Source organism: Poeciliopsis prolifica, unplaced genomic scaffold, assembly GCF_027474105.1.
Source record: "Poeciliopsis prolifica strain line A6 unplaced genomic scaffold, Auburn_PproV2 SCAFFOLD098, whole genome shotgun sequence".
NCBI classification, from domain to species: Eukaryota; Metazoa; Chordata; class Actinopteri; order Cyprinodontiformes; family Poeciliidae; genus Poeciliopsis; species Poeciliopsis prolifica.
The window spans coordinates 714,854-856,326 of NW_026562473.1; the positions used below are offsets into that span (position 1 = coordinate 714,854).

Genomic DNA, 141,473 nt, shown 5'->3' on the forward strand with positions numbered 1-141,473 from the left:
ACTGTATGGTAAATGGACTTTACACAGTCAGAGATAAGACTGAACAATAACACAAGCAACGTTTTTATTTTGTTGAGTATTTTACACATTTCTAAACTGGTGTTATTCGGTATCTATTAAAATCCAAATCACTTTAAACCTCTTTTGCTAAATAAAATATTCAGTCTTCATAAATGTGTTTTATTAGTGAAGAATAGTTGATGTGTCCTCATTGAAACCTGAGACCTCGACTATAAATTAATAAATGTAAACATTTTTGATACCACTGCTGGGAAAGTAGTTGATTTTCTTTACCTCTACTACAGTGAAAAAGAAAAAACTGTTCTGAATGAAAGAAACAAAAACAAAGTGAGCAACGCAAATCACAAAAGCATTCATTACACTTTACACTTTTTACCACAAAGATTATTTATACTTCATGTAAGGGACCAACTAAGAGTGGGTTTTTTTCACCTGACAGTCTAATCTCGGTTCGATTGCAGACCAAAATGGCAACATTTGTTCTATTGTCATTGTTCCATTGTTTCCCTGTTTCACACTCTGCAGTGTTAAATGACCCAAACCCTTTGAAAATCACGTTTACCTCCTAGCCTGTAGGGGCGCTGCACCAAGAACCACTGAGGAAATGACACAAAAGGTGAAGACACTGAAGGCTTCCTCACAAAATATAAACAAAGCTAAACCAGTGTCAGATGTTAGCAGCTGTAGGATTTATCTCACATTCTCCTACAAGCAAAAATATGTTTGTTTTTGTTGTATTTACCCAGAATGCCCTGTGCAGTAGTCCGCTTTCTGTTTTTGAAATGGCGTCCAGTCTGCTTGCTGTTCACATATGCATTCGAGCTGCACCAGAGTTCACTTCAACCGAACCCAGATGGAAGTTTGTAGGCAGACCAGAGTTCACTTTCTTGGTCCACCTGTGGTCAGGTGGGAGCAGCTGGTGAATGGACAAATGTTAGTCATGTGACTCATCAAAGATGGCTTTTTTGGAAGAGTATAAGAAAACCACAGAAATATGGAGTCGCAGTAATGTGAACTAGTTGAGATGAGATAAAAGCATTCTGTTGTGTCTCTTGTAAAAACATGAAACTATCAGTCATGTACATTTCCACAGAGCTGAATCTAATCCATTACCCACCCAGACCTTTGTAAAGAATACCTGGTAATACTTTGAAACTCCTTCACCAGACTGGACTGTGATCAAAAGAAAGAAATATACCTTTAATAATGTCTGAATCAGTAGTAACATAGAACCAGCCCAAATGACTAAATGGCTCTTTAAGAAATTTGATACTACTTCTGCATTCATTTTAGTTGTACAAAGCCGCCTCTTTACTGAATGTGCCTAGTTTGGTAAAGCTATTACTAAAGGGAACAGCCTGTTTCTGTGCTGTGAACTCTGGGAAGGACAGGCTGGAAAATACATTTCAGTGATATTTATTCTGCCTCTGACTGTAGGTGTGTGTGAGGGTAACAGAGTGAAAGCTAAGTGAAGCAGACATCCTTCTGTGCAGACTCAGTTGTTGTAAAGCCACACCCTCCTCTCAATCAAGTCCCCGACTGAATGAAATCCTGCTTTAAATTGGCTCTCATATTCAGTAACATGTCACATTCCATAAGGTGAGATGCTGCGGCTGCTAATTGACTGTCTTTTAGTATGTAAATTTCTAACAGCAGGAAAGTTTTCACTTTGAAATTTTCCTTTAAACTGGAAGACGTAATTACAAAATATAGGGCAGAGACGGATGGAGAGCGTGCCGGGCCGGGCCTCAGAACATGCAGACCCTGTCATCACAGAGCCAGCTGTTAGGCTGCAGTCAGATGACTCAAGTTGATCTGAAAGTCTTTAAAGAGTTGTCGCAGCCGCGCTCCGACTTGTGTGTATCTGAGCGGAATGAGGATTGAAAAGTGATGGAGAGTGACAGCAGACAGATTGCCGGCGCTCACAGCTCACCCTCAGGTGAGACTGGAGAAGACAGATCACCCCCACTGATGTTTAGGCGAAGGAGGCGGAGAGCACAGCTGTGTGTGTGTAGGTGTGTGTGTGTGTGCGTGTGTGTGTGTGAATATGTGTGCAGTGGAAGGAGAGACACTCACACACACACACGCACATTCATATATCCTTGTACTTCTACTAAATGAGGACTTTGTATTGACTTCCGTTCATTTTAGTAACTGCTTTTATACCTAGTAAAGATATTTTCTCCAACACTAACCATTACTCACATATTCCTAACCCTGACTTAACTTAAAAGGGAATTCACACTTTCCCTCTAAATCTAAGTAGAAGACTGCAGTAGAACTGAGAAAAAAGTGAGAACCAGGAAAATATACTGACTTTCCACAAATAACCTGAGTTTATGTGTGAAAGTCGTCCCCTGCATGAAGCATGTACAAGTACATACACACATATCTAGTAATCATGATGTAGTATATGTCAGATAAATTAAAAATTACAAAAACAAGGCCACACACTCACACACAACTCATGTCTTTCTATCTTCACAAGGACTTTGCATTGATTTCCATTCATGTTTTGGGATTTAAGAGTGAGGTCCAAGTTTTAGAAAAATTAGCCTTACAAGGTGAGAAATGCTAAAACATACACACACGTGCAAACACATCGGCCAGAACTGTTAGCAACACACTCCATGTAACATCTGCACAAAAAAGGTGTATAAGTTTGCATGAGTGTACGTGTGTGTTGAGCGCGCGTGTGTGTGCGTGTGTGAGCGCGTGTGCGTGTGTGTGTGTGTGCGTGTGTGTGAAGGGGTGTACATGTGTGTGAGTGTGTGTACGAGTGTGTGAGTGTGTGTGCGTGTGTGTGAGTGTGCACGCGCTTGTGCGTGAGTGTGTGTGTGTGTGTCAGGCGAAGCCCTGCAGCTCAGGATCTGCTGTCACTAAGCAGCTGACAGTTCTTAGTGACAGACTGACAGATTTTCACAAACTAATTCGACTCTGAGGAAGATGACACAAGATGCTCATGAAACTTTTCACATCCTGCCAGAGAAAATGTATCTATACATTACGTGCTGAAGAGTGTCATGATGACGATGAAGGCGTTGATAAGAAGCTAACATGCAGGTTTTGACACACACTAAGGCACAGGTGTCAAGGGCCAGTGTCCTGCAGTTTTTAGATGTGACAGATACAAAATACTGGAATGAAATGGCTTAATTACCTCTTCCTTGTGTAGATCAGTTCTCCAGAGCCTTAATGGCCTAATTAATCTATTCAGGCGGTGCAGCAGAGGCACATCTAAAAGTTGCAGGACACCGGCCCTCCAGGACTGGAGTTTGACACCCAGGAGTTTGTGAGATCAGGGCAGATCCTCGAACAGCCAGCGAACATGAGATCATCTGCATACATTTAAACTTTTTTTACTAATGTGGTCCAAGAAGCAAGGAAGAAGTTGTGTTTCTCATGTTATCTAACTTGTTTATCTTAAACATCAGTCAACCTGAAGAAATATGTAGCAATCTTGTTACTGTCACGGTGAAGCCATATTTTTTGTAGATAAATTTAAGCAGTCGTTATAGTTATGCAAGATATTTCGGTTGTGCAGAGAAACACCATACGTGTGACCGCAGCTGGTCCTGATGCATCAGGAAGTGAGAAGAGCTCACTTTATTTTCAGTTGCTTCAATTAAAAAAATACCTAGAAGGAAATGACAGAGTACCTCTTCCGCACCACTAACTTCATTCTTATCTTCTTCCACAAAGTTGCTTTGATTTAGAGCAAGTCAGTTCAATCTAACAGTGACTGTAAGCTAAAAGGAGAAACCAAAAAACCCCAGAAGACGCAATGTTTCCTTTAAAAGCATCAACATGAACATGCTCACAGAAACTGGTTTAATTGGAAGTCGCACTTGAGAGATTTTTAATATTAATAAAGTTCATGTGTAAACTCGACTTCCATGCCTCAACCACCCTTCTAATCACCCGGCACGCTCAGTTATTGTTGCTTCACCATGCGGGACGTTTACAGGTGAAATTACAAAGCTGCTATATGAGCAAAAATCCAGGCCAAAACAGGATCAGCATTTATGAATCTGACTTTGTAATGAATGTTGTAAACTAAAATGCCAGTAAAATCCGTGCTTGTACATCCTTTGAAACAAACTTTAATCTTTGACTGAGGTTGGCTCCAGCTGGTTAAGATACAAAGCAGAAATATCAATAAAGTTATCCAAAAAAGCCAAGTTTACATTTTAATATGGTGACCTTGCTTGGCTTGGATGCTGTGAGTCTTCTAATGTGTTGACTTGAACGTTGTTTGTTTTTGCCTCCTGTGCTGTTATATTATGGGGACATTTTTCTGCCATATTCCAAGAACACACATTTTCAGGTGTAGAATGTGTTTTGATCTCAAAACCTTTAATACTTGTGCTTACATTTTCAGTTTGAAAGCAGGACTTCATGTCTTTCTTCTCAAAAATTGTAATGCAAATCTCTGCCTACAAATCATTTTCTCCTTACGTTTGGAACATGAACCATCGTTGTACAAATGTACCCAGTAAAACACCTTCATTCTATTGGGTGAGAGGTTGCCAGGTGACATTATGTTTTTGTTTTGTTCCAAGCACGAGCAGAAAATGATTCGCAGCAGAGCAGAGAGGTTTGCAGACATTGGATCCAAGTAGAGACAATTTTTGAGCGTGAGGAGGAAGGTTTGAGAAAGCACAGTAAATATTTGAAAGGAGTTTGGAGTTTAAATTAGAAACTCCTTTTTGATTAGGACAGCTACAGAAAAACTTTCTGCCACACTTCCTATGCTCCTCTTCCCAATCAGATTACTTCTCATTAGTTGACAAAAGGCCTCAGGTGAAAAGGAAAAGTCGGAAAAGAGGCTGTGGAGCTGGAATGTAGGTTCAGATGAGACAGACTGGCAGATCAGGAGATCAATGATTCCTCCTGGGATCTTTTTGTCTGATTGGAGCTGAATCTCTGCACTCTCACCATTTACATACTTTGCACCCCTGTCCCTCCCACTGGCCCCAAATGTAGAGCTGCTGTCAGTCTGGTCTCACACTGACCAGCTATTGAAAAGCTGCAGCTGTTATCATCCAGTCTGGTTGTCCATCTGAAATCTCATTATGTTTCAAGCAAACATTTTCAATAAGCTTTTCTCACAGAAACATGTCAGAAGTGTATTCACATGAATGAACTGTGGGCTGCTGGCTTCTCCACAACCACTGTCCCCCATTCAGGAGTCATGAAGGTCTTGCTGCGTTGTGTGAGGACACACACAGAGGAATGCAAACAGAAACCTATTCATCTTTTCAAATTTTTAAGGTTGAATGTTTAACCAAAGTTTCTATTAATTTTTCATCCTTCTGGCATTGTGGCTGTCTTTTTGAAAGATTTCACTTTTTAGTTTCTCTAATTTAACGGGAGAACATTTTAATTCTTGGGGGATTTTAATATTTATATTGAAGATCTCCCAACAAAATCACCTGCTGTTCACTGAATTCTAAAGATATCAGCCAGGGACGAAAAGTTTCAATATAAATGTGTCTTCCAAACAGATAATAACCCTGAGGATAAAACAAAGAGGTTACAAAGTGGCTGAAGGACAACAGGGTCAATGCTTTGGTGTGGCCATCATCTCAGTCTGAGAGAATTTGTGGGCAGATCTGAAAGATGTGTGTGAGAAAATTGTTGTACAAACCTGAGTCAGACCAGTTCTGTCAGGAGGAATGGGCCGAAACTCCAGCAAACTGTTGTGAGAAGCTTGTGTTTGGATAGTGAAAACATTTGCATAGTTTAAATGCAGCTCTACCAACTACTGGGGATACGTTTGTGGATCTCTGGTAAAAACCAGCCACTTGTTTGAGAAATGATGGCTTGCTGGAGGACTGGACTCTGTTGAAGTTTTAATGATTGGATCTGATTTTACCCAATCACTAACTGTTGGCCCTGATGTATGCAATGCACAATCTCGACTGTGAAGGAAGCTAGGCTATGAAGCGCAAAGAGAGAAGTGCCAACCAAACAGGAAGACAGTTAATGAGAGCTGCAGGTTACAGCAATCTGTCTGTTACGTTCCTTTTGATCCAACTTAAATACCTAAATATCTGGAAGAGTGACCAACACGGACTGAATGCCACTGCTAAAACTACATACGGAGTACAATTCTGAAAATCAAAAACATTGTTCACAACTCCTCCTTGTTTTGACCACGATGAAATGCATCCTGAGAAATCAAACTCCATGGGTGAAATCCCAGACAGAAAACTGAAGGAAAATGAGAATTGAGGAGAATTTCATCGGAAGGCAAGTAAACCTCTTCATTTGAAGAAAAACTAGAAAACTTCCCTCACTTCTTATCCTGACATTTCCAGCCTCTGAAGGCAGATTATTCTGCACATTATGTTGATGCTCTCCTCTTATGATCAGACCCCAGAAGCATGTGAGTAGAAGCTGTTTTAATCCTTCTTGTGTACTTTCCTTGAAAGCATATTGGATTGTGAGCACTGTGCAAATGCAGGTGGCCAGTAGCTCACTGAACACAGCCGGACAGAAAGAGCTGTTGCTTGCTGCTTGCTGCTGCTGCTGCTGCTGCTTGCTGCTTGCTGCTTGCTGCTGCTGCTGCTGCTGCTTGCTGCTTGCTGCTTGCTGCTGCTGCTTGCTGCTGCTGCTGCTGCTTGCTGCTTGCTGCTGCTGCTGCTGCTGCTGCTTGTTGCTGCTGCTGCTGCTGCTACTGCTGCTGCTTGTTGCTGCTGCTGCTGCTGCTACTGCTGCTGCTACTGCTGCTGCTCACATGTTACTTATCTGGTGATGCTTTATGCTGCTTAGTGAAGGTTTAATCAAGAAGCATCTCCTGGTTACTGTAGTTTTATATTCTCTCTGTCCTTTCTCTGATTAATTCACATCACAGTTCATCATCAATAGTTAATTAGTCTCTAGTTCACATCAAATTTCTCCTGATTTTAAGCATTGCTCTTCTTTCCAACTCATCTACCAGGGGAGGCAATCATCAGTGACCCTCCACTTACTCTTTTGATTGTGCAACTGAAGGCAAATAAAGAATTTCATTTCCTGCTTTAGTTTCTCCTGATAAAACTGTGTCAACATGGGGGGTAGAGGGTTGTAGGAGATTTGATAGAAGACAAACCGTTTTCACAATACATGTCCATTGAAAGGCAAATTAACTTCTGCCTATGATCCCATTCCGTCCATGTGGAATCACATGGCACATTTTCCACAGTAGCAGTCCCACAGACTCATACTTAATATGGTAGCTGTCGATTGGATGAGGGGTTCCTTTAAACCCCCCTGTAACCTGCCTATGCAGAGCAATGTGTTGAACAGATGGATTGAATATTGGCGCATCTCTGCAAAATTAGGAACTTTGCCAGTTTTGTGATCGGGAGCAGGCAGGTGTGTGTTAGCGCCATGCCAAGGCAGGAAGACAGCAAGAAACACCAGAGAGAAGCAACCGTCCCACTCCATCAATTTGGGAGGCGTGAAAGAGTGATGCCTGTATTTGATGCATGTCATTCCACAGTGAGAAAAAATATTCACAAGTGAAAAGAAAAATACAATATAACAGCTGCTAATCTTCCAAGTGCAGAACAGCTGGACAAATGGTCCCAAAGTCCACAGATACTACAAACAAAACAAACAAACAAAAAGAACAGAAAAATCACAAGACTCCATCTTCCACTCTGAAAGACTTTAAAAAAACAATAGAACAAGACTGGACAGGCTGGGGATAACTATATGAGCTTTCAGGAGATAATTTCCAATCTTTTACGCAACATGGCCGCCCAACAGGTTTACAAAGCTGCATCTGAACAAAACATAAAATAACGTCATTCACAAAAACTGAACCAGAGAACTGTTATAAGAGACTATGACATGTCTGCTGAACATCAAACTCAGCAAATGAAAGCGCATCATCTCAACTGTACAACATAGTGGTGAGGAAGGGACTATTTGGCCTCCATTGGTCATTCTACAGTCACTGGCTGCATTCAACTTAGTTTTTATTATTGCTTTGAAAGTAGTCATTACTCTTACAAAGTTAGAGCATATTTAGAAAGTCCAGAGAATATTTATTTAGACTTAATAGGGATTAGAACAAACTTAGAATCCAGAAAAAACTACCTTAGCAATTACCTTTTGGACTCCTATTCTTCCAACAGAAAAGGAATCAGACCAGAGGATACTTATACTTATCTAGCAACCCTGAACTGGAACATCTAGTTTATATACTTTGGATCAACATTTTAGATTTTATGTTTTCTTTTGCTCTTTCATTGTTATTTTGTTTGTATTTATTTCAATACATGTAAAGCACTTTGAATTGCCTTGTTGCTGTATAAAAAAATGACCTCACATCACAGCATTCTGTTGATTCTGATTGGTTAACAGGGCTGTCACCCATACCTTGGTGTTTACAGTGTCATTTTGTTGACTCTAATAAGTCCCGGGAGGTTTCACTTACTGAGTTTGAATCCTGTGCAGTACAGCTGTATTTGTTAACGTACAATGAGTAAATAAGGGCTCAGTTTTTAAAGTGAAGATACATTGTAAGACAAAAAAAGTGTCTCTAATTTACAGTAAAATACCAGCAGCTATAGAAGCAGGTCAAAGTTAGTCTGCAGTGCTGCAAGAGACTGAGAAGGAATGTTGTTCCTACAGAAGTTGATTCTGCTAGCTATTGAATCATAAAAGTTTTTCTAATTAATGTTTTTCTTCTTTGGGCTCATCTTTGTTTAAGGGATAACAGTGCAGCATAGTTTTCTACACTTGAGGTTAGGTTTTATTCATGGTAGTGGCTGGTAAAGACTAGATCAGTTTTAAATTATTCTGATACATGAAAACCATCAAATTAGGAGTTGGGAGAAGGGTGTACCTTCTCTTCCCATGACTGGATGTTGTTACCACGGCGTCTCTGTGCATCAAACTGTTAGAAATATCCTCTAAAGCGAGGAAAGAACAGGTTCGGAAAAAAAAGTATTTCAGAAGTTAAAAGTCAAAACTGTCAAATCCATTTAAAAGGCCTGTAGAGCAAATGTAGGTGCTGCTTTGTGAGCAACCAAGGCCATGAGAAAGAGCCCAATCAAAACACCAAACACACATTCACAAACATGTCACATTCACTCATCAACTAACCAGCACTCACTCACCTCTTAAGGGAAATTACAGGGCCAGCACACAATGGGCCCGTATGTTTGTGCTCAGTCACAGCAATAAAAAAGTGTTGATGTGAACCTGTGGCAGAGTAACTTAGCAACGACCTGGAAAAAGCAGGAATTAAAAGCTGCACACACAGAGAGACACGTAAATTTAAGCCCTGTATTAACTCCACTGGGATCCTGGGGTGGTCAATAAAATGCCCTGAGACCTTGATGCAGATCTGATTGTCCTGAGAGTGGCCTGGTTACTTATCCGCTGCATGGAGATAGGATACAGTAATTCAGTTAGATCCCAGATAGTTCAGATAAAAATCCTCTGCTGGGAACAAAACAAGCAGCCAGCTGTGTCAAGAGGAAACACCCAGTTCTCAGCTCAATGTTTCCCTCCTGCTTCCTCCTTCACTTCTTCTTCTCGTCTATCTTTACATCTAAGTCATCGCTGTCCACTGAAAGACTGTCTTATATTTTATAGATGAACTCTGACTTATTGTCACTGGAATCTCTTCCCTAGTCTTACAACAGAAAGCATCTCACTGTGAAGACATCATCTACATAAATCTAGAATAGTCAGGCATTCAGTTGTTCTCTCATTTCTGTGACTGCTGCCAAAGAGAGCTCTACAAACCTATATTCTCCACTGCCTTTGACATCTTGGGGTTTGATGTATATTTTTGACGTAAGATTATATTTTTGATACGAGACTGTATTTTTTACCACAAAAATAATTTTGTTTTTAATCTATTTTTATAGTATTTATATATAGATAGATAGATAGATATTTTTGTATTTTCACATGAAGCTCCATACTTTATCTTCCGTGGTTTCTCTCTGGGTGCTCCAGCTTCACCCCACAGTTAAAAAGTCTCTCAGCCGGACACAATAATTCATTTTCCAGCCATAAAATCCAAGAATTTCTAGTGAAATTGACCGTGGTCCAAAAATAGACCCATGCTAAGTTTCCATTGCATTTTACACCAGGAGGCAGTGTTGTTGGTCATTCATGTGATTCGCTTTATTGTTGCCCAAGCCTTAAAAGATTGGCAGTTTAAAACATTGCTGGATGGAGTTGGAAATAACTACCACGGTCTGCTTTTGCACAGAATGTCGGTTGGTTGTCAAGAAGGAAGGTGCTCAGCCATTTTGCGGCTTTCTTGAACAAAATCTGGACTTTCCTTGAAATGAAAGGTATTGAGCATCTTGAGCAAGCCGAAATTGAGTGGCTTCTCAAGTTTAACTGTCTTGTGGGTATGACTGAACATCTGAACCAGCTCAACATAAAAATGCAAGGCAATGGAAATGCAGGGTAACTCTTGAAAACAAGCTTGAACTTTTTATCCTGGATCTTGAAACAGGCCAGAGCTGGAGCAGTTCTAGTATGCTGGCTTCCAAACCACCAGCACACTTGCAGGCCCCGTTTCAATTTCTTCAGGAATTTTCTAGTTCCAGGATTATGGTTGACCTCCAGGTAAACACCTGATCAAAATGATCATACTGGAAATATTCATATTTCTTCCCAGTTAGATCTTAAATCTTATCATACATATTGTAAAACTTTTTACTTTTTTTCTGGAAGAAAAAATAACAACTGCAAGTGCTAATGAAAAGAAAACATAAGTGTGAAAACTGCCAAATTGAGTAATCATGCATTTATAAATGTGTGAAAGCTTTTGTGTCTGCATTAACTCCACTTAACATGCACGTAACAGCTAAAAATAGATTTAAAAAAATCAAGCTTAGTCAAATGTTTTCACAAAAGATTAAGAATTTCCTGAGTCCCCTCGATCCATACACTGAAGGAACAGAAGTTGTCATCCATTTTCTTCATAAAAGCAGATTTGAAATAAATAGCAAGACCTTCACCAACTTTTTTATATTTAAAGTTCATTTGTAGAAGTTGTATTTGTTGCAGGTCATTCAATATGTTCAGAAATATCCTTAAAACTCTGCTAAATAAATCTGGCATGAGTCATTCTCAAATTTATGTTGCACTAAAATTAACTAAAAAGAGGTCATGACCTCCTTTCCCTCTTTTCTTTTTAAATGCTGCTGTATTTTTTTATTCATTTATTCTCTCCTTGGCCTGACTCTGTCTGTCTCGAGGTTTCTTTCTGTTTCTAGGAGTTGATATTCTCCACTGTCACCCCATGCTTGCTTAGTTATTAGTTTAATGGGGCCCTCAAGTTTTCACACTGGATCATTAGGATGTAGATTTTTTTTCTCCTATGTTCGTAAACATGGGAGAAAGTTGCATATTGTGTTTACCCTGAAACACTGAAGTGTGACGAACATGTAAAGAAAAAAAGGACTCAGGAAGGGGCAGACGCTTTTTCACACGGCTGTAGGGTCCAGAGTGAATGTGTCTTTTTGATGACCAAATCAATGACGAAAAAGTAGGACATTAGGGCTGTACAGTGGGATGGTTTTTAGCAGCGTTGCCCTGCAGAAAGAAAATCTTGCGTTTCAGTGAGATGACTGCTGGAGGCAGGGAAAAGTGTTGCTGTCCTAACCTGAAGGCGGAGTGTGATTTTGTGGTTTTGTGTTTTGAGTTTGTTACTTTTTGGCAACCCAGAAGAAGTTTGTTCAAGTTCTATATTTCAACACTTTCACAACCATTCAAATACATGACATAATTTCATGTTGTCATATAATATGCTTCTTGTTTTGCGTGACCCACACAATAAAAAGCTGTGAATTAGGTCCTCGGTTGTTAACGACAACATAAGGCCTACAACACACAGCCGCTGCAGCAGCATTCAGGTAAGCTGAGCTGGGTGGAGAGGCTCCAGCCATCAGACCACACATCACACTCTGATGAGACTGAGCATCTTCACCTTTTCAGGGAGGATCTTTGAAAATAATGAGCTACTACTCCTGCTCATTATCATCAAAGGATCTAGAGATCCAGTTTGTGTTTCACTAAATGAATGCACCAGCAGGGAGTTCTTCAGATGAACTTGGCAATGCAAGAAGAAACCTGATGCTGTTATTCTTCCTGTCGATACAAATTGCGATTCAATTGCTTAAGAATAACATTAAAAAGATTTAATAAGTTAAGTCCAGGTTCTTTTGGAAGACAACATGATTCAATGCAGTTTGGTGAATATGATAAACTTCTTTTATGTTGACTGGGAAAATAAAAATGAAATATTTTCTATTTTAATGATTTTATCAGGGAAAACAAAGTAATTCACACATTAGCAGCAGTCTCAGATCTCTGCCAGATTTCTCTTGGAGTAAATCACCTCACTGAGACTAATCCTGCGCTGTAGTACAAGCCCCAGGTTATGAAACATTTTTATTAGATGCTTCATTAGAACACATGTCATAAGGAGAATAGCCACATTAAACCAAAAATAACAGCACTTTCTGAACTATTCCATCAAAAAATGCAATAAAGCTGTGTGAAATTTAATAGAAAAAAATTAGGCATAGCCAAACAAAACAACTAAAAGTGGGGTTAAAAGAGAATTATACAAACAGATATTATTTAAAGGGGCAGTATTCTGTTTTTCAGGTACATAATGCCATTTTATAGTACAATCGATTAACTTTGTTAACTTCAGTTGTTGAAAAAATGCTACACTGCAAAAAATTTCTAAATTACAGTAAAATACCAGCACTTGTGGTTGCCAGAATTTTACCATATGAGTAATGGAACATCAGTGTTCATTAGATTTTACTACATAAATACGGTAAAATCCATATTGATACGTAGCTAGGTATTTTGCACAGCTGAATGGTTGCCATGGTGATTAAAGGATGTCTCAAACATACATGAAAGAATTAAAGCAACACTCCAGCTATGTTTTTGATGAGGGTATAATGTTATGATATGAAACATAAAAATCTTATAGAAGTCCATTTTAAATAATACTGTCCATTTAAAAACATATAGTATTTAGCAGTATTGGAGTGTGGCCCTCTGTGCCGGTCAGGGCTCCATCCTTCCTGATCAGTTCTGCTGCTGATGCTCCAGCTCCACATCAACAGGAATCTATATGCTGTCCACTGACATTGTACACATTCCCCCAGAAGCATCTTCTGTTTCAGAATCAATTGGTTACGACAGCTGTATCAGAAACACGTCCGTCTTCCTTTAGCCTTTTTTTGAAGAGCATTCCTTAATTGCTTTCATGCTCCTTTATCTGGTGCTGTATGAACTGGAATGCTTTAGAGCAGAGGTTGCTGAAGGAAAGAACTCACTCTTATTGTTCTCATCAAATCGGCTTCTTTGTTTAACCAAGTCTCTAATTGGACCTACGGGGCATTCTGAGCTGTTTTTCAACTTCTCTCATATAGTAAAAATGGCAAATCAGCTATTCACACATCAGAATCTATCAGTTTGGTTCAACTGCAGACCAAAATTGCCACATTTGTTCCATTTTCAGCTGCTGCAGGTCTCTTTCACTCTGCACTGAGTCCAACAAACCAAACCCTTTGAGCAACCTGTTCTCCTCACCTGTGATGGCATTGCACCAGGAACCACTGAAGGAAGCAACACAAAAACCTCTGAAGAAGACACAACATCCATCTTCATGAAATGTTACAAAAATGGAGTGGTGTCAGTCTTTAGCAGTTGCAGGATTTCTCTGTTTGGCACAAATGTCTGTTTTGTCTGCATTTACCCAGAATGCCCTGTATTGTAGGGACCAGAGGGGGCTGGAAGGAATATTTGAAATTTGAAGGGTGGGCTATTATGTGTATTTTTTTTTCTTTTTTCTAATTCCAATGAGAGATCATCCAATTTGAAAAATAAGGAGAAAACCTGCTTAAAATAACAACCATGGAAACATACCACAGACCAATTGCATAGAGCGCCTGCAGTTGTCCAAATTAATTCCCCTGCATTAATTTCCCAGAACTGGACACAATCACACTGAAAAAATCTAACAAGATACAATATGTTTTTAAATGAGGCTTACTTTATGTAATGAGAAATTTACTCCAACAATAAGGTCAAATAATCCACCTCACTTATGCTAATATTGCTCACCATCGCTCCTTCTCAGGAGACCAGGAAACCAACTGGAGTTTGATTAAAGTGGGCTAAACACAGCTGGGGTGAGTGCATGACTGCATCATTAGACATCTAGATGTGCTAGCAACTACCAGGAAAAAAGTTTTGTAATGGCAGGAATCTGACCTCAGCTGTTCATTCAGCACACCTCACAGCCACATCGGGCACTGACTGATTTAAAAAGTGTGTTTGCTCCTTCATTACTAGTGTAAATCTGCCATTTACCGTAGCTCCTCCTCTCATAAGTTTATGCAAGACCTTAATGCCCTCACACATCTGTATGTTTTGAGGCTGCATGCTAACTATGTAATCACACAAAGTATCTCACGAGAGTTAGCTAAAGCTAAATCAGGGCATGTTTTCACGCAACATCAATAATACTAAGAATGAAAGTTTGTAAAGAGGATTCAGGCTCTGTAATGGCCTCAGCATTGATGCTAGAAGTAAAAACTGACACTGTTTGGGAAACAAACGTTACAGAAACCCAAAGAAACTTCATGACAACAGTGACGACCATTAAGACTGTCATTAATGTTCATGATACACGTCACGTTCGTGTTGCCCTTCAAATAAAGTGTTACCATCGTTTTGGTCATTTTTGTCACTGATCAATGGAAAGCACATTTCTTCTGGCAATTTTACAGCTTCAGTAACTTTTATTGTGAACACAGTAAGAGCAATAGGCAAGCAGTGAATTGACTTGTTATTCAGAAGGACGGATTACTGAGCAAGCCTACCAGGTTCAGGGGCCGAAGAGCTCCAGGGGCTCTGAAGCCTGGGGCTCTGCCCAAAGAATTTGTATCCACAAAGTTCACCAGAATCCATCAGTTAAGGTTTGTTTTCCCAAAACGTTCTCCCAGAGAAAACTCGTAGATCTCCCCCTTGACAATAATGTCTGGATGACGAAGGTTATACACAAAAATTGTTTTATATATCTGTACCCAGAAGCCACAAGACCATAAATTGCCCATGGGTTAAAAGGATTATTTTTGTATAATAAAATATGTGTTGAAAGTGTATCTCATATAGCATCCCCTGTCTGCCTACAGGGCAGAGAAAAAAGTTGAGGCTTAGGATATTTCTCCACCATCAGCCCTGTTTTCATGCTTCAGGCATTCATCCGGGTTGTATAATTTTCTGGGGCCTGTTCTGAGAGCAGCTCATTACTTATTTCAAAAAATGTATCCTTAAACTATCCATTGTGTCTCCTTTTCAGAAGATTGAACAATGAGAGAATGTTTTTCACACCTGGTCACCTAAACAACTTGGGCGATGAGAGTAAATCTGACTATGAGCAACAGGATCTTGTCTGATCAGCCTTTGTTTTGTTTTTCCCCATATGATGATTTGTTTTCTCTGAAAATATTCTGTGCTTCTTTAACCCCCTAATAGCTGGACTCCATGTTTTACCAAAGTACCCCTCCTGTTGACCGTCCTGCTTCATGGTGTTCGGCTTTGGCATTCTCTGTTCATTGACCTTTGATAACAGATGCAGAGGAGATCTTTAGACCCCACATCCCATATCATGGAGATTGGGAAGATGGCATCTCCAGTGTTCATGGGGCAAGAAGCATGGTCCATCCTGGACAAGTCAACAGTCCAACACAGGACAACACAGAGATGCACAGCACCAAACCACACACACACACACACACACCCCACACACACACCCCCACGCACACACACACACACACACACACACACAGGCATATGTTAACACAAGCACACAAGTACCCGAGGCCAATATAGAGGGAGAATAATGAAAACAACAACAACAAAGAACTGAATTACTAGCAACTTTGAAGAGCATGGTTATGTCATTCCTCCATGTTCCTTCACTTCATTCTTGAATGATCAAATCCCTCTTTTTGACTTGTTCAGAATGTCATGAGTCCAATCACCTTTCCACAGTCTTTGAACCATGTTTCTGATTTGGGATTCTCTTGTTCCATCCTCTCTGTTTCATTCCCCAAGACTAGAGGGAGAATCCATGCTGGTATCCATCACTGGCGTTGCTGCACAGCTGAATGCTTCACAGGCAGAGAAGTGTAAGAGGCCAGCACCTATCTCCTTCAGCTTTCCTGCTTTACAGAGAAGAATGGCTTTGCAGGGAATGGTCATCATTCCTCCAACACTGTGGAGATCATGCAAACAGAGGCCAGAGGCTGGCAGCCTGGTGTTGTCCTGCAGCGCTGCAGCCAAGCCTGCAAATTATGACAAACAGCTCAGTTTCATGTCTCCTTCTCTCTGCAGATGTCACAGAAGTAACACTCCTTCATCCCTTAGTGCTGCCATAACTGTTTGTTTGACAGTTCAGAGGGTTGGTATAAAGGATTATTGAAAACACAAGCTTCTGCTTGAGAAGCAACCAGTTCAACTTTTAATATAGAGCCAGATTACAATGACTGAATTCCCAGACACTTGACAATTCATATCCATTTAGATAGAATCCAAATTTGTTTCAAATCTTTTTATACCATCCTAATATTCAGACACAAGTGACTGTAATGATGTGTGGTACTATTAAGGTCAAGGGGTCGGGTAATATGTTCTGAGGAGAACCCGGTCATAGCATTCAGTTTTTGATTCTGCAGCAACCCATCATTCTGATCAAGTATGTGGCAACAGTAGACAGAAACAACAGAAAACCTCCAGCAGTACCTGCTGATTTCCCTCATTTTGTGGGAAATGAGCAGTTTTTCCTTCAGGTTAGCTTGAGAATTAAGTGTGTTTTAACTTAAATAACTTACATTACATTTAATAAACATACTGTTTTTATTCTGAGAGCAGAAAATATTAATATTTACACACACAGATGGCCCAGCCCTGAGTGAGAGCTGATCTGATCTGAATGATCACTACTCCCACAACATGGGGGCGTGTAGAATGAAGTAAAAGCAGTGATTTCTGCATGGCCTTCTTCACTTTAGGGTAAGAATCTTGATTTGAAGAGAAAATCCTCTTTGGTGGTGCAGCAGCAAAACACAGTCCTCAAGTTAATGGTCACGGGTTTGAGTCCCGGCCTGGTGAACTGTGCATCATGTCTTTCCCCACTTTCCTGTCTGACTTCTCTCAAATGAAGACCGCTAGAGCCAATAAAACCTTAACAAAACAGGGAAAATAAAGAGTGTTATGTAATAATCAAGCTTTACATCATGCTATAAAGTTATTCCCACATTAAAAACATACCTGGGGTGTTGCTTTGTTTTGCTCATGAATATTTGAGAAATTCTTGAATCTCCCATGGCAACCACCAGGGGATGCCTAAATGCTGGCTCTCACAAAGCTCAACACACCATAGCTCCTCCTCAGAGCTGCAGCCTCCAGCTAACACTCCTAAGAACGGTTGGAGACAGCATCATGGAGAAGCACTTCCTGAAGCTGGAGTGTTGAAAAGAGCAGGAGCTTCTTAAAGAGACAGAAGTCAAATTTCTTTAAGTCATTTTTGATATATACGTTTTTATAACAACTAATAGTAACAGTTTGTTGATTGTGCTAGAAAATTACATTTTGTGTCGGTAAATACATAATACTCCCACTTTAAATACTGTTCATGTCTAAATGTATTTTAAGACAGATTTTGTATTTTCTATACTGGTTTAATTCTTCATATCCATATGTGTATTTGTTTTTCCTGGGGAAATCTTGCTATTAGGAAGATGAAGAAAAAGTAAAGTATAAATTGTGGAAGTTGATGGTAATGCTCTGAGTCTGTTATGAATGTCATCAGATATATCAGTGATATCTTTATGTTTTACCAACAGTACAGTTGTATAACAACTTTACTGGGATTAGCAAAGGACTGAAGTCCCTTTACAGACTGACAGCTTGATATTTGTGATACTGATCTGACTAGCGCTGCTCATTTCCTCTCCACATCGACATCTGTTTGTAAAACCCTGGAATTTCCCTGAACTTCCCATGTTAACTGCTCTGAGGAGGCGGCAGGTGATGTTTGTCTGCCCATGTGTTCGGCCATCACTGCTGCCGTGTCAGCTGTGTATTCCTGCAGCTCCTCCTGCGTCCATTCAGCAGAGATGCAGCTCCTAATGAAATCTGAAAGAGAGGAAACAGCAAGCTGGGAGCTCTTTGAAATCTTTTTATAGTTGCCGCTGCTTTGTAGACTTCAGTTAGCTTTAGTTCAGATCCGCAGACAGTTGCTTAAAGGAGTTTGTGTTTTCAAGTCTTATCAAATGCTGACGAACTCTCGGAGTCTGGAATAATCATGAGCTCCCGTTTCCTAATGAATATTCTCAACCTGCTCTCGAGATGATGATGAGCTGAAAGTACATTTATAGAGCTGCCAAACTTTTTCATGTGCCACTGATTAGTTTTTATTTGTTTCCTTGTTTATCACTGCTTAGCGGTGTAATACGTCTTCAGATCTTTGACTCTCATTAATATGCAGCCATGTCAGCCTCCATTAATAATATTATGATACCAACTCAGTCTTTCCAAAAGGTTTTTGCTACTTTACAAAAATTTTTCACAGTTTAACAGCAGCAAAACTAGTTTTAGGATTGAAAATGTCTTTTATTATATTGATGTATAGTTTGATTAAGACACACTTAATTGCTATTAATTAATTCCAGGCCCTGTAATTAACTCAATTAAACATTTTAATTTGAATTGAGTCCCACTACTAAAAATTAGAGATGTAAACATTAAAAAACTGCATTAGTCTCTTTTATTTTAATCAAATAAAGGAGACAAATTTCTTCCTCTGGGTCTTCCTCTGGGTCTTCTCCCAGTAGGACGTGTCCAGAACATGTCACCAGGGAGGTGTCCAGCAGGCATCCTAACTAGATGCCAGAGCCACCCCGCTGGCTCCTCTTTACATGGAGAAGCAGCAGCTGTACTCTGAGCCCCTCCTGGATGACCGGGCTTTTCTCCTGTCTCTAAGAAAGAACCCGACACCCTGCAGAGGAAACTCATTAGTATCCATGATCTTGTTCTTCAGGTCACAACCCGGAGTTGTGGTGCCGGTCATACAGGGACTCAGTAGCCCATAGGACCCTCCAGCACCTATGGGAAGGTGTAGAGCTGGTCCACTTTCCTACAACCAGAACCAGAACCACATTGCTCTTCCTGAATCTGAAGTTCATTTCACAGATGAACCATATAAATTTAATTTAATTTAATTTAATTTAGCTTAATTTAATTTAATTTAATTTAATTATTTAATTTAATTATTTTATATAATGTTTGGGTAGTGACACAAAACTTATGTTCCACAGAGTTTGCAGTTTCTGTGCAGACATGTAGTTTTTGTGCAGTGATTGGATGCAGATTTATTCATAATAATAAAAACTGTCTCACCTAAAGAAGTATTTTCATATCAAACCACATTCCTACTCTTATTTTTTCCTGCCACAAAACAATCAGCTAACTTTATTACAGTCCAGTTGCATCATCAGAACCAGTGAAGCTGTGAAAGAGTCAGTCTGAAATGACTGTCAGTCTAATCAACAGACTGATTTCTCCAAATGAGGGACAGACATGCATTAATTTCTTGGCTTGTTGTGTTGTCAGAAAAGCACACAGCCATCATCAGTTTGCATCAAAATGGCCTCACTTGTGAGGAACCTGCTGCTGAACAGTTTTCCTATCAAACAGGACCATCTCTTTCTGTGGAGTTTGTTATGCTGTTGTTTTTGCACCAAAGCTCAGCCTGGCAGCTGGAAGGTGTAACTGCATCTACACACACTGGGAAAAACTGTTTTTGACAAAGTAAGGAGCATTGAAGTTACTTTTGCCCAGTGAAAACATGATGGACACAGACGGAGTTTCTGCTGGACGTAGGAGCAGGCAGTGGATGGCTAAAGCAAAGTTACTTCCCGATCCCACTGAAAACCTGAGCATGACTTAACTCTGTAAATATTTACTTTTCACAAGATTGTGGTGTATTTGCCCATAAAAGCCTTTGGAACTTATTAAATAATTGTGTTTGTTCTTCTGTATGTCTAACAAACATGTCTCCTTCTTTTTCCTCTACTTGCTTCTTCCTTGTAGACTTGTCAGGATCACAGCACCAACAGAACTTTTCAGTAAGATTCGTGTCACACAGACTGATGTTTGAAAGTGTTTTTTTTCTGTTTAACTATGATTTTATGCTTACAATTAATGAAAACATAAAAAACAGAAATATGAGCTGAATAAAAAGTATGTTTAATACTTGCTTAAATGTTATTTTCAAAGCCTGCCTTTAATCTGACAGTGGAGGCTCTTTGGCACATGGACTCTAATTTATTGAATATGACTGTGTATCAGTTAACGCAAGGTCAGAGGTCAGACAGGTCGTTGGTCCATCACAGGAGGAAACAGGAGAACCCACAGAGAACTAAGACAAGGAGAACAAAGACCCGTTTCAAAACCACAAGACTCGTTTCAATTCTTACTATTATTTTATAAATGTGGGTCTTGGATACAATTGAACGTTTATTGCTTATACTTGTAAACATAATAAATGCTGTAAAGTTCTCAAGTGAAAGCACCCAGTACAGTAAATAGTTGCAGCAGAATCATCAGAGTGACCCTGAGTTTCTCTGACCCAGAGGCCATCATGTTACTGTCAGTACTGAGGCTTCACCATGTAACTGAAGGACTCCAGGTCTGCCTCTTACCCAGCGAAAGAACGTTGATCACATGACTCACCAAAGAGAAAAAAAATCACTAACCGTCACACCTTACCCTGTTTTGTTGCTTTTATGTTTGAGAGACGTGAGAGATTTAGAAAACTGCAAACTGCTGCAGCAGAAATATAAGGTCAGACACTGGACCTTGGATTGTGACTCCATCACATTCCGCAGGGTAAAGAGGAAACAGCTACTTTAATCCACATTATGTTATTTGTGGAATTGTTGTGGTAAAAAACATCAGATCATTAGTCAGAGAGGACACTGAGTCAGCTGTTGTTCTTCATAGCAAAAGAATAAATAAACAATTTACACATATGATACAAACATCTGTCTTTGTCAAATATGCCTTAAACATTGCTGTAATTTATGGCTCATGTTTTATCAGAGCAAATAGAGGACAAAATCTGGAATGAGCCTGGAATCTAAAACAAAGATCTGCACATTTATGCAAATGAATGTTCAGTAATGAGCTGTTACCCGACTGAGTGACGGGAAGCTGGCAGCACAAACACGACAAAGGACTTTGTTTTTTCCAAGAAACTAAATAAACACTGTGTATAAATGTTTCCTGTATTTGACCTGAAAAGATGACAAATCATAATGTCACTAGATTTTTTTTTTTACAAACAAAAGCAGCAAATGTTAAAAATGATTTGTTGACTGAACATCTTCCAAGAACATTGATTCTACTTATTTTTTATACCATTATGCTTCATGTCATCAGGTAACTTTTTAATACCAAGTCTGTTGCATTTGATGTATCTGTGTCAGAATTTTTCAAATTCAGCAGAGAAGAGAGATTTATTATTTAACCACCATTCTCTGCAGCAATGACAGTGTGAGAAATTCCTGGATGACAAAGAGCAAATTGTGCGTCAGGTTTTAATTTGGAAAATTAGACGTTTTTCTTATATGGCTCAACACCGACATCTTGTGGTCTTGGTTAGCCATTACACGAGGACGTCAAATTTAGTTTTAAGAAGTCCACTGGATACATGCGTGACGTCAGCAAACGACTTCTGGAGGTGAGTTTGTGGTGCAAACTGTGAACAGGAGTTTCACCATAAACTCATCATGACAGAATCAGAACCTCACTGCTTCAGGTATGGTTCAATCCCACATTCATATAATTTGATGTAATCTGTATTTGCTGCCTGCACATGTAAACTCAACCCCCATCCAGTATGAACAGTTGAACTCCTGATGAAAATCTTTTCTCTTTTCAGCATGAGAAGAACAGCAATTAAAAGTCTTGACTCCTGATTGAAATGCACCATGAATTGTTCGGAGGAGCAGTCAATCTGTGATAATCTGTCAGATTACCACAAACTATCAGACTGAGAGACTTCAAGGAGAAACATCCAAATCTGTTTGTCTGTGATTGTTTGCTTGCAGCAGCACCTGAATGAACATGGAAATGTTTTCCTGTCCATTCTAAAGCCTTTAACGCATAGAAAGATCTAGTGTACTACATTTTATTATTATTATTATTATTATTATTATTATTATTATTATTATTATTATTATTATTATTATTATTATTATTATTATTATTATTATTATTATTATTATTATTATTATTATTATTATTATTATTATGGGAGTTACAAGGTTCTGTTCACTGTTCTGGGTCAGCCTCCTTCACTACTGTCCCGTTGTTTGCTATGTCCACCAACACAAGACGAGCTGATTCAGACGTGATTCAGGCATGTTGAACAAGGGACATGAGACGTTGTGCAGCAGCGGCCCTGGAGTTGTGGATCTGAAGACAGCAGTTCCTGTACTCTGCTTTTCCACAGACTGTTATAGCTTCACTCACTGAGCAGAAACATACTGTGTTCTATTTTGTTTATTTTGAATAAATATTAGGTTTACTTAATACAGATTATTCTTTTTTGTGAATATCACTCAAAAACAGGTTCCTCTAAATTAATGCGAAGCTGTAAAATGACTGTTTGTAGAAAAATGTCAATTTTCAAAACTCGATCATTTTATTGGCTCTTCAAATTGAACGGACCCTAAAGATTCGGTTCTTTTCAATGATAATAGTTCATGGCCCTCAGTGCAAATACATTAATTGTAGAAAATATAACATTCAAACAGATAGTGGGCCCTGCTTGGTGCATGTATAATGTATACATTAACTCTATATGTTTACTGGGTTTACTGGAAGCTGCCACGGAGCCCGAGCGCCGTGTTGGCAGTGAAGGCCCCGCCAATCAGCAGAGGGTCTGCAGGTGAGCAACGGGAAGACACGTGGTGTGGTTCTCCACTGGAGGAGCAACACAAACACGGTGCGAAAGATGGAAAACAAATGCAGCCCGGTGAGTTTTGCGCTCTGCAGGCCGCAAGTCTGCGGCTCCTGGGAATGTCCGCAAGAATGTAACTGGGAACTTTAAAGGTTCGGCCTGTCAGGGTTGTTACATTGTTTAGAGCTGGGACATTCCCAGTTCACTTTGTTCACTCGCGCTGATGCAGCGGACATGTCTGTCACGTTGTTAAAATGTTTGCTTGTTTTGCTGCTCCTCTAATCTAAACACGCCGCGGGCCTCTGGGGCCCTCAGGCCCTCAGGGACTCTGGGCCCCGTGCCGCTCACTGACAACATGTCTGATGATTTATTAAATATATAGATCTGCTGCTGATTGCAGCAGATCTTTACAGAACTTTTATTACGCCAGAACCAGCCATGATCTTCTTCAGAAGGTTCTGTATTTTCAGCCTATCAAGTTGTTTCTAGCGCAGTAAAATGTATCATCTGTGTCTTTTAAATTGATGAAACTGTAGATAATTTCTATCCATATAAAATAAAAATAATTTCCATAGGATGTTTGATTAAATAAACCTGATTTTAATTACTACCAGCTGCTGCTCTGTGGCGCCACCTCATGATCATTTTCAGTACTGCCAGATGTTTACGGTGTTGTGTGCAGATTTATCGGATAAAATAAATGGATTTAGTTCAGTAGCTCAAATCTAAACAGGAAACTGTTTAATATAGATTTATTCCACTCAGTGCGACGTGTTTCTGTCCATGTTGATGTTGATGATGATGATGATGATGATGATGATGATGATGATATGAAATGTTAACCTCAGCCCAGTTAGACCACCGACATGTTTTGGGTCTGTTGGATGAAGCTGCAGAACCCAGGGAGAACCTGTGCTTATATGGGAGAACAAGAGACTTCAGGCTGAGATTCAAACCCTTCTTGCTGCTGGTTGATAGTGTTGACAGCTATGTTTTTGAGCAGCTGCTTAGCTAATGAAAACAAACAAAAGAATCCAATTCAGAATATTAAATTGGAGTCATTTTTAATATTGATCGGTATGCATGCTGAAAGCATGTCCAGGTTCTGTGCAAGACATAAACTAAATACTGGTTCAGGGCTCACTTTGCATGACTTCCTCCATCAGTGTGCCATGACATGAAGGAGTTCGTATGTGGTTCCTCTGAGGAGCAGTGAAGACCCTGGTTATGTAATCGACCTTCAGCCCACAAGTTCTCCGTGGGTTTAATGTCAGACTGAGTGGCTGTGGACCTGAGAAAACCCACTGGACTAGAACCAGCCGGTTGACATGGTTCTCCACTGACTGGAAACATGAATTCTCTTCTTCTCCCAGCCAGCAAACTTTACTTTCATCTGAAAACAGGAGTTCAGACTATTAAATAACATCCCATGTCTGATGTTTCTGATGTCGCGTCTGGTCCAGGAATGGCCAATCGAAAGGAATGTGACAGCAGTAGAACATGCCGTGTGTGAGGCGGATCCTGAAGTCCTGACTCCAGTCTGTACTCTGCAAGCTGTAAACTCTTGGTCAGGGTTTACTCCACAATCCTCTCTAGACTGCTGTTATTAATGTTTCATTTGCACATTTGTATTCCATCTTTTTTCCTTCCACTGAAGGGGAATTTTCCAGTAACATTAGGGCTGCATGATATCTGGAATGATCTAATTGCGATATTGTTGAAAATATTGATCATAATTGAATGGTTCTTTGATAACTTCTTTCTTTATTGTAACACAATTTCCTCACCACTCTGAGTTTTGTCGTCTCAACCTCTAAAAATATACATCAAGTGTAGAGATGAGCAGCAGTCCGAATGCATGTGACTGGATGTCTCTAGTTTTAGACGGCTTGTCGCAGACGTGTCTCATTTACTCAGAGTGGTTACTGTTTCCTGTTGGTTGGTGAGGTGTTGTGAACAACGCGGTCCTGCTGTGTTTTGACTGTCAGGTGCAGAACATTAAGCGAGAGCAGGCTCTGAAAGCCTGGCTGGAAACGACCAACACCAAGCTGACCCAGGTCAACGGCCAGAGGAAGTACGGAGGACCACCTGAGGGTGAGACGCACAGCCACACTGGGACACATCATATCAACGCGTTAGGCAGACAGCTGTAAAAAGAAAACAATTTGCCCCTTTGCAGATCTCTTCTGCTGTTTTTATCTCTTCTGAAAAATTTACATAATCAAATTTGAATCGGAGATGGGGTGATTGAACCAAAACATCAATTTTCAAATAAGAATTTTATTCATATTATTTTATTCGGAAAAAGTTATGCAAGCCAACCTGATCATACGTGAAGAAGCTAACAACCTAAACCGTCTAACTAATTGTGCCACCAACAGCTGACATCATAATGAGTCTTTAACATCACTGAGAAATGTCGACTCTCTCCTTTATAGAAATGTTCACATTCAGCTATAATGGAGGGTTTGGAAGTATTAACAGTGTGTTTTCGGTCAACCTACAATACCTGAATTGGATTTTAAGTCCAGACTTTCGCTAGACCCCCTTCAAAGCTTAATTTTGTTTGTTTTTTTTTTCCTTTTTGAGTCATTCAGAGTTGACCTTGCTGCTATACTTTGGATCAATTCTCCTGCTGCGTAACCACCGTGTTTGATTCTCAGTATGAGATTCACTTTTGTCTTTTCACTCCTCTGATTATTTCCCAGAGGTCTTTGGAATCATCAAGATGTTTTTGGTGAAATGTCTGTGATGTGTTTTGGTCAGCTGTGGTTTTGACCAGTCTCTTTTTCTCATTGTTAAGTCATGAACTCTGACCTTGCCTGAGGAAAGTGAGGCCTGCAGAGTATTAGATGTTGTTTTTGTGACCTCCAGGTTGAAACATTGATGTGCTCTTGGAGCCATTTTGGTTTACTGACCTCTGCTGGCTCTGTTTTCTGAGGGAATGTTGCATCATTCAGGTTTTCTGGAGGGCAGAAAGTGTTAACATCATTACAGTAAACACATACTGGACATTTTCCTGACTGATACAGCAGAAAGAAGTTATTCAAACATATCTAATGGTGGAAAGGAAAGCTATTTTGATGGAGCGGGTCAGACATGAGTCTTTCTCCACAGGAAGCTGAAATACTGAATGTCTTTGTTTGAATAAAACTAAGACATTAGCTGATGAAACGACTAACATGTTTCTGCTAAAATGGAGGAAACTATTGAAGGGTTCAGGGCTGAACTTGGATCATAGGATTCTTGATTGAGCAGTTGGATGGATTTATGTGGGAAGGAACTTTTTTATTTAGTGTCTTGTTGTTTTATGCTCTGTGTGGTCTTGTGTATTGAGTTTGTAATATAAACATGTTGGAAATTAAAAAAAAAAAAAAAAAGCCTTCATAGCCCTTTCCAGTCTGGTGTCAGTGACTTTGTTCTTCTGTTTTTGATTTATTTTTTTCAGATGTTGCTTTTTGTGATCCTCACAGAGGCTTATTTAAATAATTACATCTGCTAATGAGGTAGTAATCAGGCCTCGGTTTGGGTTGTGAGAGGGAGCTCACTATTCACAGGTTGGCTTTGATTGTTTTGTCCTTTATGACAGACATCCTCTTTTTAAACCTACTTATATTTACTCCAGTTTTAAAGCTTTATCTTGACTATCTCAAACATTTAGGTGCGACAAAGTGAAAGCTTTTTTCACACTGCTGAGGGTCCGTTCCAGTGTTCAGGCCTGCCAAGGTTTTACCTTTGTTTCCAAGATGTTGACATTTTTCTCATTCTCCTTCAGCTGCTGTGGTCTAACACTGTAGCAGAGCGATGTGGGCCTCATGCATGGTCAGACTTATAGAATGTTAAAGCCGGCTTTTCTCGTTATTTTCATTTTCTGTTCCTCAATAAATTATTTTTGTTTATTGCTCAATGGTTATGGAGGGTCATCTTGATGAAATGAATGGACCTGACTGGCCAGAGTTGATCTGGCTGTGGAGAACAGTCTTAACTGTACTTAACTGTCCCTCTGCTGCTTCTGCACAAAGACATGTACTTTTCATCTGCCCACAAGGAAGATAAATTTGTCTGTCTGGAAGTATATGCAGTTATAATGCTGTATAAACATAATGTCATCTTACTATACTTGTTGCTGTATGAAAGAATAAGAAGGTCTGATATTCTGCATTGATAAAATTTGGTTTCATTTTAGATTTAGCAGATTTAGAAATACTATATTTGGTCAGTCTATATTTTATAGTTGTGGTATATATATATATATATATATATATATATATATATATATATATATATATATATATATATATATATATATATATATGGATTTACATATTTTATGGGTATAATTTAATATCAGGATAAATAATTGTTTTTGTTTTTATATTGAACTAATTAGACCATGTTATATATTGTTTTATATTGTGCAAATAGCATAACACTGTGGTATTCAATATAATTTTACCATGTCTAACACATAAACATGAGTAATGTAGGAGATAATAGGATTATCTATTAATTTTTTTTCCATTGGGGAGGCAAAGGTGATGTATTTAGTACAATAACTCAGCAGCAAAAGAACATATATTTTGTTTGGCAGTAAACATCACAAATACTGATAAATGTTTTACAATGAAAATTTTAAAAAGATCTTGTGCTGAGAACTTGTGATGTTGTAGATAGTTCCTATGATTGGTGGTGATTGTCTGCTGTGTTGTGGTGACCTCACAGAATTCATATAAAGAGTAGCAGAATAACCTGCAGAAAACACAGAACAACCACACTATGTGTCTCTGACTGCTATTCATTTAGCCTCTAGAGAGGTAAATAGAGCTGGATACCCCAGAAGAGGTGCTGCACAATATATTGCTACTATAATGTCACCAGGAATCTATATTGTCACAGAGAACTGTTTGGCGTGCAAACATTTTGTCTAAAATGTTTCTACAAATAGGAATTTTCTGAGTTGGTAACAGCACAGACTTTTAACTGCAATCAGCAGACGTGACCTTATGGACGGGTCAGTCAGTCAAACCTCTAAGATTGGAGGAAAACGAGACAGTGGCTGACTGTTCAACCCTTGAATAAATAAATATACTTTTTTAGTCCCAGAGGGAACAGTAGATATGATCGGCTTCACATGCATGTATGGAAAATCACACAGCAGGTCTTGATGCTCAATTAAAATTAAAATTTTCTACAAAAATAACTTTTTATTCATTTTATTTTTGCGTGATTGTGACTAATTAAGCACAACTGCAATCAGATTTTGATCTGAGCGGTTTGCGAGCCCAAAGACTGATTGTGTGGGAGAACAAGGCAGACGTCAGCGCTCGTCTATAGAGATAACAATGCTCTGGATGGATTTTAAAGTTTTTCAGTCATTGAGCTGACACAAATTGAATTTTTGGGGGGATCAAAAGATCAAAATTGGTCTGTTTATTCTCCCGTAAAAAAGTCTGATATGCGTTGCATTTGCCTGGTGTGTGAACGTAGCCCCAGTTGTTGAACTGGGATCACAAGCTGAATATAACCTCATCCCGTTAACACAACTTTAGCTGTTTCTTTCTGTGTGTGCACTTCCCCCTGGAATGTAGCTAAATGTTTCTAATCTTTATATTTTTCCGGGTGGCAGTGCATCTGCCACTGAGCCTCAAAGCCTTGTCTTCTTGGTTTAGGGTGGGACGGTCCAATCCCAGGCGAATACTGTGAGGTCTTCATCAGCCACATCCCTCGGGACGCCTACGAGGACCTGCTCATCCCCTTGTTCAGCTCTGTGGGTCCTCTCTGGGAGTTCCGTCTCATGATGAACTTTAGTGGCCAGAACCGGGGCTTTGCCTATGCTAAATACGGCACACCAGCCCTTGCCACCGAGGCCGTCCTCAAGCTGAACGGCTACATGCTGGAGCCCAAGTGCTACCTGTGTGTCCGCCGCAGCACGGAGAAGAGACACCTCTGTATTGGAAATCTGCCGGCTGCCACTAAACAAGAAGACCTGAAGCAGGTCCGGTCGGTCAGCCTGTTGGGAGTGACATGTTGAATTTACTACACAACTTATTAAAACTAAAGAACAAGAATGCACTGATCAGAAATGAATTTATTCAGATTATGTACCAATATACAAGGTTTTCTGGAAGGTAGGTGGGACTGATAAGTGTGTGTGTGTGTGTTTTCAAGGTGCTGCGGCGGCTGGTGGAGGGGGTGGAGAGGGTTTCTCTGAAGACCGGTCCCGGCATAGACGGGGTCTCTGCTATCATTGCCTTCTCCTCCCACCACACCGCGTCGATGGCCAAGAAGGATCTAGTGGCAGGTAATCTAGAGTCCAGTCCAACTTTTGGTCTCTTAATGATTTAACACATTTTGTCATTCTACAGAAATCCATACCACTTCCAACATATTCAGTTATTATTTGTGTTTTGCTACAACTGTATTTGATTTGTTTAAGTTTGTTTCAGATGGATCAGATATTTATTAAAGCTCCAGGGTACAACTTTTATAAAGAACTTGTTAAAACTGTCTGCACATCCTGGCTATTTGTGATAAGATGAAAAATCTGATCTTCTCCCTGAGCTATTATTCTTGTCTGAAGAAATGCAGTGATAGCAACCAATCTGAGCCAGGAGGAGGGACTGGGTGCTGTCCATCAACACCACGTACTTGCTGCTAAACGTGCAAAAGGTTGAAAAATAAGTTTTGACAAATGTAAATCTGAAAAGTTTTTTGTCCATTTCTATTCATGCACCCCAGTAAAAACCAGACCCTGGTTCTGACTAGGCTTCATACAGTCTGAACCCTCAGCTTTTGAGAAACCATCACATCCTAGATGTGTGGCTTCTGCTGAAGTTTAAACGATTGTCTGATTTTACCCAATCACTAATGTTTGGTCATGTGAGGTGCTGTAAACTTTCTGCATACAGCACAGGAAAGGATGTGATGTAAACAACAATCCCTCACTGTGAAGAGAGAAGTATCATCTTTGCCAGCAATAAATTGTTTCAAACATTCCTCTTGTTCCAAATTTAATAGCAAGCATGTCCAACACAAACTGAATGGCTTCCTTCACTTCATCAGCTGCCTTTGCTAAAACTGCAGATGGAGCCCAATTTGAAACCAGGGCAGAAAATTAAACTCATCGTTCACAATTTCTCCTTCTGTTTGCTGATTGGCCAGGATGAAATTCGACCAGAGAAATCAAGCTCAATGGGAGAAATCCAAGACAGAGCACTGAGAGAAATTGAGCAAAATAGTGCAAAAAGGCTAATATTCAGTCCCACTTGAGTCAATACTTTGCAAGATCACTTTTGACTTTTCTAGCTAATTCATTGTTTCAGTTCTCCCCTGAAACAATGAATCATTTTCCTTCCATGTCAGTCTTATTTTCCTTTGTGTCATAAAAATCCCAATAAAACACAATAAGTTGTGGTTTTATTGTTTGTATATATACTTTTGGAAGGAGCTGTTTGTGGTTTTTCTATGTGTGACGGAGAAGATCTGTAGATTAACATGTCTACTCTGTGTCTAGAATTCAAGAAGCGATTTTCATTGGAGATTTCCATCAAGTGGGAACCAGGAGAGAACCTGAGCTCCAGCCAGACATGTTCTCTTCCAGCCCCAAAGATTCTGCTGCAGCCATGCTTCGTGCCCTGCAGCCAGGCTGTCTCTCACCCTTCAGCCCCGCCCGTCTCTCCAGGATTCTGCAGGGCGGTGGGGGAACCAGTCTCCCCCCTGCACTCTCATGTGTGTTACCCCCTCCCGACCTCGCACCACCCCCAGCGACACATGGTCTGTGCGTCGTCCCCAGTGATGCTCCTCCGTGAGGTTTGTGAGGCCAACGGATTTGGCCAGCCATTCTATGAGCTACACTACAGTTTGGCCAGAGCAGATGGCTTCGTCAAATTTACCTACAAGGTTCTGATCCCAGGCATCAGCAGCGCCTTCAGGGGGAAGGTCATGGTGCTGCCCGGACCCAATGTCAGAGTCATGCTGGAGGAGGCTCAGCGGGCCGCCGCTCAGCAGCTGCTGCAGAAGATGTTCAAAAACCAGCAGGTGGCCTGAACACTCCACCGGCTTCCAGTTGTAACGTTCCTGTTTCACATCTATGGTTTACTGAAAAAATAGATTTCATTCTGTATCATTTCTTCTTTTCTGCATGTTTTTAATAGTGTTGGTTAACTTGTGTGTCCAGTTTGAGTTTAAGAAGTTTGTTTGCATGTTTTTTTTTTTATATAATTCTTGTTTTATTCTTGCTGTGTTCTGAGTTGCTCATTTTAATAAAAATGAGATTTGCTAAAAATAAAAAAAGGTGGTATTTTAAAATGTACAATGAAGCTTTAGGTCCTAAGTTGTGTTTTTTACCTTAGAGCAGGGTTTCAAATTCATTTTCATTTCATGTCACATCAAGATCATGACGGTCTTCAAATGGTCAGTTGTGGCAGAATGTATTGATAAAACTTCAAATATTAAAGCTGTCTCTTAATTCAATGAGGTCTAAAAATTAACATTCTTTCACATTTAAGTAGTTAGGTACTGTACACACAACTCATTTGATTTGACTGATAAAATGTTCAAAGACACAACTGTTATCTTGAAGGTTAAAGCTTGACTAGAGGGCCACAGGAACATTTGAACTGAAAGGCCAGGTCTGGCCTGCAGGCTTTGGAGTTTGACATTTTCCAGAAAACTTCATGATGAAAGTTTCTTCCATTACATCCAGTATAATGGCTTCTCCACATCTGGAAGTGCTGTAGAGCTTATTATATCCTGCAGCTTTAAGATGTATCACCTGAACCACCGTATCAACATTCGTCCAGCTCTGAGAGGCCTGGTGAGGAGGCATTCATTAGATCCAGGTGTGTTGTATGGGGGACGTACTGAAAAGCTGCAGGACTGGGCACTCCTGTTTCAGATGAAATGTAAAGCTGGGGTCAGGAACCAAAAGCTGCTTGACTCCATGCAGTTTTCAGAAACAGTCTTTACATAAGAAATATAAACTTCTGGAAAATTACACCTTTTGGGGTTTTTTCAGATTTTTGGCACAAGTGGCCTCTAATGAACATTAATTAGACAGGAGAGAGAGAGGACTGTGCTCTCTGCACTGTACCAGCTCAGATAGGCATGTTTTACTTTCTGCTGTAAATGTGTATTTTTTCTTAATCAAAACTAAGATTCCTCCATTCTGTATATTCTTCAATGGATTCATGAGGATGGAAGTATAAAATAGAGTTTACCAGTCACAGCCACAGCATTGACGTTGTGTCCAGATGTGGCCTGAACACCTGCTGAACGGAATGACACCATCCTGCCCTCTAGTGGACAAGTACAGTAACTCAAAAGCAGATTTCTGTTAGAATGCTTCCATGTTTTTAATAGAGATTTGAAACATGCAGACAGCAGGATGAAATTATGTTTATTCAAAGCGCAGCAGTTCTGATGGTAATATGTCTTCTTCTAACATGAATGGAGGTAAACTCCTGGTTGCTAGGCAGAGTTCCTCCTGCAGAAACAGCTTCAGACCACAGTGGTACTTTCACCAGAGCACACAGCTGGACAATAAACATGAAGAGTAAGTAAATGTCTGGATACAAGCTGAAGTCAGTGTATGTAATGTGATCACCATGGCAACCTGAGGTCCCCTCAGCAGGTCAGCCATGTTGACCAGGCACTCCCAGCAGTGTGTGTCTGCTGCCCACATTAAGCAGGCCTGCTCTCAAATCCATCCAAATCTGTGGAAATTTTGTACCCAGCAGAGCGCCGGCTAGGCCTCAGAGGTTCTCCTCTTGATCTCTGTGATGAGGTCAGAGCGGGACACGTCCACCTGGAGGCAGACCAAGGAACAGCAGCTGGTAAATCACAGACATGGCTGTTCAGCTGTAGCCAGAGGCTGTGCTGACAGTAGCTACCTCCTCTCTGCTGGCCACCACTCGCAGCTTCACCACTCCGTCTTTCAGCTCCTGCTCTCCCAGTATGGCCACCAGGGGGATCCCCGACTCCTCGCACAGCTGCAGCTGACTCAGTAGTTTGGGGTTCTTCTTGTACATCACCTCAGCCTACACAGACACATACACACAGCCACAAACACACACCATGAGTTTCTTGTCAGGAAAACTCACGAGACTGCAAGGAGAAGTTCAACATCTCACAGAGTCAGCCATCCTCCATTTTCACCAACTCAAATTTAAGACCTTAAGACCATAAAGAATGAAATATAAGACCTGTGTCAGGTCAGAAATGTACAAAATAAAATCACATTTTTATTATTCATAAGAACAGAAAGCTATTGAGGAAGAAATTGTACTTTTTGTGAGATTAACTATAGATTTTGTGGCATTCTTCCCTTAGTTGAAGACTAATTATTGACATTTCTTTCGATATTTTGCCCTATTTATCATCACAGTTGCATCTGTGGATCTCTGTTGTTTGGTTCCAGGTTCTACTCCTTTTCTCCTCCCCTGTAATTTTTCATTATTACTCATAATGAGAACTTTAACATTGTCAAAAATAAATCCTTTCATATCCAGTATTATTGTAACTAACATACACACACATTCACACACACCTTAATGCCAGCATTCCAGAGCTCAGTGACCAGCCTGAGTCTCTCCTCCAGCAGGTTTTTCTGAGCCGATGCCACCAGGACCTGGACCTCTGTGGTCCGGACCTTCTCTGCTGCCGCCTGAACATTAGCAGCAGAGTTAGTCTGAACATGAGCAGTCATCATCAGTACATTCCAGCCCACCCAGCTGCAGATGTCACCTCAGCCCTCTGTTCCATGATGGAGAAGATCCTCTCAATGCCGATGCTGACCCCAACACATGGCACCTTCCTGTTCTTGGGGTCAAACATGCCCACCAGGCCGTCATAGCGCCCCCCTCCGGCCACGCTCCCTACACTGATGCTTTCCTCAGACCCGTTTTGGACGTCGTTGGACGCCGGGGCCACTGGGGCCACCCCGGCCTGAGTCAACACTGCCTCATAAATCACTCCTGTGTAATAATCCAGCCCACGGGCCAGACTGAGGTCAAACACCACCTGAGGAACGACAAAGAAAATAAAAATGAATAATCCAGCCACAGAGACAGGATGCTAAGAGACAGAAGCAGAGCATTCTGGGATACCTGACCTTGTCTGTGACCTGGAAGAGCTGCAGGTAGCTGAACAGAAGCTTAATGTCAGACAGGCCAGCGCAGGCCTGCTTACTTTGTGACATCCTGGGGTCCTGGAGGAGGCGCTCTGCCAGGTCCATTCCCCCTGAAACACACAACCAGCCTCACTCAGGAAGAGTTCCTGCAGGATGGCAACTGGCCCAGGGCCAGGCCCCAGGCCCCAGGCCCCGGGCCTCAGTTTTTCTTCCTCATCAGCTACATTTTCTTCCATGTCTGGCAGGTTGGAGCCATGACCATTGAAGATGTGTTTTGTACTTGAAAGCCTTCTCTTGTCAACATTAGACAAACACTTTTGCTCCTTTGGGGCAAACATCGTCACTAATGAGTCTCTGTAATTTCTACTATTGAATATATAATGAATATATCGCTACACAAAACAGAGTTTGCCTCCTAAAGATGTAGGGACTGCCACCTCCTGGAGGTGTTCGCTGACTCACCATGCAGGCTGACGTATTCCCCAATCTTGTCTGCAGCCTCCTCAGATAACCCCTTCTCATCCACCATCTCCTTCCTCACTTCCTGCCAGGGCAACTGCAGGAGACGCACACATGCATCAGCGCTGAATGATGGCAGACAGACCAAAGATGCATCTTGAGCAGGTATAAAGTAAGACTCTTACCCACACACTACATGCAAATATAGGTACTAGCAGGAGAACAGCAGCCAGCTGACCATAACTGTAGTAACCGTTTATTTTTTAATCATTTATCAGGTTTAAAAAATTGCCACATTTTGCAGATATTTCATTTTGCCACTTAAGCCTTCTATGCAATATTACAAATACAATAAAAGATGCAAATAAATAATTTCATTATTTTTAAGGACAAAATAAGCATTTCATTGTCTAAAACACTGTCACTTAGTATTTTTTGCTTTGTCAAGAAGAGGTCCAAACGTAAAGCAAACAGCAAAATGAGCTGCAAACAGGACTGATGCTACCTCCAAAACAAACAAAAGAACTAAAGCTACAGAAAAACACTGAAGCTCAGGAAATAGGAGCAAAGGTGTAAGTTTTGCAATTACAGTCAGTATGAAACGCTGGAAACTCACTACACAAAACAGAAGTGCTGCAGACCACTAGGGAGAGTCAACCAGTAAAGAGACTAGGAACAGACCCCCAGTAGAGACAGGATGTCACAATTGATTGAGATGTCCAGGAGAAGGAAAATGTCTGTAATGTATAACGTGTTAATGAAACACAACAACTTTTGGCAGCATTTTTACATAAGTAACATTATCTTGTCCAGACTCCCCCTCCTGGTCTTCCATTTTGTGCAGTAAGTTTGTAGTTTCTCACACTTTAAGGGGGTTTTGTTATTTTTTCCCCATTTTGCTTCTATTTCCTGTGACTGCAGCATTTTTGTTTGCATCATTTTTCTGTTGCATTTGTGTTTTGGAGTTTGCAGCTTGTTTAGCCCTTTGCTGTGTGCAGTTTCACCTGTCAGCCACCGTACTTCTGTAATAAAGGATGCATCTGCAGCTGAAGAAAATCCTTTCGATACTCTGCTAGACCTAATGCAGTGTAGAGCTGATCTTCTGTTCAGAATCTGAATCAAGTGAAGTTCAAACTCCCACTTTGTAGAACTCATCCAGTGGCAAAGAAGGTCATGGCAATAATTAACCAGCTTTAATCACTGCTTTGAGTGTGTAGTTCTTTCAGCAAATGGACTTTTTTGACTTTATACAGTCCAGTTAACAATTCATCAAATAATCAATAAATAGTTGATTATTTCAATAATCGATTAAAGCGATTAAGGTTTTCCACCGACAGGGCATCTCACCTTATCCAGTTTATCTACCGTTGAACAGATGGTGCGGAACTTGTCATCTGGAACTCCACAGACAGCGAACATCCCATCCAGGATGCGCCGGTCATTGACCTGGAAGTGAGGTCAGCGATCAGGAAGTGGCATCTACTGGGCGCTCAGCTGCAAGCGGAGACTGACCTTGATGCGGAAGTCTCCGAGCTCCAGCTCACTGAGGATCTCATGGACAATCTTCAAACACTCTGCGTCAGGAATCATGGCATCGTACTGACCGGCGATGTCGAAATCCTGAAACACACACACATGCATATAACACACTCTGCACTGCAGCAGCCCAGTGCAACACACACCCTCTTCTGTGACAGGAGAACTCACACACTGATAGAACTCTCTGTAGCGGCCACGTGTCATGGCAGGGTTGTCACGGCGATAGACCTTGGCGATGTGGTAGCGCTTGATGTTGGTGATCTTGTTCATGGCCAGGTAGCGTGCAAAAGGTACCTGGAAGAGGGAGTGTAAAGGACCTCAACCTGATTCATCAACCTAAACTTCTGATTGGCTCAGAACACCTGCTAGCTTCCTGACAACGCAGAGTTCAGGGGTCAGGATACAGTGAGGTCGTATCTTAGCGACAGCAGCTCTCCTCCCTGGTCCTTCAGGTCATAAATGAGCTTGGAATCTTCTCCGTACTTCCCTGTCAACGTTTCCTGCAGGCACAAGGTTGATTTACCTCCACATTGGAAACAAGATGAGCTCAGTATCATGACTCCAGTCTGAGACACACACACATACCTTTAGCTCAAACACAGGTGTGTCGATGGTCTCCGCTCCGTGGCGTTTGAAGCAGCGGGTGATGGTGTTGAAGACTCTCTCTCTGATGGCCATCTGCTTTGGGTTGTAGTCCCTGGTTCCCTGCATCACATCCAAACATTTGTCAACATTTCCTGTGCAAGATTCACATTTGACTCTGCTCAGCTGGAAATGGACCAATCAGAGCTAGGTTTACTTTGAATTCAAACCAACAATTTGTATTTTATTCCAGCTTTTTTTAAGTTTATGAAAGTTCAGATAATAATAAAGGGGTTGCTGAGAATTATTAACTGGGATAATCCAGTTCTTGGTTTATATTTTGGTGAATTATAAGACAATGTTATGTGCTACAAAACTTAGAAATTCAATCACAGAAATCTGCATTTGATTCAAAGAAATCAGAAATCAGCCTCTATATGTCTACTTGTCTCTGCTTTGACAAGTACACATTTTTATGTCTACTTTGAAATTATAAAAATATACATCACTTTATATATATATATATATATATATATATGTTGCATATGTGTAGTTAAAAAAAAAATTATTTCTATTTAAATGTAGAAAACAATCTGACTTTACCATGGAGGATATTGGGATATTGAAGTAAATAAGAACATATTGTTCAATCTGATGATAAAAATGTTTCCTGTTACTTTTGCATTTTTTTTTTGTTCAAATTCAATTTAAAAATATTAGTTATTTTTTTATCATTTTAAGACAAAATTATTCAGAGCCATGGTGGAAGGTTCAAAGAGCCACTGTGGCTCTGCTGGTAGCAGACCCTATTGTAAATCTTCAGACAGTTCGCACAGCTTCAGGGTAACTACAGACTCTTACCTTTGGTGTTTTGAGCACAAACTGATGTTTGCCATCATCTCCTCCTCCCAGCCGAGCCTTCAGCTCAAGCAGTTTGGCTACTTCTTCATCAATCTACAACACACACACACACACATAGAAAGCAGAACATATTACACTACTTTGTCTGGTTCAACAATGAATAAACTAGAATATTCTGCAATGCAGACATGCCTACCTGAGCCACAGTGATGCCAGAGGCAGAACGGAGCGGTTGCAGACAGAGTGCAGTCCGAAACGATGCCAAACCAGAGCATACACGAGCAAAGGACAGAGCCAGCATGGTCATCCGACACGAGAACAAAAAATATGAAGGGAAAAAAATGTCCAGGGAGTGGGAAAGGTAGAGTTTATCAAGAGTGCGTCATGGGAACAGTATTCCCAAGAGGAAGTGAGGTGGGTCCGATCGCCCACAGGTGGTGAGGAAGGTGGTGGAGGTCAAGGGTCCAGCAGGAAGAGGTCATCCAGGGCCAGGCAGGAAGAACAGGAGAAAAGTGGTAAGCAACCCTAGCACTAGGGGGTGGGGGGAGGGCATGACGCATCATCATCACCACAGCGTAGAGGACAGAACATGAGATGTAGCAAGTCAATCAAAAATCCAGGCCCCGTACACACTCACACACGCACACGGCTTATATCAGGCCTGACCACAGCTACCCAGAAAAATCTGCAGATATCTTCATAAATCCTGGAGCAAACATTTACTGGCTTCTGATTCTGTTTATTAATATGTATCTATTCCTGCTCTAAGGCTTAGAAGACTGGACACAAAGGTTTAGGATTTAAGACGCCTTGATTTACAGTGGAATGGATGCAAATTAATAAAGTCCACCTGACAAAGTAACACAATCATCATTTTTGCGCAGATATTACTAGGCGCAGATATTCTGTAATGCAGCTTAACAAGAGTGAAACATGTTTATATGCTGCTTCCATAAATATAGTGCTGCATCTTTCCCAGCTTATATATGACTTTTAATGGAACTGCTGAGTTCAGCTTCTTCAACACTAGCAGCGTTTCCATTGCTAGTAAAATAATGGAAATTGGAATTCCAAAAATATATTTGTTTAAATTGACAGTAGTATGTGATTTGCAGGCACACAGTGTCATTTTATAGCATAATCAAGAAACTATGTTACTTTCAAATGTTATACAAAAATTGTATAAATATGACGTTAACAAAATTACTTTCTGATTTAAAGCCTTGAAATTGGGACTCTGTCTCTTTAAAAAAACGAGTTATTTCTGAAACTCTTCAGAAAGTCATCACAACAAAGCTCCTCTATTAATCCTTTAATTAACATTAATTACACTTCTTCATTAATGAAAACATTGAAATTGTGAAATTGTGTTCTTTCAACATTAGCAAAAAAAAAAAAACAACAACAAAGTTTAGCACATGTTTGTAATAGAAACATTTAGTGTGTTTCTTCTTCCCTCTCTCCTAAAGTCAAACTGAACTGTTTCATCTTGAGGTAAATGACCATTAAGCACATAAGAGTGATATAATGACAAACTGATGAACAAAAACAAAATGTTGTCCTGTTATTGTCATTGTACTTAAGGTTGCCATGGCTACAGAAATTGGAGGAGCATCCTTAGATGACACAATACAACCAGCTGTGCGATTCCTCATGTCCCATGAACTGGAAGTCCAGTTCAACCTTTTTGGCAACATGGGAAACAAGCTCTTGGACCTGCGTCTCTTTGATGTTTTGTATGGTAAATATCAGTTTTTATTGTCAGAGTAACTTTTTTTTTCACTTTTCTTTCTTAAACATATGTTAATTTATTTTGGTTGTTTTATGCTTTTGTTTGTTATTTTTAGTAATGTGTTTAGGTTAAAAATTGAGTCTTCAATTTTTGGTTTTATTTGAACAGTATTCTTTCACTGTTGTTAAGAACTTACAAATTTGAAGGTAATATTGTTTGCATTTCAAACAATATTAAAATAACCCACAAAACCACGATAGAACCTTTCCTATGCTAGTAGTTGATTTATATAGATGGATATATTTTAAATTTACAGTAAGAATATAGTTTCTGTACATAATAATGATGACTCAAGAGTCCTTTTGATTATGGCATATCTCTGCAAGCATTTTTGCCCCATGAAGGGGGAGATGCAAATCTCATGAATGTTACATTGTGCTAAAATGAAACACTAATACAATTTCTACCTTTGCTTGTCATTTCAGGGGACTTAAAAGAAATTATCCATCTACAGAATCACACAAGCATACAGCAAAGACTCTCAAAGTGGTTTACTGGAGCCCGAGTGGAAGTGGAAATAGACTAGAGAGACTGCCAGTTCAAACTCAGGTTGGGGAGGTCTTTCAAGATGGACAGTTTCATTAAAGTATGAGAGATTTCAAATTTAAGCATGCATATGGCATGTAGGTTATTTTTAAAAATGTTTAACAAAAATGTATTGTGAAAGATCTATATAGGTGTGTATATTCACATTGTGTGTATCAATGTGAATATACGTGTATAAAGTTATATAGATAGTATTTAGATGTATACATTTATAGACCTGTAGGAAAATATGTAGGTGTCTTTATTTGTGTGCATCTATAGATATATATTTATAGATCTGTTTATAAGTTTGTTATAGTAAACTAGCTTCTGTTATTTTCAAAGATGTCGTGAATAATTTCAGATTTCTTTTTGTGGCACCATTCCCTGAGTATTAATGAAGTTCTAATAATTGCTGTAGTGAGGTAAAAAATAACTCCTGATTAAATTACCAAATAAAAGCCTTGAGCAAAATAAATTTTTCATCTTTTTTTATTTTTTATTTGAACACGTTTTAAGCTAGACCTTGGATTGTTGATCAAGATTGCATATCTATGAATGTAATTCACATCCAGGTTAGATGAGAATTGTTCCTACAGGATTAAGGCATCTGGGTCCCGCTGAAAGCCCAGTCAGCACCCATTGAAATCAACCTGGGCAAACCCATGTGGGGCCACCATGGAAACCGTGGACAAACCCACTTGTTACCCATATTCTAGCCCAGTTCAGACCCAATTGGGACCCAGGTAAATTTTCCTGACAGCACCCTAGTGGGCCACAGATGAGCCTCATGTAAGTTAACCACATGGGCCCCACTGAAAACCCAGTTAGCACCCATAAAAATTTACTTGGGCAAACCCATGTGGGGCCACCATCGAAACCGTGGACAAACCCACTTGTTACCCATATTCTAGCCCAGTTCAGACCCAATTGGGACCCAGGTAAATATTCCTGTCAGCACCCTAGTGGGCCACAGATGGGCCTCATGTAAGTTAACCACATGGGCCCCACTGAAAACCCAGTCAGCACCCATTGAAATCTACTTGGGCAAACCCATGTGGGGCCACCATCGAAACCGTGGACAAACCCACTTGTTACCCATATTCTAGCCCAGTTCAGACCCAATTGGGACCCAGGTAAATATTCCTGACAGCACCCTAGTGGGCCACAGATGGGCCTCATGTAAGTTAACCACATGGGCCCCACTGAAAGCCCAGTTAGCACCCATTGAAATCTACTTGGGCAAACCCATGTGGGGCCACCATGGAAACCGTGGACAAACCCACTTGTTACCCATATTCTAGCCCAGTTCAGACCCAATAGGGACCCAGGTAAATATTCCTGACAGCACCCTAGTGGGCCACAGATGGGCCTCATGTGAGTTAACCACATGGGCCCCACTGAAAGCCCAGTTAGCACCCATAAAAATTTACTTGGGCAAACCCATGTGGGGCCACCATCGAAACCGTGGACAAACCCACTTGGTACCCATATTCTAGCCCAGTTCAGACCCAATTGGGACCCACGTAAATTTTCCTGACAGCACCCTAGTGGGCCACAGATGGGCCTCATGTGAGTTAACCACATGGGCCCCACTGAAAGCCCAGTTAGCACCCATTGAAATCTACTTGGGCAAACCCATGTGGGGCCACCATGGAAACCGTGGACAAACCCACTTGGTACCCATATTCTAGCCCAGTTCAGACCCAATAGGGACCCACGTAAATATTCTTGACAGCACCCTAGTGGGCCACAGATGGGCCTCATGTAAGTTAACCATGTGGGACCCACTGAAAACCCAGTCAGCACCCATTGAAATCTACTTGGGCAAACCCATGTGGGGCCACCATGGAAACCGTGGACAAACCCTTTTGGGACCCATATTGCCTGCCCACTTATATCCCATATGGGGCCCACCTAGGTATGCTGGCTGGGTTCTCTCAATTTACTTCCATAGGTTGTAAAATGAATTGATTGGTCGGAAGCTCTTTATTGTTTCCCCTGCTTATACATTATGGTAAAGCAACGTCAAAACACAGAAACAAAGATGAGTACTGACAGAATGAAACACTTGACACCAGAAGTTTACACACCAGATAAGATGATTCATTTACCTTCAACAAAATGTTGCGTTTAGCAAATAGGAATCACTTGAGTAATTCTAAATGACATAAGACAAAAGAAGTTTGTTCTGATTTAACTTCGAGCAATACAAAGAAAATGTGTCTTTTCAGTGAATGTAAACTTCTGGTTTCAGCTGTTCATGTGAGGATCAGTCAGGAAGTCTGCCCAGCACAGCGGAGATTTTTCCATTTAAAGGAAAAAATCCTTTCACTTAATCCTGGGTTCCTACATCAGCATCTGGGTTTCAGCTCCATGGAGCAGATAGAAAGGTTCTGAGCAAAACAGCAGCCGATCGGAGGATGTCCTTTAATAACATGTTTGATTGATATGTGAATGAAATTGTGCTGTTATTGTGTCCTGAACCTGCAGGCTGGTCAGGCAGCTGTGAGGGAGGGTGGAGGACACATCTGCGGTAACAGCCACATCTTATTGCATCAGCTGTGCCTCATTCAAGTAAAAATGTCTACAATTAAAACGGACTTTTAAGATAGGTTGTTAATTTTAGTTTAAAGCGCAAGAAGTCTGTTCAAATCCCCCAGAAGTCACCGTGTTAGCATTAGCCGCTCCAGCTAACAGTAAGCCGGTTAGCTTAAGCTAAGGTAAAACACCGGCTTCTTCCGCTCACTATTTCTGTCAGACAGGAACACACGTCCAGGAGTTTCCTTTTCTGTCTCACTTATGGTCTCAAAATATGCCATTAGTTGCCATTCTGTCCAGTGAAGGCCGTGGTTCAATAACAGTGACGTTTAAAAGATAAGTGTTTAGCGCATGGTTTGGGCTGAACATGACGTCAGTGAATGTGGATGTCTGTTCTGTGAGTGATGTTACTGATGGAGAGAGAGCTCCTTTCCTTTCACCTCTGAACTTCACCGCATGTTGTAACTATCCAGCCATGATTTCAAAGCTAAGTGTAGAGACTGACCTGCTCTTTGCTCGCCTTTTCGGATTTTAGCTTCCGAACGACTTCCCCCTGGACTTTAATGGCCTCCTGGATCTGAGCTTTGTCTTCCATGGCTTTTCATGAAGATCTACCTGAAACAAATCACACCCTCTGCAGCGTGGATCTGTACCACTGCTGTCAAAACCCTGTCTGGGGAGAGAAAGGCGGAAACACTCGCCAGGACAACTTCCGCTCCGTATTTTCAAAACAAAATACTCCACTGTGAAGGTTTACTGTATGGAGGACTGATCCTGCCTAAATGGCTTGGTAAAGTATTTTTTTCTACTACCACATTTTATCAAATTATTTATCTTTCTAATTTCTGACATACGTTTTATTGCACTTAGTTTTTTATTTGCTCCCTCCTGTTTTCCCCTTTGTCCTTTTATTTGAAGATTTATTTTAATCTTTGCTTCTTGTTCTCTTTTGTTTTCTTTCTGCCTTTCTCAGAGGAAAATTGAAAAGGGGGGTAAGGATGAGGCTAAGGCAGCATTGTGGGAACAGATTCAGAGTTGGTTTCTTTACTGTCGATCAGCATCAAGATCCAGTGTGCTGACATTGAGTATGCACTATAGGACACTACATTTGAACTTTTGTAACATTTATGATGGGTATTTTTGGGGTTGTCTATGATATGTAATTACAAATTAAGCAGGTCCAAATTTCAGAGATCAAGTTAGTCAAAGTTTAGAGACCATCGGACGGGATAAAGCCAATAAAATCTCCTCCAATTCTCGTGTCTCTCTTCCTGTTTATAGGAGAGCAAGAAGTACTACACAGTAAGAATTTGAGTAGAACACAATAAAGTTATCTGTGTACAGCAAGTAAAACTGTTATGTCCATGTGAAAGTTGGGTTTTTATTTGTGAAATTAGTTCTTACACTTTAGTTGAGCAGTAATCTATTGAAATCATTTATATTTGGCAATTTAGAAATACATCATGTCACAGGTAATCCACTTCTTTCTCTAAAAAACAAATGAGCAAAATCTGTGCAAAATTCTTCCTGCTAGGACTTTAAACTCCATCTGAAAGGCGACATCTTCCTGTTCAAACAGGATTCACAGTGAACAAACATTCAAAGTCCAAACCAGTTCAGTTAACAAGCCTGTCTCCACAGCTTTTGTAAGTATGTCTATAAACTTTATTAAGAATCTAAAATCAGATTAAATGTAACTGTGTGTTGTTTAATTTTCAGTTTGAGAATGGTTGAAGTAAAGCGTTTCATCAGAGTGTAAGCTGATGTTTCAGGGCCCAGTAGTGGCTCAGGACAGTAGAACTTTACTTTGGAGATAAAAAAAAACTGAGTGGAGTCCAGACTTCCTGCTAATTTTCACGCTCTGACTCCTTGAGTACCTGCAATTAAATCCCTACTGTTGTTTCTGTTCTGGTTCAGTCTGTGTTTACAGCTCATCAGTTCACATGCAGATTGATTGTTCCTTAACTGTCTCTGCTTTGAGCAGCTGTTGGCTTAACTCCCTTGATCTGGAGCCCAATTTCTACATACAACACCACCCTTCCTTCAGTCAGGTGGTGTGGAGAATATCTGCTCTTATTTTCTCTCTAAGAGAGGGCCTGTTGTTGTCAATGTTCTTATGTTAGTGATGTATTAATTTGATTTTGATTTTGAACATTTACTGATTCTGCATTTTAGAGTAGTTCTGCAAAGTCACAGTGCACCTTTTTAGTTCTGGTTGTTTCCGTATTAACAAACCTCTCATATTGTTCACATGTTTACCCTCTGACAGGACCGGAGTAAATCCACATAGCATGGAGCTATCTCCTCCTCCCACAGGGTTAGAAGCTGAGAGTGCAGCCCTTTTCAGCGCCGGATCTCTTCACTTCCTGCATGAGCTGATCTCCACGTTTAATGAGGAGGTGGAGAAGGTAAAACAATCCACAGGCCCTTGATGGGCTCAAGGAATGAGCAGTTTATCTTCTTCTTCTTCTTCTTCTTCAGATCCTCCAGCTGAGAGTGTCCAGAAAGGCTCACCTAGATCTCTCGGGTGAACTCCCAAATTTCCTGGAAGGCACTGCACACATAAGGGCAGACCCAAACTGGAGGGTGCTCCCAGTCCCTCCCAGGCTCCAAAAGAGGCATGTGGACATTGGAGACATGGCCCCCTGTGATACCGCACGCTTCATCAGGGCTCTGCAATCTCCAGCACAGGGCATACAGGTAAAGAACCTTCACCACTTTCATCACACAGAGCTTTAGGAAACGTATTGAGGAAATGTTATTTTTGATGTCTTGTCCAGTATGCAGTATCCAGTCTTTATTATTATTTACACATTGTGTTTTTTTTAACACAATATCACAATGTGCACCCATTACAAGTCGCACACATGCTCTTCAACTGTGTAGTCAAGTTTGTGGTTGTAATGACAGATTTTATGGGTCAGACCAACAGACACAAGAACACACATGTGAAGTGGAAGAAAAAAAAGAAAAAAAAAAACAAAATCTGAAAAGTGTGGTGTGACTTTTTTTTCTGCACCCCTAAATCAAATCTAGTGCAACTGGTTGTTTTCAGAAGTCATTTCAGAGCAAAGTGTCGAAGATGAACAGCAATAGTTTGGGTTATTTCACCTGTAGGAGAAACATTGAGTCATATTGTCATCATGTCATAAATGTTACATTTCCAGAAATATATATTTTATTAGCAAGCTAAATACTTAGTTCCAAAATTAAGTAAATATTTAGCTTAAGGCTGAATATATAGTTTCAATATTAAATATATATTTCGCTTGAACCTAAATGATAGGTATTTGTGAATCTAAATAAAAGAACAAACAGACAACGCAAGTGAATTTTATGAAAGCTTTTGCAAAAGGAGAGAACCCAGCAAACTGCTGCTTCCAGCCGTTCACTGAGCGCTCTGAAGACCCTTTGTTAGGGCTTTCTCTTTTATTACAAAGTAGAAAGTAGAAAAGGAATGTGGAGGGAGGCAGATAGGAGTATCCCGAAGATACAAGTGGTTGCAGCTTCAAGGTCTGTACACAGTTGTAGCTAACAAGTATGAGAGCTTTTCTCAGGAATGTGAATACTAAATCTATTATAACTACCAATGTAAGAATGATAACAAAACATAATTATTCTAACACTAAGTATTTATGCTATCTGAATGTTCATATTCTAGTCAGGTATTTAGTTTGGAGCTAAATAATGCTTATGAATTGATATTTGGCAATTATTGGTAATTAGTAGAAATAAATTGTGAAAATATGAGTGAAATCTTCTGGCTAAATAACCTGAATAACTTGAATAACTGATCTGAAACTCGTTTCTGTGTAAAAATTCACACTACATGTGTTCAGCTTGTGTTTATGTTGTCTGCACAGATGCACATATTGAAACTAAAGCTGCCAACATTTCTCTAGTTATAACCTTTAGTTGGATGAAATCTTCTTTTTGCTTTTCTCAGGTTGACTTTGATGATGGAAATTGCCCAACATTCCACAACCAGATCAAAGGGATTCACAATGTCATTCTGGCAGTGAACAACCGACTCCCTGGTGAGTGTCTGACTTTACAGCCATGTTCATTTTGCATCACAGTATTTGTTAGAGTAGAAGACAGAACACTTGCTCTGATGAGTCCTGATGTTTTTTTGATTCTCTTGTGGGAATGCAGGGGCCCCACACATCTCCCGGGCCCCGGTGCTGATGTTGCGTCCCCGGGCCTGGAACATGGTGGAGCACAACATGATGGTAACATGCTACTGCTATGTTTGTTAGCATGAGCTCCTTAAGGCTACTTTGGATGCATGGATGTTACTTAAATCACCTAACTGACCGTGTTTGCCATGGGGATGGTGAAGCTGAGGGGTTTGGAAGTCTGCATGTTGATATTTACTGAATCCAAAACCATCAGGTGGAGGGAAAGGAAGCTCCTGGTCCTCTGTTTGACTTTGGCCTGCTCATGTATCACTGTGGAAGGATGCTGCTTGAACACCAGAGTGGACCATTTTTCTACCTGTCAAAGGTAAAGTCAAAGCCATAAACAGCCTTCTGTGGCTGTTACAAGTCAGTATCTCAAACCATATGCAGCTTCACGGGTAGAAGGAAAAATATTCATCTGCTTCCATCATAAATACGCTGTTATCAGGATATTTCAGATCGTTTCCTCTGAAATGACTTATCCAACATAAATGGAGCATTTTTTCACAACTACAGCAGCTGAATGAATCTGACTGGTTTCAAAGGAAAGCTAAGGCATGTCAGAAACTTCTATGGTGGCCCAGAAGGGTCAACAAAGTGTAAAAGGCAAGTTTATAGTAACTCGAGAATGAATTCTGTTGTGACATTTGCACTTCACCCTTCCATAAAAATCATCTGGAAAACTGCAAACACCTTAAAGAGATAATATTAATTTTATTGTGATCGTGGAGCTTCATGGCATTTAAAGTGGACATACTTTTAATTTCAAACAGGTCAGTAACAATGAACCCAACTAGTAATGCCCATCAATTTTCTGTAGCTCAATGATAAATTCACATGGAATATATAATTAGAGCCAAACTGAATACTTTAATTATAAATCATTCAGGGTAACTTTGAGTTGTAGAATGACAAATATCTAATAAAGCAGTCACTGATCATGTCCACAATTATTTAGAGCTTGTTTGTACCCAAACCAACAAGTATGAAGTTTATTTAGATTAATTCAGAACTAATATACAAAGTATTCTTAAAGACATTATACTTGCTAAACCTGGAATGCTTTCTCCAGGGATGATTCAGCAGGAACCTTCATTATGGTGGCTGATTAAGGCCACTGTAAAAAAAAAGTCTCCTCACACATCCTGCCTAAATGTTTTCAACACAAGAAAAGAAATGAACCAATAGTTTGTAAAGAATTTTAGGACCTTCAAAGAAAAAGATTCATGGGAGTTTCACAAAACAGCCTTTTCTAGCTTCCTGCAGCAGCTAGCAGCATATGTGGCTTTAATACTAAAGGTATTACAGCACCATGTTTTATTAGTCGTTTTTATTTTTGCTGCTTCACTTTACTTTTGCCACATATGATGACATCTTCAGACTGTTCATTGGTGGGATGTTTGCATGTTTCAGTTTTGCCCTAACTTGCAGGTGGAGGGCCTGGAGGAGGCCAGGCTGTGGAACAACATCTTCATCTGGACACAACAGAAGGTCTGACTCCAAAAAATGACTTTCAATAAGTTATTAGGAGAATTTTCATCTATTTTATATGTTAGGTTAAAATGTAAAAATAAATCCATGTTATTTTCAGTAAGAGTAAATCTGATATTAGAACAGGAAATACAGCAGCAGTCAGAGGTCTGGTCTAAATGACAGAGCATCACTAGTGTCAGTCACACCTGAAATCAATATCAGACGTTAGAATAAACTCAAACATCTGATTGGTTAACCCATTCTGACACTCAGGTATAGGCCTCCTTGGAAATCAAATTCACTAGAATAGCTTTCTTGAAGCAAGATTGATTTTCACTTATGAGACAAAAAATTATTCATGGTACCTTTTGAAGAACATCTAAGATATGTTGCATCAATCAGAGGCAATCATTTTTCAGATATTAGGAAATTGTTTTCATTCTGCTTGGCTATCTTCTGTGTTGAACTGCAGATAATAGTCGGGTTGTTTTAGGATTATTTAACTGAATAAATATAAATGTGCACGATGTCAAGAGAAGTGTTTCTCTTCTGGGTTTGTAGTTGTCAGTATAAAAACGTGTGTGTGTGTGTGTGTGTGTGTGTGTGTGTGTGTGTGTGTGTGTGTGTGTGTGTGTGTGTGTGTGTGTGTGTGTGTGTGTGTGTGTGTGTGTGTGTGTGTGTGCAGCTGGATCTTCCACTGGGCTGCATCAAAGCAACGGTGCTGATAGAAAACGTGTTAGCAACATTTGAAATGGAGGAGATTCTCTATGAGCTGCGGGAACACTCAGCAGGGCTCAACTGTGGCATCTGGGATTACTCTGCTTCCTTCGTCAATAAGTTTGGTGAGCCCTGTGTGGCGCCTGCTACTTTACCATAACCAACAGAACACAAGGGGTCACAAGGGGTCACATCTTCCAGGTCACCGTCAGGACTTCCTGCTACCTGACCGCAGCAAGTACGTGAACATGGAGAAACGTTTTCTGCGGAGCTACATGGACCTGCTGGTTCAGACGTGTCATAGACGGGGAGCGCTGGCCACAGGAGGCATGGCTGCTCCGTTGCTGCCTCATCGCCAGCACACACACTCCTACAGCACAGTGCTGGCCTCTGTGGAAAGGTACAGACAGCACAACGCCACAACCTCAGGCCTTTGCTCTGGCACACACACACACACACACACACACACAGACGGAGTGGTTTCAAAGAGGAGGTGTGAGAATCGTTGTGCTCATTTTTATTAAAAAATGAACAAGATAGAAACCCATCAATAAGTAACTGTATGTTGTTATTGTTTGTAACACAAAGTTTTACAATTTTTGTTTTAGGGGAAATATTTTTTTCTTATATGATGCAATATCACTTTCTCCTTCAGTGTTTTCCAGTCAGTTTTCTATTAAAGTAAAAGTTTTGTATCACATACACCCTCACAGTTGCTAATTTTGGCTCATTAGATCTCTCTCTGACAGCAGGTGTTTAGAAATGGCCAAGCTTACTTTACCAGTTCTGGGTTATTTATTTTATCTATATAATAGGATTTCAGCATTAATTATGTTAAAATCAGAGCTGATACCCATAAACAGCATGTTTGGGTGCTGGTGGCTGATGATGATGGTTCATTTTCTGCTTCTTGTTGGTACTCACAAGACCCATTCTTGAAACAAGGTGATGTCATGTTTTGTTGGAAGAGCTAGATTTTACCACCTGTTTCTTTTCATGTAATTTCCATAATTTAAAGGAGTAGTACTTTCTAGAATTTAATATGAAGGTTTTTGTTGTTGTTTTTTGATGTAACTCCTCTTCCTTTTTGGTAAATATCTTCTGCTCCTGTTTTTCTGCTCTTCAGGCTGAAGTTATTGGAAATCAAGGCAGGTGTTGATGGCTTCATGGTGTATGACATGAATTTGATCAAACCCATGCAAGAAGTGAGTATCTGATTATACTGATTTAGTACTGCATAGGGCAGCTCTCAGTTTTTGTTCTATAAAAAAGGAGCATGATTTGATTTTCCTGTCTATGTCCCACATATCAAATTCAACTGAAAGAGAGAAAATTCATTACATTTTCATATATAAATATATTTAGTAGCTAGACATTATAGTGACTCTAATTCTGCAATTTCAAAAAGGGATGTCTGCACAAAACATCAGAGCACATCACCCAAAGAGTAACACCACTTTAACATATTTTTACTGAAGTAAAAGAAAAGACTTGCAATACCCCAAAAAATGATTCGACTAAAAAAGCATTTAATGAAAAGGCTGCTTAAGTACTGATGAACAGCTTAGAACGTCTGAGTTAATATTTCACAATGATGTTAATAATAGACAAAAATATTCAATTATTTGTCATTTTGGTCATCTTAAAGACTAAAATAAAGCAAATGACTAATAAGATGATTACAAAACTGAACAGAAAACTTAAGAAGCTACAGCAGTAAATGTTACATAAGTTTGCGGCTCTGCCAGTGACAACATATGGTCTTACTGTACCTTCTAGATCTATAGAGTTAGACTGTCTGTTTTTCATTCAGTGTTACTCTCACTAAATAGAGGATCCAGAATCTTTACTCATGCAAGAACAGAAAAACTTCATTATAATACTATTCAAGTAAAACTAAAAACTACAGTGTAGTGAGCATCAGCAGAATAGAACATTTTGGATTGGCCTGCACAGAATCCAGATCCAAATCTGACAGCGCCTCTGTGAGGTTGCCTAAAGGGGGGGCAGTGGAGTACAGGTGACCTCTGCAGGCTACAGTGGGAAAAGAAAGTTTTCTTCCAAAACTGCTTAGCACTTTTTCCCCTTTCTAGATGTATTTGTGCTTCAGTTGAATTTTACAGCATGTGTCACAGTAGTAATGAAAAAAGTTGGAAATGATTTCTCATGGTTTCAGGTTGTTACATTGAAGTAAGTTGGCATTTTAGCATGAATGGTGATGTTTCTTTTCCTCCAGCTGTTTGAGCTTCACACTGAAGGTGACAACCAGCTCCACCGGCTCCGGGGCGATGTCAGCGTGACTCCTGAGGACCTGCTGTCTATGCCCTCTGTTAGTGGAATCAGGGCTTAGATTGGAGACTGTTTGGAACAAAGTAGCAAGAAGGTTCAACAGAGCATTTGTTTTTGTCTTTTTCCTCAGGGAGGAGTCACTCTTTATGGGCTAAAGTATAACATTGCAGTGGGTATCCTGTTTATTAATGCCTGGCTATCAGGTGAGAGACATACACCAAGACTTTGGGCAAAAGTCATGAGATGCTTGCTCTCACTGAGGTGCACCATGTTCTCTGTTGAGTCCTGAACCACCCGAAGCCCTTCCCTGCCAAAAATGATGCTAAAAACTAGTTTAACATAATGAAACAATTTTAGCAACTCTGATTAATTTTTTGTTAGCTAGTACAGGGCTGTAAGAGGACCATACTGCTGTTTTCCAGGTAAAGGCCATTTTTTCTACAGAGGCCAGGTGGAAGACTCAGCCACCGCAGAGATTTCTAGATCCCAGGTAGGTTCCAGAGACGATCCTCTCACAGTTCAGTAAATACATCACTCCTGAGATGGTTTGATAAAGAAAATCACAGGTGAACAGAGTCCAGATACTAAACCACAAAAAAGAGTGGTAGACGGTTGACATGTCCAATAGAACCTGCTTTCAGCCAAGCACATGAGAAACTGAATCAGTCAGACTGCAACACAGATAAAACATGTTTATTTCTTTCAGGGATCTGCAAACTCAGGTAGACTCAAAATGAATTTCTACTAGACAGCACCTCAAAATGAATTTCTACTAACTCCAGCCCCGATGCATTAAACAGGACAGTGACACAGACAGCTGAAAAAGATCCGCTGAAAATATGTCCTAATGGTCAATCTGGACCTCAGAAGCCTTTGGGTAAAGTGGATGAACAGTTCATATATCATACCTTTTGTTTGTCTGATTTTATGAAGTAGAACTCACCAAAGAAGAACTCTAACATAGAAATCTTAGTTTACAGCCTAACAGTTCTGCTACTGAGAAAGTCCTGACTGGCATTAAAATGGACCAAAATACAAAACAGAACTATGTACCAGTAACAATGGACAAAATAATTCTTGAACAGAAACTAAACTGGACTGAGTAGGATGAATTAGTTCTGCAGAACAGCTTTTAACTTAGTAAACATCTGTGCCAGGTGTGGCAGTGGATCCGACACCAGGCTCGGCTGGAGGATGACAGCAGGGTGGTGAACAGGCAGCTTGTTACTGAACTCACCAAGGAGCTCAACAATGAACTCAGCCGTCTGTGTATCTCTGAAAAGTAAGTATGCTGCAGTGAAGGACTTTGGCTTTTCGTCGCTTGAATTGCTCTCCACCCATAACGTTTATCTGCTTTAGGATGGAACAGAGGTTACACACAGCAGCAGACATGTTCCTAGAGGTAGTTCTGAAAAGACATTTCCCAGAGTTCATCACGTCTTACCTGAACTTGGACCACACTTTTCTCACCTCCCAGAACCTGAGAGAGGAGGAAGAGATGGAAATAGGAAGGCCGCGAGCCAAACTGTGAGGGGCAGCCTGCAAATCACATACTACTGTCAACAACCTAAAAGTCATGACATGTATGCAGCTGATTCTGTGCAACGCAATCTTTCCCTTACTAGTCCAGCTTAGGCATTCAAATTACCAGTCAGAAAATGACTTCATTTCCACAATATTGCGGTGCAAGACTCTTCACACAGCAAAACAACATGAAGGGTTAAATTAGCTAAAAGTGAAAGGTCTGTACATTAAAATGTGCAATATTTAATCAATGTTGGCAACCGATTCTGAATCGGTCTCAAAACTGTGAATAGCAAACTAATATGTGATCGTCTACAAGTTTAACTGTGAGCTAACAGCAGACTAAGTTCTATCAAAACTGACCTTCAGAGAATCAATGCATGACATGAGAAAACAGAGGCTTGTATGATAATAAAATTAATCCAGAAATAAAAAGTTCTGGTTCTGCTAGAGGTTTCTTCCTGTTCAAGGGGAGTTTTTTTTCTCTCCACTGTCTCTATATGCATGTTCAGTATGAGGGATTGCTGTAAAGACAATGATTTGATGTAATCTGCTGGGTTTTCTTAGAGAAAAATGTTAATAATTTGAACAATAAACTGAGCTTAATCTGTTTGAGATGGTAGTTGTTGTGAATTGGTGCTACAGAAATAAACCAATTTTATTTTCTTCACAATGGATGTTCATGTTTTCTGGTCTACACACACACAGTTAAATGTTTGTCGCGGATGTTGAGGAACTGAAGCTGTTGGGGACCAAGACCCTAAAGTTCATACCTGTTCTGATCCATGAAGATGTTTGAACCTCCTGCTCTGCAGTCATGAATCCTCAATTCAACTCCTCTGAAATTTGGGGTCAGAGGTCAAGTATCACAAGCCCTGGGGGATGCAAATCAGCTGCCACCTGTTGTAAAAACCTTGTTGCCATGGTTATGCATTACAACTGAAAGTTAGAATAAAAAGCAGATATCTTTCCATATGCACTGCATCCAGAACCAAAGGGAGTAACTGTCCAAACAAAAAACATGAAACCAAAAACTGATTAACAAAACTAATGCAGCAGAAACACTCTAATATATTCCCACCACTAGAGGTGCTATTCAATTCAGTTTCAGTGCTCACAAATTCACCACTTTGCTTAGAAAAGGCCACAGGTGGTGAGAAGCAGCAGCTGAGGGAACAGGAAGTGAACATTCTGTCCAGCAACATGACTGACTGTTTGGTCTTACTGCTTCCTGTTTCTGCAGGAAGCAGTAAGAATAAGCTGACATGGTCAGCCAGCTTACTCTCCCTAACCTCCCACCACAACACACACACTTGTCACACAAGTTTTGCAAACAGTTTTATTAATTCCTCTGTCAGTTTGTAATATATAAATTACTTTTAAAAACATGAGAAGCAGATGCACCAACAAGAAGGACTTGGCATGAAAACACAGGCGTTCTAGAAAACCTAGAATGTGTTCACCAGGCCGCTCCGGCCCGCCAATGACCACACTTCCCACAATCTTTTGCCTCCCAGTGTAAATATATCAGTTCTTTCCTGATGCCATGAACTGGGCAGAGCCTTTTGTGTTGTTTAAAAAAAAGTCTGATGGTTCTGTTCCCTTTGCCGTCCATCCTCGAGCGCTCAGTCCAGCAGATCAGTGCAATATGTGGGGGTGGAGGATAGGGTGGGGCTGTGGTGGTAAACTAAGGTGTCTGGCAGCACTCCCCCCTTTCATCGCCCCATTCTTCCCCCTCTCCTCATATTTCATGTGCGAGGTCATCATTCTCTCCTGCCGACAGGTCGCCGTTGGCGCTGATTGTGGTGCTGTTGTCTTGGTAACCGGGGGGCATGAAGGCCAGGGAGTAAGGGTAGATCTTGTGGCAGGTGGCACGGTAAGACTCGGCTGTTTTCTGCTGAGCCTCGCCCAGCTGGCCGCTCCTCAGAGCCTCCAGCACCTCAGAGCAGATCTAGGGACAAACACACATCGCTTCTGTTACCATGGCGCTCACTGTGGTGCCCCCCAGTGATCAAACAACTCACCTGGATGCTTCTTCCAGACAGAGGCTCGGCCAGAGCTGTCGCGATCTCACCGGCCATTTTATCAGAGGATGGCTCCAGGTAGACCATCATCTTAGCAGCTGAAGACACAAGGAGACACGGGCCTGAGAGGTGCTTCTGGTGCAAACATTGCATAGAACAGAGTTCAGAACAGATTCAGTTAAATCAGACACATGCTTCTTATTTAAATCGGCCAAAACGTGTTTATCTTCCCCAGGGAAGACTGAAGCGCATGAACAGATGATCAAAAATAGATGAAAAAAAAAAACTAAAAAAAAAAAAGAATATATAGAGGAAACTTTAACATTCATGTTGACACTGAGGACAACAACCTGAATGTAGCTTTCAGTATCAAACTAATTTGGGTTTACTCAAAGCATTCACAGTCTTTGAATGCAGGTCATTTTTTTGCCTCTAAAAAAATGACCTGATTGCACGCTAGAAAAGACTATTGTTGTGTTCAGGTTGAGCTAAAAGGAGTTAGCCTATCAGCAAAACTATTTAAGCCTAAAATAGCATCTCAATGTCAACCATTTAGCTGCAGCAGAGGCTAACGCTAATGTCAGCTTCTACAGTCACATTTCTACAGAAACTCCATGAATGATCAGGAGTTCCTGAAACTCTGGAAGGATTATTGAATAACACTTTGATCCAATCTGATGGTGGAGAAACTTGAATAACAGATTAAAAAGTACAAATATCTTTCTTGCAGAATTTGTATTTGTATTTAGTCAATATTTTAACGGTCATAAAGGGGTTCTGAGTTAAACATGTTTATTTTGTCAAAATGTGGTTTGATTAAAATGCAATAGTGATTAGTTAATTACAGCCCCTTCAACAAACTTTTAATTGAGTCCCACCATCAGCAAAATATTTTTTACAATATGTAAAGACAGGCTACATACAAGAAAGCAGAAACTGTTGCTTTCTTGCAAAGCTGTCTTTAGTAAGTCTGTCTACTGTTCTCAAGTTAGCCTTTAGTTTCCCACGTTTTTACTCATTTTAGCAGTTTTGATTTTGTACAATCCCAATGTTTTCTTGAACTCCACGTGTTTAAATCAATAACTAGAGCTGAGCCAGGAACACGGTGCAGCCTGTAGCTCCTCGCTCTGAGCCGTACCTACCAGCCAGCCGGTGGGGGATGCAGCTGGAGTGTTGGCTCAGGTAGTTCTTGTTGAAGCTCTGAGGGTTGCTGTCTCCAAACAGCCTGGAGATCTCCTGCTGCAGCACAGTCCTCACCACCTCAGCCAGGTCTGCACTCTCACTCACTGCAGGCAGCAAATACTCAGCTTTAGTCACCTCTGGAAGGACTGAGAGCTGAACACAGCCAGCAGTCACTTTCTCACCCTTCTTAAAGAAGCGTACTAAACACTGGTGCAGCCATGGGTTGGAGGGTTCTATGGCCACCGCTCTCTTTACCGACTGCAACATCAGAAGGTACTTCTCTGGGAGGTAAAGAACAGACAGACAAATTATGGTGGAGGATAAAACTTTTGTTTTCTCTACAAAAACAGGCTAGATCAGTTGCTGAGTTTCCATCTAATTATCATACTGATTTTAGACAAACCTTTAAGTTCTATGTACTGGTTTGGAGGAAATCTACCAGGCTATGTCAGATGTTGATGACATGTATGGCTGTAATAAACAGGAAGTTGAGGTAGTAAAATAGGATGGACCACACATGTCAGAAGAAGTCTTTCCCTCTGAACAGGATAGGTTTCACAGACCCAGCAGAGGATGAGAAAATTTGCTACATTGGAACTTATTCTGTAAAAATATTTCAGAAAATCCAAAAACCTGTTTACATTCATGTAATCATAAAAATGTTGCCAAAATAAGAAAATTATTTGAATTCTGCAGTTCCATCAACCTTTTCTAGTGCAACACTTTAACATGTGGATAAACCAGGTTGCAGATCAGTACCGCTCTCTGTTCTCAGACATGTTGGCACAAACTTGCCATGCATTGTTACCTCTGATTCTAATACATCTACTAAACAACTGATCACACGAGAATATATCCTGTAGAACCTCAAAGAGATTTCCCTGAAAAGAATCTGGAATCAGTTCAAAACTGTATCAGCAGGCCAGATTTTTACAAATCCTGCGGATTGCTCATCCAAGTTACACTCAGCAGTGTATAGCTCAGTAAAGGGTCAGTCCATCTACTAGTCCATCTAGTTATTACAGAACAGACTTAGAAAGGTTTAAAGGCTGAATTAATCACAGCAGTCAGACATATTTAAACAGAAATGTCTGACTGCCAATCTGAAGTTGCCTTGAGGCAGCAGATGTGGCTGACCAATCCCATCCTTCCTCTGAGCTGCCAACCTTTCCTGAAGTAGATCTCAAAAGCCAACAGGTGAGTCTCGATCTTGTTGCGCACCAGGTTCTTCAGAGGGATGAGGAACTTGACTGCCTCCTCCAAAGGATTCTCTGGCTGGGGACACACAATCAGAATGAGTTTTTAATCATTTATTTTTAAAGTCCAAAAGTGTTCCTTCAAGTTGACAGAACACAAGAAAGCCCTGAACCCACCTTAGCTAACTTATCTGGTATTAGCTCCTCCTTGGGCCCTCCAATTTCCTCATCATCATCTTCCTTTTTCTTCTTTTGATTCTTTAGTTGCTTCTCCTTCTCTGCATTCTTCTTCTCCTCCTCTAACTGAGCCTTCTTCAGCGCTCTTCGTTGTTTGTTCCGCAGCTTCTTCAGCTCCTTGTCTGTTAGGTTCTCTGCATAAACAGAAAAGTTTCATTTCTAAGTGCTTTTTCCACACCAAGCATGTAGCTCTCTTCTAAAGCCAGAGGAGACACGGCATCATACCTGCATCTGCCTGCCTCTCTTTATTGTCATCGGTCAGTGGTTTGTCATGTAGGTCCAGGTAGATCTGGATGGCAGTGCGAGCAGCTTTGTAATAGAAGGGATGCTGTCGCAGAACATCCTCCAGCTTCAGCAGGTCCACGTAGGAGCGCAGCGTCATCTTCCTCATGCAGTAGGTGTGGAAATCAAACTGGTCGTCTGTGATCTCCACAAAATGCTGAGAGACACAAAGACAGGACAGATTTAGAGTTCCATGAATCCAGGTGGTGCACTGAGAAACCAGAACAATGCAGCAGATTAACACGTTAATCTGCGTATTGAACAATTAACTGTTAATTGTTCAATATGGAAAAAGAAACGATTCTGACTTCAAGAGTAACAGGAACAGCAACCGAGCAAAAATTAAACATGCATGGTGGTTTTAGACTTCTTCACAATAATGGACGCCTGTGATGACAGAGTAACAAACATACCCTCTCTATCTCATGGCACTTCTTCAGGGCCTCACCAAACTTGTTCAGGGCCTTGTAGGCCAAAGCACACTCTGTCTGGAACCACATGCACTGCATCTCATTCAGGTTCTCCACTGCAGATGTACCCTCCTGGAGACAAGATTCACAAACACATGAGGTGAATGAAACCTGTTAGAAGAGCATCAGCCATGAGGCCAGAATAACACTCTGCACCAGAAACAGCTAACAACTAAACTTTAAGGGCCCGTGAGTCAATTCAGTTCAACTCACAATTACTTTATCCCAGAGATATTCAATTTTCAAAGAGTCATTCATTGTGATGGTGACTTGATGGTCAAGAAGATCTTCAATAGCAGACAGTCTTGCTGCAAATCTGAAGAAGCCTCTGACTGAAGTGTGTTTATGTATGACAGTCTCGTGACTACCATGACAGGCTAATAGCTCAATATGGAGGCAGCAGAAACAACTGAACAGCTCTGCTGATACACCTCGTTTGCTTTTGCTGCTCCTTTTAAATATTTGTTTGTTTGTGTGGTTAGAACGTTGAACAGAGAGACAGATTGTTGAGAAGTTTTGTGCTGTATGTATATTATTGGTAACAACTGTTATGACCTGCAAGTTTGAGAAAAACCAGTGGAAATGTGTGATTGTTTTAATGTGTTAATTAGCCATGTGGCATAGAAAAACTTCACATCTATACATTTTAAACCTTTTAGGCAATAAAAATACAAAGTGAATGGGGAAAAAAGGAGTTCAAACAGGTCTTTCTTACTCCAGAGCAGGAGAATAAAGACGATAAAACAACACAAATATGTATTCAAATGAATTCATCACAGTACACCCTCACCACCTTTAGGAAAACAGTGACCAGTGTAAGTGTACCCTTGTAAACTTGGAACACATCTCCTCTGCCTCTTTTATGAGGCCGGCCTTCAGCATGTACTTTGCACACTTGGAGTTGATGAATCGATCAGCAGTGTCCAGCGCCTGGGCCTCGTCCATCCATCGAGCTGCCTCCTTGATGTTGCCTGCATGCTGCAGATCAGGCCAGACAGTTAGAGGAGGTTGTGTCATCTCGGTGCCACGTGTCACTCTGAGTGCTCCGACATACCTTGTAGATCTTAGCCTTGACCAGGAAGAGCTCGATCAGTGTGGGTGTGCTGTCGATGGCCGCGTTGATGTACTCCAGCGCCAGGCTGGCCTTGCCGATGAAATCAAAGTGCTGGGCCAGAAAGTACTGCACCCAGAGGAGGGTGGTCGGAGGCTCCTCCTTCCCATCATCTGCACACACCCGTAACACACACAACTCCTGCATTTAGAGACAGCTAGAATGAAACCAATCAGAATGATGCATTAGGACATCTAAACACTTACCATCTTCACTAAACATTCGACTGCTTTTTAAACAGCTTTCATAGCCAAGTACTAATTCTTCTATTATCGTAACCTGCATGCCCCAAAAGCATAAAAAAAAACAAAAGAAAAACAATGTTAGCTCTACTTAAAATGGAAAAATGAACAAAATACATTAATACAATCATACTCAGACAGAAACTTTCCAGCAGAACGGTTCTGCTAACCTTTTCTTTGTCTGTGTACAAGGATTTGAGTGTGGTGAAGACAGGAGGGCAGCCTTTAGTGAAGTTCATCCTCAGGTAGATGTTCAGACATTCCCGGAACTTCTCCCCTGACCGGCACAACAAACAGGAAGGAGACAGGAATGTGATGCTGGAATGGCAACATGGAGTCATCAGCCCAGAATATCACACTCTGTCTGATTCCCACAAGAGAAGTTCATACTGAGCGTGCAGCCAGGATGTTTGGTTCAACTTAACCACCTGATCCATCTCCTGCTGTTTTCTACCTGAGTACAATACTAATGTAGGGCTGATGATGGTGTCAACAGGGGAGCTGCTGCAGCCATGCTGATATCAGTACAACCCAAGGGCTGAGCTAAGAGTGCTAATGGATCAGTGTCTAGCAGCAGGCTGCCTGAATTTACCTGTGAGGAAGTTAAGAGGCAGCCTTCGAGGAACCAGACCCCTGGGAAACTTCATCCAGGACTCCTCATAGATCTTCTGGTGCTCTTCTACACTGCCTGAAGACACACACAGAGACGCATAATGCTAACGCCGTTTGATCTTTAGAGTTGTTTTTGTTCATATTAAAATGCTTCTAACACTGCACAGAAGGTAGTTTTCATGCAAGAAACACACTAAGAGGATTTATCTTAAATTGTAAGGAAACATCAAAATATAACATATGGAAGACAATACATTGGAATACAATACAGTTTTCAGGGTTAGCTTGAGAAAACCTACTAAAGGCCTGTAGGTTTCTTTATTTTTTTTCACTTCACTTAAATCCATATTTAGGTATCTGCCAGTCGGTAAGCTATGCAATACTGGTCACATTTAAAAGTAAAATCAATGAAAAGAGATATCTAAATTGAACTATGAGTAAGTTTGTCTGCTTAACTAAATATTCTGATGGTACGACATTAAATTATTTACAGTAGTTACCATTCTTGTTTTTCTAAATCTTGCTGTTTGTTTGCAACGTGATGCAGTGTTTTGATTTGCTGGTTGTGATTGAAAAGTCACAACCAGCATTCAGATGATAATGATGATTGGCTGGTGATGACACCAACCTAAACGTGTGTGAAATGAAAATGCATAACATACACATTACTGTTTGTTCGCAATGTTATATCCGCTCACATAGGTGGCACAAACAGAACGTCATATGCAGAAGGTTGCTTTTATGACATGCTGACATCCAGGCTAACTAGCACTCTGCCTCTGCCAGTCAGCAGCAGCTCTGGTAACGTAAACAATGTTGGCCTGGTGATGCCGGCTGACCCAGTGGTGAGATGGGTATTATAGCAGCTGGAGGGATGTGAGATATGATGTGAACATAATCCCAAGTCACAGATTTAGGATTCAGAATAGAAGATCTGTAAAGAGTAGAGAGGTCTGGGGTAACTGGCTCATAATTGAACTAGGACAATTTTCAGCTTGATTGCATATGTGACCTCGTGTGCCTGTAAGACATCCTCTCTAACTGCAGAGCAAAAGAGGGCAGTGGCTGACTTTCAGACCTTGGTAGAGGAAAATAAGATCAGTTTTACATGTAAGTATTGGCCAATCCCCAATCTCCCAGACTGAAGGAAATCACAGCCGATTCATCAGTGCCCCTCAGTACACAATTATCCATGCAGAGAAGTTTTCATTGTAATGGAAATTAATTCTTGCTATATGTTGTGTGCACCTGGTTTCAAGGCGCTCTCCAGGCCCTTGTAGTAGGCCCAGTTCTCTGGGTTCCTCTCCAGAAGTCTTGTGTAGATCTCTGAAGCTTCCTCTGGTCTCTCCAGCTTCAACAGAAGCTCTCCTACAAACACACACGTTCACGCTGCAGAGCTGTGCATTAAGAGCCTCAGCAGCCTTCAGATGGGTTCCCCTGCAGAGGCAGTGTGCTCACCTCTGGTCTCCTCCACAGCCATCTTGTCACACATCTGCTTCTCATAGCTGTTCAGGTGGTCCAGCGCCTCTTTGTGCCGGCCAGCCTCCCTCAGAATCTGGTTCTGATACAGCAGCAGCTCACTATACTCATAGTCCACCTTGTCTGGAGACGTCTGGACACCAAACACACACACACACACGCATACACAGAGGGCACACACACACACACACAGGGGAACTTTTTCAGCCTATATTGAACCTCCTGATCGCTGGTTATGATAGTGATAACACTGTCTGGGATCATTGCTGTAGCAGTTTTCTGACAACATGTCTGCCTGGTAACCTTAGCTGCATAACAAATGTGCTTCTAACCACCAGGAGGTAAAGATACAGGATAGCTTTGAGCAGTAATGATTCAACCTGTCAATCCATTAGAACACCCTAGAGATGATTTAGAGTTGAGCCTGATGCTTCTCACCCACATCAGTGTCTGACTTTTGTTGAGGCGCTTACCAAGGTCAAATACACACATATGCTTCTACACACATTATACTCTCATACTTTCACACAAAGGCCTTTGTATTTGTAACAGATACAGAAACTGAATCATCTCCTCACTCCCATCTCCAAGGAAATAGCGTTTTAGGTGACGCAGGACATCGGATGACCACTGGGCGTGTTCTTAGATCATAAGCAACAAATCTTCCTGTTTTTAAACACTTTCTGTATAGACTCGGGGCCCTTTGGTTTCACTTCTAGTCTGTGATGGTAAGCGTCTCTTTTTTAGCGCTAAAAAAGAATAAAAAACGTAAAGTCTGATTGCTTTGTGTTGGCTGATTTGCTGCTCGTGCGCTTGCACGTTTTTGGTCTATCAGGTTTAGAATACATGATGGTTTTTCACAACACTTTACAAATAGGGTTCCAGATGAACTAGACCCAGAAACACTGGTAAACCATGTGGAAATGTACAAGAGCAAGTAAAGTGACTGTTCAGTCAACCTTTCAGAACTAAACTTTAGGGATGAAACAGTTATTGAAATAATATTCAACTAATTTAGTAATCAAATAATCATTAACTGGAGCACACAGACTAAGAAAGGCTGTTTGCAGAAAGAACAACATGCGAATCCAAAATCTACAACAATATGCGTTTCATTTAATATAACAAAACATTATTTGTCTGTAAATATGTTCTACTCAGAACTCCTTTAGCTTCACCTGTGTCAGATTGTAGAGAAAAATCTTCAATTAATCACCTTGTGCTATCCAAATATTAATCAATTAATCCATAATCAACAGATTAGCTGTCGTATTGATGTTCAGTCCAGTGGAGAGGACTGAACATCAATACAGTCCTTTCCGCTGTATATGATCCAGTGTTATTAACTCTTGGGCAATAAAATGTTTGTTTTCTTAAATTAAAAACAGAAATTATTTATTTGATGTTGTACAAAATAGGTATGTGGTTTAATAATAATTATCAAAGTAAATCCTCCATCTGCTCTGCAGTCAGTCATTATAATGATTTTTACTTCAGCTGTCCAGCAGCTCATTCAGCCCTAGCATACCTGCTGGGTTTTCCGGAATTCCTCCACAATCTTTGCCGCCATCTCAAAGTCTTCCAAGAGGTGATAAGCGACAGCATAGCCAATCCATGAGGCCCGCTGGCCAGGACGCAGCTGCAGCAGCTGGTAGCGGGTCTCCTACAGAGAGACAAAGGGGGTCACCGAATCATGCTCCTGCTGGGCTGACCAACCAGGCCACCCTACCTGCTGGGTCCTGGAGTTCTCTGTTTGTAGTCTCTCCATGTGACCATTCTCCTGCAGCTGATTGTTTGACTTGAACTGTCTGACTGGAGAGCTCTGTCATTGGCTGACTTTAAATATTTAACAGTCAGTTTGAAGTAGATTAGGCACTATCCACTGCTGAGCTTCTCACATGAACCTTGTTCCTGCAGGTATGAGACTCTGCACAGTGTGTGTGTGTGTGTGTGTGTGTGTGTGTGTGTGTGTGTGTGTGTGTGTGTGTGTGTGTGTGTGTGTGTGTGTGTGTGTGTGTGTGGGTGTGTGTGCGTGCGTGTGGGCGTGTGTGTGCGTGTGGGGGCGGGGGCGTCTCTCTCACCCTGTAGCCCTCCAGGTCCCTCATCTGAATCTGCAGCAGGGACAGGTCTCTGAGGATCTGCAGGTTGTCCTTGTCCCACTTCAGAGCGTTGCGGTAACACTTGATGGCCTCATCATATTTCTTATCAGAACGCTGCAGCAGGCCATAGACGTGCCAGCCTGGAAGGAGTCTGAGTTCAGGAACAGCACTGATCAGGACTGAGCCCTGGTGAGCGTTAGTCAGTCAGAGGAGAGCAGGCACACTGGGGACAGCAGGGTGAAGGATACAGACATGGCTCTTCAGGTCGTTGCGTAGGCCTCGTCTCACCAGCTCGTAGGCGTCCTCCTTCTTGCCAAGGCAGTTGAGGGTTAACCCCTTCATGGCCAGCGTCTCTGCAGCCCAGAGTCAACCAGAGGCAGCATTCATATCACAGGGGTAGAGAAATGGCCCAAACAATCTTATTGAAGCACAATTCAGTCTGTCAACTACAGTTTAAATTAACCAGCAGACGACATCTGATATTACCATGACAACAGCTAAATGAATTGGCCCATAGCCCCTCAGCAACACTACACATGGTGAAATAAGATTTGATTTGGTGGAGTCCAGCCATGCTTTCATAGCCAAGTATTAATTCACGTATTCACGTTTGTGGTATGTATGCCCGTAAAACAACATCATGAAGCAACAGCGACAGAAGAGAGAACTGAACTTTAAACTGAACTCTGAATATCTGAACAAACTAAAATGAATTGACTGCTCTGGTGGTCTGTTACCATGACGGCAGCAGTTCACAGGTCTGATGCAGTGTGTGGTCCAAACATCCATTAACCTCCATGGAAATAAAAAGAAGGAAATTTATGAAATAAGCTAGTTTGCCTCATCTCATCTCCCTTTGGTAATCTGTCTGGGATTTCGCCCATTTACTAATATTTCTACAGTAGAGTTCCTACTGACCAGTTAGTGAACAGAAGGAGAAGTGAGCATTGTTGTTGATTTTCTGGCAGCAGAGGACGTGAAGAAAGCCGTTCAGTCCGTGTTGGACAAATTTCCACATATCAGATTAACATTAAGAGCTGACAAGTTCATTGTCAGCTCTTCTCTCTTCAATGAAGAATGGTTGTTTACGACACAAGTAATTTCCAGTAAGCTTCAGCGTGTCAAGCTGCCACATTACATAAATCATGGCCAAACGTTAGAAAGTGGGAAAAATGTAGATCTTTAACACAGTCCACGTTTCCAAGAAGCAAACCCTTCACAACAGTCAAGGGTCCCGACCCTCTAAACGAAGCAAAGTGTAGAACAAGGTGTCAACCAGGCTAGTAATAAGCTGATTTTTTCTGATTTAAGTTTAATATTTATCTTAGTAGGGTTGCACTGATTACAGTTTTCTAACTGATTTTGTTTTTTTATAACCAACACTGTCAGGTGTTAAAAGGTCACAACACACTTTCAATGTATATAGTGACAAAGGTGCTAAGTTAACAGTGGCATGATCTGATGGGCAGGTCTGTGTAAGCCTCTAACAGCAGAGCTGCAGATTTTCAGACCTTTGGGGGCAGATGAGATCAGCCATCAATCTTATCCTACTACTATAGCTCTCATGTCAGACACGAATACACAGCAGGTTACCTTCTGGAGAGATGCTTTATGTGTGGAAAAAGCCCTGACTCCAAGCTATTCCACACATTATTTTGGCTTTCTGTTCCCTTCACATGTCCCTCATTCTGTATTCCTTTAAACAGCTTCCATCATGATGTGCAGGTGGATGAGATCAAAGTAGGAAGTGTTTTACACTGATAGAAAATTACAGCATGAACATCTGTCCCTTCAGCCTGGGTCTTTCAGAAAGTAGACCCAGGCTGGATCTTCTTTCTGAAAGACAACATTTCTACTAGCAGTGCCACTGTACGACCGAGTCTCATAGTTATTAAAAAACCACACACAAATAGACACAAAGGCATAATAAACTATCAAAGGCTTTTAAAAACAGGGTGGATTCTCCAGGATCCATCTGTGGTTTATTTTGGCTGCCGGAGAGAAAGAAACTTTCAGGAAGGCTGACGGAAGAACAACATTTGTTTAGTCTTTTAGTATGTGACACCTGTCATGGAACATGACTTTGCAACTGTTAAAAACTTTAAGACAATCTCAGAGTTAAATGGAAAAGAAAGAAGAGGGTCTCAATTACCTCCATGCTCTGCAAATTTGGGGTTGCTCAGGATCTGTTTGCAGAACTTCAGCCCGTTTCTGTACTGTTTGTGTTCGTAACACCTCTGGAAGGAGAGAGAGAAAAGAATCACAGCATGCCACCATGACAGTTCAGTCAGAGCTAAACCGTTCCAGGAGTTTTCCTCCAGCTGTTACTGACGGGAACAGTCCTCATCCTGATGGGACCGAGATGTCAGCACATCTGGAGCAACGGTCCAGCTCTGCTGTTGAGTTTTAATTAAACTCTAAACTGTTTCTTACTACTGGTAAAGGGAAGTGTATCCAGTTGGAGATGAACTTAACTGACTTCACTTCTCTGTGACAACAGTGCTAAACAGAACCACAACACCCCTGTGCTCTTCAGCGACTCTCACGACTCAACAATCCAACTTTAGGCAGACAAACTGCCGCAGGTTTCCTCTTCAACTTGGGCATGGCTGTCATGTGTCAACTATTCATTGATACGCTTCGGCTCTGTTGACAGGTCAAAAGACATCTGCAGCATCCCAGAATAACCATCCAGCGGTGCTGTTTCTCTCCTGCTCTATCACAGCTGATGATTAACAACACAGGCTTCATAATTGCTGGGCTCGTGATGAGTTAGCTACCTGCTTTATGTGTGCTACAACGGGCCACTGCTTAGCACTGCAATAAGCTAACACAAAGTGCTTACCAAAATTCTTTTGAAGAGAGCATTCTCTTTCTGCGGCAGAGTCACTGAGGGCATGGCGGTGGTTTCCTACTCCACTGTTGGTTTGCACATGAACGAAACTCCTTTAGAAACAGAGATACTGGACTTTATCGGGACCTTCAGGCACCTCTTTCTCACGTGTTTAAGCCGAGGCCCCCCTTCCGAGCAAAATGGCCGCTACGCTTCTCCTCCGGGTCATGTTGAATTCCTGAGTTCATTCCTTACAAGCTAGCCGGTGTGAAGCCTGAGTGTAAGAGATGATGAGCGGCAAAACGAAAAGTTTCTAGATTATACATTCGGCAAAAAATAAAGAAATAATAATAATAATAATAATAATAATAATAATAATAATAATAATAATAATAATAATAATAATAATACATTATATAAATATATTAACAACACATTATACATATATATTTATAGAGTCTGGGATGTATCTGCAGAGTTATCGGAATTATTTATTACATTTAAAACAGCCGTTTCTCTTTGGCATCGACAGAATCCCATTTTGTTCACATTAACAGTGTGGTTTATGCGGTCGTCGTTGTTAGCAGAGTGTGCTTCGCATATGTCTGTGTTGATAGTCTGATGGAAATTCAATGCAAACTCCACCTGCCCGGCGCGCCTCTCTTCAGGCCGACTGTTAAATAGTGCGCACCCACTGTCAAACGACCGGCTAGCATTCTATAGTAGCAACGGTCCGTGGACGCACAGGAAAGACTTCAGTCTGAGCCTGAACAAATTCTGCTGGACATATTTATATGGGGGAATTTTTTCTGCCATAATCCAAGAGCACATATGTTTATTGCTTCAAGCAGAGACTAAGTGTGAGCGGGAGGAGACGTTTTGTGTACAATCACTACAAGTTTTGAGAAGTAAGACATGAAGTCCTGTTCAAGAACACTGAACATGTGTGTTCTCGGATTAAGGCAGGAAAATTCCTCCATACTTCTTCAGGTGGCGCTGTTTCGCCTTTAACAACAGGAATATATTTACAAACAGGAATATGCTTTGGTTGAGATTGCACAGATAGTCTGTTGAAATAAGAGTAGCAGTTCTTAAACATATTTTTTCTGAAGTAAAAGTAAAACGTAGCCATCCAAGAAATTACTCAGGTAAGAGTAAAAAAAAGTAGACTGCATACTGAATGTATTGAGCTTTGGTCACATGATCAATCATTTAATATTTTAAAATTACATAATCAGACCAAAATATAAAGTTAAGTGGATTTTTGTGGGGAATTTTAAACTGATGAAATTCTTACAAAACCTGCAGGTTTTTTAGTGTGTGTGTGTGTGTGTGTGTGTGTGTGTGTGTGTGTGTGTGTGTGTGTGTGTGTGTGTGTGTGTGTGTGTGTGTGTGTGTGTGCGTGCGTGCGTGCGTGCGTGTGTGTGTGTGTGTGTGTGTGTGTGTGTGTGTGCGTGCATGCGTGTGTGTGAGTGTGTGCGCGCGGGCGTCCGTGTTAGGTGAATTTTGGTTAAAACATATCTGTCCTTCATTCAGTGAAGTTACTCACAGTGGGTAGAAAATCCAGAAATTTTACTCAAGTAAGAGTAGTGATACTTATAAAATTACTCAAGTAAAAATAAAAAATTCAGCATAGTAAAATAATCCTGAAAGAGCTTTTTTAAAAAATAAAAAAACAGTTACAAGTTCAGTTAATGTAACTAGTTGCGACCCAACTCTGATGTTAGTCAAACACTATATTTATATAGTGTTTATTTATATATTGTTTATATCTCTGCAGAGTGATTGGTTTTAAATATGTAGCAGAGAGAAAGGCGTGAAATAACGGTTTACTTGAGGATACGTCACTTCTGATAACAGCCATCACAAGCAGTGATTAACTGTTTTGATGCGTCTCAACAGCGCCTCCTAAAGTTAAAATAGCTGTACTACACTGGCACGATAACGTTCCTGCTCATATTTTAAAAACTCCGTAGCGTGCCGCTCCGAAAAACGATGAAGTTTTATGACACTTAATTCCCTCAAAAGCACATTTCATTCGCACATTTCATTCGTAGTACAATTAAAATCTACTTTACAATGTTTCAATTTACATTACTTTACGATTATGTCAAATAATCATGTTAACAGACAAGATATATTAAGACTAAATACTTTTTACAGTCAACACACCTTTTGACTCTTCGGAGAGTCTGTCAGTATGAAACAATGTTTCTTGCTCTGTGAAAAACAAAGTGCCGGACCAACTACTGTAATAACTGTTGTGTATCTTACTAACAGCTATATTTGGGAGAAAACAAACTATCTGTTATTCAGCACCACTAGACAGAAAGTGCTAAATCCAAAATTAAACGCATACAGCTCAAAGCAGAAGTTAAAATTACTGGCAAAACCAAACACTTTCACATTTTCTATAATAAAAGCACTCCAAAGCATTCCAAAGATTTTGTGTTATTAATATTAAACATGAAAAGAAAGACAAATGAACCTTTCTCTTACTCTGTTTTTCCCTTTAACAAATGAATATTTTGTCATATTTTGTGTTTTGGAACGTACGAAGCTCCGATTGCCAAATTATATTTTAAATTATGCACAGTGCCAGGAGGATAAAATAGTTGCCACTATTAATTGTTTCTTATATGTTCAAGTGTTTACTGTTCCTTGTTTTTCTCAAAATAACCTGAAAGAAAGTTACTTTAAAAAAACAAACGCAAAAGCATTATGTTGGAAATAAAATATTTAATTCCGCAATGAATATTTTATTTTCCTCCTTTTATTTATTTATTTATTTATTTTTTAAATGTCAGCAATACCAAACAAGATATTTCAAATCTTAATTGAACTTTTCCCCAGCTTGTTCGAGTTCTCGGCGCTCTGTAAGCCAGGCCTTCGAGGCTGTTCTCGGCGCTCTGTTAGTCAGGCCTTCCAGGCTGTGAAATCAATCGCAGTCCACAGTCAGTGTCAGGCAGGCGGCATTAAACGCATCACCGCGGCAGCTGTCAGTGCTAAAATGACGTTCAGCCGCTTGTTATCCCGAGTTGTTCTCATTAACAGGGGTGAGTTAGTTACAGCGTGCCCTTTAAGAATGTTTGAAGTTTAATGTGGCTATTCTTAATTAAAACACCGAGGTTGTTTTCCTACCTGACCTTAGCGTAGCATTAGCATTAGCGCAACATTTTCTCACAGGGAACTTCTTTTCTCACTGCAAAGATTAGAATTTAGTGGTAACCGTGACGCATTTATTGTAGCCAGTTTAACCTCCAGATCATGGAAATCCCTGTCCCATTGTTTCAATCTTATCACAGCTGCCCTTTCATTTCATTTGCTGTCATGTCTGCTGGCTTAGAGAAAGATTTACTAACAGAATCTACTGATCAGGATGTATTGTGTTATTAATGAATTGGTTATAGTTCATTAACTGAACTTTAGTTGAATTCTGATTGTATTTTATGAACTGATTTAGAGATGGAATATACATCCACATTTGATTGCGCACATATAAACACACACAATTTAAGTTTAAATCTTATTAAAATAAATTAACTGGCAACAACAAATAATTTTATTACACTATGCACTGATCTCCTTCACATTGTTCAGAACTGACTTGGTTCTACTCTGATTTATTATTTATCCAGTCTATTTTTACTAACATTTTAAATGCTGTATTTTTAACAGTGGTCAAAACAAAGGTCAGACCAACCCCCCCGCACCTCCCCTCCCATTCAGGTTGTTTCTGTGTTTACACTTCTTTTAAAAATGTCTTGCTTTCATTGTCCCCAAATCTTTTTTCTTGTGCTATCGTCCTGTTTCACGGTAGTGTTTATTGTTCATTAAAAAGAGTGTGTTTGAATTCTTTCAGGCGGATCCAGATCAGCCTTCACTAGCTCCAAGACGGACACAACCAAACCCAACTGGCTAAAAGTGGGTCTTGCGTTTGGAACGTCGGCTTTTTTCTGGGGGCTGGTGAGCACCAATGTTTGTGCACTAAGAGACATAAGTTGACATGGCAGCTACATGATGGTGTCTGTAGATGAGAATGAGTCGGGTCATAAAGTGATGTACATGTAGGGGTGCACCGATAAAATCTGCTCTGATTTCTTTAATTTTAGGAGATCCGTGATTGGCCAATACTTGGATATGAAACTGATCTCAACTCTCTTTGCAATCAGAGAATTTCAGACCTTTGCTGCAGAAATTCTTTTGGAATCTTGGTCAGATCAGTCTGTGCCTTGGTACAGGTCTGTCTCTGAGTTCCTGGGGCAGTTCCTTACACCTCATGATTCTCATTTGCTCTGACCTGCACAGTGAGCTGTGAGCTCTTATATAGACAAGTGTATCCCTTTCCTAATCAAGTCCAATCAGTTTAATTAATCACAGCTGGACTCCAATGAAGGAGTCGAACCATCTGATTACTTTGCATAATAAGGAGGATGAGAGGAAATGGACAGCATGAGAGTTAAATATGAGTGTCACAGCAAAGTCTTTGAATACTTATGACCAGTGTTGTATAGTAATGAAGTAAAAATACTTCACTGCTTTACTTAAGTATATTTTGGAGTACTTCATACTTTCCTCGAGTAAGAAAATTTCTGATAACTTTCACTTTTCCTTCACTACATTTCCGAACTTAATTGCATACTTTTACTCCGATACATTTTCAACGTGTGGTTTAGTTACTCGTTACAAAAAAGCGAAAGAGAAACACAAATGTTTTGACCCCACCTACTGATTGACAGCAACAAAGCCTGCTTGCCTGGGCTTGTTCATCACCACCAATAGGACGCACATGTTTCGCACCTCCCCACCTTTATTGGGGAAGGTGGTGCTGATTGGTTAGACTGTTTGCTAACCAATCAGCAAACAGTCTGATTGGTTAGTGCTCCGTTTGTGTAGGTTTGTGCCGTTAAAATTTTTGTTTGTGCAGCTTTGGTTTCCGAGATATTAAAAATTATTTTTTAGGTCATCCAGAGTTACCATCCCCCCATTTTGCTCCAAAACAAACCAAAGTGGGCTGGTTTGTTAGTGCTCCGTTTGTGCAGGTTTGTGCCGTCAAAACAAACGCAGCAAAGTTGTTTTCAATTTGGATTTTGGCTATTCCAATATCTGGTGTGAGCGGCGTCTAGCTCAAGGTTGATCCGATTCATGAACGCTAATTTCGGCCAGCCGTTCTCTAGGTCTCCCCCTTCCTCAAGGTGTCAGAGTTTCACTCAGGGAGAGTCAACAAATTTTACATCCAAACTCTCCTGAGAAACTAATGGAAATACATGTCTTGCCTTGTGACCAACTGACACAAAATTCATGCTGTTACACGAGACACACTGTTCTCTAGTGAATTTTTAGTCATACTCAATATTTTCAATAATTGTAATCTTAAAAAGTATATATTTTGGATGGCCTAAAAAATCATTTTTAATATCTCGGAAACCAAAGCTGCACAAACGAACATTTTAATGGCACAAACGGAGCACAAACCAATCAGACTATTTGCTGGATTATTTGAGTAGGTGGGGTGTCAGCTTCACGGAGGTCTGTTTTGCTGCTCCCATTAAACACCAAGTTAACAAAAAAGCTCTCCCTCTTCAGATACCAAATAAGCTCCATTTCCCTCCCAATTCTTTTTTTTCTTTTGCATAATGACCAGTTGTGTGCACCTATAGTTTGTGAAGTAGAGTAATCGTAACGACTTTTTTTCTTCATGTTGGACGCATTTTGGCCACTATTTATTTTTCTCATTTTCAGCACTGACCTTACTTAAAGGAAAAACTTAAGGCTTACAAAAACTTTGTATTTTCTGTCCCGGAGAGTCCTAAGAAGCTGGTTCAGTTGTAAAGCAGGTTAAGTTAACCTTGTGGTTTAGGTAAAGCACCTAATTTTCTTAACTACATGATGCCTGCAGGTTTATCTATTAGCAGGTTTAATTTTGCCTGCACTTGGTTGTGTACATTATTTTAAGTGTATTTGACAAGTTTACCAAATATAAAAAATGTCATTCAAACTGCATTTGCCTTGTTTACTTTTTACTTGTACTTTTCATTACATTACTTGAGTACATCCATTTTTACAGTAATTTCCATACTTAAGTACAAGACGTTTCAGGTACTTTAATACTTTAACTCAAGTAACATTTCAGTCAGTGACTTTGACTTTTACCAAAGTCATATTTTGGAGAGGCATCTATACTTTTACTTGACTCTGAGACTTCAGTACTTTATACAACACTGCTTATGACCATGTGATAGTTCAGATTTTATTTTTTGATAAATTTGAAAATATGTCTACATTAGTTATTTTCTGTCAAGATTGGATGCTTAGTGTACATTCATGATAAATAATGTGAATAAACAAGAGTGAATAATTGAAAGGGGTCTGAATACTTTCTGTACTCACTGTAAGTGGGAGCCTCGACAGACCCGCCCACCAGGACACGTCTGCATCTATGTGGTTAGCAGCAGTTGCGCCACTGTTGCTAACTTGACATTATATTTAGAGACTTGTCAGATAAAAACATCTTTATCTGCAAAATTTATAATCATCAGGTCAGGCTGTCTAAAGAGTGGTGATTGGTCAGAAGACTGCAATTGGTGCACCCCCAGTGGACTTCATCACAAATCTTACAACTTCCTGGATGTTAATGTGTTTTCAAAAGAAAAAATCCTGGCATTGCAAAAAAAGAGAAAAGTTACATGTAGGGATGAATCTCTGAAGATGAAGGAATCTGGGAAGTGTTTATTTCTCAGAGAATGACTTTGTGTCTTTCATCTGCAGCTCTTCAAACAGCATAGCACAGATGTTCACGAGTACGAAGTGAAAAAAGGCCTTCAGTGATCTCCTCAGAAGGCAGGTGAGCATGGTGTGAATGCTGCTGTTTATGATTTATATCAGTATGAAGACCTCTGGTTGCAGTGAAAGGAATCCTGATGTGTTGTTTCTCTTCTCTTACAGGAAGCGTTTGGATCCGCTCTGTTGGAAACATCTGCTTCAGTTCCATGTAACCCCCCAACCTGAACTCTTTAAAATACAATGAAATAAGATAAATAAATGTGATGTGTGAACTGTGGAGTCCTGATTACTTTGCATATGTAATTAAGAAGGCTTTGACTGACACTAGGACATTATGCTTGTATTCACTGTTATATTTCTATTTATCAACTTTACACTCTTATTACTGTCCTGTTTTAAAGGCCACAGTCATGTTCGTGATGATGCATGCTGGGAGCTTTTATCTGAACGAAGATTTTATCTGATGTAATTCATTTCACAGTTACTTAAAATGAGAGTGGAGAGCAAAGTGGATCAACAAAGTATTGACTCAGTGGGGATGAATTAAAATTCACTTGGCACCTTTTAGATTTTGAACAACACTGAAAAACCACCACCTGTCACTTGTATTTACAGTTGTGTGCCTGTGAGTTGGTTGTCACACAAAATTGATCTAAAGTATTGTTTGTGGTTCTTATGGTACAAAACATGAAAACCCTGCAAATGTTTGATTTTTCCTTGTTGACAGCTATTGTTGACATTTCATGTATGAAACTGTCATCCAAAATGAAAACAAGATTCAAGTCTCCGCTTTGACTTCATCGACTTCAACATGAGCTTAAAAGCTGACAAATAAATGATCTCCACATGCTTCTTTTGGGCATCTGGCTCTATGAGTTAAAGGCGGTGAATAGTGCCAGTGTGAGGTACTAATCAGGTAGTAATCTCCAAGCTTCAGATTCAACAGACAGTATGGAGGCAGGCCATAAAGCAGATTGTAGAAGATCTACTCTGTCTTGTTTTGAAAAATTAAGGTTTGGAGAGATTTGATGTCATCAACCTTCAGAGAACATGTTTCTATAGAGCATGAAGGATACAAGGACGGTCAAATTCCTTTTCAGAAATATATTTCTTCTTTCTTTTCAGTTTTTCTTTTTCTCCTGCCCTTATTCAGGGCCACAACATTGAGGGCCACTCTATCAATGGAGACAGACATTAACCGGCTGAAGTGAGACCTGACAATGGAGAAAACTCATATTGTCCAGTGGTGGTCCATCCACTGGACAATAGTGGTCCAAATCATACAGTACAAAATGCTCAAAATACAAAACCAGGTTCACAACTCATGAAGTTTGGGTTGTAATTCCATTTCAGTCAAACATAAAAATTAATCCAGATACTTGAAATATTTCACAGTGAAGTGAAACCATAATGTATTTAGCGTTCACCTTTTTTTTTTTTTACCTGAATTACTAAAATAATCTAATATCTTCCTGGTTTACTTTGAGATACTTTTTTAAAGCACTCCTCTGGGCCCCCAATTGAATAGAGTGCTCCAGGTTCGGAAGCACCCCTCATATATCTCTTCCCTCCTCTGTCATTACTCGCCCGTCATACATTCCTGCTGCAGTTTCTCACCAGTACTTGTCTCACTTGTCTCTACAGCGCAGCACAGTGGGCAGGTCTGGTCTCCGCCCCCTGCACGTTCCTGAGACTACAGCACGCCGTGCTTCTCTTCCACTCAGCACTTACTGAAGCTGCAGCGATGTTTTCTTGCAGAGCGGCCTGGCGGAGGTGTGGGCCTCTGGCTCGGAGAGCCGCCTACAGACTGCCCCTGGACGGTGAGTTGACAGAGCAGCTCTGGATGTGTGTCTTCTCTCCACAGTGCGTGTCTGTGATGTAATGTCTGCTTTCTGTCGTAACAGGCGTGATAGGACACTCTGTCCTCATGCTAATGTCAATACTTGGGTAAAAAGCAATGACTCAGGGTGTTACAGAACTGTCAGAATTTAATTTCGGTTTAAGTTTAATTGTCGCTCTGTAGTTTTTAGAATAATTTGCCTCCGTTGTGGAATGTTGACTGAACATTTAAGTGTCTCCTCATGTGACATGACAATATTGGTCATTTGCTCTGTTTGTAGTTAATACTACAGCGTTAGAGCGTGGCCATGTTTCAGGGAATAACACAAAGTCGGTGTTTTAACAGCCTTTTAGCAGATGTTCTTGTCGGGCTAGCAGCTAGCATGGCCTGTATGGGAACCATAGTGACCTCTGCCGAGCGTCACTGACGGACTGCGCGTTCAGTACGCAGTCTCCTAAAAAATGACCTTCATGAATGTGTGGGTAAACGTGGAAACATGGTTGCCGCTGTCAGTCACGTGGCGTGCGCGTGTGACGGAGGATAAATGTAGAGAGAGAGAGAATGCTGAGGCACGAGTCTGAGCAGCAAGAGGAAGGAAGGTTAGCGTGTGACCTCAGCTCTGCTTTCGATGCTTCATTATGAATTAAGACATCCAGCCAAAACTACCGCCAATAGCGTTTGCGTGTCTACGTGACGTATTTCACGCAGCCCCTCGCCTCACTAACCCACCCTCTGGGTTTGGGGTGCTGTGGTGGTGCAGGGGCAATCAAGTATCACACTTTCTGTCATTTACCACACACTGCAACATAGAACTAGACAGAAAATGACAGCACTTAAAAACATGGCAGCTGGAGAAGGTTTATTTTGGAAATATTAACTGGTAAAGCTGGGCTGTAATTTATTCAGCTCTTTTCTCTACTGTCCTCTCACTTAAACAGAGGAGGTGTAACAGCCAAATCCAATGATTTTCAGACCTGCTTCCCCTACAGTGTTTAGAAATGTTATCCCCATGTCCTCCTACCTTTATGGAACCCAGCTGATTAGAGGGTACATATAACAGATTTGGGAGGCCATTTGCCAGCATGTAGGATTAGCTCTGGATAAGTGAACAGGTTAATACCCTTAACACTGGACAGGACCAGGTTCCTCAGACCTCGGCTTCCACTGCAGCAGCTGGTTAATGATTTGACAGCTTGAGCCCCATAGAAAATGGAGACAGTGGAGTGAGCTCTTTATCTTGGCCTCATTTGTGTACGTTTTACACGATATATACATACTGTGATGTGAAAAAGGTTAACATGAACCTGAACTCCTTCATGCTTATCTTCCACTGATGCTCTTGGTTAGGTCAGTTTTCTTTTGTGCTTTGGACATGGTTTGTTTTTTCTACCCAATATGGACTTAGACTTTTATCATATTTTATGGTACTGTTATGAAAATAATGAAAATTATGACAAAATAATTATTTCTTATTTATTTTTATGTAACTGTAACTATATTGTACAGCAGTGAACACAAATAATAATCTCAAAAAATATAACCAGTTGTAATGTGTTTCTTTAGGCTACCGGTCGCATAAAATAGTGTGAACTATGTTACACTATAAAATAGTGCATTTGCATTTAATCATACTTTAAAAAGTATTAATTCTCTCATTGGACAAATAGTGGGGAAAATAGTAACAGGTTATCTCCCAATCCCCCAAGGCAGTCTTGGGGGATTTTAAACATCATTAATTGAAAGTGATCATGACCACAATAAATCAAAAGTCTTATTATGAAAAACAAATCACAATACCTTGACACAATCAATGCCGAGCCCTAATATGAACCCTACTTTTTAAATAAATGGATAACAACAACAAAAAGAAACAACCTGAGATGTCCATCTGTTTCTCTACTGTATGCCAGGTTTTCAGTTTCTCTCTGTGGAAATAACATTGGTATAGTTAGGGCAGGAAATGTAAAGAAAATCAAAAAGAGAATAAATGTGATGTTAAAACACACTGGAATTACGATTCTTCTCATCTTCTCTGAAGGAGAAAAGATGGTAAATATCTGCTTTTTTTTCCAGGACACAAAACCAAGAGTCCAGAAGAAAAATATCTATATATAAAAATCTATTTTGAAAATAAACAAATTCTGATTGTTCAACATTTGATAATTCACATCTGCCTCCTCTTTGGTAGAGTTCTGCCAATAAATGCTGATTTCTAGATTAGTTTTGGAAAACTGAGACGACTCAGTTTTCCAACAATAACCCTTTCCATCAGGAAATGAAATGCTGAGTCAAACTTAAGGTGAAGCTTCTGGACAGCCATGCCTTGCTATTTCTTCACAAGATGGTGGGAAATGATCCTTTCTCTTAGTATCAGAGTTAATTGAGCCCTTTAAATCCTTAGGATTTAAAGGGCTCAAATTAAGAGGACTTGGGGGGGAGTGGTGACGCAGCATTTTGGGCTCAAAGTGAACTCGGTGAATTATCTAACATGTCCATGATTTCCTGTGCAGGTGTGCAGCGGCAGCCCATGTCGTCAGTTCCTGGAGGCTCTGGGCAGAACATCCTGTACACGGTGCTGTGTGGTGGAGCTCTAGTCGGCGCTCTGTCATATGTAAGTTATCTGTTTTCCATCGGAGGTTTGTCTGACAGTTGAGTTAACATCATGAACAGAGATCTGATCTCTTAACTGTATCTCACAAATGTTCTGTTTATTTTTTCTAACAGGGATATAAGACTGTGACCTCAGATCACGAACGGTTTATTGAGCGCGTCAGTGAAATCAGAGCCAGACCCAAGACTGAATGGACACCTAAACCCTGGCCACCTAAAGGCAAGTCCCAACCCCCCATCTTCAGCTTCTCATGAGGAGTTTACTTGCTTTTGGATCCACTTAAAACAATAGTAGTACATTTCACTCGGATTACTTTTGTACCACATAATTTAAGAAGTGTATATAAATGTGTGTTATATGTTTCATTCAGTGAGAGAATCAGAATCAGTGTGATCAGGCAATATGCACTTAGAAACAGAGTTCACTCCATGCAGCCAGGAGAAAAGGCTGCAGCGAAGCTGGAATCTTAAAATTGAAAGGGACAGTATCATGTAAAATCAACCTTTTGTGAGATTTACATCATAATATAATGTTATTCCCTCATCAAAAACATACATGAAGTGTTGATTTGGTCCTTCCATGCATGTTTGAGAAATTCTTCAATCTCTATGGCAACCATTAACTGTGCAAAACCTACCGCTATGTTTGAGTGGCGGTAGGTTAGAGTGGCGGTAGACAGAAGTCTCCAAGCTTCTGCCTCACAGAGTCTGCAACTTCCCCATTCAGTTCCTTCAGACTAGCCATCAGCAGTTAGCAAACATCTGGTGGAACTTGTGTTTGCCAGTTCCACCAGAAAACGATTGAATCAGCTGTTTTTCTATTCAGCTCTAAACTCAGATTGATCTGAGTTTATTTTACAAGTAAGTTTTCAGGGCAACGCTGATAAAATGTTAAAGGATTAATAGAGGAGCCACGTTGAATTTCAGAAAGAGCAGGAGTCACACCAATGTTTAGACGCAGCTGACTGGGAATGACCACCATCTGTTCCACACAGAGTTGCCTTATGAGTTGTGTTTCCTTCAGTGGTTTTTATGGGGATTTTGACATTAGAAAAGTTTGATGGAAATGGCAAATTTTGAAATTACTTACTCAGTTTTGCAAGCAAGTTTTAACCCTTGCTTGAGGTGGTTTTTGTCTTTCTTGAAAAATGAAAGATGGAAACACATTTGCTGAATAGGTTCTGATGTAGTAAATGCTCCCATCCAATGTGCCTTACCACTGATCTACATGCAGACCTGTGAAGGTATTTGTTAGGGAATCCAGACTGTAGCATCATGGATGCACGTCTTTAGTTTAGATGAACTAAATGGTTGTGGAGGAGGACAAACCTCCTCCACAACCTACAGCAGCCCTGGTTGGGACTGTTTACATATTTAGCTGACTGACTCTCAGCAGCCCATGTCTGCTGCTGCAGATGGACCAGATTAGGCTGTTGGATCCATGTGGGAATTCTGGTTGATAGCATCAGTTGTTGTACTGGACAGGGATTAAAGCATGACAGGAGATAAATCCATGATGTATAGAGCAGGTCTGAGTTGTGTTAATGTGACGCCATATGGTGATGCATACAAAATTCTTAACTTCCTGTTTTTTTTTTTGTTTGTTTGCAGGCAAAGATGAAGATGAAGGTGAGTAGAGTTCCTGCCTGAGAACTCAGACATAGCTTAAATGAAACGTGAGCTTGGGTGTAAACATGCTGCAAACACTTTAACCAAACACCTGGTTTAACCAACCTGTTGTCGGCACAAATAATCCCACTGATCTGTCTGTTCCTCCACAGAAGAGGAAGTCCACACTGAAAGCAGAGCATGAGTCTCCTTTATAACACAGTTATAATTTGGGTTGTTTTAACTCAGACTATCTGCTTGAACAGGCAGGATGCCTAAATGCCTGCAGATTCCTGCAGCTGCTCTCTCAGTCAGCCTCTGTCTGCTCTCTGTCTCAGTGAGAGCAAAGATGGCTCTGATGGTAATGAAATGATCTGGACGAGCCTCAACAGGCCTCTACTGCAGAACACCATGCTCAGCTTTCTTGTTACAAGAAGACAGATGGTGTTACAGATACAAAGGTTTAACCTGCTCTGAGGTCAGACTGGGCTGACATTATTATGCTGGACACACACTTTTAAATCTGTTAATACTGTATCAGTTGTGCCTCACTATTCCTCTCAAATGTATAGTCACTTCAGCACCTCATAGGAGCTGAAGTGATCAGGATCATCATGATTAAAACATTTTTTTTTGACTGAAGAAACAAAATTGTTTGGTTCTGATTTGAAAATTCTAGAATTTAGAGGTTTACACAAGTTTTTATAATTTCTGTGTGTTTAGTAATAAACCAAATCTCTATTCCAATAAGGTCACTTTTGTTTCGATGAGTGTAGAAAACAAAAAAAGAACCTGATTGTACAGAAATCAGGGGCTAGCATGATGTCAGTGTATGTTCCTCACAAACTAAACCAAAAGCTGACCTTCTAACAAACACAGTCTTAATCCAAGCTTTAGTGATGCACTAATACACTCCTCCCCTCTGTTCCACCCACTTCCCTCTGTTTTCTCTATGTAAGATGGCCAGGTTCTCACTTTCTTGTGTGACATCATCAATGCTAGCAGGCCTTGTTCACTTTCCACCTGCATTCTCACAGCTAGACTGGTTGAACTTAGACAGAGATGATGTCTGAATGTAGCTCTTTAAAAAACAGAATTTCCTCCTCCAAACTCTAACACTTTGTGTCTCTACTCTTTCAGCATAATGCTTAAAGCTAAGGTCCTCTGTGGCCACTTGGATATTCGTCCTAGAACTGGATGTGAAACCCCTTCTCCTCCTCCTCCTCCTGCTCCTCTTTTCCTCCTCTCCCATAGAGAACTTTGGAACAGTCTCTAATGGATCTGACTGAGGGACTTTGAGGGATTTTTCTGCACTGTGCTATTGTTAACTCTGTGTTTGTGGGACTCTAGACCATTGTTGTACCACATGCTTTTGAAGGCCATTCAGACAAACACACTTTGCATGCACTGGAGTAGGGTTCAGTGTTCCTGTTCCCCAGAGCTCTGCCTGTTTCATTTATGACTTCTATTAAAATGATTACAGAGAACAGTGAAATGTTCAAACCTTTCCTTTGTTGGTCAACAGACCCACAGCTGTTCTCACACATTGTCCTCACTGAAGGAGTAAGCCTGCTGTTTCAAACAGTTTTGTGTACTTTGTGATTTAATGTGAAGCAATGGAAGGATTCCTCACTCACCAATTAAAGACCCACAACCTACCTGGCCTGTCTCAGTGTCTGTATGTCTCACTGTTAGACATGCTTTCACAGTTCCTGATAACCCTAACTTGTTAATTTGATGGTAAGAATCAACTTTCCACTTGACCCTTTCTACCCTGCACTTAACCCCACTCCCTGCCTGCTCCTCTTTCTTTACCCCTCCCCTCCCTCTGCCTGGGTTGTCCTCCTTCCTGTCTTGGAGTTTGCATGCAGTTTGTTCTGTGCATGTCTTTATCTACTTACCTCTGTAGTTTTTTAGAGATGAGACAGGTCTTTAAATGTCATCAATAAATAATATTTCAAGAGCAGGGGAAGGTAATCCCAACAACTCTGTAACATTACTGACACTGATCTCTTCATGATGGCACCTGTTAGTGGGTGGGATTGCCCTTAAAGCTGAAGTGTTAGACTCCTGTGGGGTGTTCCCAGTACACAGTGGTCAGTACTCACCCAAGGAAGGAATACTAGTGAACTGGTGACAGGATCATAGGAGCAGATCTATGATTGTGGCTTCATCATCAGAGTAATGCATCCTATAGCAAAGCAGAGATGGTTCTGGACAAGTTTAAAGTGTTGACTTGCCCTCTATATGCTGGCAGGTCCTAATCCAGTTGAGAAACCATGGATAAACAAGTCCAAACTATCGAGTCCTCATATCCCAACTTGCAGGATCTAAAGTAACCTTACAAAATTAATTTCTTCATTGTCAAGTCTCACTATCTGGTTAATGTCTGGTTTGGTTCTACCCTGGTTTGAAGCGCCTTCACTATGGTCTGTTCCCTACTATTGTGGGCATCAGTGTGGACGGATACACTGTGGTCGACACTTCCATGATGTGATTTGCACCATAAATGGAATGCGTGTGCTCCTGCACCACTCAAGATTAAACTCTTAATAGTGCTCCTCCAGACTGAGCAGCTGTCTGGCATCAGTCTGCATGTCTGCCACTCCACTGGGGGCTTCAATGTTGTTTGGTTGAGATGTTGTAAATCATGGTCCACTCAGGGAATGCTGTCAATCAAATTACTTGCTTGCAATACTTGGCTTTGAGCAGCTTGGACTATATGAAAAATGGAGGAAGAGTTGTGCAGGATGTGGGGATAGAGGTGAATCTGACTGGGACAGGCTGGGGCAGAGCTGGTAAAAGTCACTCCAGTGGAGAAGTGCCTATAATGGTGCCAGAAGTTACAGAAGGGGAGCGAATGCCTCAACATGTCTGGGCTAATTAGGTTGCAAAAGAAGGACCAACAGATCATTCGGCAGGTTGTCATGATGTTATTCCTGAACATTGTAGATGCATTAAACTGTATAGGTCAAGGTTTCCACCCCGTGAATCCCTTCCCCTTCTGCTTCCACAACTATCCAGAGCTGCAAAGGCAAGGACTCTTTAGATTGTTGAAGGTCTGCTGTGGGATTATTTAGGAGCACAACCAGTACAACCAACACAACCAGTGTAGCCTCCCCACACCTATCAGTGAACTTTGATTGTTCACCATTTTTGTTGCCAGTTCACTAGTTCCTGTAACTTCAACATTGAGTTGTTCACAGATGTGAAGACTATCTACTCATGTTTTGGGCCTGGTGAAAGTTGCTGAGATTCTTCAACTTCATACACCAGGGGACTCAATCCCCTGATCTCAGGATTTGCTACCCTGCAAGATTGGGATACATCCCTGCTCCAACACCCCTGAGTCAAATGAATGGCTCTTTATCAGGCTTTTGCCAAAACTCGATGGCATATTTAGTTATCTGATTCAGGTGTGTTGGAGCAGGGTTCAATCTATAACCTGCAGGACGGTAAATCTTATGGAATAATGATCTGCACAGTCATACGGAAGATTTGCTTGTTGCATTATAAATCCCATTCACTTCCGGGTTCCATTGGAATGATCTTTCTTTTGTGCTTCACCTGTCAGAAATCATAATGGCTGATATGTGAAAATCTTAAGAATGTGTTAAAAAGGAAAAATGGCTTAATACTGACAATATGGGCAAATTAGAATGAAGGATGTGTTAATAAAAACATATTTTGGTTGCTCATAATTTGGTTGGACAATCAAACATGGATGAAAGATGTAATATGTTTAACCTTAATCAATTGTTTTTGTTTATTGCAGGAAATGCTTTAATTTTATTAACTTAAGTGTAAATTGAAGCAGTGGTTGTGTCACCTCTGCAGGCTGTTAAATACCGAGAGCAAGTGGAAAACATGCTAAATTTCATGACTACTGGCATGAATTAAATCACCATTAATCAGTGATAATACACCAATGTGGATGTGTTTAATCCATTCAGTATCGAGATCTGTACCAGGCATGGGCAACACTGTGACTTTAGAGGGCACTGTTAAAAATCTGGACTGAAATATAAATTATAAATAATTATACCTGAACGACACGTCATTTTTCACAAATTGCCCTCCTGTCCCCAACTTTAAGAGTTTGAATGTGAAGTCAAACGATATAGTCACATTGGAGGAAAAAGAAAATTTGCAAACGGCAGTTGATGAAATCCCTAATGCTTAATTGTGTTCCACTACAAAGAGCAAAATCATAACAATGTGTAATGTTCTTTACAATAATTACATTAAGCAGTAATACACAGGGGTCTAAAGATCGAGATATAATAAATTTGTCAGACTGAAACTGGAATGATCAACAGCAAATTCAGTTTGGTCCAAATTGAGACAAAGCAATCACTTCAGTCTAATCTTACAGAAAGATTTAGATCCAATCCTATATGTTCTGATCTAATTCCTGAATCTGAAAGATCCTTTGTGTATGTAACACTAGTTCCTCTAGTGATCTGGTGTGTATATTTCTGTGCATTGCAGACAGAGAGGCTGACACTGGGGAAGACGAAGCTGCTGCTACTGCTGCTGATGAGGCAGAAACCATAGTGGAGGAAGCAGCTGAGGTGGTCGCAGAGGCCGCCGAGGCGGTTTCAGAGGCCGCTGAGGCAGTCGCTCAGGTGGCACAGGAAGTGGAGGCAGCTGCAGAAGAAGTAGCCAAAGTGGCTGAGGCAGTGGAAGAGGCTGCCGAGGCTGTGGCCGAACCTGCCGCTGTTGGTGCAGAGGAGACGCAAAGCGATGGTACGAGCTCTTAATCTGAGGAAACCTGATGCCGCACACATTAACTGCAGGGAGACATACACATTACCACACACACCTGATTATTTCAGGATTACTGCAAAGATCCGTTTGACATCAGTCGTCGTCTAACATCACAGGGAGCAATAAGACTTGTCCCAGTCTGTAGAACCTCTAAAGGCTAGGTGCTTCTCCCCAGGTTTCTGGCCTCACCAATCCTGCACATTCTTTCTTGTTGTCCTGAAAGTGTATATTTGCTTTTTTTTTTAATTTATTGGAACGGGTTTGAACGGTCAGAGGCTGCTGAAAGTAACTTGAAATCTGCGGGGTGTGTAGTGCAGATGGTCGTGTCTGATTTTTGTTCAGGTTCTCACCTTGCCTTGCACCATCAGAAACTACAAACTGAAGTATATCTGCACCTCCTTATGTGGCTGTGAGCTCTCAAGCAATGCTCATTTGCAGTTATGGGTGAAATAAATGTGATCACTCAACAAGTATAAATCTTATTCATTCACGTTAACCCTCATCAGGTATATGAGCCCAAAGTTCAAACAGTATAAACCACCAAAAAAATGTTAAGCCAGAGTAGATGCTGCAATATATTAATGGTACCATTTTGTTCTAAAACCTTTAATGCTATTTTCTGATTTGACCAAACTCTTGTTTTTCTTTGCTTTAAGCATCTGTAATGTTGCCCTGCTGTTCTCAGTATCACTCAGAGTACATGTATGTGTTTATCTCCTGCTGTGATACACGTGTGTGTGTGTCTAAATGCAAAGCTATGTTCCAACTCTGTAATAACTGTCATGTCAGATTGTCTCGAGAAATGTTAGTCAGAAATGCTGTAAATCATTAATTTTAATAGTTTACAAACCAATTCAAATCATATGTGGTCATATTTTTATTTTGCTTATAACTGGACAATGAGCACTGTGAACAGATATTTCATGAGGTCCTACAATAAAGCTTTTTGTTAAACTAAAATATTTACTGCCGTCTTTGATTTGTCTGATATGTTTCTAATCTACATTTATGGTTGCATTATCCAGTATTTACACTTGAGACCAACTGTTTGCATACATTGAATGATGTTTGTCTTTGAACCTGAACCCATTTGAGCTCTCAATCTAATTTTATCTAATTTTTGCCAAATGAATCCCCTTTATCACAGTTAACACTAAAACTGCATGTGTGTGCTATCTACTTCATAATTATGAATCTTTAGCAGATGATCTGTAAACTGCATTATTACCTCAATTTGTGTGCTAATTGTGGAGAAAATACAACTTGAGTAGTTGTGATGTTTAGATGGTTGGATTTTGTGTTGCAGTGCCACTAGCAGCTGCCTCTGCATTAGAGTTACTGAAGAAAGCCGAAGGAAAAGATGACTTGGCATCCAACAATCAAGAACCCCTCCCTCCAGAAGTGGAAACACCTGTTGAAAAAGTTACCCCTACTGTTACAGAGGTCTTGACATCAGATGGAGATACTTCAGTCAAAGCTGTAGCAGTCAGTGAGGAGGCTGTTACACCAGAGGAAGATGGAAAAGTTTCTGGAGCTATAGAAGTAGCAGCAGCCACGCAATCTCCTGCACTGGTAGAGGTCGTGTCAATAGAAGAATCAGCAGCCTTTGCAGAAGTTGGAGCAGTTGCTGAGGTGTTCCCTACACCAGGAGATGTTGTGCCAGTTGCAGAGGAGCCTCCTGCACCAGCAGAGGTTGCACCAGTTGTTGAGGATGTCCCTGTACCCACAGAGATTTCAGCAGTTGTTGAGGAGACTTTGACATCAGCAGAGGATGCACCAGTTGTTGAGGATGTCCCTGTACCCACAGAGATTTCAGCAGTTGTTGAGGAGGCCCCTGTAGCTATAGAAGTTGCATCAACTGTCAATGAGGCTCCTGCACTTGTAGATGTTGCACTAGTTGTTAAAGAGACTTCAACACCAGCAGAGGTTGCTGCAATTGTTGAGGATACTCTTGAACCCGTAAAAGTTGCACCAGTTGTCGAGGAGGCCCCTGCACCTGTAGAGATTACAGCAGATGTTGTGGAAGCCCCTGTACCCATAGAGGTTGAGGTAGTTGCCATGGAGGCCCACGCACCCATAGAAACTGCAGAAGTTGTCGAGAAGACTTTGATACCAGCAGAGGTTGTGCCAGTTGTTGTGGAGACTTCAACACCAGCAGTGGTTGCTGCAATTGTTGAGGATACTCTTGTACCCGTAGAGATTGTGCCAGTTGTTGAGGAGACTTCAAAACTAGCAGAGGTTGAGGCAGTTGTTGAGGAGACCCCTGTAGCCATAGAAGTTGCACCACTTGAGGGCCCTGTACTCATAGAGGTTGTGCCAATTATTGAAGAGACTTCAACATCAGAAGAGGTTGCACTGGTTGTCGAGGAGGCTTCTATACCCACAGAGGTTGTGGCAGTTGTCGAGGAGGCCCCTGCTCTCGAAGAGGTTGTCGAGGAGGCCCCTGCACCCACAGAGGTTGCTCCAGTAGTGCAGGAGACTCCTGCACTAGTAGATTCTAGCAAAGAATACATTGTTGTTGTCCTGGAAGGAACACCCAAAGAAGAGAAAAGACCCAAGGTCCTTGGAGTTGGTCCTATGACCGGTAGAATCATCCCAGCTCCAGAAGATGACAGTACCCCAGCCTCTGAGGTAACAGTTTGTTTTTAAAATTTTAAGTATCTTTAAGTAGCATGCAAGTATTATAACTAGTAAATGGTGATGCATTACTCTTCGGCAAGAGATTAAAATTTAAAAAATTTTTCTAACCAGTGATCAGTGCAGGTCAGATACTGGAAAGTCATACACCTTCTCATCAAATACGTCTGCTAAGAATTCTGGTTTCATTGGCATTTAAGAAAAAAAAAATTTCTTTGGTGCACTTACCAGATGAAGAGAGGCTTAAGTTTAGGAAAATTAACTTTTATATATAAACAATATATATAAAAATTACTGTACCTACCAATGAATCTGCGAGTCAACCAAAATAATAAAATTACCTGAAATGAATATCAGCTTCTAAAACCCTTCTCTGTGCATCTCCACAAGAAAACATTTAATGGTTTACAGTTAAGTGGTACTTAAACTATAAAAAGAATTAATATTTTTTTTTCTTACAAAGTATAGTGTGGTCTGGAAACGAATTAACATAGCTCTTTAAACTTTGCTGTTCAGGGTAGGCGACATCTTCTTAGGATTCAAATGCAGTAGTATCCAACAAAGGTATTGAGCCTTTAATTATTTGGATTATTTTAGATTAGGTTATGAACACTATGTGCTTTCAAGTAAAATGTAGATTCCTTCTGTATGTGTGTACTTTCCACTCTAGGAATGTAGATTTAGAGGAAGGTTTTGGAGTTTTCATCATCTGCTCAACACTAACATGTTGTTTTTATTTATTGCAGTAAAGCACTCCTAAATGATGACTTTCAGTCCTCCACTAGAAGACAGAGGATGTGCCTTTCTCCTACACTTTATCCTTCAGCTCTGAAATTCAAAGGGACTAACTGGTTACACATTACTGACACGGTACAGTGTTTAGATCACCAGCTGCTATATTGAGCCCACATAGCCCATTACTGTGAAATGTCACATGTGTAACAGTTACATTGTAGCCAGATTGTTATGGGCATATGGTTTTTGTTGTGTTGTCAGGAACATTTTCTGTCTCCTCTGTGAACTACAATCTATTTACAGCTTTTGACTAAACTGAGCCTTTCAAACATCCCAAAGCTTTTACTGTTACACATTAAAGCTTTAAAAACCACTCCAGTGGAATATGTTGACATTGTGCATCTCCAAACACTGCCCCGCCGCCACAGTATTAGCTCTCAAAGCGAGGAGCATTCAGATCCACCAGCACCGTATTATAGAAACCAACCTCAAGTTTTTTTTCTCTGCTTCTTCTGGTTCCTGGTGGAACCGCTCTGACTGTACTTTATGTTTATGAACAAACACGTGAATCCATGAGTCTGACCTTCTACCTCACTGTTTTCCCTCATGTTCATCATTTTAAAACAACCCCTTCAAGCTCTGTACAATCCAATCAGTGTTAGGTTCCTTGCTCTGCAACATAGCACCTAAACCATTACCTTCACAATGGTCCCATTAAATTGTAATGGGGTCATTATTAAATACACTCCAAGGAAATTATATGAACCATAAATAATCAGCACCAGGTATCTGATATTATAGCCACAGATTAAGACTGAAAAAAGAAATGGTAAGGGAACTGTAACTATAGTCAGTATCATCTCTATTTTACACATTCTGGAATCATCATTGAATAACTGAGTTAAATGGGGGAATAAAGCAGCATCATCCTGTTCTTTCACTGTTTATGTTTCTATCCTATCTTGTTTTTCTATGTTTCTAAAGTTGACCCTGTATTTAAGTGGAGCTTAAAGGCTTCCAGCATGTACAAACAGGTGACAAACTATATGTTAAGGGATTGTGATTTTTAATGGGTCACTGTTTCAGAATGTCTGAAGGAAGGCCTCCAGTGTGAAAAGCGTTGACAACTCAGTGGTTTTCTCTTCCTTCAGATTTTTCTTCCTCTTTGTGAATTTCTTTCTTTCATAGCGCAGCAGGGATCACTGAAACTGAACTGATAGAATAGATGTTTTGAAATGGGATATTACACACTGTCCTCTATGCTTTCAGTTGAATTTCTCTACTAGTGGTTGCCATTAAATAGCAGATTCTGTGGAAAATGTACTCTTGTTTTGCAAAATAAAGATACAGAATTTGAAAACAGAATTTCATTTATTGCATTGCTTAATATTTTTTAAGCGTGAACAATTAAATATATGTGACTCAGTATTAATCCACCACACTTCAGGGTGGTGGATTCACACTAAATAAAAGTAGCTTTGATTTATTTATTTTTTATTACATTTGAACATATATCAGAAAACAAAGCATAATGCCATCTGCCTAATTATTTTAATTATTTTTCTTGAATCCGTTGCATGAGTGTGTGGGATGGGAGCTGGCACCAAAGATGTTGCAAGCTGAGGCCTCCCTGTATCAGGACTCTACAAGTGTCCAGATCACTTGTAGAGAGGGGATTTATCCCAAACAAATTTGGAAAATAAAGCCCCAATTTGGGAGATAAAATTGTTCCAGCTACTTCCAATTCTCTAAGGTCCAGGTAAATGTTCACATGCCCATTGTTGGCAGTGGAAAGGGATCAGAATGAATTCCTTGACTGTTCTGTGATTACACACTGATGCCCTGTGTATTCTATATTCTATCAGAAGCAATATGAAGTGCTTAAGAATTTGGGCCACAGTAGCTTATCTGTTGGATTGGACTGCAGGTTGTGCTCTTGGTGTTTGGTGTTTTATCTTTGTGTGGAATGATTGGTGCTCCATACCACCCAACTCAAAACCCTCCCTCTGCTTAATGAAAGTATGCCTGATAAGTAAAGTTGAAATCCTCACTCAGTTTTTCTCTAGATCTCTATCTGCCTATTTACAGCTTTTGGGGGATAAATCTCCCAAATTGGGGATTTGGGACACTGTTCTATTTTGATTTTATTTTTTGAATGCCTAATTTTTTCATGTTAAAATGGATGTTCTGGGGGATACATCTCCCAAATTGGGGCTTTATTTTCCAAATTTGTTTGGGATAAATCCCCTCTCTACAAGTGATCTGGACACTTGTAGAGTCCTGATCACTCTACAAGTGCTAACAAGGTCAGTATGACAGGTTCAGATAGTCAGGATGTTCTGGGTGATGCAGCATTTGGTTAGGATGTTCTGATGAGAACCCATGATTAGGGAGAACTCGCAATCTCTGCAGGAAGACCCAGTTTGAGATTCAATCCCATGACCTTGTTACTGCAAAGTAGTACTTTTCCATGGTGCCTTTCCCCAGTGATAACTAATGAATACAGAGTCTTGCAACATGTCATCAATGCTTCATGCTTTACTTCTAAAGACTGGTGCTTTTGTAAAAGTGTGTGTTTACTTGCTCTAAAACACTGGAAGACCTTCTAGGATCTCTTCAGGACTTCTTTGAAGTCTCCTGAAATATTCAAATGGAATTGAAATGACTCGCTGATAGAAGCCTATGGACCTGAACATCCTCTGTCCCTTTTAATGTTGACAAAACAAGGGGACTGATTTGGGACAGGCTTACACAACATTGGATCTTAATAATCAGAAAGGTGAAGAGTGATTAATATTTTTCTCACAGTCCAAACCATGACTGTTATATTGATTGAATACTCTAAATTACTCTTGGGTATGATTGTGGGGGAGAGGGGGTTCGCACGTGTGTGTTGTTGTTTGTGATGGTAGGACTATGTGTCCCAGAGTGCCAATAAAAAGAGACTAAAATTTGAGGGTTAACATTTGTCCTTTAAATTTCCCTCATAACTCTCTCTGTAGTAACTACAGTTAAATAGATCATTTACTTTAGAAAAATCTTCATAAAACGCTCAGATTTTCTGTAAGTGAACGCATTCTTCTTCACACTCCACTAGATGGCGCTTGAACTGCTGTCCAGATCGGGAGCGTTTGTTTCTGCGTCCGTTCGTCTGACGTCAAGGCGGTCTGTGCTTTGACCCGTTGGATCATTTGTAGCAAAGAGAGGCGGCACACCGGAAAGCTAACGGGTAGCAGAACTCCATCGGAAATAGAAGCCTGAGTTTGAAATCTGTGTGGCATATCGACCTGTAGATTCAATCTCCAGAACATTAATAGGTGCCTGCGCAGGGACTTCCGCGGCAACGAGGCCTTGGAAACACCTACAGAAGCGAGCGAAAGGAGCGTTTTGGTCCCGTCAACTGGGCTAACAGAAGCTAACTTGGGCCCTAGCTGCTGCTAGCAGTGGAGCTCAATTCCCGCAAGCAAAAGCAAAACAAGGTAAGAGAAGAAAACCCACAACACGGGCACATCACTCTGAAAGCTCCCGGTTCCCGCTATTGTTGATGTATTTGCTGGAATAGCTTTAAAGTTTAATGTCTCAAAACGAGTAGCAGTGTTTTAGCAACTAACCAGTTGCTAACTCTGTGGAGCTGAATAAAAATAACCACAGCAAGGCTCTTTATGCGCCTTGTGTTTTACTGCAGAAATGAATGTTGACTTGCTTTTAAAAGTTGAATACTCTTTCCTAAACAGCAGTGAGTAAACAGACCCGGTATCTAAGCGCAGAAAGAAGCTAACTGTAGCCGCGGAGACTGCAGCGACAGACGGGTCGCACCGAGCTCAGATCCCGCTCAGAAAGTAAACACTAGCTGCAGATGGAGAACTAACTAGAGTTCCTCGTCCATCAGCGTCTTCTGGTTTGAGGGACCTCAAAGTTGAATAAGTCACAGTTTTAATTTTGCATAGCTTGTGTTGGCAGGCAGTCAGCTCACATGTTGTTTTGCTGTTTCCTCGGAGCTACAGAATCGCTGTTTGTTTACAGTGAAACTGTGAGGAAGCTGAGGCTCAGTTGGCACGCGATTTGTGCAAACTCAACATTAAATTAACAACAAGTTAATGTTGTGCTCAACGTTAACTTGTAGCTACAATCAGCGCAAACGACCACATGTTTGTTTTGGTACCGTTTGGAGTCCATTCATGCAGGACGTCCAGCAGCAGCGGATGATTATCGTGGTCATGGTAGTAATACAGCAGGTACAACTGGTGTGTTCAGAAGAACCCAAAGACAGACTGTCCTCTAAGATCTGTCTGTAGCTGTCGGAGGGACAGGAAGCTATGATACCAGGAGTCCTGTTGACCTGATCTTGAAGTGTGATGGCTGGATAATAATCTTCTTCTTCCCTCTGGATCAGTTCTCACTCTGCTCTCTGTGTGCTTGTAGTGCAATGAGTTGATGCTGATGAAGCTTAGGATGTACTTTCTTTAGGGCTGAAACTTTTAGTTGGGTTGATCAGATAGATTGATTATTGAGTTGAGTAATTTAGTAATCAAGTAATTGTCATTTGGAGTATACAGTTTCTAAAAAGGCCACTTGGAAGACTGAAACTGTACAAAAAATGATTAATTTCTCATTTAGTGCTCCTTTTCATTGGAACAACCTTTCTCCAAACACCAGACAGGCTGGGTCTCTGGATGGTTTTAAAGTTAAAGAGGCACTTGTTTATGCTTTCAACTCTGCTTCCTTGTTTTATTGCCTTCTTAGTGTTTTATCTGTTTTTAATCTGCACTGATTTATGTAGTCTTTTATTTCCATGCAACCCTTTGCTGCTTTGAATGAAAGCGCTTTGTAAATAATGTTATTATTATTATTTTACTGTGTTGAAGTATTTTTTTGCTGCAGATGCATTCTTTCCTTCAAATGATCAAGCATTCACTAAAGAAGTGCTGCTATTACATTTTAAGAAATAAAATGTTTTTCTTGCTTAAAATAATTGAAGTGTTTTCCTTTTTTATGTATTTTTTAAAATTGATTTAACCACCTCAAGTGGTTAAATGAAAAATCTGTAGAAACATTTTAGTGAATTACTAAAATAATAGTTGTTGGCAGTCCTACTTTCTTGACTTTATTGACTTAAGATGAGAGTTATTGATAATAAAATGGTAGTTATTGTTGTAGTGGTAGTTGGCTTTGATCGTAACCTTACAGTCTCACATCAGCCCCAGGCTTTCCCTTGACATTAATCTTGTTCAAGCACATTCAGAAAAACAAACAGAACACTTCTCTCAGCTTGAGTTGACCTCCTGACCTCTGGCATGCTCTTCTCTCTCTTTAACAGGAATGAGTGATGAACTCTGTGGTGGTGTCAGATGGAGGAGGAAACATAGTGGAGTACGTCACTGTGGTTGAAGAGTCACAGCAGGTAAACCTCTTCTAGAATTTGTCATCTACAGATTAAAACAAGATCAATAATTGTTTTATCGCTTTTTTCTTTTCTCATATTGAGTAGACACATTCGATACATTATAATAGCACTGAAAAGACATTTCTGGAACTTTATCGCATATAAAGCACATTATGCAGATTAAGTAAACACAGATGGATGTTTGAAAGTTTTTATGTCTGTTAATTATAATGAGTTTCTACTTACAGTTTATGAAAACATGACATTTTTAATTAAAATATTATAGCAGACCAATAAACAAACCTGGTTTTAAGATCAGAAATCTGGCCTTAATTAACATTATGTTTAAAACTTTCTTATTCTGACAAATGAGACCCATTTCAACATATATTCTGTATAGTTTGAAAATGGTTGTGTATTCAGTTGGATGACAGAGCAGTCTCACATGTCTCTGTTATGTCCAATCACTGCATCAATATGGAATTATTAATGTCCATATCCAGGTTCATGTACAAATCTGCACATTTCTGCAGAAACCTTCCAGTTCTGTCAGCTGCAGCTTCACAGTTCTAGTCATCAGAAATCATTCACCTCTGGTTTTTCATGAAATTTGAATATTGTGGTAACTAATGTTTTGACTTTTTTGTTTCTTATTTCTCAGTTTCATGAAACTGCCAAGAGTATGAGTAATTTTGAGCTTAAAACAAACAGAGTAGATATAATTTATGCTTGAAGCTATTTATTCTGGAGCAGAAATCTTGTTTTTAGTTGGAAGTGCATTATATTTCAGATGGTTGTTTAACTCAAAGTGATGTAACGAGAAGCTTCTCATTTTAATCAAACATGTTTGAAGTGGTTCCGCTCTCTGTGGTTCCGGAGAAAATTTTGACAAGGTTAGACGATAGGCTGGGTTTACTAGTAAAAGTCAAAATATTTCCACAGTGCAAAGGGATTAACAAGCTGTAACACTGTGAGGAAACAGCAGAAAGGCTTCAGTTTGCGAAGAAGCGCACTGATTGATCCTCTGGAGCTCTGTAGGAAGATCATGAGCTCTTTGCACGGACGGCGCAGACGTCACATCTGCATGAGCAAAAAGCGGCTTTCTTGCTTCTGTTTTGAGTTACCATGACAGCTCGAAAAGACACAGTCGTATTTCAGAAGCAAATAAAGCAATACTATGAACATTGTTGACTTCCAAATATAATGGGATTTTAAGTTTTGAAGGATTTCCAAACGATCCTGAATGAAGAAGACGGTGGCTTGTAAATATCCCCCTCGACAAGTTAAAGCTAATACCACACAGCAAAGTTTGCAGTCTTCACTTCACTCTGGATCAGCTTCTTCAGCCAAAAATGACCGGGGGGACACACAGACGGTAAATAAAGGAGCCGTACCTGTGTTATTTCCATGGGATCACTTCTGAAAGAGCGAATGTATGGAAACGAGTGAGCAGACCAGAGCCAGACAGCCGAGCAACAGATCTGCCTGTACACACTGCTGTAAACACTGCTGTAAACACCGTCCTATCTGAGCTCTTCACAATAAGCATGCAAAGGTAATAAAATGAAATAACACGGAAACCTTAAGGAACACGTCCATATTTTTCTAAAAGCAACAACTTTGAACCTGAACAGTCAGCTGAACTCAAACTCTGACACCAGAGCTGCTCTACTGTTAAGCTATGGGCTTGTTGTGCTTCCTCATGGTAATCTCCTCTGTTACGCGACCTCTGACACTAACGACAATGAACACATATAATATACTTGAAAATAAATACAAAATAAGGTAAAAAAAAAAAAAGTCCATTGGAATGGATTAAAATGTTTAGATACTTAAATAGCACATTTTTATAAGAAAAATGTCAGAACATTCATACTTTAGCATAAGCTAAAGTTGATGTTAGTCATAAAGTAAAACTCACCTTCGTATCTGTCAATGTATAACGAGCTGTACATCTTAAAACCTTTCTCCAGCTTACTTGTTACTTACTTACTTAATTGTTACCTTGGCCAAGCCCTGCAAGCACCTGGAGTAAAATTATATTTTCAATAGATGGGAAATAGCCGAGCCGCTTTTCCCCGAATGGGAAAGCTGACGTGCAAAGAGCCCCTTTCAGAGAGAAGAGGGGCAGATAAAGAGAAGGCCATGGAGGCAGCATTATCATGTGGGGCTGCTGCAGCTGATCAGGGTCTTTTGCATGTTCTAGGTTAGAATCAGCTCAGTGGTTTGACCCCCATCATCACCACCTAATGGTGGTGAAAAGCATTGTGGAGCAGAGCATCCACTGAGATGTTTATGTTGATACTTTTTCACTCTGACACAGAGGAAGGAAATACTGATCCCAGATTAGCGCCACAGCTCCACAATCTATCGCCTGCATCTGAAACACCGCCGGACGGCAGGAAGTCAGGACTTTATGCCAGAGGAGATCATGACTCTGGAAATTCTCATCGCTCTCTTTTTTGTCTAATGTGTGTCAACCTGGTGCAGCAGGCTGCTGAGGAGGATGAGGAGGTGGTGCAGCAGGATGGAGAGGCTGTGATCATGGTGGAAGAGGAGGAGGAGGAGGAAGAGGAAGGGGTGGTGCTGCAAGAAGAGGAGGGTTCTCCGGCCGTCATCGTGGAGGAGGTGCCCAGTGCTCAGGTGGAGGAGTGCTACTCGGCCCAGGTCCTGGTGTACGATGACGGGACGTACCTGATGCAGGACGTGGCTGAGGAGCAGGAGGTGGTGACGGAGGCGGCTGAGTCCGGTGAGTCCTCCACTCTCTGACGGCAGGTGTAGGCTGCCCTCTGCTGGCAGGAAGCAGGTGTCGTCTTTCAGACCGAGTTACAGGAAACAGGAAGGGAGGAGCAGACTGCTTCTGCAGACCTCAGACCAGGAAGTAAACATTTCAAAATAGTGGCTGGCATCACTGCAGCTTCTGAATTCAGCTGTTTTCACAGCAAATAGGTCAGGAAGCGGGTTCTGGATGGCTAGGGTCTGACCTGAGCGCCTCTGCTCAATGAGCCAGGGGTTGTTGCTTTGACCACCTTTTATTTGCTCTGTTTGCAGTGGAGATGTCAGGCCACGACATGGTGTGCTTTGACAAAACCTTTGAGGCAGCTGAAGCTCTGCTGCATATGGAATCACCTGGAGGCCTTCACAATGACCGCAGCACAGGTAAACACTGCCAGCTCTCTGACTGAATATCCTGCTATAGGAAAGAATAGCACCAAAATTATATCCATAAATAGAAGTTTGGAAAATGAATTGTCTTTTGTTGTTTTCTCGGTTTGCGTTGAATCAGAGGCTGTTTTAACTGAATTATTCCAAACAGAAATAATATTGTATTTTGTTGTTTGTCTCACGTTGCTTGAATAATCAGAGTTGAAAGCTAGTTATAGTATAAAGTGTGAGGTGTGCAGTGTGTAAATGTGTCTTATGTGATCATCAGAGGATGTGATGATGGAGACAGTGGTGGAGGTTTCTACTGAGTGTGGGCCCATTGAAGAGGACTCCTTCCCCATCCCTCCTGAATGTGAGCCTGCAGCCAAGAAGAAGAGAGGAGGTCAGTGTGTGAATGTTCTGGAAACCAGTGGTTTTAGAGATATCTTTAATTAGAATTATGACTAGTCAAAACCACAATATCTTGAATTTACTTTTTGACTAGTCATAATTTAATTGTAGATATCTGACATGTGTAGTTCAGATAGTCAGTAATTCATTGTAGATATCTTGAATTGAAGTCCCCATACAAAACAATGGTAAATCTGACGTCATTTTGACTAGTCAGAATGTAATTAGAGATGTCTTAAATTGCTAAAACGTCTAGTCATAAAACAATTTGAGATATCTGGAACGTAAGGGCAGTAAAACCGAATTTATGTTAAAAAGGCTTGGCATAAGCAGAGGTTTATGTGAGAGCAGATGGCAAACAACTGGAAAGAGTAAGGCTGCAAGACTGTTTTTTGTTTGTGTTGTTTTGGCGAGGTTAAGGCCAACAGTAATGGCGTGTTGCTGTTTTCAATAAATTTTACTACTTCTCGGCATTCTGGCAGAATGCGACTATATGAACGTCAGAGCCGCATGGAACCGTCAAGAAGCCGCATGTGGCTCGCGAGCCACAGGTTGGCCATCCCTGAGTTAGTGGATCTAAAAACATGATGTAACGCTGATTTCTAGAACCGACCCAAGTCATGAATGAACTAAGAAAATATCAATATAGTTAAACTTAATTTAATGATTTCTGTCTGCATACAGAAGTTAACCCAGTTGTTCCCAAAGATATTCTGGGGCCCCCTATGGATTACAATAAAACCCCCCAGAGAGAAAAAAACCAACTGGTGTAATGCATTGTTCAGCCAGAACTCCACTGAAGTTCATTTCACACTTCACTCCAATTAAACTAGAATCTCTTCTCCAAGATTTCACTAGATCCTTGTTGTAATGCTCTTAGTGGTGCCGATATATTTAGCAGCAAGAGGGGCCCCTAAATCAAATTCTACTCAAGACCCCATTCAACAGCAGGAGGAGAGAAGAGAGGAAATAAAAAAGTGATATTGGTGTGCGTTGACCACAGGTGGACGTAAGCCCAAAACGCAGCAGCCTGCCTCCAACGGCTCCTATGACCTAGGGATCAAGAAGAGGCCGAGGGAAGGAAAAGGTTGGCTCTAGTTTCACATCCTAAGCCTCATTCTGTAGGAACGCTCCTTTCATCTGGTTTTCATGCTGTTCTGTGTGTGTGTGTGCTCTCCAGGAAACACCACATATCTGTGGGAGTTCCTGCTGGAGCTGCTGCAGGATAAAAACACCTGTCCCAGGTACATCAAGTGGATGCAGAGAGACAAAGGCATCTTCAAGCTGGTGGACTCGAAAGCTGTGTCCAGGCTGTGGGGGAAGCACAAGAACAAGCCTGACATGAACTATGAGACCATGGGCCGCGCCTTGAGGTCAGCTCCTGCTTCCACTTTCTTTTTATTTATTAATTGGTTGGAATGATCTAATTTCTTGATATTCTAGCTTTTACCTTTTTGTGGTAGGTATTACTACCAGCGAGGGATCCTTGCAAAGGTCGAGGGTCAGCGACTTGCTTACCAGTTTAAAGAAATGCCCAAAAACATCCGTGTGATCGATGACGATGAGGGAGGCATGGACATAAAGATGGAGGACAGCGAGGTCATTGTGTCCGGCCAGCTCCCGGTTCACCAGCAGAGCCCTGCCAGCCTAAGCACCCCTGTCAACACCCAGCCCCAGCAGACCTACGTCACTGTCATCCCCAGCAACGCCTCCACCAGGTCTGACACACTGCACTGTCTTACTTTAGGGCGGGGCCATATGGCTGTTTAAAAAAAAACTGAATTCTTTCATTTGAATTCTGACTTTAATCAGTTTAATCAATTTTTATTTTCTTAAAAAGACGTTACAAATGTTGGCTTGATCTGAATACCAAGTCCAAAGAAACACAAACTGAAAAACATTAAAAACAAAACAACGTGGAGCACAATCACTCTGAACCATGGAACCCAAGGAGTGCATTGGTGAAAAACGAACACAGTTTTCCAAATATTAAATCTTCAGAAACAGAAAATTTGACTAAATTATAAAATTGATTTATTATTTGATTGGCCAATAAGTCAACAAACAGCATCTCCACCACTGTTATCAAACCCTGTCGAGATGTGCTCATATTTACACACGGTGAGGAGCACACTGCCAGTGGAGAAACAACCAACTGGGCTAGAAGCTAATAAGATGTCAGCAGGCTGGAGTGACTCTGGATAACAAAGCCTACAGCTTTATGTTCTGTGTTTGTTTTCATGTCTCCATGTGGGATGTCCTCAAAAGTTCCACTCAGTCCTGGTTTCAAACAGTGACCATGTCAGAGACTTTGATCAACAGTCGTATGAAATGGGTCTCAGTAGTGACTCTAAGGGTGCCACAATGACCCAAAGTGACCTGACCATGTGTCTTAGTCTGTCAGCTGCTTCTCACTTACATGATAGAAGCTGATCTGCCTCAGCTTCATGACCCCTGACCTCTCCCGTTCTTCTCCCGCAGGCCCATCCGAGCCATGCCACTGGTCATGACCAACTCTCTAGGCCAGGTGACGCTAAATTCCTCCCCCATCCTCACCACCACAGGCGTCCCAGTGACCGTAGCAAAGGCCTCCACCAGCGCTCCCCCCAAGCTGGTGATCCAGGCGCTGCCCACCATGCTGCCCGCTGGCTCCAAGGCCGGAGAAAAGATCACCATCATCACCATCCCAGCCAACCAGCTGGCCACGCTAATGCAGACTAACCCCCCAGGCCAGGTGGCTCAGATCATCCAGGCCAAGCCGGTGGCCACCCAGCTGCCTCCAGCCGCCATCAAGCCGGCCACCATCCAGCTGGCGCCCGGCCGGACCGCGCCGCAGCTCATTCTGGCCAAACCGGCCGCAGTCGCCCAGGCTCTGCCGCAGCTCCCGTTGCAAGTGGGCCAGCCTTGCCCTGCAACCCCCACCATCCCCACACATCAGCACCCCCAGCCCCAAGCAGCACAATCAGAGGGGGCGGAACCTCCGCCCCTCTCCAGCCCAGCAGCAGCAGAGGCATCGTCCTGAAAACCTGACCTGAACTGGGGGGGGGGGGTTGGCGATGGAGTGGTGGTACTGCAGGAAGTGACTGTAGACTCTGCTCAGGAAATGAAGGACATGTCCTCTCTCTACACCTTCAGATGAGAGCTGCTTTATGATTGGCTGTTATCACAGCCAATCATAAAGCTCCCCCCAGAGGATCAAAGGGACGAATGTGTACACACACACACGCATATAGTTCCCTCAACACTCAAACAACATGGGCAGCCTTAGATTGTAAATGGAAATCTGTCTTTTTGTAATCAGCCCTGATAGAAAGACTTTATGGTGTAAAAACATTTTTGATACTCAGCAACTTAAATGTGGAATCAGACATTGATTCAGTCTCCAGTCACACACACACACATACACGCACACACACCTGCACACACACGCACACACACAGCCTCTCTGCTACAGCTGCTTGACTTCAGAGTGAAGAGCAGAGAACACTATGCAAAGCCTGAACACAGGTTTATCTCACTCTGAGCAGAGACCAAACTGAAAAAACAAAAAATCATCTGACTCTGTCCCCTGCTGGCCACAAACAGGTTTGTGGGATTTATCTCTTCATTGTCCAAGCAGAAGCTCCATCAGCTTCTGCAGTCCATTGGTTTCTTCTCAGCGCCCTTGGTCTCTCTGCTTCTCTTTTTTTACTTTTCCTTAAAAGGGAATCAATAGGATGTCTGCATCCATGTCAGTGAACTAAGTAAGCCCTGCATTTGAAGCATAATATACTATTTTTTTTTCTTGTACTATCAGTGTATTGAAGTAGATTTTACTGAAATATGTATTATAAAAAAATACAAATGTGAAAGAAAACAGTGTGACTTTTTTATTCAGGTGTGTAGAAATGACTTCACAGCCTTTAGTTCTGAGAAATGAACAGATGGAAGATCTTTTCCTGTCAGTAATGTAGAATATACAGCTGCAAGTGTTGCTCAATGTTGCAGATTTTCAGAAATAGTTTGAAAGTACTTTTTTTTTTGCCTTTTTATTTTCTTAAAATCAAATTTTAAGAAAATAAAATATACAAATCTACTTGGTGTAGGTGTGCAAAGGTGACAAGAACAGTTTTCTTTGCACAATCAGGGTTTCCCCAGAAGATGGCGCCACTGGTCTATTCCACGATGACCAAGAAAACTCATTTCAGCTGCTTGTATGGGTGATCTCGTTCTTTCAGTCATGAGCCAAAGCTCATGACCACACATGAGGGTGGGAATGTAGACTTTTTTTTATCATTTTTAAAATTTTATTTATTGAGATGATAAAAGAAAAAACCTTGAACACATTGATCAACAGGTTTTGCATGTCATTCAATACATTTTCTCTTGGTTTTCTCATCTGGGGTGTCAGACACACCATGCACAATAAAGTGTAGGCAGTGATGTCAGCCAGTTGGTTAGATAACTAGTGTTGGCTAACTTTGAAGAAGGCTAATATGTTGATTCGTGACACTAACTGTCACGGTACTCATGACTCACACACACATACACACATTTGTGAGGTAGAAAATAGAGATAATAGAGTTCTTACTGTGTAAAATATTATTACTCAGTTATTACTTAGGACTCAGTGTTTATGGTTCACAAAAAATGTTTTCCTGACAGTCCCAGTTGGTAAGAAACAAAGATTCCCATTAAATTCCATAGGAAATGAACGAGGGTCATTTTTGACCCACTTAATGGGGTAGTGATATGCCTACATGCTATTTTTCTAAATGTATGAAAGGTAAATAAAAAATTTTAATTACATGATATCAGTAACATATTTGAGGAATACCTGGAATATGAAGTGATGAAAACTTTTCATTACAAAGATATTGCAAAAAGATGATCTTACCGGGTCAAAAATTACCCACTTACACATCAGAGGGTTAAGAAAACAGGAATTGTACGTGTCCAGCTCCCAGAGGCCAGGCTGCCATGCTCCCAACACCACCAGGCTCTCTGACCTTCACCAGCAGGAAAGGTGGGTGAAGGGTCTTGCCCAAGTAAACAACATCAGATGCAGACAGACAGAGCAGGAATTAAACTAGCAACCCATTGACTGAGGGATGAGCTCCCAGTCACCACCATCATCCCAATTCAAAAACTCCATCAGACCCATGAGAAATGATGTTCATGAGGTTGGACACCTTCCACAAGGAGAGTAAAGAACAGAAGGCTGAAGAAGCTGACTGTTCATGGTGTTAGACAAAAACACATCGATGGAAAATTGAATGGAAGAAAAAAGTGTGGTTTAAAAAATTGAGGATCAAAGGATGTTTAAGAGTTTGGTGGAGATTTTCAGGTCACATGCACTCATATTCAGGTCATGTGATACAGAGAAGTCTCTTCATTTCAGATGAAAGTTTTCATTTCATTTGGAGATCAAGATGCCACAGTCTTCAGGAAGAAAGGCACAGAAATGAAGTCCAGTGTTAAGATTCCACAGTCAGTGATGGTTTGCACCACCTGCTGGTTCCAAAAAAACCTGAACTGTATAATTCTGCAGTATTTAAGATAATTTCATAGATGTGACTACAGATCTGAATTTCAAAAGTCCACTTTCACATCTTGTTTCTCTCAGAAGGAATCGTCTCCCTGTCTGTCCTCTGATGTGACAGAGTTCACTGGACTGTCTTCTGCTGCCCCTGCAGCGATGATGCTGAAATAATCAGAACTTTCTTTGGTTTCATCAAACAGTGAAGGTATGTGGGTCTGATTGGACAAACAGGACAGAATGATGTCAACATGAACTGAGTCACAGAAGCATGGACTGATGTTTGCTTCACATAAGTTTTCACATGTCTCTCAGAGAATAACAGGTGAGTAGAAGAAACAATGGCTACAACAAAAGAATAAGTCATTATCAGCTTAAGAGGTGTCCACTTACCACAAACAGAGTTTAGACTTAATGTGCTGAAATCTCTAGGGACTTGGGAATCAACTTCTCTAAGGCAGATTAGTGATTCATCAGCTGAACATGCCTTTGATCCAATCAAACAGGACATGTCTGCTCCTCTTTAACCCACCAGAACCTTTGTTTGTCCTCTGGCTGTGACTGATGTTTTACCTCTTAGTGTTAGGTCCCGCTGTCTTCCTTTCAGAGCATTCTGCTTTCCGTTTCTAACCCGTCAGGCTGACTTCACCTTCATTCCTCCTGTTTACACTCAGAAAGTGGAACCAGCTCCACATTTTCCCTCCTGTGTGTTCCAGCACCTCCTCTTCACAGCTCCCTGGTGTGCAGAGAATTTCTTTAGAAATGAATGACTAGTGTTGCCTGGTCATATTCTGTCTATGACTAATAAACAAACTAAGCTGGAATCCAGGGAGCAGATTCTCCTAGATTCTCAGAGTTTCAAGAACATTTCATTCATTTGCTGAGCAGAGGTGGATGGAAAATATTGATACCACATCACTATCAGTATTGGGTCAAGACTTGAGTTTCAGATTTTCACTTATAATTTTATTTTTGGGCTGTAGTGTCTGAACCTCAGAAAAGACTTTGTCTTGATTCGCTTTCATGATAAATTTTTGCACCCTCATTTTTACATTTCTATTGTTGTTTGTCTTGTTAATGTTACAAACACCTATAAACTTTGCCCAAATTCTATCCTAGATTTGAATAAAATAATTCAAATGAAAAAAAAAAACACCTTAAATTCAGAAGTTTGATGACGTATTAAACTTAAATCTAAAGTGTTGGTATCAACAGTACTGACACTACTGGTATCGAATTAACACCAAAAATTGCAGTATTGCAAGAATTCAACAAATATTTTTTTCTTGTTTAATGCCGGTTCATAAGTATCTTAATGGATCATGACTGCTCCATTAAAAAAATGTATCTAACAGCCAGCAGACTGAGACAGGAAGTGATTGAAGGCAGGATCAGGTAGACACCATTCAGAGTAAAAACAATCACTTTATTACCGATAGTAATCATAAAGTGTTGTTGCCGTCCTGACAATAACATGACCCCCCAGTGCCCACCCACATCACTACCCAGTACAGTAGAACCTTACAGAGTGTAAGGAATAATTTAAGACAGTCAGGCTATTTATAAATAACTGCACTGATCAAATGTCAGCCCCTCCTCCATCCCCCAAACCCCCCAGCTGTTCAGTCTCACCATCAGAGTTCCAGCAGAAGAGATTCTACCGCAGCCAGCTTCACACAAACAGCATCAGGTCAAAGGTCAGGTTCCTCTGATGTGGCTGTCCTGGTTTCAGCTGGAGCTGTGATTGGCTGCCTACAGCAGCCTGTGAGGCCCCTCCCTGAAGCTGATGTCACAGAGCAGGGCCAGGTGGTCTGAGGGGTAGTGGTATGAGGGCAGGCGGTCGGGTCCGATCTGCTGCTCTGTTGGGATGTCCAGCAGCGCTTCCACCCTCAGGGTGCGCTCGCTGTACCAGATGTAGTCTAGAGTGCTGCAGCTCTCTCCAGATGGGCGGATCTTCCAGCTGGTGTACGCCGGCTCTGTCTGCCCGTCACTGCTCAGCAGCTTGTAGGCGGAGCTCAGGCCCAGAGGGGAGGAACTAAAGCGCCTGTAGATGTCCTCTGAGGGCTCAGCGTTGAAGTCCCCGCAAACCACTAGAGGGACGGGCCCCTGCCCAACCTCTGATCCAGGGGCCGTGATGCCCTGCAAGCTCTGCAGCAAGTCAGCGCCTTGCGCACTCCGCAGCCTCTCCCAGCCGCTGCGGGCCTTCAAGTGTGTGACGGCCACACACAGCTGGCGGCCTGTGGCCAGGCAGCCAAGGGTCTGGGCGATGGCCACCTGGTTGGTGGGCAGCATCATGGCCGACAGCCGCAGGTGGGCTGTGGAGTGCAGGTGGAAGCGCGAGCGGCGGTAGAACAGCGCACAGCCGTCGGGGCCGTTGTTGTGCTCCACATCCAGACAGGGAGACCAGGGTTTGGGGAGGAAGTTACCATGGTAACCGAGGCGCGCCATAATTGGCTGAAAAGTGTCATAGTAGTGGTCGACTTCCTGCAGACACACAATGTCGGGTCGGTAGGTGAGAATTTCCTCCAGGATCTGGTACTTCCTCTCATGCCAGTTGAGAGCCTCTAGTGGGCAGCGAATGAAGCTGTCCTTCCCCTCACCCAGAGCTGGACACACAGACACATAGTATGAACTCACAGTAGCTGACAGAACACACCTCCTCTCATCATACAGAGCCTTCCTTACCTTGGGCCAGGATGTTCCACTGCAGGACCCGTATGGATGGGTTGTGCTGGTGGCTGCAGGGAGCCACCAGCTTGGGCAGAACCAGGTCCCGGTGAGGCCGGGCAGGGCGCCGCCGCAGTGCCTCCTCACACTCTCTGAGCAGCTCCTCCGGCTCCACCTCCACCAGGTCCTGCTCTTGATCCAGGTCCGGGTCAGGCTGGGTCAGAGAGGAACTGCTCAACGCCTGGGCCATCGTCCCAAACAACCTGCAACTGCTACTGCTGCCCATTGGACAAACTGTATGTGTGGGAAGAGGGGGGGAGGGCAGGACAGAGACACATTAGTCACAAGAAGCTGGCGTCAAAGGTGAAACATGGTGGTAGAGAACTGCACTGAGGTTGACTTGCTTCAGCCTGTAAAGCTGTGGTTCTGTTAATTAAGGTCAAGTCCAGTTTATTTGTAGAAAACTTTTCAGCAACAAGGCAGATCAAAGTAATGTACATCATAAAACATCACACAGTCAACAATTATGAAACAAACAATAAACATTACATTTTGTCAAATGCCATCATCAAAGTCAAGAAAACCTACATCAAATATATTGATCAATGTTCAGTTCTGAATCTAAGGCAGCTGTAAACATTGTCTCATCCCCACATAAATGAGCTGCAACAGTTTACATATTAACTTATTGCAGTTCAATTTATTAATTCAATTGGTAACATTTAATCCAGACTGCTCAGTGATCCTTAAAAGGGAAAATGTGCAAATAATCTGTGCTCAGTTCTTAATGGTTGAAGTTAAATGACCACACCAGTATGAGTAGGAAACTACTTCTGCTGACTGAACCAGCAGCCTATTGAGCACTGCTGCCACCTAGTGACTAGAGGCTGGTTTATGGTTCAAGCCTCTAGTGAATAAAAGATCCACCCATCCATCAGCTTAAGGATAAAATCCACTAGGAATTCACCTCTTAACTGCTGCCTATCTCCAGCGGTCAACAGGTGGTTGTCGTGGGTGTGTGTGTGTGTTTGGGGTGGGGAGGGAGTAATCACCCTGGAGATCCCACCAGTCCATCACAGGGTAACACAGAAACAGACAGGACACACCTACACACCTAAGGAGAATTTAGAGAGACCTATCAACTTGACAGTCAGGCTTTGGACTGTGGGAGGAGAGAACCCACACATGCACAGGGAGAACATGCAAACTCCACACATAAAGAGAGCCGGGATTCAAACCCAGGACCTTCTTGCTGCAAGTCAACAGTGCTACCAACTGTACCACTGTGCAGCCCATGAATAAAAAAATATGAATACCAGAGGGAGTGAGACACAACTCATCACCTCACTATTTGAAATGAACTGCTTTAAAGAAATTGGATCACGGGATCCAACAGAGGAGGAAGCCAGGTACCAATGGTCCCATGACCTAGAACATTCCTACAGCTAGGAACCCAAACTTGAACATAACTACTGCACCAGAGTTACAGTACATATATGTACAGGGCCAGAAATTTATCTATAATAAATAGATAAATGTGGTTGTCTAAAGACAAAGGACCATGCAGGGTCAAGTCAACTGCAAAGTGTAATTACCAGCTGCACATCGGTAAACAAGACTTCAGTAAGCTGAGAGAAAGGCGATTCTGCTCCCCTGCCAGGTCTTACACTAAACAGCTTTGAAGGAAACTCCTAAGCTGCAGTGAGAGTCAGCATCTGTGATCTACAACAGCTAACCACCAGGTGGAGGAAGGAGGGGTCTTACCCAGGGCCTCCATCTTTGGTCAGATTTGAATCCACAGAGCAGGATGGTCCGTCTGTCTGTTAGTTCCTTCTCTGATAGTCCTGCACTGGAACGGCCCTTCCTCCTGTCTGCTGTGACTCAGCTTAGCGTCTCATCCTCTCTGACTCAACAGGCCCCTCCCCTTCCTGCTGACTGGGCGACAGTGACCTCTGGGAGATGCACTAAGCCAGGCTCAGACCAGAACAGCTATTTCATTGTGATGAAGATGGGAGTTGTTTAACAGATGAAATGTGTATTTAGACAGAGGCTCAGAGTTCAGAACCATGTTAGTGCTTTTCTGAAGAAATTCTTTATTGCTAAAATGAGAAGTGTATGTTACAACTTCTACACTCAGACCTTAGAACTTTAGAATAAATTTTCTCCACATCAATCTGGAGTGACCAACATGTGATGGTGTGAACCTCCAGAAATTAACACAAGATCTAATCTTTTTCTAGGAGGTCTGGATGTGAAAACAACCACAGTATCTGAAACCAACAAGAAACTCAGGCTCTGATCTGAACCACTCCTTCACATCACATTGCTGCCATAAACCCTGAGAATGCAGGTAATGATATATTTCCATCTATCCGTGAGCCCATTAACATAGCACTGTGAGAGGTAAAACATAATAACTCCAAGATAAGGAAAAAGAAAAAAAAAAAAAAAAAAAAAAAAAAACACTTTCCTTTTGCATTTTCTCCTCCGGTTAGGCAAAGTCCGGTGCCGTCTCTCAACTGATTTGAACTGAAAATCTAACCAATCAGATCAACCAGAATAGTTACCACGCTAACTGACTGATGTGCCCTCTAAACAGATAAATGGAGCTCAGTCTGAGAAGTATTCTGTCACAGACTGTCAGGATGGACGGATGTATGTGACCTTCAGAAATGCAAGTGTGGAAGCAAACTACTGCTGAGATCTAAGAAACATGCAGATAGTCACAGGGTTTTGAATCACAATCCCTCAAAACCAAAACTCAGAACCACATCAGGTCTGTTCCATAAGATCAAATGGATTGAACTTGTGTAGTATTTTCTATCCATCTAATCCACACACTGACAGGCGGCAGTATCAACAGCTTTACTGTCTTGCCCAAGGGCGCTTTGACATGTGGCGGGGGAAAGCTGGAGTCAAACTGTTTTCCACTGATCCCCTTCCTCTACCAGAAACACAAACTGATACTTACACCACCTACATCCTACGTTGCCCCGGTTCCAGTCAGTCCGAAGGATCTCCACGGAACAACTGTCTGTCTCCACCCGTCCTCTCTGTTGGACCTTCAGTCATCCCACAGTCTTTCTCCTCTGAGTGGTGCCAAGTGACAGCACAGTCACAAGAATGGTCTTGTTCTCCCTCAAACAGGCACACACAAAAACCAGGCCAAGTAGGCAGTGCAATAAGAAGCTCAGTTAACGGGAACGTCAGGCTACATGGCGGAAAGGCAAAAAATCTGACAAATCTGAAAAACCCCTGACTCAATGAACTCTCTGACCTTAGCACCCAGAGAGTTTTACTATTCTGAAGCAATCTATCATATTCTGTCCAATTGTGTAACATATGGAAATGATGCAGAACCTGCACAACATAGCTAGTAGCTAATATTACTGTCACTAAGAACAAGAAGTTCAACATCCAAACTGGAACACTAAACCAAATCACTCAAGGAACATTGTTAGCTCTTTTTCCTGGTATTTTAAGCATGAAGTCTCAGGACAGTACACATTTACTCCAGAATAGCTTGGTGGCACACATTCAGCTGTAGAAGAATGAGAACCCACAGCAGGACCAATCACATGTCCCCACTAAATGAATTACCAGGAACACAAATTAAATTCACTTACACAGAATGTGAAAGAAATGACAGTAGATCATGTGATGGATCTACACAGAGAGTCACTGAGGAACTAATTACAGAACCATTAGCAGCTATGAGCACTGAATGTTCCAATAATGAGGAGCAAAAGCTGGAATATTTTCCATTGGAAGAGAATCTGATAGAACAATGAATAGATGGTACTGAATAACCCAGTCTCTCTTGGATATTGAGGCAGGGACAACAATCCTGTTAAAAGAAACCATTGTAATTCCCATTGGACCAATCAAACTGGACAACGTCAACATAATGATTGGATCCAAGGGTTCCAACTGGGACATGGAAGAAGTGCAATGGACTAATGAAAAATTAACAGAACTTAATCTGAACTCGTTTTTTTTTTTTTTTTTTTAAAGGATATTAGAAAGGGTGCTCCAACTACCAAGGGCTCACACTTCTTTGCCTCTATGGAAAAGCTTCCTGTAAGGGTTGAAGAGGAGATTTAAAATCTTTACCATAAACTGAATTCAGAAGCAATGCAGCTTTTATCTCAGTCACACAACAGTGAACCAGGGAACTTTAGCTGTGTGGTTAACTGGCGTTTTGTTGCGTCAGAGAAGGCTCAGGACCATATCTCTTGAGGTACCAGTGAGACCTTTTAGGACCAGATTCCTGATACCATGTCAAACTCTGTGTGAAACATGATGATCTAATCCTGCGTTTTACCAATGATGTGGTTCGGTTGGCTTCTTTCTTAACCTATGGTGTTCAGCCTGCCTAAGTAACGCACACTGAATGTGCGTTGTTCAGAGTGTAAACAATGTGTGAAACAGCACATTAGCTGTCACCCTGTGAAAAACTGACAGCCTGAAATCTAAGTTTACTCAGTCCTTGACAGAGACAGTGGGCTGCTGAGTCACAGCTGATCTGGTAGACATAAAGCCAGCAGGTTCAGATAGTGGATCTCCACATTGGAAGTTATGTCCCCTTAATATGGAAATGAACAGTCATTTTAAAAAACCTTAAAAAGTCAGCTAAAACAGTGTTGGACTAACCAGCTGTTAGCTGGACGCTTTGGAAAGTTCCAAAGCGTCTGAACTTTCCAACAAGGTCATGGTGACACAACAGATAAGGCAAATATTGCTAGTAAAACCGTCATCTGATTAGCCCTCATCAGCACTACTGTACTAAATTTGTACTGTGCCTGTTAAATATTTCCTTGCAAAGGGTACAAAGTACATGCCCTGCTGATCCATAATCAGCAGGGCATTGTCTGTCTTCATGCATTATTGATTTCAGCTCTTCAATCTCATCTAGCTGACTCAACTTATCAGAACAGAAACCAAGGCAGACCTAGATTTACTTCACCTTGTGTAAATCATCTGTTGACTGAAGTCCTAGATCAGTTACGCAATAAGCCACATTGAGACTATTAAAGCAGAGATCAGCATGAAATGTTTGAATAATTTCAGTTTTAAAACACTCAGGCCTAAATAAAAAAGAAAAGGAATAAGTATTGAACTGTTTACAGGGAAGGATCCAGGAGAATTGGTTTAACCATTTGAAGACCTGGCCATTTGTCAGCACCTCTTATTCACTGCTACTTTGAGAAGAGAAGTGAAGAGTCATGGAATACAGACGGAAGTAAAGAGAGAATGAGCCAGAGGAGATTACTGGGCTCAGGTACCTGCCGGAGGATCATCAGGATCAAGGTTAAGGTTCATCCTCTCTCAGAGTTTTAGTGGTGGCAGGAATAGAGGGGACTTGGCAAGAACAATGACACACCATGTAGTTAGCTACAAAATGCCTCATACTGCTGGAATATTAGGATTATAAGAAGTATTTAAATTTATGTATGTATTTCTTATAACTGGAAGCAATTTTAATGTTTTGCCTCAACTCAAATTTGACAGAGAATCTGCAGGAGAAGTAAAAGATTGGATGGCAAGAAGGTTTTCTAATCTTGAAGCTAATCCCTTTGGATAAATCCTCAAAATGCTGTAAGCAGGGTCTGATGCCAGTAAGCCAATAAAGATTCAGTGATTGACTTTTGAGAAAGATAAAAGTAGTTTTTGACTTTTTTTTGTTTTACAAAATATATATAAAAATAAATATTTAATACAAATTCATGACAAGATGGTCATTTCTCATTTCCTGGCAGACACATCTTGGTGAAGTAAAATTAATCTTAACTCTAAATCCACCAGGCTTATGAATAAATTTGGGGTTTACCATGCATTGCAGACCTTTTATTTGTGTAAATATTTTAGAAAAGTTTATGCATTCTCAGAACCAGAACCAAACACAGAGAAGCAGCATTCAGCTTACGCACCACCAATCTGGAGCAAACTTCCAGAAAACTGCAAAACAGCTGAAACACTGAGTTCCTTTAACTTAAGACTAAAGCTCCACCTGTTTAGAGTTTATGGATGACCATTGGTAAATGGAACATTGACCAATATATTCGACATGTACTGATGATTTTGGTGATGGCTGTCATCAAAATGTAATATTTGCCCCTGGTTTTTCAATTGTTGACGGCATGTTTGACTTTGAACTGCCTTGTTGCTCAAATGTGTTTTATAATTAAACTTTATTGGTTGATTGATGTTTTTGGGTCTAAAGAATGTAAAACTCAAAAAAGATGACAAGCTTGTTAAATGTTCATGAAATAAAGTTAGAAGTATTTGAACATGATAAAAGTGTATGTGTGGATGCCAGAGCACACAAAGAGAAAGAAAAAGCACAGGCAGGTCAAGGTACTCTGCATTTTCCCTTTTTTGCTGCTTTCTTATCAGTTCAGTTATGTGGTCTGCTACAGCTATAAAAAGTATCAATAAACAGGGAATAGGTCTGTGAACTGAACATGTGACAGAGGGTCAACTGAAGGAGTCAGGGATGATGCTGGTGAGAGGTTTATAGCAGAGATGAGAATAAGCTGACGTCTTCATCTGCCCTTAACCATACAGACAGGTATGTTAATGTTTGCAGATTTAAAGAGGATCAGCAACTAATGAGGTAGATTAGCTGTGCCTGGTAATGACTGATGGTGTCACTCAGAAAATGTGACTGTGGAATATTATCTTTGTTGCCAGCAGTGTGATGAGCTGCTGGCATATCATGATAGCAAGAGTCTTCAGTCAGAGGCCTCTTCAAATATGTGGCAAGTCTGACTGCTACATACTCATCAATGACTCTTTGAAGATAGCTGGATGATATGATTCAGAAGAACATTTAATTTCCCTTTGGGATAAATAAAGTGCTTTTAAATTTGAAGTAACTTCTGCTTCAAAGGCCTGCTTGCTGTGGGATTTGCAGAAGTCATGACTCCATCATGCAGCAGAAACTTAATTGTTCTGCAAGAATGACTTCATCGCAAAATATGACACAAATATTTTTGGAATAATTAAGTTTCGTTGAAGGCAGATATGTGTAATAGAACATTTACAACAAAGCGGTTATCAAGCCATATTGTATAGCTTGAAGACGTTACTTTCATATTCTACTCAATTTGGCCATTATGATTATCTGGGACAACAAATAAATAAGCCAGAGTGACACTTCTCTGACATTTTTTCTGTGGGGGGACATCAACCCAGGACCCACAGTTTGACTCATGGAAACGCCTCGTCGCTGCTTGTTGATAGCTCAAAGTGTCTTGGTGACATGTTAATGAAAACAGAGAGTGGTACCTGGTGCTGTTATGATGCTGGCTGCGGCACTCGGCTTCAGCGGGCCACCGGTTCTTCTGACTCCCCCTCCTGCGGGGCCACTGTGACAACAGTGGGCTCCAGTAGAGGCTGACCCAGCCGGTGGAAGTGGTGTCCGGGCTGGCTGTCCCCCCGCTGATGAGACGCATATTTGGCTGAACAAAGCGGAACAACGACGAGCTGAATTCATTCTGAACTGTCGGGAGTCGCACTAAAAAAACCTTTCGTCTTTTCACTATTTTTGATAAAACTGAGTTATTTAATTCAGCTAAAACTTTCTAATGTTCCCCTTCACGCGGCCTCTTCTCTTTCTCTGAAGAAGTGAAGGAAGCCAGAAAGCCGGCCGGTAAGTTACATCATTTTTCTGAGTTACCGACCGCTGGTACGGTCCAAATGTGAAAAGATCTCTTACAAAATCCATTTACAAAAACATATGCCATTTACAAAAATAGTGATTATATTATGTTAAATGTAGATATATAATTAGCTTTTTCCCTAAACAAATTAATATAAACTTCAATTTGAAGAGCTGCTCATCTACCTGTCACCCCCCCTGTGCAGCTGTGGTTTGAGCCGCTCTGAGTTTCGTAAGGTTGAGCGGAAACTCATGAAAAAAGGGCGTTACTCTTCTACATTTCAGCCAATCAGCGTTCTGAAATTTGACAGCATAAGTATGACGAATTTTGACATCAGCAGCGCTCCAGTCACCCCATAGAGGGGACTTCACGTCAGTTAATTGATTTTTGTGAAACTTACTCACTTTTCCGCGGCCAGCTAAGCAGTGATCAGTTCCTTTCTATACTTAATTAAAATTAAAAGAATTTTTTAAAAAATAACCTAAAATAACCATAGAGCATTGACTTACTTAAGCACTCTTCTATATATTCAGCACTCTACTGTACTTTGAACTGATCCATAATTATATTTTTCTGTAATAAATATGTCAATGCTTCATGATTTCTAATCAAGGGGTTTTTACTGAATATCCCCTGTACTTAGAGTCCCATGTTAGAGTTTATCAAGGTCAAACTCCTGTTCAGAAACCATTACGTAACCAGATAAGGGAGCAGTGGTGTCAAAGGTCAGTACAGGCTCTGTGGTGGGTTGTCATCCACCGTCTGAAGGTTGTATGTCTTTTACAATTTTAACGTCACGGATGTCTTTGTGTAAACAAGACAAACGTCATAATAGTAGCAAATAGAAGATGAAACATAGCAGAAGGATGTTGAACACAACTCTTATATGTCTGATGTTTCACAAGTTTTTATCGATCTGCTCACTCTTCCAGTAGAACTGATGGTGAACACAGAGAAGAATCTCTTTAAAAGCTCATCACTCAGCAAGTTACTGGTGTCACATTGGTTGGTAACAAAATACCTCCTGGATATCTAACTCTATGAACCCAAGAGATCTAAAGCTGTTAGTGGCCATTAATTAGTGATGGCCACTAAATAAATAATATTAGGCATTACCAAACGGCTTAACATTCTGTACTGACCCATCCAATGTTCTCTGCTGACGTAAGATTGGTTGATGAAGGTAATAGTTTCTGTCTGGAAACCCGGGCCCTCTCTCTTTCAGTCTCACAGTGTATAGTTTTTCTAGGAAATGAGGAGTCTGGCCAGCGTCTCATCCAACTGAGATGTGGCTGAAGACATGATCTTTGCAGTGGATAGGGCTCAACATGGACAAATAATTTTCCTTAAAATTTGTTTTTCAATGGGGAGGAACATCCTGGCCTGCAGAATGTGTTGGGAGCCAAGAGGGGGCAGGATCCTATGCTGACCAAATATAAGATTAAACCAAATGTATAACGCTTTAATTTAAACTTATATGCCTACTCACTGTACCCAGGAAAAAAAAGTGTGATGTGCACACACTTTGAACGGTGGAATGGCCAACATTTAAAAATTTAAACCATAACCTGATGAGAGGAACCAGTGACTACTGAAACAACCTTTTTTGTTGCTGTTTTTGCTGTTTACTTGTTTGATAGTGACCTTTTGCAGAGCTTCTACCAGAGCTTCTTTGAATTTTCTATACCAGCAAAAATGCTAATAAATAAATAAATGAATAAATAAATAAATAAATAAATAATGACAGATACGCATCAGCCCAACTCACCTCCCTTCTGGGGTAATTTGTAGTTGTTGTTTATGTGCTTCCATCTAGTGGTCATCTAGTAATACTGCGCAAATTGGACAGTCAGCCATAGTTTTTAGTTTCAAAAAGTAAAATGAGTAAATACTGGAAAGCTTTTGGGTGTTTTTGATTTTTCACTTAGTCATTGTTTCTTTAATTACTACTGACCTTTACCAAAACATATTTCACAGATTTAAAGTTGATTTTAGTGTCATAAAAGAAATGTTTCTAAATTTTGCTTTTGAAAGACACGCTAACTGAGATTATTGTTGATTTACATGGAACCAAATAGACCTGACTTTGTGAAAAGTCAGGTCTATTTGTCTATTAATAATCACTGTTATCCAGAGATCATTAATTGAAGCAACATATTAATTGAGAAGTGCCCCCCAAATTTTCCTCATGTAAGAGTATCATTACTCCAACATATTTTTACTCAAGTAAAAGTAAATCATAGCAGTCCAATAATTGACTGAAGCATAAGAAAATGTTTTAGAAACTCTACTCATGTTCTTAGTAATTGATCATAAAATCAGAGTCAATATGTTACAATAACGTCATCAAAGAGAAAAAAAAAAAGCGTCAATTATGCATAATTTCTGATATTTCTAAGACAAAAATGAAGCATTAAAGCCTGAATACAAAATCTTTTTATGTCACACATCTCCGATTTCTATTCATAAAAACATTTTGAAATCATGCATTATTTTTCTTTCACTTCACACTTATGGGTTACTTTGTGTTAGTCTGTCACAAAATCTCTATATTTTTTGGATGAACTGTGACAAAATGTGGAAAACTTGAAGTCGTACAAATATCTCTGCATGGCACCTCATTCTGACTTTAGTAGCTGCACCTCACCAGACTCTTCAACTTGTTCCACTGAAGCTTTAATGTTGTATGATATGAATTCTGGTAATACTTTGTTTTTGCTGCCTTCATATCTTTGCTGCTCACCCATCTGTGCCCCGTCCAGCTGCCATCTTGAAATGATCTGCACACTAGTTTACACGGCTCATTTCACTTCTCTCTGACTCTGTAACAAGCTGAGCCAAGTATGAATTTCTCTGGCTGCCATCATCTTTGCTAAATGAATGCTGTTTGGGACTATCATTTCAAGTTTTAGCAAAGAGTGTTTAATGAGAGCGGGTGAAAAATAAAATGCCTAACTTTCCCGTTTGGCTGGAAACTCCATGATTTTGAACAACAAACAAAAATAAATCAATAAACATGAGTCCCCTTTGTATTGTTATACAGCCTCAGTTCCTGTTAGATTTCTTAAACTCTGCTCCGTCTTTCTGGTTTGTTTTTATGTCCAGGATTCTTGCTGCTGATTTCCTGTTTTATCTAATGCAGAAATTCAGTGGGGGAAAAAAATTCAGATTACATAATTTACACATTAAGCAGTACACAGTAAGCCCAACAGAATAAACCTTCATAGATGCAAATAAGGTGATGAACAAAAATGTGAGTATTTAATGAGTAATTTCAACTATTCTTTTTGGAATATGGGCTTAATGAACATTACTAAATGTTAAGTAAATTTCAACAGTAAAAAATTTGCAATTTAAATTCTTTGCAATTTGCAATTTAAATTCTTCTCAGTTTTCTCTAAAACACAAATGGGTAAAATCCTATCTAATTTTGCTGCCATACAAAAAGGTGAACAGTGTTTAAGTTCCTTGTGCCATCAAATTCAAATTCAATTTCAAATTCAAATTCAAATTTAAAAATAGTTAATTAATACCAAAGGAAAGTTAAATGCTGTAACTAATTTAATAACCTAAATTCTACATGTTTTGATGATTGGGCACTAAAAATAAATTTCCCTGAACATTAAAACTGCAGTAAAAATATTTTCTTTTACATATTTGTTGAAACTGTCACTATGTCATGACACTATAGTATGAGACAGATAACATGTAAAAAAAAAAAAAAAAAATTAAGCTCCCCTGACTACTCCCAACTAACTAGAAGTAACCAATCAGAGCCCTGTGAGGGGTCTTATGGCTGTCAATCAACTTTGTGAATGTGCCACCTAAAATGAGGCTGGGAATCAAAGAGAAACATTCTGAGATACCAGGTCATAAGCTTTAGATAAAGCTAATAATTGTTGATAAAAACAGATTAACTGTCAGTTAACAATTGTTCAAATAAAAGTTGTGTTGTCAGAAAAATAGAAAGATGCTTGGTCACAGTTGGAAATAACTTGTATGATTTATAGAATCAGGCTGTTGATTTAGTCCAAACCTGCATGGAGGTGTGAGAGTCTCTGACAGAGATCAGATTTCTGTTTCTAAAGGTTTCAGAAAATAAGCATTCTATTGGCTGCAGTAGAATGTAGTTGATCTAAACAGTATTTTCATCATTGTAACACAGAAATAATGAAAACAAGATTATTAATAATTAGGAACAAACTTTTCAGGAGCAGGAAACAAACCTGAAAAAAGTCTTTTCAGTTTTTACTCCAACATCCTTTGAGGAACACTAGTAGTTCAGGAAATGTTGTTTGCAATTTATACCACTAGATGTCATTATAGTCACAGCCTGCACTATTTTGCAACTAATAAGCTTTCCATTCAGAGCAGCAGATTTTGGGGAGCCGCTTTATCTTGTGACTCTGTGATCAATCACAGATCATTACTGTAATCCCTGTTAGAAAACATACACTGCTGCTGGTTAAAAACAATAAAGTTAGAATCTGACTCCCAGTTTGTAACTCAGAGTTCAAATAAGCTTTGATATTTCTGACATTTTTAAGGAATCTGGGCAGCATTTATCATTTTTAGTTCACTAAAACAATAAACTTCTCTGGTTAAATCTGAGCAGCAGTTTCAGCACACATGCCTCAAAACATAGGAACAAAATTTGCATCCTATGTGGAAACTCCCATTAAATAGCTTATGGGTGCAGGAGATTTAGAGGGAGGAGCCTAGAGTCTAATTTATTTCTTTATTTTTTTCCTCCAATATATATTTGTCTAATGATGTAAGTTATCTTTTCTATTGTTATGTTTGATGCCATCTCTTTAACCCATCTTCCCTTTTGTTGGCCCTTCAGTTTTTCCAGTTTAACCAAAAAGATAAACTGAAGTGTGAATAATTTTTAGTCCCTGGTTACCTTCTGGTTTTCTGGTCTCTTTAGTTAAAATAAACATACCAATTAGTTACTCAGTAAAACAGCATTATTCATAAGAAGTCACTATTTTTACTAATTTATAAATTAATTTTCACATCAGTGTTTCTTTCTGCCTCATGGATATTCTAGTAAATGAAAGAGACGACATGCTTGGTAGGTTTGTGTGATGCTGGGAATTTTGGTATCAGTCCCATATGGAATAAGTAGACTTTTTTCTCTAAATGTGATTGTCATTGAATGACTTGGTGATTTGACTTTAGTTAGATGATTATGATTACAATAAAATGCAGGGCAATGATTTTAGACAAAATATTTTTTGTTTACAAACTTCAACATCACAAACGTAGCAGAAATATAACAAATCAATTCCTCTTTTATTTTATACTACACACAATGGATTATTAAATAAATCTTTAACTGTAATATGCATGTAACCTGAATAGGAATGCTACTTTCTCTTCAACAGGTAGCACAAAATCATTGTCATATACAGTCATATTAACATTTACAAAAACAGCAAAGGTATGAAATCCTGCTCTGAGATTGAAAATGTAAGCTCTTCACATTTGGCATTTTAACTCCTGCATGAACTCTGTTAGAAAATGTACATTTAATTTGCTTTACTTATAAATCTCATCAGTCTATGGATCAATACCAATGCTCACCTTGGCATTCATACTTATCTGTAGATGGACACACCCATACCCAGTGTCTTGGTTTAATTGTGAGGCCAAATGTTTTAAGTGCTTTTTGTTTTTTGCTTTTGTCGTTGTCTTTTTTTTGTCATGATACATTTTTAAATGTGATGAGAATAAAATCAGCTGATCTGATCTGACAGGTTCTTGTGGATTTAAAGAAACGCTGCAACTTTTTCATTTCCACATGTGAAAATGCTTCAGAATATTTGCAAAACCAGCTGGCTCAAGGTTCTTATGGGTTGAATAAAGGTGCTTGCTTTGTCAGCTGGGACATGTAGTTTCCCTTGTATGTCGTGAAAGACATCCATTTTTTCCAGCTGCCTCAGTCAGCGTTTAGCTGGAGTTTGCTGCCTAAAGAGAAGGAGGGCGGTTCTCATGGATTGTAATTAATCTTCATTGCAAGTCGATAAGGAGTAAATGCAGAAGTTGTACAGCGGGCTGCACAAAAGTACTCCAGTGATGCAGAACAGAAATAGAAGTTGCTGCTCAGCACTGATATCACACTATATGGAGATGTGAGAAGAAAGGTTATGACTTGCGCTTCCATCGACATATAATGTATGAGCTATGATAAGACCTGAAACACAGCACACCATTTCCTCAGCAGTTTTGCACCCCGTTTGACAAAGCCTTGCTGAGAAAGCAGAAGTGTGTGTGTGTTTGGGTGAGTGTGCAGATTTCAGTAAGAGGCTGATTTGTCCAGCCTCAGTAATATTTCTAGGTTATTACCCTGAGCGGGGCTTTTATCCTCCTAAATGTGCTCTAAGTAGGGATCTAACTTGTATGTCTCATCATGCATACACTTTTAAAACTTGGATTTGTGAGCTAATATTAACTAATGCAGATTAGACAGGAGAACTTATCACTCCATTTGAATACCGGCAAAACAAAGCCCTTATGAATGAAAACTCAATTTTATGGTGAAAGGCAATTGGAATGGAAATCACTTTGATTAATTAGTGATGTTCCACTGAGCGGCCAATTATATAAAGATTAACAGCTTGTAGTATGTTCAGGTCCTGTGGTATTTAATTCATTAGGTGTTGCTCTTTATTGAAACACTAGGTGGCACTGCAGCTCCATGCCTGAACTCCACTCCCAGATATGAAACTCAAGTCAAGCAATAAGGCAAAATTTCCACATGAGGAAAATGTTTTGTTTGAGCTACTTTGAAAGAAGCAGCCTGTTCTCAATCCATCCATCCATCCATCCATCCATCCATCCATCCATCCATCCATCCATCCATCCATCCATCCATCCATCCATCCATCCATCCATCCATCCATCCATCCATCCATCCATCCATCCATCCATCCATCCATCCATCCATCCATCCATCCATCCATCCCTTGTTATTGCTTCATGTGGTGACAGACTTCTGGGTACTAATTTACATACATATTTATGAAGGCCACAGGTCTCTATTTCTGCAAATTTTGATGTATAAAGAAAAGGTGTGTGGCCACGTTCGTGCGCATGGTTTTATCCATCCAAATTCTCCTTTGCACTGCACTTTTCTAAATTTTCTAAGCTTTAATGTGAAAAGTGTGCACTCTTTTATGCATGAGGCCTGAGATCAATAATCATTGAAGAAGCAGGCTTTACAACCAAAACTTTTTTACTTTAACTGGAGTCATTTTTTGAATGATTGTTATTTTTTAACGTCATTTTAATAAACTGATGAAGAAGTGGTGCAACTCTCAGTGGGTACCTGGGTATGCCCTGTATGGGGCTGTGCCAGAGGCACAATAGTGGAAAAATAATTTCTATTTGGCATTTTCTGTATATAACATCTGTTTCTGTGAGTGTAAATGATGTGATCAATTACAGAGGCATGGCACTGATTAGAGACCCTCCACTCCTCATCTCCCCCTTCCTGCTGTCGCTCCCCTCACACACAAAGCTGCTCCAGCCCCATTGAGGAGGTGCTGGAGTGTCATTTCTATCATTTGAATCGTGAAATCTTGTATTGCTAAGTCATATGCTATTACACCTACACATACTGTAACCTTCCTAAAATAATGTCCCAGGTCATTTATTGCCAAACACAGTTGCAAAAAACAAAAGACTTTTGGCAAGCTATAACTTAGGCTGTAATTTCAGGAAGGTGATGATATAGAAGCCTGTGGGTTTGGTCTGTGTTGTCTGACTCTGTCAGATTTCTTTCTTTCAAGTAGTCTTCTTTTTATCATTAATTTACTTCTCTGTTGTCCGTCACACTCGACGTCAGTTCTTTTCTGTCTGGTCTTGTCTCAAATTGCCATGTCATCAACCTCAACAACTCACCTGCTGCCACTTCAGAAATTACCAAAGCAGATTTGATCCTCTCTCCCTGAAGACTCCTAATTGGTCTCTTTACACAAACACAGAATGAGTTTCTTTTTACAGTGCTGCCTGCTGTTGGGTTTAGGTTTCCTTTCTGAGCCATCTCTGAGTATTCTGGATCACAGAATGATAAATTCATTGTTGGACTCAGGCTGTAGAACTCAGTGTCCTGCTGCATCATCTGTTCACTTATTGACACCTCACTGATCAAACAATCATGTTAGGATTAAATATCAATGCTCTGACTGTCCTCAGATAATCTTGCCTATGGTTCATTGTAGTGATTCATATATGAGTAATGAACCACGTGTCTCAGACTGTGAAGCTCATGTGGCAGCATGAGGCGGTGCAGCTCAGCTGGAGATCAAATTGTGTATGCTGCAGTGGCAGATGCGTAGGAGGGCAATCCTGGAGCATTATTGACTTAAAACTGCATTTGCATGTTTTTCCTGTTTTTGACATGCAAGGCAGAGATATGCAATATGGTAAAAGTTGTTTATGCTGCAGCTTCAGCTGACTCTGGATGGTGATGACTGAATTTGTGGAAAAGCAGATGTTCACTTGGCTCACACATGGAATTTGCTAAAGTTGCGATAAAAAGCTATATATAATTTTTTTCAATTTGTTCATGGAGTGAATAAAGCAGATCTATTCTGAATTTAAGTTTCCAATGAGACAACACAGAGCAAAATGGAGGTTTTATTTTGGATGATGCACGATTTAACATAAAATTCAAAGATAAAAAACAGGATCAGGGTCAAAATACAACAAATTTCAAGAGGCTCACTTCATCAAAACGTACAAAACAAAGTATTTCTGCATTAGTTAGCTTCTCAACTGAGAATTATATGAATATAACTATATAAAGAAATAAGAAACAACGAGATTCACATTGAATTATAGATGCAACAGAAAGTTTTGAAGAATTAGCATTCCTCACATCTATGGCAGTGATATGACCCAGATTCTGCTGGAATGAAAGGGCGACATGTACGGCTCTCTGTAGGATGTCTTTCTGTGAGTTTGTCAATAAGGAGCGGATCTGTGAAGGTTGATGGAATAAATCAGACTTTTTTCTATATTTCTAACCAATCTAAGTGGAACTATCTGTGTGGGAGGAATGCTAATTTAGATATTTAATAAAGAAAGTGTTTGTAAATGGCTTGTACCTGAATAGCACTTTATCAAGTCCAGACAGACTTGTAGTGTTTCTCACTACATTCAGTCATTTACACATTGATGGTGGTCAGGAGCAGTCTGCCATACAAGTGTGTTGCCCAATGACACAACAGAGGCAGACAGAGCTGGAATTCAACCTGCAGCCTACTGATTGCAGGTCAAACCAATGCTGCCACCAACATTTGAACAAGTCACTCCATTTATCTGTTTTAAGCTTAAATGAGAACTAAATGACTTGTTACTTTTTATATGCATTAAAGTCTGAGCTGGTCCATTACAACAGATATCAAACTTCAGAATTAAGCACTTTGAGCAGGTCTAGTCAGAGGGACTGTTGCTACAAAATTAATAAAGAATAAAAATCCAAAAATCTTGAAGCAGGCACAATAAATGCTGGCTATTTCACTAACTTTATGGTTACAGATGGTGAAATGAAAACATATGGATAGACTGTTGGTTGGGTCTTCATCACATGATCCTGGTAAATGTACCATGCATTATTTTGTCTTTAATGGCATCTTAGATATATCCAGTAAATATAACAGTTTTTATGAAAGTCAAACACGTGAAAGGTATAGTTGTAATTTATTTTCTTTGTTATAAAAATATGCATCCAGTTTCTTCAAGTATTGTCATCACAGTTGGGTTTTTCTGCTTTACTGCTGAGCTGATGCATGAAATATGAGCAGCCAGCACTGATTCAATGTGATTATGTTCACATCTCAGCCACAATTCAGGGTGATTCAGGATGTTTTGATTCAGCTGAACAAGATAATAATACACTGGAAGCAAGAAATGATGATTTGAAGCTGACTGAGAAGAACTATTACATTATTTATAGAAGAAAAAAAAACTTTCTTTCATTAGAGTGATACTGGAACTTTACGGATGCATTAGTGCTGCTCCGATGCTGTGATTAAAACAGCTGAAGCACAGAAGTGTTCAGACACGGCACATGTCAGAAGATGGGTTATGAAAAGTATCTTCTTACAGATTTCCTTTTCTTTTTGTCACTCCTCAATATTTCAGATCAACAACCATATTTCAATAATAACAATGCCTTCAAACAAAGCTGTACTCAGTTTTACAAACCACAAATGAATATTACTTAAATAGAACCTCTTTGCAACATGAAGTAGATGAAAAGATTTTCAAAAATCAACATTTCATTACAAATACTTAGGAAATTAAAAACAGGAAAAACTAATCTTTGACAGAACCATTTCTCAGAGTGTGTTCACACCAGGAAAGGTCTTTGGTCCACTTGTTTGGTCGCTATTAAAAACCTTTAGTTTTTTCATTTGGTGTGGTTTGCTTTCACATTGTGCTTTTTTGCAATAATTTCTAAACAAAGTCGCCCCGGTAACAATAACAGAACAGAAATAATGGAACACAAACCTGGAAAAAACTAACTCTGGAGGTAATGTGCATATTTCAGGTACAATTGAAGACCGATTAGTACCTACAGTATCAGTGCTAGCAACTCTGGAAGGCAATTCTTTACTGTAGTGATCAGCAACAGTGGCTTATGAAGTCCATAAGCCACACAGCTAACACACACCAGCTAACACAGAAGAACGAAGAGGTGCAACGGTCACCTGCTGAAAAGCATCTTGATGATCTCCAAGACTTAAGAAAATGTTCTTTAGACTTACAAGACAAAGGCAGGAATCTTGCTGCATGTAAGACTCCAGCAGTTCATAATGATGAAGATGATGACGATGATGGTGGTGGAGGTAGTGTGTTGGTCTGTGACTGCATGCTGCTGACTTATGCTCTTTTTCAGAAAATCTCAAAGAATGTCTGGACATCAGAGAATTTATGCTGAAGCACTCTTGGATTATGCAGCAGGTCAATGATCCAAACGGCAAACACAAGTCCACCTCAGATTGGCTTAAAACTACAATGAAGATTCCGAATTCTGGATTTCAAGATGCTGTGGTATGACCTTAAAAAGACCATTCATGCTAAGAAACATAATCTAAGATGGCTTGGATGAGTGTTTTTCAAATTCTGTAAGAAATTCTGCTTTGGAAAAAAATGAATTAGCCATTTATTGTCAATTGTTGATGGTAGTAGTTACTGCCAAGAGGGGTCAAAGATTGAGTAGAACTAGCAAAGCAACAACATAAATAATGTTTATGCTCCTGCAGCTGTCTTTAAAAAAACAAACACTTTTTCACTTCTACTTTCCTATTTTGTGCAATAGATGGTAAATAACTCCCTGAAAGATTTAGATTGCTGGACTGCAGCAGAGAAGGGAGGCCGTGTAAAATGAGAGCTTCACAGCGTCCCTCCCCAGAGCCTCCGGCAGCGCTGAACCACGAGGAGCTCAGCAACACTAAATGAAGCTCTGAAGAATGAGACCTACACTAGTATCCTTGCAACCAATCCCGACTTTTAATGCACCGCTTTTCGTCATGCCCCTCTTTAATGCCATGTTGCATGTGGTAATATTTTGTTCCCCCCATTAGCTGAGATCACCTCCCACAGCTCCATCCTGTCCACAGAAGCATTAGTCATTTTCCCAGCTACCTTAAATTGCACCCAATTTAACCTACTGCTTCACACAGGCTTCCAGTCCCTGGTGCCATTCCTCATTCCAGAGCAGCACCTCAGTGATTAAGGCAACAATCCAGTGATTACCAGCAGCATTACATTCAGGGTCATTTTCAGCGATAATTTGCTCTGGTTGGTGACAGGAGGCCTCTGGTGGTTCACTGGAGAAGGAAAGAGTGTAAAAATGCAGTCTTTGCATATCTGGAGATCCAAAATTAGATAAATGTCTGCCTGATATGAAAACAAGTCTAAAACTTCCTGCCCTCAGGCTTTTCTGAACAGACAGAGAAAGGGCTGTCGAAGGGACTGAACAATCAATGCATCCTCCACCACGCAGACCTGAGCACTATTGATTCCCTCTCACCATGAAGAGGTGGTGGTGGACCGGAGGTGCTGCCTAAGGGACTGGAAGAAAAGTTCAAAACGAGGAAGAGTTGTTAAAGAAGAAGGGGGGAGGCCAAGACAGAGAGGAAAAGAGGGAGCAGCAGTAGAGGTGGCTTGTTGCCTTCTCTCCTGACTGCCTGCAGCATTGCACTGACCCTGACCTTCTGACAGACCCCAGCACAGCCTTTACCCAGCTGCTCCGTTGTCTGGGCCCCTTTCTGTCTTTTAAATGCAAGTGCTAGAATGGATTTAAATTGAAAACAAGATTCAGGGATGGATATTACTGATAAATAGGAGTTGTTTCTGATATTAATCATATTATCCACTCAGCCATAACAGCCTGCTGGAGTCTGTTTTTGATAATGAGCTTTTGGTGATGGACAGAGTTCATTATCACAGTGAAATTAGGTATTCAAAACAGCTGGACTGTAATTCTGCAGATGTCTCATTAAATATTATGTGTTGAATGCCATTACTGTTAATGTTCATATACTTCACAAATCAGTAAGATCGGATCAAATATTGCATTATGAAGAAGGGGTGTGTCTAATCACTGGTAACTATGGAGTAAATGCCCCACCAGCATGTAGATGACTATGTATGAAAAAAGAAGCAAAAACATTTAGCATCCAGACTGTTGTACACTTCAGTTTGCTCTGATTAACAGTGAAAGGCCCACAGAGTGATATAAACCATGTGATGTGAATTCAGGTAAAGACAGTAGTTTGATCAAATCAACCAACACCTCAGAGAGAAGGTTTGGGTCAGTTTCTGTGGAAAACTTGAAAAAATTTGTCTATGATTCCCTGATAGGTGTGCTACATCAACAGACATGAACAACTAGAAGCCATGATAACACTGGCAAAAAGACCTTGAGAAGACAATCGCAGTTCAGTATTCCCATTCCTCACTTCCTACATGAGTAGGTAAGAATGAGATCACCTCAGCCCCACCCATTTTTTATTCTTTGACTCTGTACAGTTGATGTCACAAAAACCTCTCAGGAAAGTTGACCAGTTTAGTGTGGAGTCATCTTCCACCAAACATCTTTCACCAAACAATAAGGTCATCATCATTGTTGCACGACCTTTTTAGGTAGGTTACCAATAGATTTTGGTTGCTTTGGTATTATGGACCACAGCCAACACACAGCTCCATATGTACAGCTTTATCTCCATCCCATTGTCTCCAGTGAAGGCTGTATCAAATATTAAACAGCCTTTAATTCTCATTGAAGCACAAAGCAGAGGTCTCATCTCATCAGCCACATTCTGCTTCACTTGTTACGCCTCTTGTTCTGAATATTCAGAGCTGATTTATTCTGTTTCATTTTATCAGTTCACAACATTTTGGTCCAGTTGAGATTAGAGAGTGGAAATGAAATATTTCATCTTCTTTAATGCGACATCTCAGTTCTATGTTTTGAAAGTTTGTTAAGGCTTTTTTGTTGTCAAATAACTGGTCGTTTTATATGCAAATGTAGGAGCAGAAGATCTGCACCAATTTGTGGCATAAATATGGTAATTAGGTTCTTAAACAGCTGAATTCTGAGAGAAACTAGTTTATCGAGCAAAATCAGAAATAAAGAGTTTTTTAAATAAATTTGTTAAAAGACTTTTTTGTATTTTTTATTTGCACAAAATTCATTTTTACAAATTTCTAGGTGTAATAGTGAGAAATCTCCTAAACTAATTTTTGAACTTGTTTTAAGAATTAAGCTCTTAAAACTTGCAGACCATAAAAGCAACAGTGAAACCTTTATTCTTCATCATCAGAGGAGAGTGTGAGTGGAAGAAGAGCGAAAGAGCGAGTGATTGTATAGCTTCTATCTTTGTTTTTCTTCCTTACTGCTTTTTACTGGGTCTTTATGTTACTAGTTTAGTTATGATTTTGTGCTAGTTTGTCATGTTTTAAGGGTTTTTTTGTGTGGCTGTCAGGTTGGTGGTGGGGCTTTCTCCACGCTGACATGGAAGAACGGCATCAATGTTGGCGCTGGTTCTCCGTACAGCTTGGAGGTGATTGGACATGGGTCAATCAGCAGTTTGCATGAATGAAGCTCTGGTTTTGTTTGTTGAGACAGTCGAGCAAGCTCAACAGTTGGTGGAAGCAGGCATTTCTGTGAGCAGGTAGGGGACCCACCTGGGTCTTCCTGCACGGAGTTTACATGTTCTCCCTGGGCATGTGTGGGTTCTCTCCTGGTTCTCCAGCTTCCTCCCAAAAACATGACTGTTAGATTAATTGGTCTTTCCAAAATTCTCCCTCGGTGTGAGTGTGTGTGTGCATGGTTGTTTGTCCTGTTTGTTTCTATGTTGCCTTGCGAAAGACTGGTGACCTGTCCAGGGTGACCCCGCTACTCACCCGGGACACAGCTGGAGATTGGCACCAGCAACTCCCGACCCCATTAGGAATAAGAGTGAACAGATAATGGAAGAGTGGATGGATGGAAAAGGCGTTTTTTTGGACAAATTGGGGAAAGGTTGGGTGATTGTGGGTCTGGGGATTATGTTTTTATAGGTGGGCGTTTCTAATTGTACTGAAAATGAGTTTTTAGATCATAATCATGTAGAGCCGCATCCAGCAGCCCAACATGCTCTGCTGCAACTGGTCTCGTCTCATGGCCTGGTGGATGTATGGAGGAGATGCATGCAGGCTCCAGGCAGTACACATGGTCCCACATTGAGGAAAACCAAATCTCTTGATTGTATTTATTATTTTAAACACCATTTTAACGTGTTTAAGACATGCCAGATTTTACCAGTGGTTTTTCAGATCACTCGCTGCTTTTTGGTAGAGATTTTATTGGAAACATTTTACCTAGAAGCGCTTACTCACACTACAAGCTGCTGATGTACATTTTTTTATTTTATTTTTTTTTAGTTTTTTGACCTGATCATATAACAGTTTATCACTAAATCATAGTACAATAAATATTTCGTTAAAAATTACTGTAAAAAAAAATCAAATTATTATTATTATTATGTAATATGTGAATTTTATCTCATTCATGGAGCTCATCTAGCCAGAGACTAAAGATGAAAGCACATCAGGAAGAACCAAGGCACAATACCACACACTGAAAAACTTTGACGAAATAAAGGTTTTCTGAAATAAATTATTATTTTTAAGACTCTATCCCATCATTCCCATTAGCTCCAGCCACTACTGTTATTCGAGCTCTTTCTTTACCAGATGACTTACATTAGGAGATCTGTTTCTACTCCTTCCACTGGTGAGGATCTTATCAAAAAACAACCAGGTAAAGTCAGGCACAACAGAGCCAGTGGCGTTTGGATTACACAGAATTTTACGACTTGTGCCCAGTAACATGAGTTGAGTTTGTGTGTGCTGCTCTGGCTGAATCCTGTGTGGTAAAATTGATGGTGAAAAGAGGAAAATCAGAGTGTTTTTCTGAAGAGCTGGTGTGACTCCATAGCAACGCCAGGGACAGAGCCACTCCCAGCCCCTCACAAAGTTTTATAATCGCTCTGCGTTTTCCGCTTGACATCTTTATGCTGTTGCAGTGCACTCTAAAAGCGTTGGACAGGAGCCATAGGGGAGATGGACTAGCGTGTTGCTGTTCTCCATCTTTTTTTTCTCCTTGCTCCTTCATGGCCTCATTTCATCTGTGCGCTCTGTTAAGACTGACATGCTTCCATCCGTGCTGCTCTGCCTCTACACTCCAGTGTATTGCTGCTGTTTGCAGAACTTAACCCATCACCTCTCTGCCCTTCACATCTCTTGATTTATCTTTGATTCATTCTGTCCCCCCACCTCCCACCTTCCTTCCTTTCACCCCGGGCCTCTGCTACACGGGCTGCGAGGGCAGAACCAGCTCAAATCAATGTGTGGACTGTATTAGCTTTGAAGATGCATTTAAAGGTGCGGTGCGGGTTCCTTTGTGCTGGGGAAAAGTGGGGGCGACTCGCTGTCAGCGAGTGTCAGGGGAGGAGAGTAATAGCCTGTGCAAGTGGCCATGGGGTTATGCTGAGGAGGGTGAATGCAATCATCAAGGCTGTGTTGCTGTTTAACACTTAGATTCCCCTTGAGAATAACATCTTGAGTTTGGCCTTCACAAGTAGCTGCTGATTATCCTACAAGTGCACACTATGGCTGCTGCAGACCTGCACAGAGACACAGAAACAAAACCCTCAGAAACACACATGTATGTTGTTACAGCCATGTAAAGAAAACCTGAGTCTGTTTTTTTCTGCATGTGGATCCATTGTAGCTATGAAATGAAAAATGTATTGTAGATTGAAACAATCTCTCATAACAACACACTCCTGCTGGATTTCACTTTCTTAAAAGATAAGCCTCAGACATTTGCCTCATTATTAGATGGAGTCTCCTCCTCCTATCAATCAATCAATCAATCAATCAATCAATCAATCAATCAATCAATCAATCAATCAATCAATCAGTTTACTCCTATAGCACATTTCAGTGACGCATCATGTCAAAGTATTCACATCATTTTGGTGCTGTGGTGGCACAGGGGCAAAGCACAACTCATATCTTTGAGGCCTTAGTCCTTGTGCCGAAAGTCTGAAGTTCGATTCCCAGTCTGGTGACATTTACTGCATGTCTCTCACCTCTCATAACCCTCTTTCCTGTTGAACTACTTTCAAATAAAGGCCAGTGGAGCCAACAAAACCTCTTAAAAGAAATGTGTTTATATCATAAACAGTCAACAATTGTAAAAACCAGACATTACATTTTGCCAAGTGCCATTGTCAAGTTTCTCCTGGTTTGATTTCACTGTGCATTCCCAACTTGAAAAGGATGATCTTTTTTGTGAAATATAACTGGGGTTCACTCAAGGAGTCTTCATTTTAGTTATATTTATTTTTATATGATGCTCCAATCATACAGGTGAAAACCCTCAAAAGAAACAGAAACATCTAAATTACATTGTGAACTGAACAGGACAAATACACTGTGAAAACTCAAAATAAATTTCCACTGATTTAAATCATTTAATTCTACAGTATAATAAATTAACATTTTCTATCAATATGTTCTGCTTTAACTAATAAACACCAAGTGCATATAAATATCTATACATTTCCTTTTTTTTCTCATGAAAACAATCAAAAGTTAAAGTCCATGTAAAACAGTATTAGGAGCTTACCGGCTGTCCTTCACAGTTTTTTAAAGATTTGCACAGATTGTTCCTTGCATGTGATCAGCACTGTTTGTCACACATGCTGTGCCACTCTCTCAAACAAGAGTGAGAGGTCAGCCACACCTAAAATACTTTTCCAATTGCCAGGAGATTGACTCCACCTGGTTCTCATCTGTAGCAGGCAGAGCACAAAGAAGCAACAAGAGGGGAGTGGCTTCTTGGCAGTTCACCAGAACAGCCATAATTAAAAATCATCAAAACACATCAAACATGTTGGTCAGCGTTTCAGTTTTGATGGTTCTGAAGCAGCTCTAATCAGGTCGTTTTAGTCTGGATTTAAAGGAACTCAGTGATTCAGCAGTTTTGCAGTTTTCTGGAAGTTTGTTCCAGATTTGTAGTGCACAGAAGCTGAATGCTGATTCTCTATGTTTGGTTCAGGTTCTGGTTCTGGTTGCAAAGCAGAACCAGAACCGGAAGACCTGAGTGGCCAGAAGTCATCAATGAGAAAAAATAAATCTTCAAATAATGTCTCCATAGGTCACACATCTTCAAGCATTTTGAAGTTTAACTTGCAGCACAATTCCAACCCTTCGCATTTTATCCAACAGCATAAAATGTGTTGCTTATTTTTTTGTCTCAAGTTGTGATCAGGAGCACATCTGTCTGTGAGCCTGTTTGCCGCAACTTCTGGTAACTTTTAAGACAGCTGATCCTGTTCTTACTCAGAAGTTGGGACACTGTGTCTGTGGTCCTGAACAGACTCCAGGAAGATTCACAAAGCTCTGTTTAACCTGTCAGTAAATTACAACAGGTTCTTGATTTGGTTACATATCTTGGCAAAGAACATATTGAATATCTTTACAGATTCAAAGAGTGCTCTGGTGGTTTGCTGTTCAATAAGCCAGATCTATTGTGCACCGACAGAGAAAACGGTGGTAGCAGTACTTTTCAGCTATTGTGTGTTAAGGTTGTCAGAAGCTGCTGCAGTGGTATGGAAAGTTATGTCATAGATTTAATTTATATTTAAAAACAAAATGTAAAAAATGGCTGTGCTGATAAACAATTGTGGATGAATACATCATTATTATGAATTTTGTTGAATTGACCTTTGGATATTTTCTTCAGAACTTTCAAACATGCTATCTGAGTTGAATCTATAGATATATCTATATATTACATAGCTGTCTTCCTGTTAGCAGTATATAGTTTATGTAATAACATATTGTATAAGACATGGAAGTTGAACTGTGAGGTTGACATGTTAGAGAGATGCTGTACATATGCACAAATGCCATTAATGGAACAGAAACTGTGCTGCTTTGACAAAGAGAATGATGGTTATGAGGAAAGAAGACAAGATATGATGCTGTTGGAAATGTTTAAGAAACAATTATGTTTCACTTCATCCTGCTTACACTGGTTTTCGGAAATGTCTGTTACTGTGACGCCAGGCCCTGCTAACAAATACATAACACTTCTTATTTCTGAGCAATGAGGGCCATTCTAACAAATGATTGCTCTAATCTGCAAACCCAATTTCAGTGAAGTTAGGATGTTATGTAAGACATAAATAAAAACAGAATACGCAAATTATTTTCCAACCTGTTCAATTCACTACAAAGACAAGATATTCAATGTTCCATCCATCCATCCATCCATCCATCCATCCATCCATCCATCCATCCATCCATCCATCCATCCATCCATCCATCCATCCATCCATCCATCCATCCATCCATCCATCCATCCATCCATCCATCCATCCATCCATCCATCCATCCATCCATCCATCCATTTATTTCATGGGGCAGCAGCCTAAGAAGGGAGGCCCAGACCTCCCTCTCCCCAGCCACTTGTCAGTTGTTCAGCTCATTAAACATATTTAATGTGGAAATGGAAAACTTTTATGCAGTTTTGCAAATATTCAGTAATTTAGAATTGATGAATGGTGACTGTTGCAGGATTTTTATAACTTGTGCAGGTTCTAAAAGAAGTCGGAACAACAGACTGGCAGAATGCTCAGAGAACACGTTCCACAGGTGAGCAGGTTGTCTAGAAACAGGTGAGTGACCTGACCGGGTAGGACGGGCTGAGCTTCCCTATGTCCTGAACGTGTTTCTATGGTTCATGTCTGGATGTTGGTGTACATCTTTTAACTCTGTTATCTAAATCCAAAAGGTTACAAATGTTCAAAATAAAAAACAACAATATTGATTGATTTGTATGTATAGCAAACCGATCAGATAACCTTAACTGTTTTCATTATGTTTGGACCAGTAATGAATTTTAGTGAGACAAAAAGGGTCTTCTGGGTTGACCTGAGTCAGCCACGATCACACAGCCATTAGAGACACACCTAACCTGGCTAGAACTGAACCAGCTAGAGTGAGACTGGACAATGGGAAGGAACTCATGAGAATCTAACACTAGATTTTCCTCTTTCAGCTATTTCCATAAATATACATAAATATGGCCAGGTTCACCCATATACACATCATACTGCTTCCCGGTCTGGTGGGGTAAGTGAAGCTTTGTTCCCCTGGTCTCATTTTGTGGTATTTTTCTGTGCTGACTCCACTTTATTACCATAAAATGTCAGAGACATGAGGTCACTGTAGGAAATACTCAAAGAGGCACAAAGTTGGGAGAGTCTAAAGTCTTTTGTGGACTCTGTTGATGTTTTGCTTTTGCCCTCCCGTGTTTCTTAAAATCACCTCGATTTGCATCTCTTATTGTGTGGTTTTCTCCCAGATTGCTCCCGGCAGAGCTCTCTGTGATACTGAGCCAAACGCAGAGCTCTAAATAATACAACACCTTATGAATTAAATATGTAAAAGAAACAAATATCCTTCTGTTATTAGGTTTACTGTCATTTTCTTTATGCAAACTGCACTGAGGGGCATAGCAATGTTGCCATGGTTCAGGCCTATTAAATTTGATTGTTGCGGCACTTTACATGACGTTTATTAAAATTTTGCCGGTTGGCTTGACAGCTGTGTGTGTTAACATAGTTATTTTTAGCCACCTGTAATGGCTTACAGATTACAGCACGTTGCAGTGGTGACGACAGTACCTCGTAATAAGGACTTAATGAAATATGAGCCTTCAGACTTATTCCTGTTTAAAAGACGCTTTCGTTCTCTGCTGTCCTCTCGTGTGCATGCGGTTTCTCTCTGCCTCTTCATTCCTGGCCTGGTGCCCCTCCTCAGAGTTTTCATAAGAGGTTGTTTATCAAAGCAACCAGCTGGAAAAAAAGAGATGGATTATGCTGAACATGCACACAAAGTTTCAGTCCCATGAGTTCATTATTCTTCTGAATCTCACTAATGGACCAAAGAGACTCGTCTAAACAGCTTTGCTAATAATGCAGATGGATGTTTGCATGCTAACACACCAAGCCTGTTACCTGGTTCCAGAGATCTCCAGTTTCATTTTAGTGATTGGAAAGGTTTCAGATTTTTTATGCTCAAAAATATGACAAATAGAAACAGTTTTCTTTGTAATGTTTAAAATCAGTTTTTTTTAGGAGGCTCAGTTGCATCAATGTTTCAACCATGTAGCTGTTGATTTGAGCTGAATATAAAACAATTTCATTCACTTTTAGAAATGCTCCAGTACTGGCAGCAATGCAGCCCCACAGCATAATGCTGCCATAACTATGCTTAGCAGCTGGTATTAGATTTGAAGTTTACCTACACACCACCAAATATGTTTCTTGTCATTTTCCCCAACCAGACCATTAACCAGTTGTTCCATTGCAGGCTTGTGCCTGCAATGGAACAACTGGGAGACAACAACAACAATAGGACAACAACAACAATAGTATATATATGCATATATATATAAATAAATAAATAAAAAATTTCCCTTCTCACCCACCGCGGGTGGTTCTTATCCTCTGAGCTCGGGTTCTCTACCAGAGGCCTGGGAGCTTGAGGGTCCTACAGTATCTTGGCTGTGCCAAGGACTGCACATTTCTGGACTGAGATGTCTGATGTTGTTCCTGGGATCTGTTGTAGGCATTGCTCCAGTTTGGGGGTTACTGCCCCGAGGGCCCCGATGACCACAGGCACCACTGTGGTCTTCACCTTCCAGGCCCTCTCCAGTTCCTCCCTGAGGCCCTGGTATTTCTCCAGTTTCTCGTGCTCCTTTTTCCTGATGTTGCAGTCGCTTGGTATTGCTACATCTACCACAACGGCTTTCTTTTGTTTATCCACTACGACAATGTCTGGTTGGTTCGCCTTTACCATTCTGTCTGTCTGGATCTGGAAGTCCCACAGGATCTTAGCTCTGGCGTTCTCCACCACCTTTGGGGGTGTTTCCCACTTTGATCTCGGGGTTTCCAGTCCATATTCTGCACAGATACTTCTGTACACTATGCCTGCCACTTGGTTATGCTGTATATATATTATTTTGTAACTGTATGGATTAACCCACTTTGAATCAAATATTGAGCGTGGAATTTAAATGCATGATTACAATCGCTAATTTAACTCCATAGATGAACGGATATAAACCTGTGATTAGAACTACAGGTATGAAGGTCACATATCACTTCAGTAAATAGGAGTGTTGAAGCTAAAACTTCAGAGTAAAACCAAAAGCATGAATGTTTTCTGAAGTCCTATTTCTCTTTGTTGCCTCCTCATGGCTTTGTCAGCTAACTGCTTCCGCTCACTCCATTCCTGATGAAACACTGGGTTCAAGGAGGCGATTTGATGTCCCTCGTTAAAAACCCCTCATTAGGATCCCACACTTCATTTTCTTAATGAACTGATCAAGTTAAATGGAATGGAAAGTCAGGACGGGGAGGTTAAGCACATCCAAAACAGAGAGTCACAGCTGGGGTTGTCGTGTGTGCTGGAGGGCCTCAGTCAGCACAAAGCAAGTGAGAAAGTCTGCTACAAAGTGAAAATCTCAAAAGAACATTATTACTATTGTTTAAAAGATGACTTGATGATATCATATTAGGTCATATTACACTCAGCCTCATTCAAGCTCTATCACAAGCATTTAGGCCTAATTCCCAGTCTCAAGTAAGGGCTAACTTAAGCTTTGAGACTTGTTACTGCTGATCTACATCTCTATGTGCCCATACTATTTGCATCTCTTCCCCTGCTGCTCTGTCTCTGTCTGCACTCGGTCTATGTATCGAGATCTGATCTCTTTATCTCCTATTTTTCTTTCATGCCACTCCAGCTGATGGAAATACATGTCATCAATGAATGGGACTTTCTGGTTTGGATGGTGCAACGGGCTGCAACCTGAATTTCAACAAGATATATTTAAATCTACATAAACGAAGATTAAACTAAAATTAACATACAACATAGTCCAAGTAACACAATTCCTCTTGTGATCTTTAGATTGTTTACTTTTTATTAGTCAACACTGTGGTATCCATGGAAATGAAATTTTAGGAAGAAGCAACTTCCAGCAGTAAGTGGCTATGGGTCACACCCTAGTGGGAGGGGAGACAGCGAAGAGAAACTCACCTTTCACATTACTTCTCTCAGTTGCATAAGTCTCACTTATGCAACAGTCTTATTTACCTCATTCAACAATACCTGCTTGTTGTCCGCAGGTTCACACAAATGCATTGCTGAGCCACCGTTATTTGGTAACAAGTTTGTCTCCTTTGGTCTGGTCATTCCTTCACAAGTGGCCCTTTTGTCACAGCAGTGGGTTTAAAGGGTTTTCCACTTGTAATAGTTACATTGTACCTGCCCATTTTCCACTGAAAACACCACAGCAGTTACTCTCTGATTGTCCAGGGTGGAATCACACTGGTGGAGTTGCGTCACAAGACAGACCCCCTTACACTAATCCAACCTGCCATTTATAAAAACAACAGCAACTGAGTCAGCTTCCATGACCTCCAGCCTGGCCATTCCCTTCCTCTGCAAAGCCCCTGGATTCTCATCTCCTTTCCCTCTTGCATCTGGGATCTCTCCCGTTGACCTCAATTTCTCTGGTTAAAGTTCTACCAGGCCAATCAGCAAACAGAATCAGGCGTTCTGAATGACTGACCAAGAGGAATTTTTGTCTATGGCTTAAATATTGTTTGGTTGGGTTTGAGACTTCTGTCCTTGCCATATCTGCCAAGTCTCCCGTTTACCCCTCTGTCCTGGTGTGCTCCTGTATTAGCATTTCCCCATGCTCTTATCTCTTACAGTAGTTTTCCTAACACCTATACTTGGTCTTACAGTGTAGGTGGGGAATAGTTGTTCAAAGCCCATGCAATATCCAGTTAGCTTCATAGTGTAGCTTCCTTTCATGGTCAAGACAGCACATTCCATACATCAGGGACAAATGTTAGTACTGGGTAAAAACAGATCCAGTTGTTTAAAGCTTTAATAGAGCCTCCAGCAAGTGATCATTTCTTATTTCTTGAAGAAGCAAAGCTAGAACAAAGGCTTTGTTTTTACCAGGCTGCATGTCCTCTATTGGTGTGTTTGGACTCATGTGATGACCCCGTCCATTTGAGCTGCTACTCAATTGTAACAGAAAACCAGTGACGCTGCCAGCAGCAGTGAGCCGAGTTGAGCTGTGTGGCTATTTGGTAAAAGGCCTGATGGTATGACTTACATGTTATGTACATGACATCAAACTATTCCTTCCTGTCTGACCTGATGAGGCCTACACAACTCATCTTATTTTTCTCACTTACATGCATAGAATCTGTGTCTGATACAGCAAAAGAGAATCTATCTTATTCATGCACTGACAACATGCAACTAGAGAACAAAACAGAATTCTTGTTTTAGGATTTAAAGATCCATTTTCTATTATCAGTCAGCTGGGAGGACCTGGTGCCTTTCTGCAGCAGTCAGTGGGCAGAAGGCGAGGTACGCTCCACACAGTTCAAAGCAGGACATACAGGACAAACAACCACACACACACACGCACACATGCACACCCACGCACACAAACACAACTTGGGGCAGGTGAAGTAGCCAAAAACCTGCATGTTTTTTGGACTGTGAAAATAACTAGATTAGCCAGACAGAATCTATGCATGCACAGGGAGAACATGCAAACTCCACACAAGAAGGCCCTGGCTGGGAATCAAACCCAGGATCTTCTCACAGAGTGACAGCAGAACTAACAACTGCTCCACCACACAGCGTAGTCTGCCAAGTCTCATCTCCAAGTCGTGAAGTTGGCAGTGAGGGGAATGGAAATTATTCAATTTGAACTAAAAGATAGAAAAATATATAACCCACGGAATATTTTGGGTTTTGTTGCCTTTTAGAAAGTCCAAGAATTTCAGCATGATAATTTAAGATTGATTAAATGGAGCCAAGGACAAATGCTATAAGTTATTAAGAGCAAATATGATCTTACTTTATGCCATTTCTAATGATGTGAAGATGTATCTTCCCTCTGCCCATAATTCTGAAATGAAAGTGAATAATTCTGCCTTGAATCGTTTCAGTTCTCTCTGAATGTCTGCTCAGGTTTCCTTTTTGCCTCTTCGGCCTTACTGGTTCCCCTAAACCTCAGAGTGAAGCCTGATGACACATCGTTGTTTCCTTGTTGAATACATAATGACTCTAAGAGAATGAGACACTAACAGAGAGTTGGACTTTTCTACCTACATAATTACGACACTTAAGGAAAAGTGGTCAGAGAAACAACATGAGGGAACCGGAGAGTCCTTGGTCCAACACCTGTGGGCTGAAATGTTTTGGAAGCTGAAATACTGAGCAGCAGGTTGATTTTGTGTCTGGTGAATGATGGACAGTCGGATTAAAGAGAACTGCATCATTCAAACCTCAGCATCATCTTTGTATAAAGAAATAGCTCGGATTACAGGAGGGTTTTGATGGAAGAGCAACTTTTCGATTAATTGACTCTCCAAACTCCTTGGTTCCTGTGATGTCTGCAGCCCACACAGCTTACCTCTTTTACCTTCACCCATCAAGCTCCTTTTACATAAGAATATTACCCTCCATATCCAGTGTTTCCTCACCCACATCTTGCACGTTTCAGAGGATGCTCTGGCCATGCAGTAAATTGTTCCTCTTTTATCTGAAGGACTGCTTTCATTCCACACAGTCCAACAGTCAGGGTGGCACTCCCCACAAAATCGAAGTGCCTCTCTTCTTTAAACTCTAAGCTTTAGGGATTGCCAGAAACACTTTTCTTCTTTGACTCCCTGTTCTTCCTTCCCCCTCTCTCCTCCTACTCATTGCTGTTTTCATCTCACGGGATGGAGGGGTCCTGGCACCATTTTGAAGGTTTCCGCCATGTGTTTGGCCTGTTTGATAGAGCTTTGAAAAAGGGAGTTTAGTCACATCCATCGGCCCACTCGCTTGTGTTTCTCTTCGTCTCTCTTGCATGATGGACTGTGCCTTGGGGTGTGATCAGACCTACAGATTACTTTCTCTGCAATTTTGTTTGCAGACAGATAAACACATCCCAGCCAACTGTGTACAGCTTGTACTGCACTAATGTGCCTGTCATCTTACAGACTACTTTATCTCATAACATGTGGAAATCAGACAAAAATAATCAGAGTATATTTTAAAATAAATGTTAAAATTTTTGAATTTATAAAGAGAAAAAAATTGACAATACTAGTTTGGATCTAAGTAAAAAAGGAATTGCAACAACTGACTGACATGTAGTGCACTGCATTGTGAAGGAAAGCATAATGTTTTGTTATTTGAGGTATTAAAATTGAACTTTTTCAAGCCATATTCTTTTCATCTGAAAAATACTCAAAGAATTGGCTACATTTGAAAAAGCCACTCTAACAGACATTAAACAGAAATTCATTCTGTCTCCCTTAAAATGGGCTCATTCTTTACTCAACATCCACTTTCGTCCTCTGCCATTCATGTGTTGCCTGCTCTGCTCTACACCTCTTTCATTTCCCAGTATCTTTCTTTGCATGCTGGCTCGCTTTTAAGTCAGAGCACCTTCATCTGCCTCTCTGTGTTGGTGCTTTTACTGACGCTGGGCTCCTGTTCACTCCAGTAGCTGTCCTTGAACACACAGAGAGGTAAAGTTGGCTAAAGGTTCTAGAAAATGTTAGGGACAGCTGAAGACACGGGCCAGAATCGCAGACAACCAGCAGAGTTACTGGGAACTCTGCTTTTAGGTCTGTCTGACCTTTTTCTGGAGATTTTAGCCAATTTACTTTCAGTTTGTTGAAAACTAAATCCTAGACATAAGCAAAATAACAAAAATCAATTCAGTTCAGTTCAGTTTATCCATTAAGAGCTAAGTCATGGCTAATCTTTAGAAGGCAGACATGTAGTTCACTTCTGAGTAGATGTGATTCAAGTCCGTCAAAATTCATCCAGTCTAATCCAGAATAGTTTTTTCTAACTAAAATCTAACTAAATCTGATGGTGATGAAATAGATTCTGGAGACTTTCAAATGGTAAAAAGTGAAAAGTTGTTCGTGTAAGGTTCATCACATCCATCACAGAATAACAACAATGTACTCACATACCCATTCCATTTAGAGAGACCAGTTAACCTGATGTGGACTTTGGTTCCAGTGTGTTTATGAGGAGAATGTTTACAGTCCTTGAAGAAAGGCTGACAACCTGGAATCATGTTGCTGCAGGGCAACAGTAACATTTTGATTAATGTATTTGACAGTGTGATCTTAATGTAATGAACACACAAATACAATACCTTCAAAATTTCTGTAAATCTTTTTTTCAACATTAATCAACTTGCCACTTTATATTTCAACTAAGAATTGACAGTGAACAGCCACATTCTGGTGATACAAGCAGGCAAATATGACATAATCTGTCACTGAGTCCTCAGGCGACACCACGAGAAGCGACAGTGAAAATAAATCCGTTTGCTAAATCTTGCTCAAGTTTATCTAATTGAACATATTTAACTTGTAGACATTCTGCAGACAGAGCCAGCTAAGAAAGGTCATGACACACTCCCTTGCTGGCCTAATGAGATTCTATTTCCTGGCATCAGGGAGCAGTAGTTGGCCTGACTGAGAGGGTTGAACAGGTTTCAAATGCTGACGCCTGCTCTGGACTCTGGGAGGAAGCATCAGCCGACTGAACTAGGAAACAGAGAGAGCTAAGTACATTCATCTCGCCCCTGCAGGCGCTGCTCCATCAACATGTAGCCATTTGGCTTCGGCACAGGACCATGGCAGCTCTACAGATGCCCGTCTCAGCTGCTCCTGGACTCGAGTGGTGTAGTAATCACGACGATGATATTCCAATGCATGCGGAGGGAGCTCAGCATGAATAACTGTTAGTACTGCTCCATAATGTCATAGGCAGATGGTAAAGTCAGACAAAGAGTGCTCCCCAAACAATCACATGTTCAATAAAAAGTCCAGTCCCTTCTGTAATTCAACTAGAAACTCAGCAACGACCTGCATGAGAGACGGTGCGTTCAAGGGCTCTGCATCAGCTGGAGCTGGACTTGGAATTGGAAAGAACTGGTCAAAGCAATCCCTGTGGAGAAAGGGCTTTAATGAATCCACCCATCACCCAGTCAAGCACAGAACTCTGCTGTGAGTTTTTCAAATGCTATTTGAGCAATTAAGCTTCTGCGTTGGGATTTCTTTATCTGTAAATTGTTAAAATTCTTTGTTATCTCAATAACTTTGTGCGAGGTGGCTTTGATTTGAGACCATCTTGAACCTTCTGAAGCAAAAAGTTAGTACTTGTAGTTGAAACACAGACGGAAAAATGTTCTGTAGTTGCAATTATTCATCTGCAGCTGAGTGTGGAGAAACTGGCTGCTGATAAATTCTCTCAGGAATGTTCTTATCTTCAGACATTTCAGTTTATATTCCGATGAGAATTTATTTACGTTTTACTTTGCAGCTTCCAGAAAAGACCAAACCGATTTAAACAAGACAGTTATGGCTTCATAAGCTTCTTCTCAGTTTGCTTGTTGTTTCTCTGACCCTCCATGAAAGGACTCCACTCTCCCTGAATGGGTTCTCAACAGATCACACATCGGGCTCCTTTGAGGACTTTCATGTCATTATTGTTACCACATCAATTTACAGACTTTATTAAAACGTACATATTTCTTTACTGTCTAATATTAAATTAGACTAAACTTCTTGTGCTTTACATCAGAATGACCAAAATAATTTCTATTTACTAAATTACAGACTAATTAGAAATAATGAGGCATTTTTTAATAGTTAGCGGGAACTTTTGTCCAATTCCTCTTGACAAATATTCTGTAACAATTTGGTTTGTATGTCATCTTGTTTTTTATCTTTACCCACCAAAGGTCTGTCGTAGTGAGGTCAGAGCCTCGTAGTGATCATCCTAAATTATTGAATGTGGTTTAGAAGACCCATTTGTGTCACACTACTTGCTAATGTCTTGCTTCAGTGTTTCTACAAAATATTTTCCTCACACAGTTTTTTTTTTTTTTTTAAGAAAAGAAACCCATAAAACAAGCAAAAAAAATTGATGTTGCCAACAGCATATCTCATGTTTTGTTTCAGGTTTCCAGGCTTCCACCTTTTCCTTCAAATGCAAAAATGATTATAAAGCCAAAACACTTTAGTTTGATCAGACTTAAGTGCCAACATAGGTTATTTTTTGTTTTGTTTTGTATTTTTCATGATGTCACACAAGGAAGCAGTTTGAGGTGATATCCTAAAATACAGATTCACAGATTGTTTATTAGTTGATGTAAACTCATGATTTATTGAACCATTGTAAATTGTATAGCAGTGATTATCCTGACAGAGCAAATCTGTGAATTTTGGTCATTCTAACTGACCTAAAGCAGGAAAAGTCTGACTAGACTGGCTTTAGGTCAGTTTTTTTCTCACTGCCAGGCAGTGAGAAAAGAAATGGTTTTATATTACAATATATCAATATTTGGGTCAACTGTTTTTCACACAGACAAAACCCTGCTACTGGCTACTTTCCTCACATAATAAGATGGTTTATATCCTGTCAGAAGGCTCCCTGAGGAAGACAGACATTTACACAGTGAATTCTTTATGGTACAGGACAAGGTAGCTTACAGCGTTTCATGTCTACCCTGAGTGTTCTCCATAAAGGTGTTATTCTCATGAAGTATGTTCCTAATTTACAGTGCATGTGC

General features: G+C 40.6%; 8 protein-coding genes across 24 annotated transcripts; 5 read left to right on the plus strand and 3 right to left on the minus strand.

Annotated features, from left to right (window-relative positions):
- The first annotated feature begins 23,052 nt into the window (after positions 1 to 23,052).
- Positions 23,053 to 31,442, plus strand: dnd1 (DND microRNA-mediated repression inhibitor 1). Its single transcript, XM_055023336.1, has 5 exons — positions 23,053 to 23,125; positions 25,039 to 25,144; positions 28,720 to 29,045; positions 29,219 to 29,351; positions 30,564 to 31,442. The coding sequence occupies exons 1-5, from the start codon at positions 23,105 to 23,107 to the stop codon at positions 31,094 to 31,096; spliced, it is 1,119 nt and encodes a 372-aa protein (XP_054879311.1). The 5' UTR covers positions 23,053 to 23,104; the 3' UTR covers positions 31,097 to 31,442.
- A 984-nt stretch (positions 31,443 to 32,426) lies between these two features.
- hars (histidyl-tRNA synthetase) lies at positions 32,427 to 43,181 on the minus strand. 2 transcript variants are annotated; one of them, XM_055023347.1, is made up of 14 exons: positions 42,983 to 43,099; positions 37,816 to 38,150; positions 37,620 to 37,712; positions 36,762 to 36,881; positions 36,581 to 36,676; positions 36,345 to 36,470; positions 36,150 to 36,257; positions 35,985 to 36,083; positions 34,641 to 34,734; positions 34,161 to 34,288; positions 33,794 to 34,069; positions 33,597 to 33,713; positions 32,941 to 33,087; positions 32,427 to 32,855 (listed from the first exon to the last, which is right to left on the minus strand). In XM_055023347.1, exons 2-14 carry the CDS (start codon positions 37,924 to 37,926, stop codon positions 32,796 to 32,798), a joined length of 1,575 nt encoding a protein of 524 aa, XP_054879322.1. In that variant the 5' UTR covers positions 37,927 to 38,150; positions 42,983 to 43,099; the 3' UTR covers positions 32,427 to 32,795. The 2 variants fall into 2 exon arrangements, with proteins under 2 accessions (XP_054879322.1, XP_054879323.1); XM_055023348.1 differs by lacking the exon at positions 37,816 to 38,150 and having other exon boundaries at positions 42,983 to 43,181.
- A 758-nt stretch (positions 43,182 to 43,939) lies between these two features.
- Positions 43,940 to 53,334, plus strand: ugl (ureidoglycolate lyase). 5 transcript variants are annotated; one of them, XM_055023317.1, is made up of 16 exons: positions 44,063 to 44,123; positions 44,395 to 44,595; positions 44,747 to 44,885; positions 44,959 to 45,177; positions 46,424 to 46,514; positions 46,633 to 46,709; positions 46,873 to 46,983; positions 48,090 to 48,149; positions 48,817 to 48,973; positions 49,050 to 49,248; positions 49,975 to 50,053; positions 51,085 to 51,177; positions 51,268 to 51,340; positions 51,560 to 51,627; positions 52,295 to 52,419; positions 52,497 to 53,334. In XM_055023317.1, coding segments are annotated over exons 2-16 (1,665 nt in total). In that variant the 5' UTR covers positions 44,063 to 44,123; positions 44,395 to 44,593; the 3' UTR covers positions 52,669 to 53,334. The 5 variants fall into 5 exon arrangements, with proteins under 5 accessions (XP_054879293.1, XP_054879292.1, XP_054879296.1 ...); XM_055023321.1 differs by having other exon boundaries at positions 44,395 to 44,531; XM_055023320.1 differs by having other exon boundaries at positions 44,395 to 44,528.
- A 648-nt stretch (positions 53,335 to 53,982) lies between these two features.
- On the minus strand, positions 53,983 to 66,643 carry naa15a (N-alpha-acetyltransferase 15, NatA auxiliary subunit a). 2 transcript variants are annotated; one of them, XM_055023324.1, is made up of 21 exons: positions 66,597 to 66,643; positions 66,441 to 66,514; positions 65,748 to 65,832; positions 63,844 to 63,948; positions 63,578 to 63,735; positions 63,025 to 63,159; positions 61,476 to 61,629; positions 61,266 to 61,385; positions 59,998 to 60,093; positions 59,576 to 59,682; positions 59,370 to 59,442; positions 59,107 to 59,276; positions 58,878 to 59,030; positions 57,996 to 58,124; positions 57,526 to 57,739; positions 57,241 to 57,434; positions 57,034 to 57,142; positions 56,050 to 56,148; positions 55,828 to 55,971; positions 54,686 to 54,783; positions 53,983 to 54,612 (listed from the first exon to the last, which is right to left on the minus strand). In XM_055023324.1, exons 2-21 carry the CDS (start codon positions 66,492 to 66,494, stop codon positions 54,403 to 54,405), a joined length of 2,607 nt encoding a protein of 868 aa, XP_054879299.1. In that variant the 5' UTR covers positions 66,495 to 66,514; positions 66,597 to 66,643; the 3' UTR covers positions 53,983 to 54,402. The 2 variants fall into 2 exon arrangements, with proteins under 2 accessions (XP_054879299.1, XP_054879298.1); XM_055023323.1 differs by having other exon boundaries at positions 66,441 to 66,639.
- Positions 66,644 to 69,346: 2,703 nt separating this feature from the next.
- Positions 69,347 to 73,483, plus strand: ndufc1 (NADH:ubiquinone oxidoreductase subunit C1). 2 transcript variants are annotated; one of them, XM_055023335.1, is made up of 5 exons: positions 69,347 to 69,484; positions 70,107 to 70,157; positions 70,291 to 70,394; positions 73,197 to 73,272; positions 73,378 to 73,483. In XM_055023335.1, exons 1-4 carry the CDS (start codon positions 69,439 to 69,441, stop codon positions 73,254 to 73,256), a joined length of 261 nt encoding a protein of 86 aa, XP_054879310.1. In that variant the 5' UTR covers positions 69,347 to 69,438; the 3' UTR covers positions 73,257 to 73,272; positions 73,378 to 73,483. The 2 variants fall into 2 exon arrangements, with proteins under 2 accessions (XP_054879310.1, XP_054879309.1); XM_055023334.1 differs by having other exon boundaries at positions 69,349 to 69,484; positions 73,374 to 73,483.
- Positions 73,484 to 74,828: 1,345 nt separating this feature from the next.
- On the plus strand, positions 74,829 to 88,776 carry mgarpa (mitochondria localized glutamic acid rich protein a). 3 transcript variants are annotated; one of them, XM_055023287.1, is made up of 8 exons: positions 74,829 to 75,031; positions 77,562 to 77,662; positions 77,776 to 77,881; positions 79,273 to 79,290; positions 83,761 to 84,018; positions 85,346 to 86,670; positions 87,193 to 87,240; positions 87,423 to 88,776. In XM_055023287.1, exons 1-7 carry the CDS (start codon positions 74,956 to 74,958, stop codon positions 87,226 to 87,228), a joined length of 1,920 nt encoding a protein of 639 aa, XP_054879262.1. In that variant the 5' UTR covers positions 74,829 to 74,955; the 3' UTR covers positions 87,229 to 87,240; positions 87,423 to 88,776. The 3 variants fall into 3 exon arrangements, with proteins under 3 accessions (XP_054879262.1, XP_054879263.1, XP_054879264.1); XM_055023288.1 differs by lacking the exon at positions 87,193 to 87,240 and having other exon boundaries at positions 74,830 to 75,031; XM_055023289.1 differs by lacking the exons at positions 83,761 to 84,018; positions 85,346 to 86,670; positions 87,193 to 87,240; positions 87,423 to 88,776 and adding an exon at positions 80,410 to 80,927 and having other exon boundaries at positions 74,845 to 75,031.
- Positions 88,777 to 90,554: 1,778 nt separating this feature from the next.
- Positions 90,555 to 99,558, plus strand: elf2a (E74-like factor 2a (ets domain transcription factor)). 3 transcript variants are annotated; one of them, XM_055023292.1, is made up of 9 exons: positions 90,555 to 90,890; positions 92,729 to 92,812; positions 95,288 to 95,543; positions 95,846 to 95,953; positions 96,225 to 96,341; positions 97,353 to 97,436; positions 97,530 to 97,722; positions 97,813 to 98,067; positions 98,831 to 99,558. In XM_055023292.1, the coding sequence occupies exons 2-9, from the start codon at positions 92,738 to 92,740 to the stop codon at positions 99,369 to 99,371; spliced, it is 1,629 nt and encodes a 542-aa protein (XP_054879267.1). In that variant the 5' UTR covers positions 90,555 to 90,890; positions 92,729 to 92,737; the 3' UTR covers positions 99,372 to 99,558. The 3 variants fall into 3 exon arrangements, with proteins under 3 accessions (XP_054879267.1, XP_054879265.1, XP_054879266.1); XM_055023290.1 differs by having other exon boundaries at positions 90,556 to 90,890; positions 95,285 to 95,543; XM_055023291.1 differs by having other exon boundaries at positions 90,557 to 90,890; positions 95,285 to 95,543; positions 96,228 to 96,341.
- A 477-nt stretch (positions 99,559 to 100,035) lies between these two features.
- nocta (nocturnin a) lies at positions 100,036 to 112,219 on the minus strand. 6 transcript variants are annotated; one of them, XR_008605090.1, is made up of 5 exons: positions 111,825 to 112,219; positions 104,553 to 104,828; positions 103,500 to 104,473; positions 102,441 to 102,603; positions 100,036 to 102,085 (listed from the first exon to the last, which is right to left on the minus strand). XR_008605090.1 is itself a non-coding variant. In XM_055023294.1 (3 exons), exons 1-3 carry the CDS (start codon positions 112,030 to 112,032, stop codon positions 103,620 to 103,622), a joined length of 1,338 nt encoding a protein of 445 aa, XP_054879269.1. In that variant the 5' UTR covers positions 112,033 to 112,219; the 3' UTR covers positions 103,273 to 103,619. The 6 variants fall into 6 exon arrangements, 4 of the variants coding, with proteins under 4 accessions (XP_054879269.1, XP_054879271.1, XP_054879270.1 ...); XR_008605089.1 differs by having other exon boundaries at positions 100,036 to 102,603; XM_055023294.1 differs by lacking the exons at positions 100,036 to 102,085; positions 102,441 to 102,603 and having other exon boundaries at positions 103,273 to 104,473.
- Between the last annotated feature and the right edge of the window lie 29,254 nt (positions 112,220 to 141,473).

What these genes read in the sequence shown, in the direction of transcription:
- hars (XM_055023347.1), bottom strand. Translation starts at nt 37,926, where the DNA reads ATGACCATGCTGGCTCTGTCCTTTGCTCGTGTATGCTCTGGTTTGGCA. An exon ending in TCGGAGACTTCCGCATCAAG is followed by an intron (nt 36,084 to 36,149) that starts GTCAGTCTCCGC and finishes CCTCACTTCCAG; the next exon opens with GTCAATGACCGGCGCATCCT. An exon ending in TCATGGAACAGAGGGCTGAG is followed by an intron (nt 33,714 to 33,793) that starts GTGACATCTGCA and finishes GCTAATGTTCAG; the next exon opens with GCGGCAGCAGAGAAGGTCCG.
- elf2a (XM_055023290.1), top strand. Translation starts at nt 92,738, where the DNA reads ATGAACTCTGTGGTGGTGTCAGATGGAGGAGGAAACATAGTGGAGTAC. An exon ending in TGGTTGAAGAGTCACAGCAG is followed by an intron (nt 92,813 to 95,284) that starts GTAAACCTCTTC and finishes AACCTGGTGCAG; the next exon opens with CAGGCTGCTGAGGAGGATGA. An exon ending in GAGGCCGAGGGAAGGAAAAG is followed by an intron (nt 97,437 to 97,529) that starts GTTGGCTCTAGT and finishes TGTGCTCTCCAG; the next exon opens with GAAACACCACATATCTGTGG.
- naa15a (XM_055023324.1), bottom strand. Translation starts at nt 66,494, where the DNA reads ATGCCCTCAGTGACTCTGCCGCAGAAAGAGAATGCTCTCTTCAAAAGA. An exon ending in GCCTCTTAACTTCCTCACAG is followed by an intron (nt 59,683 to 59,997) that starts GTAAATTCAGGC and finishes TGTGCCGGTCAG; the next exon opens with GGGAGAAGTTCCGGGAATGT. An exon ending in TCGAATGTTTAGTGAAGATG is followed by an intron (nt 59,277 to 59,369) that starts GTAAGTGTTTAG and finishes GGGTGTGTGCAG; the next exon opens with ATGATGGGAAGGAGGAGCCT.
- ugl (XM_055023317.1), top strand. An exon ending in TTAATGAGGAGGTGGAGAAG is followed by an intron (nt 44,886 to 44,958) that starts GTAAAACAATCC and finishes CTTCTTCTTCAG; the next exon opens with ATCCTCCAGCTGAGAGTGTC. An exon ending in TGATCAAACCCATGCAAGAA is followed by an intron (nt 50,054 to 51,084) that starts GTGAGTATCTGA and finishes CTTTTCCTCCAG; the next exon opens with CTGTTTGAGCTTCACACTGA.
- nocta (XM_055023294.1), bottom strand. Translation starts at nt 112,032, where the DNA reads ATGAATTCAGCTCGTCGTTGTTCCGCTTTGTTCAGCCAAATATGCGTC. An exon ending in CAGCATCATAACAGCACCAG is followed by an intron (nt 104,829 to 111,824) that starts GTACCACTCTCT and finishes CCACACATACAG; the next exon opens with TTTGTCCAATGGGCAGCAGT. An exon ending in GTGGAACATCCTGGCCCAAG is followed by an intron (nt 104,474 to 104,552) that starts GTAAGGAAGGCT and finishes CTGTGTGTCCAG; the next exon opens with CTCTGGGTGAGGGGAAGGAC.
- ndufc1 (XM_055023335.1), top strand. Translation starts at nt 69,439, where the DNA reads ATGACGTTCAGCCGCTTGTTATCCCGAGTTGTTCTCATTAACAGGG. An exon ending in GCACCTCCCCTCCCATTCAG is followed by an intron (nt 70,158 to 70,290) that starts GTTGTTTCTGTG and finishes GAATTCTTTCAG; the next exon opens with GCGGATCCAGATCAGCCTTC. An exon ending in CGGCTTTTTTCTGGGGGCTG is followed by an intron (nt 70,395 to 73,196) that starts GTGAGCACCAAT and finishes TTTCATCTGCAG; the next exon opens with CTCTTCAAACAGCATAGCAC.
- dnd1 (XM_055023336.1), top strand. Translation starts at nt 23,105, where the DNA reads ATGGAAAACAAATGCAGCCCG. An exon ending in TGGAAAACAAATGCAGCCCG is followed by an intron (nt 23,126 to 25,038) that starts GTGAGTTTTGCG and finishes TTTGACTGTCAG; the next exon opens with GTGCAGAACATTAAGCGAGA. An exon ending in GTACGGAGGACCACCTGAGG is followed by an intron (nt 25,145 to 28,719) that starts GTGAGACGCACA and finishes TTCTTGGTTTAG; the next exon opens with GGTGGGACGGTCCAATCCCA.
- mgarpa (XM_055023287.1), top strand. Translation starts at nt 74,956, where the DNA reads ATGTTTTCTTGCAGAGCGGCCTGGCGGAGGTGTGGGCCTCTGGCTCGG. An exon ending in TAGTCGGCGCTCTGTCATAT is followed by an intron (nt 77,663 to 77,775) that starts GTAAGTTATCTG and finishes TTTTTCTAACAG; the next exon opens with GGATATAAGACTGTGACCTC. An exon ending in ACAGTACCCCAGCCTCTGAG is followed by an intron (nt 86,671 to 87,192) that starts GTAACAGTTTGT and finishes TTTGCTGTTCAG; the next exon opens with GGTAGGCGACATCTTCTTAG.